We start from the raw sequence: 144,179 nt of genomic DNA on the forward strand, positions 1-144,179 counted from the left end.
TCATTTCTTCTCCTATGGCTAATATACATAATATTAAAGTAGTTTCATTAAATGTTAATGGATTGTGCCATCCAGTTAGACGTACAAAAATTCTAGAATATCTAGGTAGTTGCAAAGCTGATGTTTGCTTTATACAAGAAACTCATATAGATGATAACATTTTAGATTATATGAAAAAGAGATGATGCTATTGTCTCTTCTCCTGCCAAAGGTAAAAAAAATGGTGTAGCTATTTTCTTGGCAAAAAAACTTCACTGTCAAATTTTGAGTAAAACTTCTGATACGGATGGTAGATATATACTCGTTAAAATTAAAGTTCATGACTCATTTCTATTTTTATTAAATGTTTATGGTCCTACAGAAGATGACACAGTTTTTTGGACTAATCTTACAACAGAGGTTCTAAAGGTCGGTAATGCCCCTTTAATTGTTGGAGGTGATTTTAATGTTATCTTTGACCCTTTATTAGATAGACTATCTCTTACTAAGTTTCACCCTTTGAAAGTTTATTTTGCTTTCAAATCTTTTATTCAAGCCACTAAGTTAGTTGATATTTGGAGGTTACATTTTCCTACAGAAAAATGTTTAACATTCTTCTCCAACCCTCATAATTCCCATTCTAGAATTGATTGTTTATTGGTCTCCAGGCAACTAATTAGTTCAATAACTGCTCCTAATATTGGTAACATTGACATTTCAGATCATGCTATGATTTCTTTGGCTTTGAATTTGGAATCAACTTATACTAAACAATCACTAGTATAATTTTAAATGAGCATAACAAGCCTAAACGTTTAACTGTCATTCAAGAATATTTTACACTTAATCCTAAAGGCTCTATTTCTATGATTAACAGATGGGATGCTTTCAAAGCGTATATTAGGGGTGTAACAATATCTATTATGGCTCACAAAAATAAAACCTTTCATGCTAATGTTAAAAATATACAAAAACAGATTGCGAAATTTGAACGACTTTTTATTACATCCAACAATCCTCAATATAAATTTAAACTACAAAAATTGTGTTATGAATTTAATTCAATCCTTAGTGAAAGAGCAGGTATTCAAATCTCTAATGCCAAAGCCAGATTTAGCTTTAGTGCTGATAGATCCGGAAGACTATTAGCTAATTATCTGCGCATAAAAAAAGATAAAACTCAAATCAACTCAATTCATGGTCCACATGGTAAAATTGCTCTCTCTCAGAATGAAATTGTTAATGAATTTTTGAATTTCTATTCTACATTATATAATAAACCCGATTTTCAGGATGCTTCCTTAATCGATTCCTTTTTAAATTCCTGTGAGTTGCCCAAGATTTCTCAATCAGATAAAATTGGACTTGATGCACCTATTACTAAAGATGAAATCTTATCAGCTATAAAATCTCTTAAAAAGAACAAATCTCCAGGTCCTGATGAGATTCCAGCAGAGATTTACAAAGAATTTCAGACACTCCTTTTACCTTTTTTACATCAACTTTTTACGTTTTTTGGATCTACAGGATCTAACTCTGGTTCTTTTACAGAAGCTTTAATTATAGTACTTCCGAAATCAGAGAAAGATCCCACCCTTGTGTCTAATTATCATCCTATATCCTTAATTAATCAAGACTGTAAATTATATCCTAAAAATACTTGATACTAGATTGGGCCCCATACTAGATTCTATTATATACCCTGACCAGTCCGGTTTTGTGAAGAATAGATATTCTGTGAACAATACGAGAACTTTGCTACATATTATTGAACAAAGTCCTACTTTATCGATGACATCTGGAATTTTAGCCTTAGATGCTGAAAAGGCATTTGATAAACTCCATTGGCAATTTTTATTTCATACGTTATCCTCATTTAATTTTGGAGATACTTTTATTTGCATGATTTCAGCTCTATATTTTTCCCCTACTGCTCGTTTATTTATTAATGGTCAAGTTTCATCTCAATTTTCGCTTTTTAGAGGTACAAGACAAGGATGTCCTCTTTCTCCTCTCTTATTTTTAATTGGAATTGAACCTTTCCTTACCTTAATAAGAAAATGTGATAATATTAAAGGAATCATTATTAAGGATGTTACTGTTAAAACCCTTGCTTATGCGGATGATGTGCTTTTATTTGTTAGTGACCCTTTATCATCTTTCCCCTCATTAATGGATATTATTACAAAGTATTCTACAGTTTCTGGATACACTTTAAATACCAACATTTTTTCCCTTAAATGTTTATTGCACTCCTGATATGCTTCCCATGCATGACATTATTTGGCAAAAGAATAAGTTAAAATATGCGGAATTTTATTTTCCTCATCCATAAAATCGACAATAAATTTAAATTGTGATTTCATCCTAAATTATATTAAAGACAAAACATCTAAATGGTCATCATTACACCTTTCATGGCGGGGTAGAATGGATTCTATTAAAATGACTATAGCCCCCTAAATCTTTTATACCCTTGCCATGGTTCCTACTCAATTTCCATTAAAGTTTTATAAAGATGCTGATAAATTATTGTCAAAGTTTTTATGGAACAACAAATCTCCTCGTATTAATTATAAAAAATTAAAAGTTCCTAAACGTAATGCTGGGTTCGGTTTTCCGGACTTTTTTCTTTATCATAAAGCTTTTATTTTAAAACAAAGTTCATTATGGTTTAATCACTCCTTTTTAAATAATCCTCCTGCATGGCTCGGTATTGAGAAATCAATTGTAAACCCATTTCCGTTACCAACTTTGGTGTCTATGCATAACAATACTCAATTCTTTCAAAAATCAGTTATTATTAAATCTACTAAAATGATATTTAATGATCTTGATTTAATTTTTCTTTTTCCCATGAACAATACTGATGAGTTATCACTATGGTATAGTAATGGTATTAAATTAAACAGGAATATTAGTTTCTGGTTTTCATGGATTAAGGCTGGTATTTCTTATCTCAAAGATGTTTACTCCAATAATACTTTTATCTCTTTTGAAATGTTGCAAACAAGATTTGGTTTATTTAAGTCTGACCTTATTAAGTATCAATACTTGTGTAATTCAATTTTAGATTCCCTTCCCAATGCCATTCCTTCTAATGTTACAGCTGATTTATCAATTTATATTCAAACAGTTTCAAAATCTTCCCATGGGGTTTCTATTTTATATAAAAAATGATCAGTTACTCTAGGTAACAATATAGAGATGATTTCCACTTTTTGTAACAATGAACTCTCACTTTCTTTATCTACTGATACGTGGAAAGATATTTGGCTTAGTAGTATATCTGGTTGGCTGCCTGTTTCAATTTACCAAACTAATTCTTATATCCTCTACAATCGTTTATGGACTCCATCATGTTTATTCCAAGCTAAACTTCTCCCCTCTCCGGATTGTTGGCACTGTAAATTACATCCAGGTACACTACAACATATGCTTTTTGATTGTCCTTCGGTTTTTAAATTTTGGGCTGAAGTTTGGGATATCATAAAAAAGATTTTTAAACTTCAAATTGAGGCTTCTTATCAATTAATAATTTGTAAATCTGCTCTTTTATCACAAAATTTACATGATTTAGAATGCAAACTTCAATTTCCTTATTTCAGCTGCTTTAAAATCCATTACTTTTTGTTGGAAAGATGATTCTATGTTATCTGTTAATGCTTGGTGGTCTTGGGTTAATTTTTCTAGAAGAGATGCTCAAATATCCATGAAGGGGATTACTTACAATTCTTTCTCTTATCAATGTTTTTGGTTACCTGTTGATGTATATTTATCCTTTTAATACTGTATTAATAATTTTAAATTCTGAATTTTACGCTACCAGATTATTTTTATTATAAAACATAGTAGCTCTGTATGCATCTTATGCATTGGTTGTAATCTTTCTCCCCTCCCTACCCTACCTCCCTTTCTCCCTTTATGTATCTTTTGAATATGTACTCTCTCACTGCCTATTATAATTTTTTAATGACTTAGGATACGGTATGCATTGTTATTTAGTTTTTTTTTTGCTAAATATTATTTTATGTATTGTCTTTATTAGTTGTATTTGAACAAAATTCGATAAAATATTTTGAACTTGAAAATAAAAATAAATGGTTTTTGTATTTTCTTTTGTTTGAATTAATTCAAATATTTGATACATTTTGGATTTGATGTATATTTGTTTCTGTATCAAATAAATTGCTTGGGTCGGCCCCCATCTTTCAGCAGCCATTTGATTGGGGACCACAGAAATCACAAATGTTACGAACGGCTGCTGTAGCGGGCTTTCAGCCAGCCTCCTCAGTATTGAGCATGTTTGAGACACTACTCTTCAGTCATTGCTTATTTTAAGTGTTTTTATCCTTATGTAAGAGCCAAGGGGAGTACTGTGCAGTCAAAAATATTTCAGGGGTGATTGAAAAAAGAATTGGTCTCCAGCATCGCATGTAAAGAGCGCAAACGTAGAAATAAATGTGATGGATGTATTTCAATCTCCAAAACACGAAAACAGTTTGAGGTGGCGCACAAGCAAAGCTGCAAAGACATTTTAACAAGTGTCTTCCTGCAGAAAGACCACCTTCAACAAGGGTCCATTGAATAATGATAGATGTGGTCCTAGCATCATCTATTTAATTTTCAGTCCTAGGTTGGTGCTGGAGCAGAGTTTTCTTTTAGAAAATTCACGGGCTTTTGAAGCTCTGGAATGTCTATGCGTTTTATTAATTTATTAATAATTAACAATTAATTATTTGTCTTGTGCAAGTGTGATTTTATTAATCAATTCGTTTGTTCTAACATAAGAGAAAGTTATACGAGGGTTAGCTTATTTGTGCTGTTTCTGTTTAATAATAACGTGCAAGTTTTCATGTTTAAACGTTGCTGTGCGCTATTTATTTTAAGCACAAAACGCTGTCTGAATTAATGCTTTTTATGTCGCAAAGCTAGATAAATACATACACATAAGGGTATTAGTGGGGTTAACACTGTTTAATTAATATGCTGTAGTAACGTTTATATTGTCTCTTTAATTAAGATGGTCTATTGTGACCTATGAAGGCCTTAACCGAGCTGACAGTATTTTGAAGCCTGGCTGTGGCATATTCTGTGATGTGGCAAGGGAGACCCCTGCTGGAAAAAGGTCGAAGACAACTGACCATCGTCCTTGTTGTAAATTTCCATGAGGACATCAGCAGTTTGGAGGATCTCCAAAGAAATGGAACGTCCTTGGCAAACAAAGGAGCTTCAGAAACGGACAAAGAACTGTGGCTTGGCTGCCAAGGGAAGTTGAACAAGTTGGATACTTTAATAGTTTCTTGGTTCCTGTTCCGTAGTTCATGTCTTGTGACTTTTCCTGAGCGAAGATTTTCAGATGTAGCAATGTTACATCCCTTCCTTCTCGCTCTGCTCAGTGATACAGTTTATTCTGCCAACTTTATGTGTGTTTCCATTGTAATTTTCACTATAAGAATTGTTAGCTTAGGGAGGGCTTTGCCACTTGCCATTTTACCTTTGCTGCGTGAACTTGCGTTGCTGAGGATCGATGCTGAGGGTCTTCGTCTTGAGAGACTTTACCGAGAGACTTGTCCTGACCCGTTCTGACACTTAGTTAGAATAGGTAACTATGAGAAATGATTTATTCTGATTTACTTTGACTAATTTTAGATAAAGCAATATAACTTTTAAACATGGTGTTGAATTTCCTTTCTTGTCAATTATTGTGTACATTTTGATCATTATTGTATAGATTGTATAGAGTATGTTTAAGGACAACCACTATAATCAGGTCCTATCGTCCTAGATATAGATGCAGGGTGTTTAGGTGTTTTCTTTCCACAGGTTTATTGCTGGTAGAGTATTTGAGCGTATGTTAGTGAAATGGGCCCTAGCGTATGATGAATGTATGTGCGTGTAACTGTGAGATTACTCTATCCGTGGTAGTGGGCATATTTTAGATACCCTGATCTCTATCAATTTCTCTGGTAGCAGAGGATGGTTATAGATGGTTGTCTTGATCTGATAAGATAAGATTGCTTGTATATTAGCTTATTGATTATTGATTTATTTTGGTTGATGTTGGTATATGTACTAATACTATATGTTGGAGTCGTCGTGTTGAGTTATATGTAGTGCTTCTGGAATTTGGAAGCTGGTAGCAGTTCCGTAGTAGGGCAGAGGAAGGTGTATATGCTGCTCTCGGGAAAGACGGGATTGTAAGGAATAACGTGTGACAATTGAAGTTGCGCGTTCACATTGTCTGGGTTCGGAATCAGTGACATTATTGTATGTTACTATTAGAAAACATTTCTGGTATATAAGGAGTGTGTATCGTAGTGAAGGTTATCTGTGAAACTCTGGTCTTAAGTCCCAGGGATCCGTAAGGATTGCCGTTAAAGCTTATTGCGGGAGGAGTAATAGGTATTCTCTGAGCTTGTTTGAGGAACTGGGCAGAGGTAAGCTGCTTAGTTGATGTATGTTATAATTCTGTAATAGGACAGATTGTGCGCTGTTCTCCGAAAGCAGGATTCTGTGTACATGTACTATATTTTTCTTGTATGAATGTGCGTGAATGTATATACATTAATTGATTGTAAGACTCTTTGGATAAGTCCTAGAGGAAACAGTTATGAGATGTATGAAAGTTTGTTGACTCTTGAGAAATAGTCTCTTTTTTACTATCCTGTGGTTAGCGAAGCAGACAATGGAGATGTTTTTATGTTGTAACTAATAGATTTTGAAGAAATTTTGACACGAAGTCTACTGAGAGTTTTTGTAAAGGAGGGGTAGACGAGTGACAGAGACAGGAGACAGAGACTGCAGCGACTGTTGACGTCAGAAGGTCCGCGCTCTGATTGGATAGTGGATCAGAATAGGGTTCGTGCTAGGATTGGTGCGTTAGTGTGAGTCGCGCAGGGATTGGAAGAGCTGTTTAGTGACGTAGACGCTCCAGGATTGGTGCGTTAGTGTGAGTCGCGGTGTTATTGGTTGAGAACCTCGTATTGTATATTTATAATACGGAGAGAGTAGAGAGTTTTAGTAAGCGCTAAAATGTATTATCAAGAGGAGAAAAAGAAAAAAACGTTCTTTGGGAAAGTTCAAAGGTGGCTTACCAAGGATAAAGAGGTTAAAACGAGAGAGGGTGAGTTGCTACCTCCAGCGAAAACACCTGCATCCTTCATGGTTGCGAAATATGGATTACATACCTGTATATGGTTGCAGAATTGGGTTAGGTATACTAAAGAAGATTGTGTTCTAGCATTTCCAGAACATGGTTCATTTAATTTGGCCGTGTTGAGAAATTTACGGGAAAAGATGGTACGTCTGGACCCGAAGCCGAGACCTACACAGTTCGAGGCTTTAGTGGAATGGGAAGAGGAAGTTCATGAGCGAGAAAAGCAAAGGTCTGGAGGGTATTACAGGAATATGTTTGGGAGGAGACATGATCGTGAAACACATCATGATCGGATGAAAAGATGGCGAGATGTTAATATGTCAGAGGGATTATATCCTATGAGAACAATTGAAGAGGGAGCAGTTGGAGTTAATGAGTATGATGATGAGGTCTTAAATGACATGATTTACAAGAGACCACCTCCATATAGACCAGAACCAGATGAGAGTACACCAGTTGTTTCTCCGATAAGAGATACAGTCTGTATTATTGAAAAAGAAAAAATGACACCTGAATCAAGAAATAGTAGTTCTTTCAGGGAGAATCGAAGTAGTGAGGAAAATGCTAGAAAATTAGCAAAAACGACAACAGAACTGACTGAGAAAATTAGGGAGTTAACGAAGAATCTGGAAGCTGTTACGGTGCCTGTAACAATAGGTCCGGTTATGCCTGTGTTTGACAAACAGAGAGCAGGTGAGAATGGACTGGTGATTCCATATGTTGGGAATAATCTGACAAATTCAGTTGGTCCTTCAGGAGATTCAGATAAAAGAGCAGAAAGAAGTGACCTGAGACAAACAAGACATGACACATGTAGTGAACTACTGGATACTAGTGAACCTAGTTGTTCAGGGATGCCAATTTTAGAACCGCAGAAAAGAGTGGTTCCAGTGAGAAAAACTGCTGAAATAACAGTTGATGATTTGAATGATTGGATGAAGGTTCTTCAGAAAAAGGATAAGGATTCACAAGTTATTGATGTGGTTAAGTTACGTATAGAATTAGAAGAGCTTGTGACAGGAACAGTTCCAACAGAAATTCTGAAGAGTCATCATGATGGTGAATTAATGTTTATGTGTAAAAGCATAACATGGAGAGCAAGAAATACTCATGATAGACTAAGAGCGATAGCAAATGAGCAAGGAGTTGACATTGATAAAGTAAAGGTTTTGCAGAAAACTTACAGGATGGATTTCACAGAGAAAGACATAGAAAATTTGAATACTTCTGGTAGAACAGGACAGATTAAAGAAATGATGGCATTATTGCGAAGATGGGGTGATGTTGAAAAGTGGAAGGATAGGTGGTATAAGAAAAGAGAGGAATCTGAAGATAGAACAACTTATTCAGCATTTCCAGTGAGAGAAAAGGAGAAACCAGTGGAGCATTATCCCATGAGAGAAATACCTGGAGGAGGATATGTACATGTTCCATGGACCAGACAGGATATTTTATCATTTACGAATGATTTCCCTCGATTGAGAGAAAGGCCCGTCGAGTGGTATAGGCAGGTAGACAGGTTTGTGAAATTGTCAAAAGTGCTGTGGGTTGACCTGAATAGTCTGTTTGATATAATTGTTCCAGCAGACTTGTGGACTGAGTGTAAAATAGTTGTGAGTTGGCCTACTGAGGGATATCCAAGAGATCCAAGAACAGGGTCACCAGATCCAGAAGTAATGAGGAAGTATGATCAGGTGATGGTATACCTGAAGAGTAAAGTTCCTCCAAAAGAGACAGACTGGGTTAAGATAGATCGAACACAACAGGAAGCAAAAGAATCAGTTCATGCTTTTTACGAAAGGCTGATACTGGCTTTTAAACAATTCAGTGGAGATGAACACCTGGGTGACAAGGATTTGAGTCATTTTGTATACAGATTTGTATATGGTTTAAGACCTGAAATTGGTGAGAGAATTCGTGAACACACAGTGGATTGGCAGAGTAAGAAAGTAGATGAGATTCTGAGACATGCAAAATACTTCAGTGATGAAATTGAAGCAAAACAAAGAAAGCTGAAAGAGAAAGCAATGTGGGCACAAGTGAAAGTTGCAGAAAGACAGGAAGCACAGTTAGTGGAACAGGCAAATAATCCAGGAAATAATGCAGGAAATAGACCCAGATATGCAGGAAAAGGAAAGGGAAGTCTGGAGGAAGCGAAAAAAAAGTTCCCGTGTCACAACTGTGGCCAACTGGGACATTGGAGATCGGAATGTCCTAATCCACCATTAGTGAATAATGAGGGTAAATCCTTAAATCAACAGGTGCAGAATGAAGGGAATAACCAGCAGCAACAGCAACAGAAAGTTGTGAGACAGCAGAGTCAAGAGCCAAAACCGCCCTTGCCGCAGAATTGAGGGGTACAAAAGTACAATCAGGACTCGGGATTCTTCAATGATGAGCAGGTAAACAAACCAAGACGTTCTAACAAAGTACAGCAGTACTTGTTAAAGAGTGAAGGGAGTGAGTCTGAGGGTGATTATTGACGGTGCCGAAGAGAGGAGGAAGAGTGCATACTTGGTGCAACTCTAGAAATAGACCAGGCAGGACCATTTGTGGATGGGAAAATAAATGAGGAGAGTGTTACTTTTTTGGTAGACACAGGTGCGACAAGATCAACTGTCAGGTCAACAGATGTTAGAAATCTTCCTCTTTCGGATGAAGCAATCCAAGTAGTTGGTGTAGCCAATACACAAATCAGAACACGTCTTACTGAACCAGTAAGAGTACAGATAGGGAAATTTTCAGAGATGCACAGATTTTTTGTCTGTGATACGAGTCCAGTGCTTCACTCCAGCACACTTTACTGCAGTCGTTGTAGTCAGAATAACTTGTCTCGGCCTTCCCCACCTTGGAATCAAGCAATTTCTTCTTCTGTGAACCTTAATCCTCACCCAGTCTCCTGGACTTAGATCATGGGCTTGCTTCTTCTCAAGTGTGGTAGCTTCTTCTCCAACCTGGTGAAACACAGAATGAACTGCGTCAGCCAGGCCTTTACAGTAATCCAAAATCATGTCATCAGTTATTGTCACCAACTTATTGACAGGCACGAATGCATGGCGCATAGCACATCCCATGATTATTTCATGCGGGCTCAAACCAGTAGTTCTATCTGGAGTAGATCTCATAGTCATCAGAACTAGAGGTAACACATCTGGCCATTTCATGCCAGTGGCTAAACACATCTTTCCAATTCTATTCTTGATTGTGCCATTGATCTGCTCAACCACACCAGAAGCCTCTGGTCGGTATGCACAATGTAGCTTCTGCTGTATTTTCAATGCTTCACAAATTAAACCTATGAGTTCATTTTGAAAGTGTCTACCTCTATCAGATTCAACTGTAACTGGAAACCCGTACCTAGGAATCAACTCTCTCAACAGTAATTTTGCCACTGTTAATCCATCATTTCTTCTAGTCGGGTAAGCTTCCACCCACCTTGAAAACAAACAGACTACCACCAAAACATACCTCAGTCTGTTTACTTGGGGCATCTCAATGAAATCAATTTGCATTCTTGTAAAAGGACCTCCTTCTCTGCCAATTGTCCCTAGACTCACCACTGTCTTTTTCCCAGTGTTAAATTGCTGACAAATTAAACACCTTTGACAGATGCTCTCTGCAATTGTCCTGAACTTTGCATTGTACCAGGTCTGCTTGAACGACCTTACCATCGCATCCCTCCCCAGATGTCCCTGGCCATGATACATCCTTGCCATTGACGACAAGATTGAGTTTGGCATTACTGGTCTGCCATCTCTATAGACCCAAACATGGTCTGTTTCTCTTGGAGCACATCCTGCCTTAACCCAATCTTGTTTCTCTTCTTCTCCTGTCTCATTTTGTAACTGCTTCACTTCATCCCATGTTTCTAGGACATTAGTAAACATCACAGAAAGGAAAGACATTTCTCCTTCTCTTTCCTTATTAATCGATTGATTTGTCTTGGCGCAATATTGTGCCACATCATTAGCGTAACGGTTACCAACCGTTATAAAATCATCCCCTGGACCATGGGCAGCACATTTTACAACTGCTAACTCCTTAGGCAGCTGTATCGCCTCAAGCAATTTTCCAATCAACTCAGCATTCTTTATCGGAGTCCCACCCGATGTCAAGAAACCTCTTTGTAGCCACAACTGGCCAAAGTCATGCACCACTCCAAATCCATACTGACTATCAGTCAACACAGTTGTCCTCAAATCTTTCCCAATCTCACAAGCTTTTGTCAATGCTATTAATTCAGCAACTTGCGCAGATTTCACTCCTTTCAATGGTGATGCTTCCATGACCTCTGAAACTTTGCACACCGCATATGCTGCACATAGCACACCATCATCATTCCTCAAGCATGATCCATCTACAAACAACACATGGTCATTCTCAGGTAAGGGAATATCCCTTATGTCTGGTCTCGGTTTTGTACAATACTCAAGCACATCCAAACAATCATGATCATCTTCCATCTTTATACCCACATTTTCAATATCCGGCAAGAGTGTCGCTGGATTCACATTCACACATCTCTCAAGAGTCACATTTGATGCACCCAGTATCACTTTTTCGTACTTAGTCAACCGACTATGTGACATGTACTGAGTTCTGCTTCTTGTCAAAAGAATTGCCACATTGTGAGGTACGAATACCCTTACAGGATATCCCATTATGATCCCCTCACTCTGTTCCAGGCTTCTGCATGTTGCAGCCACAGATTTTAGACAACCTGGTAAACCCACAGCTACAGGGTCAAGTGTCGATGAGAAGTATGCAATAGGCCTTCTCAATTGTCCATGTTTCTGGATTAACACTGAAAGTGCACATCCATTTCTCTCACTGCAGTACAGCTCAAATTCTTTCTCATAGTCAGGCATACCCAAAGCTGGAGCCTCACACATTTTACTTTTGAGCTCTTCAAATGCTGCCAATTGTTCTGCATCCAGATCCAATGGATCTGTCATTTCACTTTTTGTCAATTTAATCAATGGCTTTGCTATCAGGGAAAAATTAATTATCAACTGACGACAATATCCCACCATACCCAGGAACATTCTCACTTCTCTCTGGGTTTTTGGAGCTTCCATTTCTCTGATTATTCTGATCCTGTCAGTAGTCACTTTTCTCAGACCTTTTTCAATATTGTGTCCAAGATAATGAACCTTTTTCTTGCAAAATTGCAATTTGGCTGGAGATACCTTTAACCCTCCATCTGCCAGATGATTCAGTGAGTAAAGCTATGGTATCCACTTCACAAGCTTCACGTGTCTTTGATGCCACAAGTAGGTCATCAATATACTGCACTAACACTGAGTTTTCAGGCATAATCAAACTCTCCAACGATTTCTTCAATAACTGATTGAATATCGAAGGACTTTCTGTATACCCCTGTGGGATTCGACACCATGCTAAGATACGCTAGCCAAACCTAAATGCAAAAATCGGCTGGCTGTCATGATGCAATGGAATTGAAAAGAACGCATGACATAAATCAATCACTGTATACCACTCAGCATCATGTGGAATTTGATACAGAATCACTGATGGATTTGGCACAATAGGACAACATGCCACCACAATTTGATTAACTTTTCTCAGATCCTGTACGATCCTAAATTTGCCATTGGGCTTTTTCAGTCCCATTATCGGTGAATTACACGGACTACTCAGTAGTTCTCTCAGAACTCCTTGCTGAATCATTTTCTCAATTATAGGAGTTATCCCTTCAATTATTTCTGGTGTCATTTTGTACTGAGGAATGTTAGGATATGTAATTCCCTCTTTCACTGCAATTTTCACTGGATCTACATTATTCATCAATCCCACATCCTCTCCTGTAAAATCCCAAACTGCTCTTTTCACTGTGTCTCTCAGCTCTTGAGGCAAATCCTCCGGATTAAACACAGCAAATGCACCAATTAACTCACTTTCTCGATGTCTAACAGAGATAGTATTTTTGGGCACTTGCCAATGAACAAAGAGCTGAATCCAGCTAAAAAAGCTAACACTTTTGGTGAGATTTTTATTGAAGAAAAAGGATTAACATTAGATTATATTTTTAAGAATAATTTAACTTGCAGTTTGAAAGAAGAGGAGAGAGCTTTCCTGGATATGGTAGAAGAAAGGAGAGTGAACATGCATGAGAAAGGGGGAAAATATGAAGTGAGTGAGACAATTTGGGACATTGAGATGGGAAAAGAGTTGAAGAATGGGGCTAGTCCAACTTTTGCTTTACTGATAATAAGATTGGTGTGTGTGTGTTGTAAAAACAGGGGAGGGAGAAAGAAATTGAATAAGGAAAAGAAAAATAAGAAGTTGAAAAGAGAACCTCAAGAGATTGAATTAGAAGAATTGAGGGAGAGTGTTTATTTAGAGACAAAGAGAGATGATGAAAGAGTGACTGGTGTTTAATGTTGTGTAAGGGGAAAAGACATTTCTGATTTCTCCTAAAATGGGACAAAATTTTCACTAATTTTTTTTTTGGGTTTATTTGGTGATAAAATCACCAAAGGGGGGATTGCTGGAGCAGAGTTTTCTTTTAGAAAATTCACGGGCTTTTGAAGCTCTGGCATGTCTATGCGTTTTATTAATTTATTAATAATTAACAATTAATTATTTGTCTTGTGCAAGTGTGATTTTATTAATCAATTCGTTTGTTCTAACATAAGAGAAAGTTATACGAGGGTTAGCTTATTTGTGCTGTTTCTGTTTAATAATAACGTGCAAGTTTTCATGTTTAAACGTTGCTGTGCGCTATTTATTTTAAGCACAAAACGCTGTCTGAGTTAATGCTTTTTATGTCGCAAAGCTAGATAAATACATACACATAAGGGTATTAGTGGGGTTAACACTGTTTAATTAATATGCTGTAGTAACGTTTATTTTGTCTCTTTAATTAAGATGGTCTATTGTGACCTATGAAGGCCTTAACCGAGCTGACAGTATTTTGAAGCCTGGCTGTGGCATATTCTGTGATGTGGCAAGGGAGACCCCTGCTGGAAAAAGGTCGAAGACAACTGACCATCGTCCTTGTTGTAAATTTCCATGAGGACATCAGCAGTTTGGAGGATCTCCAAAGAAATGGAACGTCCTTGGCAAACAAAGGAGCTTCAGAAACGGACAAAGAACTGTGGCTCGGCTGCCAAGGGAAGTTGAACAAGTTGGATACTTTAATAGTTTCTTGGTTCCTGTTCCGTAGTTCATGTCTTGTGACTTTTCCTGAGCGAAGATTTTCAGATGTAGCAATGTTACATCCCTTCCTTCTCGCTCTGCTCAGTGATACAGTTTATTCTGCCAACTTTATGTGTGTTTCCATTGTAATTTTCACTATAAGAATTGTTAGCTTAGGGAGGGCTTTGCCACTTGCCATTTTACCTTTGCGGCGTGAACTTGCGTTGCTGAGGATCGATGCTGAGGGTCTTCGTCTTGAGAGACTTTACCGAGAGACTTGTCCTGACCCGTTCTGACACTTAGTTAGAATAGGTAACTATGAGAAATGATTTATTCTGATTTACTTTGACTAATTTTAGATAAAGCAATATAACTTTTAAACATGGTGTTGAATTTCCTTTCTTGTCAATTATTGTGTACATTTTGATCATTATTGTATAGATTGTATAGAGTATGTTTAAGGACAACCACTATAATCAGGTCCTATCGTCCTAGATATAGATGCAGGGTGTTTAGGTGTTTTCTTTCCACAGGTTTATTGCTGGTAGAGTATTTGAGCGTATGTTAGTGAAATGGGCCCTAGCGTATGATGAATGTATGTGCGTGTAACTGTGAGATTACTCTATCCGTGGTAGTGGGCATATTTTAGATACCCTGATCTCTATCAATTTCTCTGGTAGCAGAGGATGGTTATAGATGGTTGTCTTGATCTGATAAGATAAGATTGCTTGTATATTAGCTTATTGATTATTGATTTATTTTGGTTGATGTTGGTATATGTACTAATACTATATGTTGGAGTCGTCATGTTGAGTTATATGTAGTGCTTCTGGAATTTGGAAGCTGGTAGCAGTTCCGTAGTAGGGCAGAGGAAGGTGTATATGCTGCTCTCGGGAAAGACGGGATTGTAAGGAATAACGTGTGACAATTGAAGTTGCGCGTTCACATTGTCTGGGTTCGGAATCAGTGACATTATTGTATGTTACTATTAGAAAACATTTCTGGTATATAAGGAGTGTGTATCGTAGTGAAGGTTATCTGTGAAACTCTGGTCTTAAGTCCCAGGGATCCGTAAGGATTGCCGTTAAAGCTTATTGCGGGAGGAGTAATAGGTATTCTCTGAGCTTGTTTGAGGAACTGGGCAGAGGTAAGCTGCTTAGTTGATGTATGTTATAATTCTGTAATAGGACAGATTGTGCGCTGTTCTCCGAAAGCAGGATTCTGTGTGCATGTACTATATTTTTCTTGTATGAATGTGCGTGAATGTATATACATTAATTGATTGTAAGACTCTTTGGATAAGTCCTAGAGGAAACAGTTATGAGATGTATGAAAGTTTGTTGACTCTTGAGAAATAGTCTCTTTTTTACTATCCTGTGGTTAGCGAAGCAGACAATGGAGATGTTTTTATGTTGTAACTAATAGATTTTGAAGAAATTTTGACACGAAGTCTACTGAGAGTTTTTGTAAAGGAGGGGTAGACGAGTGACAGAGACAGGAGACAGAGACTGCAGCGACTGTTGACGTCAGAAGGTCCGCGCTCTGATTGGATAGTGGATCAGAATAGGGTTCGTGCTAGGATTGGTGCGTTAGTGTGAGTCGCGCAGGGATTGGAAGAGCTGTTTAGTGACGTAGACGCTCCAGGATTGGTGCGTTAGTGTGAGTCGCGGTGTTATTGGTTGAGAACCTCGTATTGTATATTTATAATACGGAGAGAGTAGAGAGTTTTAGTAAGCGCTAAAATGTATTATCAAGAGGAGAAAAAGAAAAAAACGTTCTTTGGGAAAGTTCAAAGGTGGTTTACCAAGGATAAAGAGGTTAAAACGAGAGAGGGTGAGTTGCTACCTCCAGCGAAAACACCTGCATCCTTCATGGTTGCGAAATATGGATTACATACCTGTATATGGTTGCAGAATTGGGTTAGGTATACTAAAGAAGATTGTGTTCTAGCATTTCCAGAACATGGTTCATTTAATTTGGCCGTGTTGAGAAATTTACGGGAAAAGATGGTACGTCTGGACCCGAAGCCGAGACCTACACAGTTCGAGGCTTTAGTGGAATGGGAAGAGGAAGTTCATGAGCGAGAAAAGCAAAGGTCTGGAGGGTATTACAGGAATATGTTTGGGAGGAGACATGATCGTGAAACACATCATGATCGGATGAAAAGATGGCGAGATGTTAATATGTCAGAGGGATTATATCCTATGAGAACAATTGAAGAGGGAGCAGTTGGAGTTAATGAGTATGATGATGAGGTCTTAAATGACATGATTTACAAGAGACCACCTCCATATAGACCAGAACCAGATGAGAGTACACCAGTTGTTTCTCCGATAAGAGATACAGTCTGTATTATTGAAAAAGAAAAAATGACAACTGAATCAAGAAATAGTAGTTCTTTCAGGGAGAATCGAAGTAGTGAGGAAAATGCTAGAAAATTAGCAAAAACGACAACAGAACTGACTGAGAAAATTAGGGAGTTAACGAAGAATCTGGAAGCTGTTACGGTGCCTGTAACAATAGGTCCGGTTATGCCTGTGTTTGACAAACAGAGAGCAGGTGAGAATGGACTGGTGATTCCATATGTTGGGAATAATCTGACAAATTCAGTTGGTCCTTCAGGAGATTCAGATAAAAGAGCAGAAAGAAGTGACCTGAGACAAACAAGACATGACACATGTAGTGAACTACTGGATACTAGTGAACCTAGTTGTTCAGGGATGCCAATTTTAGAACCGCAGAAAAGAGTGGTTCCAGTGAGAAAAACTGCTGAAATAACAGTTGATGATTTGAATGATTGGATGAAGGTTCTTCAGAAAAAGGATAAGGATTCACAAGTTATTGATGTGGTTAAGTTACGTATAGAATTAGAAGAGCTTGTGACAGGAACAGTTCCAACAGAAATTCTGAAGAGTCATCATGATGGTGAATTAATGTTTATGTGTAAAAGCATAACATGGAGAGCAAGAAATACTCATGATAGACTAAGAGCGATAGCAAATGAGCAAGGAGTTGACATTGATAAAGTAAAGGTTTTGCAGAAAACTTACAGGATGGATTTCACAGAGAAAGACATAGAAAATTTGAATACTTCTGGTAGAACAGGACAGATTAAAGAAATGATGGCATTATTGCGAAGATGGGGTGATGTTGAAAAGTGGAAGGATAGGTGGTATAAGAAAAGAGAGGAATCTGAAGATAGAACAACTTATTCAGCATTTCCAGTGAGAGAAAAGGAGAAACCAGTGGAGCATTATCCCATGAGAGAAATACCTGGAGGAGGATATGTACATGTTCCATGGACCAGACAGGATATTTTATCATTTACGAATGATTTCCCTCGATTGAGAGAAAGGCCCGTCGAGTGGTATAGGCAGGTAGACAGGTTTGTGAAATTGTCAAAAGTGCTGTGGGTTGACCTGAATAGTCTGTTTGATATAATTGTTCCAGCAGACTTGTGGACTGAGTGTAAAATAGTTGTGAGTTGGCCTACTGAGGGATATCCAAGAGATCCAAGAACAGGGTCACCAGATCCAGAAGTAATGAGGAAGTATGATCAGGTGATGGTATACCTGAAGAGTAAAGTTCCTCCAAAAGAGACAGACTGGGTTAAGATAGATCGAACACAACAGGAAGCAAAAGAATCAGTTCATGCTTTTTACGAAAGGCTGATACTGGCTTTTAAACAATTCAGTGGAGATGAACACCTGGGTGACAAGGATTTGAGTCATTTTGTATACAGATTTGTATATGGTTTAAGACCTGAAATTGGTGAGAGAATTCGTGAACACACAGTGGATTGGCAGAGTAAGAAAGTAGATGAGATTCTGAGACATGCAAAATACTTCAGTGATGAAATTGAAGCAAAACAAAGAAAGCTGAAAGAGAAAGCAATGTGGGCACAAGTGAAAGTTGCAGAAAGACAGGAAGCACAGTTAGTGGAACAGGCAAATAATCCAGGAAATAATGCAGGAAATAGACCCAGATATGCAGGAAAAGGAAAGGGAAGTCTGGAGGAAGCGAAAAAAAAGTTCCCGTGTCACAACTGTGGCCAACTGGGACATTGGAGATCGGAATGTCCTAATCCACCATTAGTGAATAATGAGGGTAAATCCTTAAATCAACAGGTGCAGAATGAAGGGAATAACCAGCAGCAACAGCAACAGAAAGTTGTGAGACAGCAGAGTCAAGAGCCAAAACCGCCCTTGCCGCAGAATAGAGGGGTACAAAAGTACAATCAGGACTCGGGATTCTTCAATGATGAGCAGGTAAACAAACCAAGACGTTCTAACAAAGTACAGCAGTACTTGTTAAAGAGTGAAGGGAGTGAGTCTGAGGGTGATTATTGACGGTGCCGAAGAGAGGAGGAAGAGTGCATACTTGGTGCAACTCTAGAAATAGACCAGGCAGGACCATTTGTGGATGGGAAAATAAATGAGGAGAGTGTTACTTTTTTGGTAGACACAGGTGCGACAAGATCAACTGTCAGGTCAACAGATGTTAGAAATCTTCCTCTTTCGGATGAAGCAATCCAAGTAGTTGGTGTAGCCAATACACAAATCAGAACACGTCTTACTGAACCAGTAAGAGTACAGATAGGGAAATTTTCAGAGATGCACAGATTTTTTGTCTGTGATACGAGTCCAGTGCTTCACTCCAGCACACTTTACTGCAGTCGTTGTAGTCAGAATAACTTGTCTCGGCCTTCCCCACCTTGGAATCAAGCAATTTCTTCTTCTGTGAACCTTAATCCTCACCCAGTCTCCTGGACTTAGATCATGGGCTTGCTTCTTCTCAAGTGTGGTAGCTTCTTCTCCAACCTGGTGAAACACAGAATGAACTGCGCCAGCCAGGCCTTTACAGTAATCCAAAATCATGTCATCAGTTATTGTCACCAACTTATTGACAGGCACGAATGCATGGCGCATAGCACATCCCATGATTATTTCATGCGGGCTCAAACCAGTAGTTCTATCTGGAGTAGATCTCATAGTCATCAGAACTAGAGGTAACACATCTGGCCATTTCATGCCAGTGGCTAAACACATCTTTCCAATTCTATTCTTGATTGTGCCATTGATCTGCTCAACCACACCAGAAGCCTCTGGTCGGTATGCACAATGTAGCTTCTGCTGTATTTTCAATGCTTCACAAATTAAACCTATGAGTTCATTTTGAAAGTGTCTACCTCTATCAGATTCAACTGTAACTGGAAACCCGTACCTAGGAATCAACTCTCTCAACAGTAATTTTGCCACTGTTAATCCATCATTTCTTCTAGTCGGGTAAGCTTCCACCCACCTTGAAAACAAACAGACTACCACCAAAACATACCTCAGTCTGTTTACTTGGGGCATCTCAATGAAATCAATTTGCATTCTTGTAAAAGGACCTCCTTCTCTGCCAATTGTCCCTAGACTCACCACTGTCTTTTTCCCAGTGTTAAATTGCTGACAAATTAAACACCTTTGACAGATGCTCTCTGCAATTGTCCTGAACTTTGCATTGTACCAGGTCTGCTTGAACGACCTTACCATCGCATCCCTCCCCAGATGTCCCTGGCCATGATACATCCTTGCCATTGACGACAAGATTGAGTTTGGCATTACTGGTCTGCCATCTCTATAGACCCAAACATGGTCTGTTTCTCTTGGAGCACATCCTGCCTTAACCCAATCTTGTTTCTCTTCTTCTCCTGTCTCATTTTGTAACTGCTTCACTTCATCCCATGTTTCTAGGACATTAGTAAACATCACAGAAAGGAAAGACATTTCTCCTTCTCTTTCCTTATTAATCGATTGATTTGTCTTGGCGCAATATTGTGCCACATCATTAGCGTAACGGTTACCAACCGTTATAAAATCATCCCCTGGACCATGGGCAGCACATTTTACAACTGCTAACTCCTTAGGCAGCTGTATCGCCTCAAGCAATTTTCCAATCAACTCAGCATTCTTTATCGGAGTCCCACCCGATGTCAAGAAACCTCTTTGTAGCCACAACTGGCCAAAGTCATGCACCACTCCAAATCCATACTGACTATCAGTCAACACAGTTGTCCTCAAATCTTTCCCAATCTCACAAGCTTTTGTCAATGCTATTAATTCAGCAACTTGCGCAGATTTCACTCCTTTCAATGGTGATGCTTCCATGACCTCTGAAACTTTGCACACCGCATATGCTGCACATAGCACACCATCATCATTCCTCAAGCATGATCCATCTACAAACAACACATGGTCATTCTCAGGTAAGGGAATATCCCTTATGTCTGGTCTCGGTTTTGTACAATACTCAAGCACATCCAAACAATCATGATCATCTTCCATCTTTATACCCACATTTTCAATATCCGGCAAGAGTGTCGCTGGATTCACATTCACACATCTCTCAAGAGTCACATTTGATGCACCCAGTATCACTTTTTCGTACTTAGTCAACCGACTATGTGACATGTACTGAGTTCTGCTTCTTGTCAAAAGAATTGCCACATTGTGAGGTACGAATACCCTTACAGGATATCCCATTATGATCCCCTCACTCTGTTCCAGGCTTCTGCATGTTGCAGCCACAGATTTTAGACAACCTGGTAAACCCACAGCTACAGGGTCAAGTGTCGATGAGAAGTATGCAATAGGCCTTCTCAATTGTCCATGTTTCTGGATTAACACTGAAAGTGCACATCCATTTCTCTCACTGCAGTACAGCTCAAATTCTTTCTCATAGTCAGGCATACCCAAAGCTGGAGCCTCACACATTTTACTTTTGAGCTCTTCAAATGCTGCCAATTGTTCTGCATCCAGATCCAATGGATCTGTCATTTCACTTTTTGTCAATTTAATCAATGGCTTTGCTATCAGGGAAAAATTAATTATCCACTGACGACAATATCCCACCATACCCAGGAACATTCTCACTTCTCTCTGGGTTTTTGGAGCTTCCATTTCTCTGATTATTCTGATCCTGTCAGTAGTCACTTTTCTCAGACCTTTTTCAATATTGTGTCCAAGATAATGAACCTTTTTCTTGCAAAATTGCAATTTGGCTGGAGATACCTTTAACCCTCCATCTGCCAGATGATTCAGTGAGTAAAGCTATGGTATCCACTTCACAAGCTTCACGTGTCTTGATGCCACAAGTAGGTCATCAATATACTGCACTAACACTGAGTTTTCAGGCATAATCAAACTCTCCAACGATTTCTTCAATAACTGATTGAATATCGAAGGACTTTCTGTATACCCCTGTGGGATTCGACACCATGCTAAGATACGCTGGCCAAACCTAAATGCAAAAATCGGCTGGCTGTCATGATGCAATGGAATTGAAAAGAACGCATGACATAAATCAATCACTGTATACCACTCAGCATCATGTGGAATTTGATACAGAATCACTGATGGATTTGGCACAATAGGACAACATGCCACCACAATTTGATTAACTTTTCTCAGATCCTGTACGATCCTAAATTTGCCATTGGGCTTTTTCAGTCCCATTATCGGTGAATTACACGGACTACTCAGTAGTTCTCTCAGAACTCCTTGCTGAATCATTTTCTCAATTATAGGAGTTATCCCTTCAATTATTTCTGGTGTCATTTTGTACTGAGGAATGTTAGGATATGTAATTCCCTCTTTCACTGCAATTTTCACTGGATCTACATTATTCATCAATCCAACATCCTCTCCTGTAAAATCCCAAACTGCTCTTTTCACTGTGTCTCTCAGCTCTTGAGGCAAATCCTCCGGATTAAACACAGCAAATGCACCAATTAACTCACTTTCTCGATGTCTAACAGAGATAGTATTTTGGGCACTTGCCAATGAACAAAGAGCTGAATCCAGCTAAAAAAGCTAACACTTTTGGTGAGATTTTTATTGAAGAAAAAGGATTAACATTAGATTATATTTTTAAGAATAATTTAACTTGCAGTTTGAAAGAAGAGGAGAGAGCTTTCCTGGATATGGTAGAAGAAAGGAGAGTGAACATGCATGAGAAAGGGGGAAAATATGAAGTGAGTGAGACAATTTGGGACATTGAGATGGGAAAAGAGTTGAAGAATGGGGCTAGTCCAACTTTTGCTTTACTGATAATAAGATTGGTGTGTGTGTGTTGTAAAAACAGGGGAGGGAGAAAGAAATTGAATAAGGAAAAGAAAAATAAGAAGTTGAAAAGAGAACCTCAAGAGATTGAATTAGAAGAATTGAGGGAGAGTGTTTATTTAGAGACAAAGAGAGATGATGAAAGAGTGACTGGTGTTTAATGTTGTGTAAGGGGAAAAGACATTTCTGATTTCTCCTAAAATGGAACAAAATTTTCACTAATTTTTTTTTTGGGTTTATTTGGTGATAAAATCACCAAAGGAGGGATTGCTGGAGCAGAGTTTTCTTTTAGAAAATTCACGGGCTTTTGAAGCTCTGGCATGTCTATGCGTTTTATTAATTTATTAATAATTAACAATTAATTATTTGTCTTGTGCAAGTGTGATTTTATTAATTAATTCGTTTGTTCTAACATAAGAGAAAGTTATACGAGGGTTAGCTTATTTGTGCTGTTTCTGTTTAATAATAACGTGCAAGTTTTCATGTTTAAACGTTGCTGTGCGCTATTTATTTTAAGCACAAAACGCTGTCTGAGTTAATGCTTTTTATGTCGCAAAGCTAGATAAATACATACACATAAGGGTATTAGTGGGGTTAACACTGTTTAATTAATATGCTGTAGTAACGTTTATTTTGTCTCTTTAATTAAGATGGTCTATTGTGACCTATGAAGGCCTTAACCGAGCTGACAGTATTTTGAAGCCTGGCTGTGGCATATTCTGTGATGTGGCAAGGGAGACCCCTGCTGGAAAAAGGTCGAAGACAACTGACCATCGTCCTTGTTGTAAATTTCCATGAGGACATCAGCAGTTTGGAGGATCTCCAAAGAAATGGAACGTCCTTGGCAAACAAAGGAGCTTCAGAAACGGACAAAGAACTGTGGCTCGGCTGCCAAGGGAAGTTGAACAAGTTGGATACTTTAATAGTTTCTTGGTTCCTGTTCCGTAGTTCATGTCTTGTGACTTTTCCTGAGCGAAGATTTTCAGATGTAGCAATGTTACATCCCTTCCTTCTCGCTCTGCTCAGTGATACAGTTTATTCTGCCAACTTTATGTGTGTTTCCATTGTAATTTTCACTATAAGAATTGTTAGCTTAGGGAGGGCTTTGCCACTTGCCATTTTACCTTTGCGGCGTGAACTTGCGTTGCTGAGGATCGATGCTGAGGGTCTTCGTCTTGAGAGACTTTACCGAGAGACTTGTCCTGACCCGTTCTGACACTTAGTTAGAATAGGTAACTATGAGAAATGATTTATTCTGATTTACTTTGACTAATTTTAGATAAAGCAATATAACTTTTAAACATGGTGTTGAATTTCCTTTCTTGTCAATTATTGTGTACATTTTGATCATTATTGTATAGATTGTATAGAGTATGTTTAAGGACAACCACTATAATCAGGTCCTATCGTCCTAGATATAGATGCAGGGTGTTTAGGTGTTTTCTTTCCACAGGTTTATTGCTGGTAGAGTATTTGAGCGTATGTTAGTGAAATGGGCCCTAGCGTATGATGAATGTATGTGCGTGTAACTGTGAGATTACTCTATCCGTGGTAGTGGGCATATTTTAGATACCCTGATCTCTATCATTAGCATTAAATACCGGCCAATTTTCAATGAAATAATCTTTCATTTACAAAGTTCAGTTTTTGCTAAGCACTTTTCTAACATCATAATTTATCACTTCCTTTCAAGCGTTTCACAGGAACTCAGACTTGTTAGGAGGAGGTGACTTCGAGTGACGCAGAACAATTTAAATGGTAAAATAACCAGATAACTCTTCTAGCATGGTAGTCACTTTTCATAAAAGACAATTGGCCCCACAGACCACAGGTTTAGAAATAGAAACAAAGGACCTGATCATGAGTTTGATGCAGCGGCACCGGCGCAATGCCGCCTCCGCTGCGTCAAAGTCGTACAAGGATCGCCAACCGTATTAGGATTTGAAAATGTGCAACTCGTAATACAGTCAGTGGTCCTTTGGCCATTCCCATGGCAGTGCCTTGAAAACAGGCACCACAAAGGGAAAGGTCAAAAAGTTCCAGCACGGCATGGACAGTGACGTCCATGCCATGGTGGAACTTGGGGAATACAGACAGGGGGGCATATGTTGTTCCGCCCTGAATGTATCCCCATGGTGTTGGAGACATGGGGGCTCTCTGTTCTTGCACCGCCAGCTTTTTCATGGCAGGGCTCCACCATGAAAAGGCTAGCGGTGCAAGAACTCAAAATATGTTGAGCGGGACTCTGCCAGTCCCGGCTCAGCATAATGCGTTATGGTGCTCCTGCGCGGACATCAGTGAAGAACTGTTCTGGTGCAGTGGACAGGCCAAGACTTTGTAAGTCATAATCGGCAAAAAAGTTGGACCGCCACTCTTGCGCCACCGTGAGTCTGGCGGTCACAAAACCGCCAAAGTCGTAATGAGGCCCAAAGATATTGGTAGTGCTCAAATAAAGCAGCACTGATCTTTTCACAGGTATTTGCATTCGATAAGGTGGAATTCAGTAACTCCAGCTATAACTTTTTTTGAGATGTAGGCTTTGCATCTCATTTTCCAGCTTCATTTTGAAGTAAAATGCTGACCAGGCAATCCCATTTTAAACAGTACAATGTCCTCTACAGTGTTTTCATCTTGTATTCTTCTTTTGTACAGTCAACACCACATTGTTTCATTTAAATCTGAGAAAAATGGGAATTTCTGGGTTTCTGAACTCATCCTGTCAGAGTGGCATTCTCTAACAGGGATGTCTAGCACCAACACATCCTGATTTACAGGGTCCCAACCAATTAGACCAGGTTCCATCTGGTTGTGCCACTGGGGCTCATCCCTTGTTCTCTGCCTCATGTCCATAGGATCTGACCATTTAGGTTCTACCTCATTAGACAGCAGGCTAGACATTGCCACATTCACCATACAGAACAGGGAATCATGTGCACTTTAACGTCTGGTAAAACCAAGACTGCAGTTGTTCCTCATTCCATGGGTTTCAAATCCTAATTGCATGGTGTTACTTACTGACCATAATTATGGGTGCAGAGTTGCTCCCTGCCAATGATTTGCATTTTAATAGGGCCGAAGTGTGATTTTGCCCCTCAATCTGTTTTGCTCCTAAATGTCATTTGTGCTCCCAAAAGTTCCTCTACCCTCTCCTGGTGTTTTACCAAGGGTGATTTTGCAACTGACATTAATTTAGCATAAAAACATGATTTGCTTTTAAATGCGATTCTACAATCCTACTGACAAAATATCAACTACCAAGATATCTACATACATAAATATTGATCCAAAAATATCAAATTTAAAAATATCGACTCCCTAAAATTATAATTATTACAAAAATATTGAGAACAAAATCTCATTTTCACTAACATAGATGTCTAAAATATCGATTTTTGTATATATATATATACATTCAAATAATAAACATTAATTAAATTAAATAAGAATTTTACTACAATCAAAATAAAATACATGTAATAAATGTTGTGAAAAATATAACAATTATTATTATTTAAAAAAATAAAACAAACACAGCTCTGAAAATACATATTGTACTTACATATATGTAATTTAAAATTATTACTGAATTAATATTTTTAATAATATGTTCAAATGGAATAATATACAAAATAAACATTTATATATATATTTCTACAACAACATAAAGGTGCCGATTCCGATCCTGTAAAACCCGGGTACAAATGGACGTACGGAGCGTTTTCTCCGTACGACTCGTACCCGGGAATTCCACAGTACAAACCAGCAAGTACGATTCGCACAGAAATACCATTTCCATACGAATCGTAAAAAACACCATACGGCTAAAACATACATACAATTCCGATCCTGGACAGCGCGTACGCGATGTCCGCATGGAGTCAGGCAGCGTTTTACGGACCAGCAAGTACGATTCGTACCCACAGCACTCCGCACGGCTATATTTTTACGGGAGCCAAAAAGTGCCAGAAAAGCTAAGTACGCCACGATGCACGAGGAAAGGGGGCACGGTACATGACGTACACGCCATCACCCACATCGTACCTGTCATCATGTACGGTGCGTACCCCAACATTGCATATTTACGGACCGTATCCCCACCCCACCCGCGTATGTACGCGCCGTACCCCCAGCCCCGTATGTACACATCGTATCCCCAGCCCCATATGTACATGCCGTACCCCCAGCCCCGTATGTACGCGCCGTACCACCACCCCACCCGCGTATGTACGCGCCGTACCCCCAGCCCCGTATGTATGCGCCGTACCCCCAGCCTCATATGTACGCGCCGTACCCCCAGCCCTGTATGTGCGTGCCGTACCACTATCCCCGTATGTATGCGCGTACATACGGGGCTGGGGGTATGGCGTTTACATACGCGGGTGGGGTGGGGGTACGGCATGTACATACACGGGTGGGGGTACGGCACGTACATACGCAGGTGGGGTGGGGGTACGGAGTGTACATACGTGGGTGGGGTGTGGGGGCCGTACGATTCATACCCCGTGCATTCGGAACGCCAGTATGGATCGGACTTGTGCGCTCGGACTTCAGTTTTACAACTCATACGTAAAACTGTCCGGGGACGTCTCGTAGACTTTCCCCAAGGCGATCGGTATGTATTTTTCCCGTACGAATCGTACTTCACTATTTGTACGGTACTTGTACGATTTGTACGTAAAAAAATACGGACACGAGTCGTACAGGAAAAAAAAAACAGGATCGGAATCGGCCCCAAAATATTTAAAAACAAACCATTTTAATTGCAAATAAAAAACTCCGAAAAATAAACATATACAAATTACTAAAAATAAATGAAATATTGAAAACCATAATTATAAATATTATAATTTTAAATAACCAAAATATAAATTTAAACAATATAAAGTAAACTACAGCATTTAAAAATTAATTCATATACTGCTCTCTCTACAACTTATGAATAGTAGACAAAGGGCCCCATTTGGATGTCGTGTGGAGAGCCTCTGACCGCTGGTCAGAGGCTTTTTGTCTGACATCCTTAGGTTTCCCTCTGACCGCCGTATTTTGATTACAGTGGTAGGAGGAAAAACCATAAGGGGATTCCAGTCCTGTTCCGATGGTTCTGTGAGCCTGTCGGAATAGGAGCAGAATAGTAATCCCTTCAATGACTGTAGAGCCAGGCTCGGCTCCCCCGTCGGGATTACGATGACAGTTTCCGACAGCCAATCCAGGTTTGCCTTTCCGAGATACCACTTCCTTCCTTCTTAAGGACCCCTGGAGGGCTCAATATCCCAAAAAGCAACTCAGTTTATTCGGCCCCAGCATGGCTCATGGTCGAGAATAGACCACTGGTATCTCATGCCCTGTCTCCTGCTAACGGCCATCTCAATCGATTATCTGCTGCGTACATTGTCAGATCACTCAACTGTCCTACTAACGCAGGAGGTGCCCAGTGTAGCACATCCCCATTCGTCCTGGAAATTCCCTGCTGAGGTGCAGTTAGTGAGGTTGGGGAGGTTATTCATGAATACTTTCAGTTAAACACAGGTACAGTGGAACAACACTATAGGAGGCATTTAAGGCCTATATTAGAGTGGTGTGCATAGCGAAACAGGAGGGGGTGCTGAGGTCCATACGCAGGGAGCTTGAGACAGTGTAGGGGAGGCTCCGGAACATGGATATAGTTGCACAGATGGCTGACCCTCACTATGCTTCATGAACAAGCAACACTCTTAACATAATTCCATGAATTTGCAGCATGCAAGGTTCACTATTTGAGCAAGCACACTAGAGCACGGGCATACGGGGAAGGTGAATGGCCTGGAAGGACACTCACCAGATTACTTCACCCTCAACACCAATCGATGTACATACCACAACTAGATTTGGACAATGGGAAAACGCTGTTGAAGGGGGAAGAGATCACTTCAGCATTCTTGTCTTATTATACCAAACTTTATACTACACGTGATGCCCCGCAGGGGGAGGACCTTGTAGACTACCTGGAGGAAGTGGCCATGATCTGTTTGGACAATGGACGATGCCAATTCCTGGCCATCCCCAGAGATGAGGACGAAATTAAGAAAGCGATTGACAGCCTAGCCAGTAGCCGAGCCAGTAGCCGAGCCACTGGCTCTAACGGATTAACAGATAAATTCTACAAAGCTTACAAGACTCTATTGGCTCTTCGACCTTAAGAGGTGTACGCTGAGGCCTTGCAGGAAGGATCACTCCCCCCTAATATGCGAGAAGCTATAATCACGCTCTTGCTCAAACAAGGAAAAGCGGTCCAGAATTGCACGTCTTAAAGGCCGTTGTTGTTACTTAACCAAGATTATAAAATCTTGGCCAAAATCCTGGCCACCCATCTTTCTTTATTAGTAGATAAGATCGTATGCCCTTTTCAAGTGGGTTTTGTCCTTAATTGATCCACGACACTTAACTTGGGTGCATAATATTAAAGGCAAATTGCAGTCGCGGCCGGAATGTCTCCTTTCAAGTAGCATCAGGATGAACCTGACGCTACTTGACAGGAGACGTTCCGGCCGCGACTGGCGATTTATCGAGGTTGTAACTGGCACTTTGCCCTTAATATTGGGTCCACTTTTTCTTGGTTGGACCGAGGTCTCAGCTCTACATGACTTCACCCTACATTCGTTTTGTTCAACCTATGTGAAGGGTACCCCACTTGCTCGATCAAATAGCGTAAGTGTATGAGATTTACGATATCCCCTGCAGCTCTGATATGTTATGGACACATTGATGTCAACCTTCATGAGTTATTTAGTTATGCCCTGAAGAAGTCCTTGCTTATGATGAAACGCGTTGGCTGTTTAGTTCATCCTGATCGCTTTTAATCCTCTGTGAATAAAAGAAGATCTTTAAAGAATACACCTTTGAACACCGATCTGATTTTTCCTTGTTTGTCTTTTGGTGGTGCACCTTTGCTTTTGTTTGAGATTTTCCTGTAATATTTTAACTTTCACTGGGAAAGAGATGTTGCATTCAAACATCCCTCCTTAAAACTTTGCAATGGATAAAAACTTCTGAAGCATTTCACCATCTCTGAACACAGTAAGAACTCTGCTCTGGCTCTCATTTTCTTAAAGAAACACCACATATCAATCTCGAAGCATCTCTAATTGGTTTGAATGGAACCCCTCTTCATTCCTTCCAAAATACTGATCTCAACTCACCCTACTGTAAAAGTAAAAAGAGAACTGTTAGAAATGTGTTCTCTAATTTGCAGAGGCTTACACCCTGTTCAAGTAGGAACCACAATACTAGTCAGGGTAAGTCAGATACATAAACTAAATTAACTTGTGATCAAAGTCTGGTAGCTTGGCACAGAACAGTAAGGCTTAATTTAGGAGGCAATGTGTAAAGTATTTGTGCAACACTTAAATACAGTAACACAGTGAAAACACCACAAAGAGACTCCACACCAGTTTATAAAAATAGAGAATGTTCATCTAAGTAAAACGAGACCAAAATGACAAAAATCCAATAAGAACAACTTGAGATATGAATTGTTAAAGTTTAAATCGAAAAATATTGCTTAGAATTATTAACGCACAATTCTACAAGCGCTAGACCAGGGTAAATCCAAAATACAGGCCATCTGCGATGGAGGGCAGGCTGACTACAGGACCCATGTAGGGTTTGCTGAAAAAGTAACTTGGATAGAACAGGCATCGATGGCCCAGTGCATCAATTCTGGTTCATGCAGTCATGTCCCATGTTGTCGTCGAACCCCTTTCGATACAGGGACTGCATCGTTGTCAAGCTTCACAGTCGGGACCTCTGATTGGCACTGCGTTGTCATCAAACCACGCAGTCGAGTCTCGCATTGACGTCAAGCCGTGCAGGGATGTCTCTGGGTCTGCACTGTGTTGGTGTTGAAAGGCACTGTGTCGGTTCCAATCTGCGCAGAGATGATAATGTGACGATTTTGGAACAAAAGAGCTGCATAACCCATTTCTGAGGCCAATGACTGGAGGGGCACCTCATGCAGGGTATGACTCACAGATGGCAGAGTCCAGCAGCTGAAGCAGAGCTGAAGGAAGTCTTTGATGGCCCTGAGACTTCACGAAAAGGGGGCAAGCCATTTGAAAAACTTGGGGCCAAGGATGTAGAGAGCTGGTCCAGTCCTTCTCACTCCCAGCCAAGAAGCAGCAGGTAGCAGGCCAACACAGCAGAGCAAGTAGCAAAATGGCAGTCCCTCTTACAGCACAGCAATAAGCAGGCAGCAAGCCAACACAGCAAAGCAGTTTGCAAAGTGGCAGTCACTCCTGCAACACAGCAGCTCTTCCATGCAGAATGTCCTTGGTTCCAGCAAAGTTCTGATTTTATGGTGGTAGGGGTCTAGTATTTATACCCAAATGTGCCTTTGAAGTGGGGGAGACTTCGAAGAGGCCTTTAAAGATTAGATGGTCCCTGTCTTTCCTGCCCTGGCTCCAGTCTCACTTCAGGGGGGTATGCATCTCTTTGTGTGGGGACAGGTACAGCCCTATTCAGGTGCAAGTGTCAGCCCCTCCCTCCAAAGCAGCCTGGTGATGGGCCATCAGAACTCAAAGATTCCATCGCAGCTCTGTTTGTGTGACTGTACAGAGATAAGACACAAAGCCCAGCTGTCACCCAACCCAACTTGTATTTGGAGACAGGCAGAGGCACAGAATGGTTAAAGTAAGAAACTGCCAGCTTTCTGAACCCGGCATGTTCAGACCCATGCATAAGGCCTGTCATACTCTTGATGGTATTTTCACTAACAATTCCAATATTACAGTGAACAAAGTACTACCCCTAACATGGACAGACCACACAGCCATTTTCTTTAAACGTTCTTATTTCAAGAGTAACATGTCTCAGTCAAAGAGGCTGTCCTGTGCCAAATTTAGATCTTGGCATAAAATCAACAAAGAGGATCTAGTAGAGACGCTTGATAAAAGTCCACCCTTGCTAGGGCCAGATAACACCAAGGCGGCCGACAACTTTGATGGATGAATTAGATCTGCTATTGACCAGTTGGCCCCAGAAAAAATAAATAAACAGCGGAGAAATAAAGCTCCAGCCCCCTGGTATAACTCAGATCTTAAACTTATAAAATCTAAGTGTAGGCACTTAGAGCGCGCATGGAGGGCAGACTATAGTGAGCAGGGTAAACTTACCTAATAACTAGCATTAGCAGAAAACAAGGAAGCCATTAAAAGCACAAAGATGAATTATTTCACAAACACAATTGAGGTGGCTAAAAAGGCTGAGAGAGTTTTTTTAAGATCGCCACTGCTTTGTCCAAAATGCAACAGGAGAACCAATTTGCACCAGATCAAGCCCTCTGTGATAAAGTGGCCAATTTCTTTCAGACCAAAGTTCAAAAGGTCTATGACGAACTTGCCGGGAGTGTCCCTGCCCCTATCACTGCTCTTACATCACACACTGAGTGCTCTGTCCCGAAGATCATTTCTTGCCAATTGACCAGTTTCTAAACTTTAACAGTGAACAAAGTAAACAACTTGTTATTATCCACAAAATCGGAGTCCCCGACAGACCCCTGTCCCCCCGGCTATTATGCATCTGGTCTTGGACAAGATTAGTACTCAACTAGCTCCACTTCTGAATAATTTCATTAGGTCAGGGACTTTCCCCGCTTCCTGGAAGAAAGCCTGCATTAGACCCACTCTAAACAAATCTTCTCTTGACCCTTCCGAGGCAAAAAATTACCAGCCTATATTCTGCTTCTTATAAAAATCAATCAATCAAGACCTAACTGGTTATCTCGATGCCAATGACCTCCTAGATCCAACCCAACATGGCTTCAGACAACGGCACTCCACTGAGTCAGCTCTAATTATGGCCACTGAGGAAATACACAGACAGCTAGATGGGGGAGGAAGAGCCGTCCTTATCCTGCTTGACCTATCAGCAGCATTTGATACTGTTAATCATCTGGTATTAACAAAGAGGCTGAAGGCAATAGGAAGAGGTGGCCCTAACTTTACACACCTCGTTCCTCACTGCGAGGGAACAGAGGGTGCGTTGGGACAATTTTAGATCAGAGAGTTTCTCCCTCCCTTGTGGAGTTCCCCAAGGTTCAGCATTGTCGCCAACCCGGTTTAAGATCTATGTCACACCTCTGGCCAAGCTGACTAAGGCTCACGGTTTCTCGCTGGTATCATATGCCGAATACACTCAGATTGTTATCTCTATTTCTTCGAGTGTGGAAACTGTGGCTGGGAGATTTCACAACTGTCTGAATCACACTATGGGGTGGATGCATCAGAACTACCTCAAATTGAATACAGACAAAACTTAGGTTATGGAGTTTGGGAATGGGCCACTCTGGAACCGGCAGAAGCAGGTCTTTGCAGAAGCCCCTAGGTAAAACCTAGGAACCTAGGATTCTTGTTTGATGACCAACTTAACTTTGCAGGACTGATCAACCTCTTAACATCTTCTTGCTTTTTTCTACTAAAGGCCTTGCTCAAAATTTTGCCTTTTATTCCCCTGGATCTCAGGAAATCTGTTGTCGCAAAAATTCTCTCACAAATTGACTACAGCAATGCACTCTTCCTAGGCATAGACAAACGCCAATAGGTAAAACATCAATCAATTCAAAATACTCCAGTGCGAGTGCTGCTCAATATACCCAAATACCACCATGTTTCTAGCAGCATAAGAGAGCGTCATTGGCTTCTGGTCAAGTAGCGCATCAAATTCAAGGCTCTAAGTCTGGTGCATAAAGCATTATATGGTGGAGGGTCATCGGACCTTCAGAATCTTTTTCAGTGGCACTCCCCACGGTGGAATCTTAGATCTGCCAATAAAGGACTAGTTCAGTTACCTAAAATCCAAAAGGCCAGATGGGGAGGTAGATACATTTCCTATCAAGCATCCAAGATTTGGAATGAACTGCCAGCCAATATTAGGCTACGACCTACTAGACCCCTGTTTAGGAAAAATGTTAAGACCTGGCTATTCCCCTAATAGGAAATAAGCTCTCTCACCCAATTTTATACACGTTTCCTCGCTTATCCAGCACCAAAACACCTTGGCATTCATGTGCTCTATAAATCCTTACTTACTTACTTACTTGCAATTTGAAATCCACCTGACTTCACTATAAGTTCTGAGTTTTAAGTGAGTCCAGAGACACCAAACTCCACATCTCAATCTTTTCCCAATTGGAAATGATAGATTTTTTAAAGCAATCCCATTTCTAACCTATGGGAGAGATGGGCCTTGCAGTAGTGAAAAAAGAATTTGCCAGTTTTTCACTACAAGGACATGTAAAACTCAAAAGTATGTGTTCCACTTTTTTAATACACTGCACCCTCCCATAGAGCTGCCTAGGGCCTAACGTAGGGGTGACAAATATGTAATAAAAGGGAAGGTTTAGGCCTGGCTAGTAGGTTAACTTGCCTGGTCGAAATGGAAGTTTAAACTGCAAACACAGGCTCAGCAGTGATAGGCCTGAGCAATTTTTAAAGGGCTACTGAAGTGGGTGGCACAATAAGTGCTGCAGGCCCAGTAGTAGCATTTGATTTACAAGCCCTGGGCCCATACAGTACACATTACTAGGGACTTATAAGTAAATTAAATATGCCAATTGTTGATAAGCCAATGTTACCATGTTTTGAGTACAGAGCATATGCACCTTGGTACTTGATAGCAGTGGTAAACTGTACAGAATCCTAAAGCCAGCAAAAATAAAGTCAGCAAAACAGGAGGTCAGTAGGCAAAATGTCAGGGGTAACCACGCCTAGTATGCCAGGTCTAACAGGATCTTTCTAGCTTCATAGAACATCACACAATAATCACCCTTCCAGCTTTAGGAATGAAGTAGCCTCCAAATACCTGCATCCAGAAATGATCTAAGAAAACCTAAAATGGCAACGGTGATGTAAACAAGATGAAAAAAAAAATACATTATGGACCTTTGCTAGGCATTGGAGACATTTTGCTATATCCCCAGCATTTAACCCTTTCACTGCCCTGCCCTATTGATGTAAGCCGAAAAGCCGGGAGGTGACATCGCTGATTGTAATTATTCTGTGTTTTACTGGTGTGTTTTTATAAATAGCTACTTCTCACTCAAGCACTTCAGGGCGACGTGCAGCGGACCCAGCGCTGTCACGGGACACCCTCTACCTGCCTTCATCGCCGCTAGCCACGCCCACTCTGTGGCCACGCCCCCTCCCCGCCCTAAAGGTCCACTACTTAAATGTGCATTCTCAGAACGCGCAGCGGGCGAGCGCAGCGGGCGCGACGAATGGGCGCCGAAGTTGAGCCTAAGTTAAGCCCGTCTGCGCCCGTCCGCGACTGGCCGGGACTAGGGGCGTCTCACCCTGCCCCACTCACCACCTACACCCCGGACCAACTTCGTAGCTACCAGGGCCACTGGCCCATCCCGGCGACAACAATTTCCTGGATATCTGCTCTTGGCATAACTCCCCCCACCCCCCTGTCTGGCCCTGTTCCCACAGGTGATACCTCTCCTACGAGTTATGAGTCAGTCCCTTTGCCTATTCCTAAAAACTTCACTGCCTTCTACCTTAATACTCGGTCTGCTGTTGCCCATGCGCACGAACTCTCGGTCCTGTTGGACCTTCATGCCCCCGATCTTCTCTTTTTAACCGAGACCTGGTTCGGCGATGACTCCCTCCCTGCCCTCCTTTCCACCTTACCGGCCTCCTACTATGCCCTTAGGGCGGATCGTTCTTCAGGTAGAGCTGGGGGCGGCGTGGCGGTCATCGCACGTACCGATCTCCCTTTCCAAGTTCTTTCCTTACCTACCATTGCCACCACCGAATTTCTGGTGATTCGCACAGTTTCCATCTCTCCCCCTCTAACCTGCTTCCTCACCTACCGCCCTCCTCAGTCCCCCCTGCAGTTTCTCCCCGACTTTTTGGAGGCCCTGGCTACCATCACAGTCAATAATTCCTCCATCTTGCTCCTTGGCGATTTTAATTTCTGGCCCTCTGATCCCGCCGAATGTCCGTCATCAAAGGAATTTTCCGAAACCCTTCACTCCCTAAACTTTATATCTCACGTTCACTCCCCTACCCACATTAAAGGTCATCGGCTTGACCAGATCTGGTCCCTGAACTGCCCTGTGGAATCACTTTCTATCTCTCCTTGTTCTTGGTCTGATCACCACCTGATCTCCTTCCTCCTTCCTATTCTCCCTCCAGCTAAGCCCCCCCGGCCCAAAAACACCTGGGTCCGCTCATGGGGCCGTGTCAACCTCGAGAATCTCTCCTCTCTTCTTAACCGCTCTCTCCCCTCTCTTCAGGGCCTTACCACCGCCTCCCAGGTTGATACCATAGATCAGTGGCTCTCCCATAGATGCGACTCCGTTGCCCCGCTCAAGCGCATCTCTTCCAAACGCGACAAAGACGCTAATCGGTGGTTTAATAAAGAGCTCAAAACCACCAAATTAGCAGTCCGTCGCGCGGAGCGGGCCTGGAGGAGAAACTATTGCCCCACTTTGAAACTGGAATACTCTAACATCCTGAGCCAGTACAAAAAAGACATCTTGGAGGCTAAAACATCTTATTTCTCCTCCAAGATTTTAGCAGCAGAGAACCAGTCTAAGGAGATTTTTACCATCGTTCACAACCTGGCGTTCTCAGACCGAATTACTCTAAAACCAGTCCCGTCTGAAGATCTTTGCCTCTCTCTCAATGATTATTTCATTCGCAAAATTTTAACCATCAAGGCCAACATCCCTCCTCCTTCCCCCTCTTTTGATGCTCCTCGATGTCCTCCCCCCAAGGGCGCACTGACCACCCTTCCTCCAATCACTAAGGAAAATCTCACCTCTCTGATCCCTTTGATCAAATCTGGCTCCCCACACGATCCCTGTCCTGCCCATATCCTCCGCCACATCTTTGTCTCTTGCCCAGACCCTCCCCTTCATCTCCTAAATAGCTCCCTCTCTCAAGGTATAGTCCCCAGCTCCCTGAAATCCGCGGTAATTGTGCCCATCTTGAAAAAACCGGGGGCAGACCCTTCTGTCCCAGCCAATTTCCGCCCCATCTCCCTTTTGCCATTTTTGGCTAAAGTGCTCGAGCGCCACGTCACTCGCGCCCTGAGTTCCTTTGTGGAGAAGCACGGAGCCCTTGCCTCCCGCCAAGCTGGCTTCCGCCCCGCACACTCTACGGAGTCCGTTGTTATGTCGGTTCTAGACACCCTCAGGGAGGGCATGGATACCAATCAGCACCAGGCCCTTGTGCTCCTCGATCTCTCAGCCGCCTTTGATACAGTGGATCATAACATTCTACTTTCCCGTATCGGGGCGGCGGGGATCAGGGGGACTGCCCTGGTCTGGCTATCCTCCTTCCTGAGCAACCGCACCCAGGCTGTCCGCCTGGGTGAATTCACAGCGGACACCCGGAAAGTTCAGTGCGGGGTCCCCCAAGGTTCCTCTCTCTCTCCCCTTCTGTTTAATTTGTATATTGCCCCTTTAATTTTTTCTCTTCAACAGATGGAGGTCACCGTTTTCAATTATGCGGATGACCTCCAGCTGGTCTTTAATCTCTCTTCTCCCTCTGCTGTCCTTAACTTCCAAACTGTCATGCTTCACATCAGGGACTGGATGAACCACAACCACCTGAAACTCAACCCTGATAAAACCGAGTTGGTGCTGACGGGCGGTTCATCCAGCCCCTGGTCCCCTCTTTTCTGGCCCCCCGCCCTTGGTCCCTCTCCTGCTCCCTCTTCCTCAGTTAAAACTTTAGGCATAAAACTTAATTCTCAACTCACCCTTCACTCCCAGGTCAGCTCTGTGGTATCCTCTTCTTTCCTCTCTCTGCGCACTATACGCAGGGTGTCCCGCTTCTTCACTTTCTCTGCCCTCAAACTCATTATCTTGGCCATGGTGATGTCCCGCCTGTACTATGGGAACGCCCTGTATGCCGGTATCCCCGCATACAGTTTGCGTCGCCTACAACAGATACAAAACCAGGCGGCTCGCCTGGTCTTCAATCTCCCTAAATTTCACCATTCCACCCCACTTCTGAATTCACTACATTGGCTCCCCGTGCGAGCTAGAATTCAATTCAAGCTCGCATCCATTACCTTTTTGGCCCGATCGGGCTTGGCGCCAGCCTTCATTTCTTCTGAAATTGCCTCTTATATCCCCACCAGGACTTTACGTTCCTCCTCCCAGTTCCTCCTCACCATCCCACGCTTCCAGAGAAAGAAGTGGGGAGGATCTAAATTTGCTATCCTTGCCCCTACCCTCTGGAATTCCCTTCCCCTTGAACTTCGTTCCATCACCCTCTATTCACAGTTCCGCAAATGCCTTAAAACCCACTTATTCGCTAAATCTCTTGTATAAACACTCCCCCTTCCCTCCTTGTTTTTTAACCTCAGTTTCCCGTCAGCCATAGCGCCAAGAAACCGCTGGTATACGTGCGCTCTATAAATACTTTCAAACTCAAACTCAAACTCTATATATGTGTCATGTAATAGTGTCCCCAGGAAGCTCTTATGATTTACCAATTGGAGAAGACCCCTCCAGAGACCGTTTTAAAGAAAGGTTTTGGTCCCTCCCCGATGGGGACAGCATCTTTCATTGTCAGGGGGTCAGGAGAAGAGTTTGCCCATGCTTGATGCTTTCTCAACACCAGCAAACCTATTAATGAGGCAACCAAGTGCCCAGTTCTGGGTTGTCGAATTCTTATACTTGTGAGGTCACTAGTGACACTATCCACATATTGGATGGACCTGAGGTCTCCCCCATGCCCATCTAATGATCTAGCTGGTTGGTGGGGTTATGGAAGGGTAAAACTACCATTACCACTTCCCTATTCATGCCCACAAGCGCAAGCTACTCTGTCCCATCACCCCTATGACCACACCAACAGAAATAAATGAAGCGGGAAGTGGAGATTTGAAAGAGATAGAGTATGATTGTTTCCACTCAATATCCACCCTATCTCCCCTTCTTGAGTCAATTTCAGACAACCCCTTCATTTCCGAGTGCTTTTATGTCCTAGAAAACCATTGGGAGAGAAATGAATTGTGTGCCTGTGCCCCAAGAACCAGCCAGATACAGATGCTTCCTGGATTATCTGTAACACAAGAAATAAATCAAAACAGTGTCTGTCTTCTTTCTGGGGCCCAGACACACAGTTTATCACCCCAGGAAAGACTGAGATAATGTTCAGATTCTTCCTTATCCTAAGAAAAGATAAACAATGGCAGGCTCCTTTATGGGGTACAGACATGCAGGTCCACAGGAAAAATCCAAAAAGAAACTCGTTCCTCACTGGAGTGCATGCACACACACACACACACATATATCTATGCTGGGATGCTGTTTTAATGTTTTCTTATCCTCAAAAATAAATTAACAGCGCCTGGCTGCCCACTATGGCACATACACACACATGCTTATGTAGCAAAAAGATGAACCCAGACAATTTTTGGATATTAGTCCAATCTACAAAAGCACCTGGCTCCTTGTTGAAGTGAAAACTCGTACAAGTCCGAGCTCCTGCAAGAAGACCAGATGCTGTTTGGATTTTGCTTTCTATTGCACAGATAGACATAAACACACAGACACATGTGTTCCTGTTAGCATCATAAAAATCAAACATTGCTGGGCTGTAGAATCATGCAGATGTCTGCACCACAGCGAGGAGACTGGATGCTGCATGACTATTTTCTTAGCCTCAGAATAATTCCAAAAGTTTCCCAGGCTCATGACTTCACTGAGGCTCAGACACACACATGTCAGTACCACAGGAAGGAGCCCAGAACAGCACCCTGATCCTTTCTGGCAAACACAGAAGCAAACCTCTGTGTCCTGGGTCTTACCAAGAATATCCTGCACTTGTCAAACATTGGTTGAAAAGCAGCCCTTCTTCACATTTCTGTATTGTAAAGTTCTGGGATTTGTGAGGAACAGCAAACCACCCACCACTCAGCGTTTCCATACTTCTATTAATCAAAGCCATGTCTCCTATGTGGGTTGGCCTGTTGTAAATGACTGGTGCAGGCCAAATATTTGACCCCGTGACGTCAATATATTGTCAGAGTGGTCTTCAGATGGTCATGATTTTAGCCTTTTCCTGTCCCATGCAATAGGCCAACACAGACATGTGGAGTGTAGTTTTCATCAGGAAACAGGAAAATATTGGATGGTAGGACTTTTGCCATCTGCCTTAAGTTCTGGAGTTTTGTTTTCCAGAAAAAGAAGGTTTGTCATTGTTTTAACCATACAGATGCTAGCAGGCAATTCCGGGCAATGAAATATGTTGGGATTTATCCATGCTACATCACCATGGATTTGCCCTTTGTGTCTAGTTTTCAGAAATATCTGGGATTGATATGTTCCTATGGGTGCTGACCAAACTTGCGCCCAATGCCAGCTACCCCTCCTGAAATCTCCCATTAAAACCATTCCCTGATATATAATTTGTGGACCCTTTCTTTGATCTACTGAAAATCCACGCACATCTCATAACCTCACTCTCAGAAGACCTATGGGAACACATATTTCAGTCAAGTCATGTGGAGGATATGGTTCTGCATTAGGGAGACTGAGCGGAATTTAAAAAAAAAGAAAATGTTAAAAATCAAACAAATAGAGATAGCACTTGAAGTGGCTTTTTTCACATTTCAAGAAATGCACTATATTCAGTTTATTTCCTGTGGACAAGCCCACACATTTCTGGTACCCCCATACTCAAGAGACCCAAAGCAAAAAAGTGGGGGGTCTTTGCTTGGCAGGCATACTTTCCACTGTGAGAGGGACTGTAGGGAATTACAATGTTAATAATTTGACAAATATGTACATTAAAATTTCATGAACTGACAATCAGGGCGAGGGAGTTCTGCAACCCATCAATAGGACCCTTAGAATGTGTAGATGTTAAAACTACATAGAGTCCAGGGGAGATATCTGTGACCAAAGGAAATGTGCTGTAAACTGTAAATTCACGTGCAGCTCATTTTTGAAATTCAATCTACTGATTTTATAGCATGTGGCCTCCTGGAACCCATAGAAACCCCATACACGTTACCCAAAGCTCAGGAGACCCAGAGAAAAATGTTGGACCTTAATCCTTGGTAGATATATCTGTGAAGGGGACTAGAGGAATTATGATGCTTTGGAAACCTGATAACAAATATGACAAATGTTATGTTCAGAGTGTTCTACTGGGCAGCCAGTCAGAGGAAGGGATGTCTGGCTTGCACCAATAGATTTGTTAGTTCATACTATATTTAGAAAATATATTTTTGCACACTTTCCTTAACAATCCTGAGTTTGCTATCTGTCATCAAATAAGCAGTGCATCACTGTGCAATACTGCCATAACCTTGCAATCCGTGGAAATATTACATAATTGATTGTGCAGAGGAATACTCATCCATATTTTTTGTTGCTGGACCAAAGTTATTGAGAGGCAAATTTCCTAAGCTTTTCCATGAGAGGAATGCAATAACATATTGAGAAAGTTCACTAAAAACATGAAAATATCTCCACATTTTTAATACAATTATTGAACTAAAATGAGGCTGAGTTTCCACCAATACACAGCCCTGAATTTGTCAAAAATCATATACATTGTATAGGTGCACAAAAAGACTAAAGACATATAGGAGCTTGGACGACCAAATGCTGATTTTTGAAAACATATTCCTCCACAGTGTGTGCAAACACCCAGGCAATGAAAAAGTCGGTATTACCAGGATAGCATATAAGCAACCTATATATCAAACAAAAGCCTCCTTTTTAGGAATCAAACTGCAGGCACCAGATTGCTCTTTCAGCTCATACAAAAACAATTAAAAGACTCTACCTAACTCTCCTCACTGTGATTCAATGTGCCAATATTTTAGCCTCACACTTTCTCAGCATTCAGAAGGGCAAAACTAAAGTGACCTCTTTGTGGAATACAGAAAATTGCAGTTTTGCCAAGAAAAAAACCTCCATAAGCAGGAGTATCTTCCCCCAAATTACTGAGAACGCAATAAAGAAAGTCATTGATCAGACTCAACCTTAAAATCTCTCATCAGACCCTTTCCACATCATTTCTAGACAAGGAAAATTCCAGCTTGTTCTCCCGGGTACCATTGTAAATCATAAACTCCTCTGTGAACTAAGGCTGTCTCCCAGAGTTCCTTAGGATGAGGGTCGTATGTCAGAATTTTAAAAAGGTCACCTAACATGAATATTGTGTCTTAAGTTGGGTGTCAATTTTCTATTATTATCTTCAATGTAAATATTTATCGTGCATTATCAAGCTACTAATATTGAAGAGATGCTGTATTTCATATTTGGTTTGGAGGAACCCTTGGTCTTCTTACGGCATGGCTTTAAAATTGTCCTAGGGGGAGATTTTGATGCTAATCTGGGGCCTACCCAGGTGGAGAATGTCCAACATAGCAGACGCAAGGATATGATGGATGGAGCGCTGAAACCTTTCAAACACTTACCCCCAGTCACAGATCTGGGTTTAATCCATCATCACTCTTTAGCTCACTTCACCACCCCAGTTCAGACCCAGCAATATGCAAATCAGTCTTGACTCTGTGTCTCATGGGAACAGTCCAGACGGATCTGCCAAGCCAGGTCTTCCCTGGACCAGAAACAAGCATCCTGGGACTGGTTTCGGGGTAACAACCCTCATCGGCCAGGCATTTGTGATTGTGGCCATGAGTATTCAGGACAGAGGTATGCTATCCCACCTGCAGATGCATGCACAAATACATGTTATTCCTTTACTGCGTAAGAAATACAAGAAGAGTACTGTCCATACAAGGACATAGAAGTTCCACTCCCATACCAATAGCATGTAAATTGGTTTAAAGGCACCCTCCCACATGCAACAGAAAAAGTGAGATTTGGTCCGATCAGCAGAGATGGAGCGACTTGGCCGGTCTGGCTGCTTACACATCACATCTAGAAGATGACACATTGCCAATAACAGACTTACATCCACTACACAAAGAAATAATAAAACTTTACAGAAATCTGACACAGTTCGTTATGAGAACACTCACACTTCAATCCACAAGGCTGAACCCAGCAGGTCAACTACAAGGGACTTATAGACTACAAGAGGCAGTGCACTGCTACCCACTTTCACTAATAAAAGGCTCCCGTGAGCTGTCCCAAAGCTGACGAGCTTCAGAATGCCTGCACTCTATGAGTGGGATTATACCTGAGAAAATGGGAAGCATGTCCAGCAACCCATAAATATTCTCTACTGAAGAGGGAGGAATCCCAAAACACTGGTGTCTAGAGATACAACTTTGAAAGAAGGCATTAGCTGAAAAATAATAAAAACGTTGTGTGAAAAACTGAACTACAACTACCAAGACGCTATGGGGTAATGCCGTTGTTACATGCAAGCATTGCGCTCCTACCCACTTTCCCTGATTAAAGGCTCTCGTGAGCCGCCCCTAAGCTGACAAGCTTTGGAACGCCTACACGCTGTGAGTGGGATTATACTTGAGAAATTTGGCAGCATGTCCAGCAACCAATAAATATTCTCTACTGATGAGGGTTGAATCCCGAAACACTGGTGTCTAGAGATACGATTTTAAAAGACGGCATTAGCTGAAACAATAATATGAACTTTTTGTGAAAAACTGAACTACAACTACCAAGATGCTATGGGGTAATGGCATTGTTTCATGCAAGCAGTGCGCTCCTACCCACTTTCACTGAAAAAAGGCACTTGTGAGGTGCCCCTAAACTGACGTGCTTTTGAATGCCTGCACGCTATGAGTAGGATTATACCTGAGAAAATTAGCAGCATATCCAGGAACCCGTAAATATTATCTACTGATGAGGGAGGAATCCAAAACACTGGTGTCTAGAGATACGATTTTGAAAGATGGCATTAGCTGAAAAATAATAAGAACTTTGTGTGAAAAACTGAACTTCAACTACCAAGACGCTATGGGGTAATGGCGTTGTTCCATGCAAGCAGTGTGTCCCTACCCACTTTCACTGATAAAAATTTCTCGTGAGCCGCCCCTAAGCTCACAAGCTCTGGAATGCCTGCACTCTAAGTGTGGGATTATACCTGAGAAAATTGATAGCATGTTCAGCAACCCGTAAATATTCTCTACTGATGGGAGAGGAATTCTGAAACACTGGTGTCTAGAGATACAATTTTGAAAGATGGCATTAGCTGAAAAATAATATGAACTTTGTGTGAAAAACTGAACTACAACTACCAATACGCTATGGGGTCATGGCGTTGTTACATGCAAGCAGTCCATTCCTACCCACTTTCACTGATAAAAGGCTCTTGTGAGCCACCCCTATGCTGACGAGCTTGGAACACCTGCACGCTATGAGTGGGATTATACCTGAGAAAATTGACAGCTTGTTCAGCAGCCCGTAAATATTCTCTACTGATGAGAGAGGAATCCCGAAACACTGGTGTCTAGAGATACGATTTTGAAAGACAACCTTAGCTGAAAACAAATATGAACTTTGTGTGAAAAACTGAACCAAAACTACCAAGACGCAATGGGGTAATGGCGTTGTTACATGCAAGCAGTGCGTTCCTACTCACTTTCACTTAAAATAAGGAATGCCCAGGCTGCTAAGGACTCAACATCTGAAAGGGGAATGGGCTAAGACGATGATAGACAGCACATCCAAAAGTAACAATAGCTCACCTGAACATGATGGAATTTCTGGAGACAGCGGTATTGAATGAACATATCACTATGGAGACACCTGATACTAGGATAAGTGTCCCAAACCAGTTATATTAAATAACACTCCATATGGAGGGAGACATACCCAGGAAAGTTAGTGGTCTCTTTTGGGAGAACATGTCCTTTGGATACAGAATTCTTTTCGCAGAAAAAGATTGGCCACCTGAGTTTGTTATGGACTGCCCAAAGGGAAAAATGATAATTTTACCAGCCTTCTCTGACCTCTTTCCAGAATCACTAAAACACTCATAAACACAGGAGTGGGCGGTAGCATTAGCTCCTGCATTATACCGCAACCATGTAGGGTGGGATGCTGAGTCACCTCCCCATGAAATCCCTGTAAAAAATACTCCAACTCCACAGAGACAGTACCCAATAAAATATGATGCGAAAAACAAGTCAGTGAGATATTAGATCAACTTGAATAACAAGATGTGATTGAAAATTGCACCTCTTTTATGAATAAGACTTTGTTTGCAGTACGAAATCCACACAGTGCCGCAGTAAAGAATAACATTGTGCGGAAAAAATACAAAATAACACTAGATATCTCAAATGGATTCTTTTGCCAAAATATAGTGCCTGAGAGCAGATATTTGACAGCATTCTCAGCCAGGGCCACAGCATCAATCTTGCAGACTGCCCCAAGTGTATAGAATAGCCCGGGGTTGTTCTCAGCGAGAGTATCAGAGTTACTTCAAATTTTGATGAGGAGGCATTGCCCTCTTTGGATGATATTTATCTGACGGACGATGAACTATTAGATCATTTGGCCAGGGTGAACAATATAATTTTGGGGTTCACCTCAGAGGGCTACAAATGTAGATTTAAAAAATCTAAAATTGCCCATATCAATGTCCTATTTTTGGGCTATGAGCTCTCAAATGAAGGGAAAAGCCGTGCAGCAAACCTTTTTAGAAAAATGTGCACTGCTCCATCCTCCAAAAATTCTGAAAAATCAGCAATCCATTTTAGGATTCCTAAATTTTGACAGAACATACATTTTAGATTATAGTTGGACTTGGCCCTTTTTGCAGTGTCATCCCTAAACTTTTTGCCTTCCACCTGTATTTTTTCTGACCTGTTGTTAGCTGTTTTATGACTCTGGGCACTTTACCACTGCTGATCAGTGCTAAAGTGCATATGCTCTCCCTATTGTCAATTATTGTATGAATTAGTGATTCCATGATTGGTTGGTTTGGTTTACCTGTCAGACCCTAGTACAGTGCACCAGGAGTGCCCAGGGCTTGTAAATCCAAATGCTGCTGGTGGGCTTGCAGCACTGGTTGTGCCACCCACAGAAGCAGCCTGTAAAAGTGTGTCTAAGGCCTGCCATTGCAGAGCCTGCGTGCAGTCGGGTACTGTCATGCTGACTGGGCAAGTGCATCCACTTGCCAGTCCCTAAACCTTCCCTTTTCTTCATATCAGACACCCCTATGGTAGGCCCAAGGGCAGGGTGCATTGTAAGTATAAGGTAGGACATGCCTTGGTGTGTGTGGCATGTCCTAATAGTGAATTACAGCCATTTTCGTGTTTCACTAATGCAAGGCTACCTGTTCTCCATAGGCCAGAATGGGCAGTTTGATTATTACATCTTATAATCCTAACTGTCTCAGGGAACACGGTAGAAATTCGAATTTAGTATGCCTGAACTCAGAATGATAAAATACATCTTTTAGTGAAGTTGGTTTTAACATTTTGTGTTTGAAAATACCACTTTTAGAAAGTAGGTATTTTCTTGTCTAACCATTCAACCCTGCCTCTGCTAGGTTGTGTATTACTTGTCCGGAGTTTGAGTGACAGGGCTGGGAAATTCCGTAAGACAGGGGGAGTCTGCCCAGTGGTGAATAGAGAGATCTGCATCTAGATGGGAGGGAGGAGTTGCACCTGGGACCTGAATAGGACAGTGCCTACCCCCCACAGTGCTGGCTCCACCCCCTGTGGTGCGTCTGATGTCTCTGCCCTGCACTGTGAAAGGAGAGAAGGAATCATGTCAACAAAGTTATCCAGGGCTGTGCTTTCCCTCTACAATGCTGGCTCCACCTCCTGAGGGGCATCTGATGTTTCTGCCCTGCACTGTGAAAGGAAAGAAGGAGTCATGTAAACAGAGTGCTCCAGAACTGGTTTGGACTGGGCAAAGGCCCCTCTGCCCTCAGAGGACGAAGGATTTTGGGGTATAAATATTGGGACCCTGATCCCAAGAAATCAGATCACTTTGGGAAAACAAGAAGAACCTCTGCTGATGGAGGAACCAGAAGAAGCTGAGGAGGAAACTATCCCGGAACCTGGGGGATTGGCCTGCAGTGGTTGCCTTACTGCCAAAGAGAGGAGAAAGGAACTTTGTGTGTACTTTTGCTCAACTTGTGAAAGATCTCCAAGGGCTTGGAAAATATCTTGCCTCCTGCTGAAGTCTCAGAAACAACAGACTTCACCCCCCAGCTCCCCAGAGTTCTTTGGAAGTGCCTGCTGCTGTTGTTGGGCCTTCTGAGGGACTGCATGTCGCAAGGAGCTGGAAGCGCGACTCAAGAAGGAGAAGCGTGCCGCCGTCAGAGCTGTTGTCGTCACATCTCGTAAAATGTGTCGCCGCTGCAGCATCGCAACCAGCGGAAGCGTCTCGCATTATCCAGGAAGTGTCTCGCAATGCCGAAGAAGCATGTCGCCATCGCAGCCATCGTAGCTGACACATTGCACCGCATCAAGAGAAGAGTCTCGCATCGTGGAAGATGCGTGTCGCCATCGCAGCCATCGTAGTTGTCGCATTGCACCGCATCAAGAACAGCGCCTCGCATCCATGGAGAAGTATGCCACCGTCGGGGCTGCTGTCGTTGCATCGTGTAAAGGGGTGTCTCCGCTGCAACATCGCTTCGAGCGGAAGCGTCTCGCAACGTAGGAGACAAGGCCGCTGTTGTCGCATCACGCAAAGTGTGTCACCACTGCAGCTGAAGCATTGAGTCGAGTCTTCTCGCAACATCGGAGAAGCGTGCCGCATCTGGAAGATCTTCACGTCTTTATTTCTTTGCACCAAAAACTTCATTGCATCAACATCGTTGCAACACTTTCGTTGCCCTGCGTGTCGCATCTAACAGGTACATTGACTTAAAGTGTCGCATTTAGGAACTTAAGAGAACTAAGCAAAATTCTACCATCTAAAGTAACAGTATTGTGTGTTTTTGTCGTTTAATGTTCTTGTGGTAAATCTATATAAAGAATACTTATTATTGATATAAAACCTGTGTGGTGTCCATCTGTAGTGTTGTCACTTGATTACTGTATGTGTTCACAAATGCTTTACACACTGCCTCTGTGATAAGCCTATCTGCTCGTGCCAAGCTACCCAGGGGGTGAGCAGGGGTTAGTTTAGGAGTGTACCCCCTTACCCTGACTAGAGGAGAGGGTCCCTATTTGTCACAAGTGCATACCTGTGCCAACTAGAGACCCCCAAGTCTAACAATTATACAGAAAGAGGGAAACATTTCTATGACCTAATTAGACCTGATTTCTCAGTTGTACATTGGACACAGGACACACAGAGATACTCCATTCCCTACAAGCTGACATGATAGCTTCCAAGCACTTACACACATGTGTAAACACTACAAATGTGGTAATCCATGTAGTAGGAGGCAATCCAGGTATACCTACCTCACATTTAATGAAGGTGAAACTGTACCAATTGCATACAAAATCTCATTTGTACACAAATGCTGAGATGCCCTTTGCATCCACTGACATTTTTTTAACAGCAGTACAGACTGCTGTAGTGAGAGAAAGAGCACTGGCTCAGGGGAAACAAATAATTGTTGTGACTCCGGTACCAACCTTAGACGCTGATACAAAAGCAAGTGTTCCTAACGCTAAAGCACTACATCCACGATGGATACCATGGGCTAATGATCTCACTGCAACAGATGTAGAGTACAAGTTTGATTTTAAATTAAAAACAAGCATTTCTGCAGTACGAACAAGAATATCCTATCCCGAATGAAATAATACCTCTAGAATTCCCCACACTTTTTGTGTGCGACTAATTTCTATTGTGTACAGTCATACAATGAATATCTTCACTACTGGGGCCAGAATGGATTCAGAGATCCAAAAGGTTGCATAATAAAGCATAAACTGCTTTGGGAACAAGTGGCAGAGCTGAAAAAAGGCTTGCCGCAGGCTAACGTGATTCAGACGCTGAGTCATCAACGTGTTGGTGTGCACGTTGAAGCAAATTCATTGGCTAGTGAAGCCACCAATGCGTCTGTGCAAACTGATGCTGTAGCTGCAATCACTCGTTCTCGCACAAGTGTAGACGGACAGATAATGGCAGCTGTCATTGCTTCACGAAAAACAGCACAGCCTTGCCAAAAGGTTTTCCACTCAAGTACTCCTACTAGTTAGATGTGCAAAATATACCGTCTGCTCAAATTCCAGGAGTGGGGATAGAGTAATACCACAAAAAGAGCTGCTCCTAGTGTGATGACCCTAAAACAGTTACAAAAACATTGTGAGTGAAGGCATCTCACAAAAAGTGACAGACTGGTCTCACACCCAGGTGGTGTGTGAGACCAGTCCAGTAACTGTTTTAGGGACATCACACTAGGAGCAGCTCTTTTTGTGGTAAACATTTAGTAGTGGAGGCTGCTAGCTCCTAGAACACCAGGCCTCTTGTTCCCTTCTCCACACACTGTGGAGTTTCCTTGTGATCATATAGAGTAATACCAAACATAGATCGCAGATTAGATTTCATACCAGCTGCACACGAGGGTCTGGGCTCAGAACACGCAGGTATCACTGCAACAATTTCATTATTGAAACAACGTTATTGGTGGCCAGGTCTAACCAAACAGACAAAAGCGAGGCATCTGTTAGCAGATGAAGGGTTTCACCATAGCATATCCACCGCAGACACCGTTCCTGTTATTAGACAGACCTATTGCATGTGTCTATTTGGACCACTGTGGCCCCTTACAATCTGATAGGGCTTACAAGTACATCTTGGTGGCAGTGGATTCATGCTCTAGATTCCTGTGGGTTTGGCCTCTTTGCACAGCTGACGCCAAAACAGTTATGAAGGATTTGCAAGTCTTCATAGTGACATAAGCAATTTGCATATTACAGTCTGACCGTGGCCCCGCGTTCAGCTCTTGGGCTTACAAGGAAGCCATGGGAAGTTTAGGTGTGGCACTGCGGTACTCCTCTCCATATCATCCCAAGGGGAATTATATTGTAGAAAGGGAAAACCAGGACTTAAAGCAATCTTAACAGCAAGCTTATTAGGCTCAGTGGCAGTGGGGTCAATCACCTTTATGGGTCCAGAGGGAACTTCATAACATGCCAAGAAGCTCCATGGGAGTCTGTACTCCATACAAGGTCCTGTTTGGGAAGAGAATGTGGGTTCCCGACCTCAATGGTGGCATCACAGTGGGGGTTGAAAAAAGCATTTGACATCAATGATCATTTGGCTGTTTTACAGGAACTCAATAAATTCCGGGCATTACAAAGCAACGTCCAGGTAAAATGCACCTTCACTGGGGGAGTTAAAGCTGTTTTGGCAAGATCTGCCTGGGTCCCAAAGATCAGGGCCCTGGTCAGAGAAAATATTGTGGACAAAAAAGAATTTGGGCCATCTTACAGAGTGCCTGTACCTGTCCTCGATGTCGAAGGAACAAGAACAGTACTTCTCCCGCCCCTTGCCAGCAAGAAAGAAAAGATATTTGTCTCCAATGATCTGATCAAACCACATTATGTGGCCAATACTGAATAGCAGGCTGTATGGGCTCCTGGTTAGCTGTCGATCTCCTCTCGCTACCATACAGGAAGTTCGGACTGAAAGACGAATAACGTTTGAAGATTCTACTTTATGAAGAAACAGAGGTGCCAACAGAGTTGCCAACAATGGAATGGAACTCATGTCTATTGAAATTGAATTGAATCCTGTGTCGTGGCGCATCGCGGCAGCCGCCAAGGAACAATGCAGAAACCGTCGGCGTTGCCTCAATAATCGCCTCAGGGAAGAACCACACTTCCCATGAGGCACCGAGCCGAAGACGCGTGTGACGTCATCACCCACCCTGTGGTAAATATTTAATTTACCTGTACTATTTTTATGCGGTAAAATACAATACGAATAACTCAGTAAAAATAAGAGGCAGAATCCGTGGTATTCGAGGGTATAATAGGGTATTTATTCCTTTACAAAGGAATGATGGTTCGAACCAGGCAATCGAGTTCCGTCACCACGAAGGTTCAGGAAGGGATCAGCAATAGATTATTGACAAGTAATAGTATATATAAGAAATGCATTACATTAAGACAGATGCAGGAGGCGTAACAGCTTGATAATACAGATAAGAATACACATACGTAATGAAAAGGCGTAATAATAGGCGTGCATAGAGGCGTATACTAAAAACGTCATTATGATGGTGACACAAATGGGTGGATCCATAAGAGAATCCTGCAAAGTCAGCAAAAATACATGGCAGAGATGCGCGCGCAGCCGCATGACGTGTGATTGACGTGTAACTAGGGGGTGAAGGGAACTTGACATTTAGCCCTACATGAGGAGACAGAAGTCTGGGGTGTCAGGACAACCTAGTCCTAAATCATATCTAATATCTTGTGTTTAAGGAACTATATTATCTAGAAGGAAAGGTCTTCGCGGACAAATCCTACTCTATACTGACTGTTAGTGCGTGTACAAGCGTCTAAGTGTCTACATGGGATGCGAGGGGGGCATGGGCCTACCATGGTAACGTGAGTCATGAACTACTTGCATGGAGACAGTGAGGCCGGGCCCTTTGCTCGGTAGCTGGAAGGATGTTTACCTAAACTACTAGACAGGAATGCATTGGATGAGGAGCGGAGCAGATAACTTGAAGGTGAAATACAGTTTTTGGCAGGCAACAGGCCGCGTCAGGCACCGTTAGCCGCGCAGGGAGTAGGACAAAATTCATGGATACAGATGCAGGTCCAGGCTGGAGCATTCAGAGGCAGAAGCAAGAAAAAGCTCGATGGCAGCATTCAGGGCCTACTCGCCTGAACTGTAAAACGTTAAAAGTGTACCATATAAAGTCGGTGGCCAATCATACTTAGGAATGGAATATCCGGCCCATTCATGGCAGATATGAAAGAGGACATGTTAACGTTGGACGCACATGTATTTGCGTCTTTATAGTTGGAACTGGAGGGAACATACATGTACTTGTAGCATGTACATGGAGCCGTTGGGGTCTAAGATAGGGGACACGATTGACCATAAAAATTCATATTTCCTCATTCCCTCCTTGTCCCCTACGGACCCTCATGAAATATCGATCTTCAGGAATCCATCAATCTGTTCATGTAACATCATTTGTTCTTCTTTCTTCTTCCGGGATCTTGAATGAAAACTTGAATGTGGAATACACGATGTGGCACACAGGCCGCAAATCGCTGGTCCACATTGTAGACATAGGCAGCAACTGAATACTATGAGAAGGCCAATACCTAGGAAGGATAGGACTTTCCATCCCCAGGCTGACAACACGCTCCAGAACCAACCGGACCATGTCCAGGTGCCTGCATTCTGATGAATCTGGTTTGCAATCTTGTGAAGACGAGTTATGGCTTTATATACGGATGGCGCGTTTTCTGGGATGAAAACACAGCAACTTGATCCGATGACCCTACAAGCTCCGCCCCTATCTGCTAGGATGACGTCAAGGACAAGACGATTTTGAAGAACAACAATCCGCATCGCAGACTGCTCCTCTGTTAAGTTGCCTAGGGCAGAGGTAGTTTCATTCACTACTGCTTCAAGGGTTCTAGTTAATCTACGTATCAATTTACTGTTGGAGACAACACCTATGTAAGGAAAGAGACCTTTATTGAAGTCGGTATATTGTTCCCATGCTGTTTCGGTGTAGTCAACAATCGGGGTATCTCTCTGGGGTCTATGGTGTACTAGATTGGTATTTCTATGATAATCAGGAGGGGCTAGGAAAACAGGTGGCAGAAGGAATGCAATGTAACAGGTACCATCCCAATCTAGGGGTAGGCGTATATATGCGGTGTGGCCACAGATGAAGTAGGAGTGACGGGAAGCTCTAAATGTAGACTTGCCTTTATCACTGAATTCGATCACAGTAGTACATTTACTATGACCCAGGTGTACTGAACCATTCTTTCTTACACATAATTCACCTTTGACTGGTAATACGGACATAGCAGGCAAGACTAGTGTAGCTTCAGATTCAACATTTAGAATCATGAGATTAAGTGTAAAATTACCTAATCCATATACTTCATTTTCTAGGTCAGTTCCTGTTCTTTTGGGAAGTCCCTCCTTGTTAGGATAACAGGCTTTAAGCAGAACTAAGTTCAGGTTTCCCCATACCCAGTTGCTCTGGTAAACTACAGTGTTAGAATCTAAAGAGTTAATCAAACTAAACCATGCTCCACAGGAACCATTGTGTGTAAACGGATATGGAAAGAGAGGCAGAACTCCCTTGTATTTCTGATAGGGAGGGAGTCGGCCACATATCCAACAATTTGTAGCGTTGCTGGTCTGATGGGAATGATGTAACATACTAATGAATGTGTTGTTGCGCAGCGCAAATCTATAGGACAACTCATGTGGAGGTAGTTCACTAAAAGAATGTTCGGCAGTAACATTGTAAGCACGCTTGAAAATAGGATAGTACATATGTAACAGTACACTTACAGCAATAATAAAAAGACTTAGGAAAAACATAATCAACAATGTCACTATACAGTGACTATGAAGTGATTTACAGTATGCATGTTTCTTGAGCTGTTTCTGTCTATTTTTCTCTCTCATACGGTCTAGAGGATACATGTCAAAGACTTTAATTCAACCGATTCACCTTGGAGAGGACTTAAACAATCGAATTGTCTGACTTGCTAGACCTTAGTTTCAGTTTATAGTTCTCTTTTTCTGATTTTTCAACCAGGGGGAGTTTTGAGTCAGTCTGTGAGGGAATGCAGGGCTGAACGTTTAAATCCGATGGTAGTCCATGAAATTTCTTGATATGGCTCGAGTGCAGCCACCCTTTGCGGCCCTCTATCTTCACGGCTGTCCTCGTGGTCAGTAAAACGAGTTTCGGTTGTTGCCAGCGAGGCTCCAACGGACTCCTCCTGTCGAAGTTTCTCACAAGTACCAGGTCACCTGGAACCACTTCATGAGGCTTCACCTCAGTGTTATCGGGAAAAGCTGCAGCTACCTGTGAACGACAAGATTGTAGTGCAGACATCAAGGAAGCCAGGTAATCTGTCAGCATATTACAATCAACATCAGTGATTTTACGAGGTATAGGCGTCCCCCACATATTTGGTGGCCTACCGAAGATCACCTCATACGGGGATAGCCCTGTTCGAGAATGTGCTACCATTCTCATGTAAAAGAGCGTAACTGGTAAGGCTACTATCCAGTCGACACCTTTTTCTCTACAGATTTTGGACAATCTAATTTTCAGAGATTGATTATGACGCTCCACGAGACCTGCTGCCTCGGGATGTCGGACACAGTGGAATTTCCATTGATAGCCTAACAGAAGTGAAACGTGTTTCATTAGCTCGGATGAGAACGGCTGGCCATTATCTGAGTACACGATACGGGGCAAACCATACCGTGGGAAGAATTCTCGAACTAACTGTTTGGCAGTAGTCGGGGCAGTGTAATCTGAGACGGGATACGCCTCTGTCCAACGGGAAAGAGCGCATACAACTACGAGGACATATTTGAATCCTCGACATCGTTCCATCTGGATATAATCCATCTGGAGGACTTCAAAAGGGTGATCGGGAGGTTGGAATCCACCCTGCTCTACAGGTACGCCTTTACCTGGATTGTACTGACAACAAATCATACAAGTTCGGACTTTCTGTTTGGCTGCAGCTCGTAAGTGTTTGTTGAACCAAATGTGTTGAATACTGTCTAACATGGCTTTTTCTCCTAGATGTGCTGGACTATGTATTGTGTTAATGATAACTTGAACCATTGAGTCGGGGAGAAACCATATAGATTTTCCCTTCGTCATCCATCCCTGATCTGTCTGGATCCCTCCGAGTTCAGCCCATTTCTTTATTTCCTCTGGTGTAGCATGTGTCTGTATGTCAATTACATCAAGGGCGGGATCCTTAACTGTCATGCAGTGTGTTGGAGTCGGAACTATTGTCTTTGTCGTGTCAGTTATATGAGTCTGATTCTGAGCAGTCTGTTTAGCTGTTCTGTCAGCTAGGTCGTTACCCTGAGAAATAATGTCAGTCACTTTCGTATGGGCTTTGCACTTCATGATAGATATTGAAGTAGGTAGATGTATTGCATCTAATAGAGCTTGAATGAGGGGACCGTGTTGAATGTTGGCACCGTGAGAAGTCAAATAACCTCTCTCTTGCCAAAGGACTCCGAAGTCGTGTACGACTCCGAAAGCATAACGTGAATCTGTGTATATGTTGACTTTCTTATTTTTGGCTTGAATACAGGCTTGTGTCAGAGCGATAAGCTCTGCTGCTTGAGCTGATAATGTGTCGATACAATTTGTTTCAATGACTTCGGTGTCTGTCGTGACTGCATAGGCGGCCACTAACTTTCCTGTACTTGTTCTCATACATGAACCATCTACATAAAGTGTCAGGTCTGGATCTGGTAATGGGACATCTGTCAAGTCTTGTCTGGGTTTCGTCGTAATAGTAATGACTTCAATACAATCATGTGCCAGTGGGTCTGTTCCATTTAATGGCAAAAGTGTGGCAGGATTTAATGTACTACAACGTTTGATTTCTATGTGTGGCTGAAACAATGTCAATTCGTAACCAGTCAGTCGTGCTATAGTCAAGTGTTGTGTCTGTGTCCGGTTCAAGAGAACCTCTACTGCGTGTGGTACTTGTACTGTCAATTGATGTCCTAATACTATGGAATCGCTTTGTCTAATCGCTAGAGCTGTCGCTGCAACTGATTTCAGACACGCAGGAAGAGCCTGAGCTACGGGATCTAATGTGCTAGAAAAGTAAGCGCATGGCTTGTGTGATCCTGCTTGTTCCTGCGTGAGTACTGACAAAGCAGTACCTTCACGTTCTGTAACAAAGAGTGTAAAAGGCTTACTGTAACATGGTGTCGCTAAAACAGGTGCTTGGCATAAAGCTTTCTTTAAGTCTTCAAAAGCTTGTGTATGTTCTGGAGTCCAAGGGAGGACAGTTGATGTTGCTGCCTCCTGGGTTGTCAACTGAATAAGTGGTTTAGCTAAAAATGCATATTGGGGGATCCACTGCCTGCAGTACGAAGTGAGGCCTATGAAGGCCCGTACCTCCTTTTGTGTCTTGGGTGGTGGCATGTTTACAATTAACTGGATACGATCAGGTGTGAGCTGTCTCCCCCATTTGGACAGCAAGTGCCCTAGGTACACAACTTGCTGGGCACAAAATTGCAGCTTTGAAGGGGACACCTTGTGCCCCTTGTCGGCTAAGAAATGTAAAACCGTCAGTGATGCTTTTTCACATTCGGGTTCGCTTCGGGCGGTGATCAGCAGATCATCGACATACTGAAGCAGTGCAGTGTTAGAAGGCATGTGGATACTGTCAAGTTGTCTTTTCAGTGCTTGGCTGTAGATGCTAGGACTTTCTGTAAATCCTTGAGGTGCGCGTGCGAATTTAAAACTTCGTCCATTTAAACTGAATCCGAACAAATATTGGCTTTCCGGATCGATTGGGACGCTGAAGAAGGCGTTCTTAAAGGTCAATTACAGTAAAGAACGTTGCCTCTGAATCAATAGCTGTCAGTAATGAAGAGATATCTGGGACCACGGGGTATTGTGGTACAATGCATTTGTTCAATTCGCGCAGATCAATAACTAATCGATATACTGGGGGTGCTTTTGGATCAGTTCGTTTAAGAATCGGAATAATCGGAGAATTACATACATTGGAGTCGGTTTCTACAACCACTCCTTGTGCAATGAGCTCGTCAATGATTTGCAGTAAAGCCACTACAGCATCTGGCGGTAACTTGTATTGTCGCATTCGTGGCAGTACCACTCCTGTTTTGAGTGTGACTCGATATGGTGTAATGTGCATACAACCTACATCAGTGGGGCCTTGCACCCATAAATGTGCAGGTAGATTCTGTAACCGGTGATCCATGTCTCTAGACACGTAGTGACCTTTAAAGTCACGCAAAAATAGTCGTACTCCGTCCGGAGAACAACATATTATAGCTCCTAGAGCTTTCAATGTTTTTATACCTAACAAGTTTTCGGGGCATGATTTCGTAAGCAATAGATCTGTAGTCCGTGTTAATGGACCGACTTTAAATGCAAGTGGTTGCGATACTTCGTTAATAGTGGGCTTTCCTGAAAAACCAAGGGAAATATTTTGTGAGCCTGAGAGGGGTGCCCCTGGAACTTCGTCGTGACTTATAGTTGTTCTGCTTGCCCCTGTATCGAGTAGAAACTTTCTGTCTTTCCCTAATACTTGACTCTGTACATAGGGACCCTCTTGGTCTACAGGAACCTCAATAAGGGGTAAGCCAACTTCCCTCTCTAGGCTATTTCATGTGTAGCGCTGATACTCTGGATAGTCATTTTGTGCATACTGGTACATCTGTTGTGTCGTGTTTTGTGTCGCAGCAATAGGCTGTGGCTGTTGTTGTTGTTGTGGTACGGTCTGTTGTGCAGCTTGCATAGGCTGTATATTCTGAGGTACTTGTTGTTGGATCTGATCCTGTCTAGGCGGACGTGGTCTCTCCTTCGTTTTACCCGTGGAGATATTATGTTTTAGAACTGCACAATCGTTTATATGATGACCTGGCTGTTTACAATAGTTGCATGTCCCTTTAACGGGAACCGCTGAGTTACTGGCCGTACCCTTTTTATGACCGTCAGCTGGAACTGACTGAGCGACAAGCATTTTCATTTTCGTGTCTTTCATACGTCTTGTTTCGTGTTCTTGTTCTTCTCTAATTCTATTCTGGTGATACTGTAACATTTGCAACATTTGTGAAGGAGTGTTAGCTTGCCAAGTGCTCTCAACTTTCAATACTCTGTTTTTAACCTGCGGCAGGGAATTCTCGACTAGTTTAGTTACAAAAAGGTGTGGATATGACTCACTATTTGCTTTCAGGCCGCTATTAATACCAAAGCATCTTTCAAATCGGGAATAAAAATCACTAGTGTCTTCATCGGGTTTCTGTTTACAGGCTGAGATTGCTCCCCAATCTTCCTTTTTCGTAGTTAATAAACGTGGCAATACTTGTACCAATAGCCCTGGCAATGCTTTTGTTTTGGCCCCAAGCCCTACGCCTGCAGTTCTGCTATTTTCTTCAGTTTCCAATGCGGTCCAGTCAATCTTTTGGTCTCCCACCTCCCATTCTTTTTCCTTGAGTTTCTCATAAATACCGGCAGGCAATAATACTTTCAATATTTTCATAATGTCAGGATAGGTATAATCACCCATGAGTAACATGTCCTTTAGTTCACGGTGAAAACCTGCTGGATCTTTGTCATGGCTGGGCACTAATTTTTTCATTTCCAATAGTTCTATTTTGGTTATGGGCGTGTACACAAACACGCGTCTAAACGTATTGTCATCATTTCTGACTGGGTGTACTTCGCGTAAGGGGTTCTGTCTGTCTATGTGATACGTTTTTCTTTCCACGGTGGGAACTGAAACATGTTCTGGGCATACGAAGACAATGTACTGATGTCGATATTCTAGAATTTCTTTAATTAAATCAGTACCTGAACCTCTCCATTTATTCGTGAGTAATTCTATCAGTATATCAGGTAGGGGACCAGGATCGGAGTGTTGGCTTCTATACAATATAAGGAGGTGTTGTATCATGTATATACCAGCTAAACGCTGTTCGTCTGGGGTAAGATTCAGAAACGTGTGTGCTAGCGCATCATCACTATATTTTTCAGAACTGTCAGCCCATTGTACTGCTGACCTGGCTAATTCTTGTTCATCCATAGAATCGAGCATATGATACCCCCTTCGGTCTCGGAGTAATTTATCAGCAGCCTGGAATAGGTGTTCAGGGGACCTTGCATTTAACATAGGGGCTTGAAAATGTCTGCTACATTCTGGACGTATCGGACGCATTGGATCATTGAAGTGTCTGGTATTGTTACAAGATCTTCCCCTGCCTACATAAGCTATCGTTTCTAATTGTCCCGTGGGCATTTCTGATTCTTCCTCCTCCTCCTCCTCTGATTCAGTTTTGTCTGCCTCTAATCTGTTTTCATGTATTCGTTCTATTTCTTTTCTGATCTTTCGGCACATAGCTACTATACACTTCTGTTTATCATGTTTCCCTTCTGATATATTCTGACCCCATCTGGTAAGCACTTGCATTTCATCCTGATCTACCTCAGGCCTATCTCTGTTTCTGATCAAGCAGTTTATGAGGAAGCTTAACAGTAGTTTCTGTATATCTACTTTCTGGTATTCCATGGCCTTGTCAATACTTTCAGGGCCTTGCCCTGATTGGACAAAGTGATATATATTGTCCAGATGAGCAACCATTCCTGGTAGTGTCATTAAATATGTGGACGCTCGTCGTATACGTAGTGATGACAGCAGCATTCTGTCATTTTTACCGGGCACTGGATCATATCTACAATCCACACGATGTTCCTTAAACATACCGGATCTTACTGTTTGAGGTGTATGTTGATATGCTAAATCTCTAAAGGACAATTTATTTCCTTGCGGTGGCGTGGAAAAAATCGCTGTCGCACCTCCTGTTGCACCTTCTGAGGTGCTAGGCGCGAAAGGATTCGTTGAATGTAAGGTAGAGACGGTAGATGTAGGAAGAGTGGTAGAAACAGATGAAACTGTTGGAATGTGAGGAGGAGTTTGTTGTTGCGGAGTTGAGGGCGGATGATCTTGGGGTTGAGCACCATCGACAGGTGGTGTGTGTGGTGGAACATTAACATATTCGGGAGCTACATCGTCTAAATAGGAAGAAAGGAAAATATCTTTTGCGGTCTTGGGATGTACTTTAATCGGGAGTAATGGAGGTGGCAGATCTTTCGGTATTTCCGGAGTGGCCTTAGGTAAACCTTCGGCCAGAAGAGGATACATACCATTCATAAGAGTGTTTCGTTGTCTGTCTACTTGTTCTGATTTTACTCGGGTACCTTCGTCAATTAATATGTTTTCTCGGGCTTTTTCTGAATCTTCCCTACTTTTCTCTTCCTTTCTGAGCGCTTTCTCTGTGCGCCTATGCGATTCTTTACGCCATAGTTCAATGGCATCTTTCTGTGACTGTCTGGCTTTCTTTTTCCATAATGCTTCTTCTATTCTCATGATGCAATCTGCATCCCATGTTCCGGCAGCGGGCCATCTCTGACTCTCTGCTAAATCCTTGGTGTAGTCCACCCATAGATCAAGATATAATACGGCATCTAGGCCATGTTTATGGTACATAAAGTACCCCGGAGTGTCCCTAGGTGGGATAGGAACAGCTTCCTCGAGTATCCCTTTTCTAGTTTTTATCTGTCTTAATTTCGAAAATAACGGCATCTTGAACCTTGTTACTTAATTCTTACTTGGTTTTTGAACACAATAATTACAATAAACACAATAATGAAGATCGAACAATTACTCATACCACGTCATTTAAAACATATTAAAACATTTTAGAACAAACAATAATTATTAGAATAAAACTAGTTAACTGCATAATACTAAATATACTGTATGTACTGCTAAACAGTACAGATACACTGCTAAAACAGTGCAGACCAGGTCTGTGTACCCAGACCCGTCTTGACCGGCACAAACTAATGTGCACGTCTAGATGCGTCCTCAGCAACGGTACTCACCGGGAAGCACGGAACGGAAGGCCTCGGAAGTCTGGACTGGACTAGACCAAACTGGACTGGACTCGACTCGTGACTTAGATACTTCGGAAATTCGGAATCTGGTGGGCCTCTGTATACCTTGGATCTTGCTCTCTCAGCTAGGCTCTGGTCGGGATTCTCCGCACTCCTCACCGCCTCGTCTGGGTGTAGATCGCAGCCTCAGTCGCCCCCGTTGGCCTGAGGGAGATACAGGAAATCCTGCGGGTACGCGTAATTGTCCGTCCGGCTGTGGCAGGAGACCGGGTCTGCAACGCACCTCCGGCGCGTGGGGTGTGAGAGGTGTCCCTGTTCGGGCGCCAATTTATGTGGTAAATATTTAATTTACCTGTACTATTTTTATGCGGTAAAATACAATACGAATAACTCAGTAAAAATAAGAGGCAGAATCCGTGGTATTCGAGGGTATAATAGGGTATTTATTCCTTTACAAAGGAATGATGGTTCGAACCAGGCAATCGAGTTCCGTCACCACGAAGGTTCAGGAAGGGATCAGCAATAGATTATTGACAAGTAATAGTATATATAAGAAATGCATTACATTAAGACAGATGCAGGAGGCGTAACAGCTTGATAATACAGATAAGAATACACATACGTAATGAAAAGGCGTAATAATAGGCGTGCATAGAGGCGTATACTAAAAACGTCATTATGATGGTGACACAAATGGGTGGATCCATAAGAGAATCCTGCAAAGTCAGCAAAAATACATGGCAGGGATGCGCGCGCAGCCGCATGACGTGTGATTGACGTGTAACTAGAGGGTGAAGGGAACTTGACATTTAGCCCTACATGAGGAGACAGAAGTCTGGGGTGTCAGGACAACCTAGTCCTAAATCATATCTAATATCTTGTGTTTAAGGAACTATATTATCTAGAAGGAAAGGTCTTCGCGGACAAATCCTACTCTATACTGACTGTTAGTGCGTGTACAAGCGTCTAAGTGTCTACATGGGATGCGAGGGGGGCATGGGCCTACCATGGTAACGTGAGTCATGAACTACTTGCATGGAGACAGTGAGGCCGGGCCCTTTGCTCGGTAGCTGGAAGGATGTTTACCTAAACTACTAGACAGGAATGCATTGGATGAGGAGCGGAGCAGATAACTTGAAGGTGAAATACAGTTTTTGGCAGGCAACAGGCCGCGTCAGGCACCGTTAGCCGCGCAGGGAGTAGGACAAAGTTCATGGATACAGATGCAGGTCCAGGCTGGAGCATTCAGAGGCAGAAGCAAGAAAAAGCTCGATGGCAGCATTCAGGGCCTACTCGCCTGAACTGTAAAACGTGAAAAGTGTACCATATAAAGTCGGTGGCCAATCATACTTAGGAATGGAATATCCGGCCCATTCATGGCAGATATGAAAGAGGACATGTTAACGTTGGACGCACATGTATTTGCGTCTTCATAGCTGGAACTGGAGGGAACATACATGTACTTGTAGCATGTACATGGAGCCGTTGGGGTCTAAGATAGGGGACACGATTGACCATAAAAATTCATATTTCCTCAACCCGGAAGCCGATATGACGGCTTCCAGGGCACCGGACGGTGCCGTTGATTCCTGTGGAGTTCCGGACCTGAAGAACGCCAGGAGGGCTGGTAGGGGTGCCTGGAGCACCAAATATTCTAGCAACTTTCTGAATTTTCTGATAGCCTCTGCAGCTTCTTTCGCACTATGTACACATTCGTCACAGACCATGCCCCGTTGGACGAGCTGGCATCGGCTCTTGCAGGGCGCTTCGTGTGACATCTTGTGATTGTGCTTGTCCTGGCAGATGCTTTAACATAGCGGAACTCATTGGCTGCAAATATTCATCCTCCAAGACCCGGTCGCTTGCATTTCCAGCGGCTGCTGGGATAAGCTCTTGTTAAGCCTCATTGACCTTTTGCATGACATTGTTCCCTGTGTTTGCCGAGGGGATACATCGGCCTCATTGTGGGGGTTGAGAACCCTTCACCTTTCCAGTTTGAATATTTACTTTGTTCTTTGACGAAAGGCCAAGAGTGCTGGTATTTTCCTTTCTTTTATGTGCACAAAACATTATCTTAACAACGTACCTATATAAGGTCCAGGCTGTTGTTGGTAAACCATAAATCTGCTAGAGCATTTAAGGTGTTCATGTTCTACAAAAGGTGAAGTACCATTGCCTTGGCTTGTTTTCTTTTGTTTTCACATCAGGGGAAAAGCGTAGCAAGTCCAGTTGGTCGCTCTGCTCCTCCTCCCCTGTTTAATGCCACCTATGAGCATATAGGTATGTGGTATTCGTGGTTACACTACAGTACTAGCAGAGAGAATTGTCGCAGACTGTTTTCTAATGCATGTGTTCCTTTCATAGGTTTCTAGTTGCTGCATTCCACTCTTGTATTCTGGTTCACGGATATCCGCACTGTTCTTTTCCTTTACAGGTATAGTGCGAAGCGTAGTATATATACATATATATGGATACATAGTAGTCTCTATGTGTTCTGGAATAAGTTGTATATATTCATAGTGCCTTACTCTCGTTACAGGTCTCCCTCCCTGCTGTCCCTATCCTTTCCTTCCCTCACTTGATCACTCCAGTGAGTCTGTTAGTTCACTCAGACCTTGGGGCTATCAAGGGGTGGAACCCATTGAGCATCGTACGACTCCGAGGATTCAAGGCCCTGACATCTTGACCCTAGCTACAAAAGGAATAAGGTGAATACTGATAATCAACTAGTCTTTGTAAGTCAATTTTCTAACATCAGTAACAGATTAAAAAATGTAATAAATTCCAATTGGAACATCTTGAATGAGGGCAACGATGTTAAACTTCCGAAACCCACATTTGCATTTAAACGCAATGATAACTTACGGAAAGATTTAGTGCATATGTACCGGGAAATAGGTATGAATGGTCAAAGTACTATACAAGGAGGTAAAGCAATGGGAGACTACAAATGTGGAAATTGCTCCATATGTGAGAATTGCCTGGTCACTAAAACATTGACTTACAGTGAATATACGATCACATCCAGGAGTTTAAATAGCTGTAGGAGTAGTAATGTAGTATATCTTTTACGATGCCCATGTGGTTTGGCATATGTGGGTGAGACTGGAAGGGAGCTTAGACTCAGATTATTAGAACACAAGTCAGCACTGGAAACCATGAAACAGAATGCTCCGTTGGTTGATCACTACACGACGATGAACCACAAACATATTGAGTTTGATTAGTTCATCATCGAAAAAATTACTTCCTCAAGACGAGGGGGTATTGTAGAAATCATGAGAAAAAACAGGGAACAATGGTATATCTCAACCCTTGATACTATACTTAGGGAACTGAATACCAAAGAGGACTGGATGAGGATTGTTATATAATTCTCTAATATGGCAAACTGTTTTCCTAAGGATTAATATGTATCTGATTGCTTAGGGATGTATAAGATTAGTGTACTGAATTGTGCGGTTAGTAAAATCTATACCGCCATTATGAAAAAGGGAAATAAGATAAGAATAGAAGATGTGGTCTTACTATTATGTATCAAACATAATAGTAACTGAAACAATGCTAACCAGGCTCCAGTGCTTGTGTTCTGTCCTCTAAAATATGTTCAAATTGTCTATACTCCTAATTATCAAATTTAACTTACCTATAAGTCTCTGGTATATGGTTCAATGTGTATCCAGAGCCTATAAATTAAATGTCACAAGTGTGCGGCAACACTCATTGTGCCACCACTAGAGTGGCAGTGCAAAACATGACAGCAGGGCTACTACTGTAGCCTGTCTGTGAAGCTATGATAATAGGCAAACCCTCTCCTATGGCCACTGTAAACTAGTTCTGGGGTAGCTCCCCCTTTGCACTGGCTTAGGACATGAGCTGACTAAGCAAAAAAAAGGAGATAGGGACTTTCTGAAGCCCAGGAAGGGACTGGACACACCCCTAAGCCATCTTGCACGTGGAAGAAAAACACCACTCCTGACCAAAACATTTTCTTCACTGTCTGGGAGCAATACACATAACACCACAGGAGATTAATTAATAGATGACCCTGGACACTGCCTGAATGGACTTTTCACAGGCAGATGTAGCTAACATTCTGGACCTGCAGATGTACCTAACACTCTGGCCTGCTCCAACCATTGTCCCTCGAGTTAGCCAGGCACCAATCCCAGTGGGAGTGAAGCTTCCCCAGAACTAATTTTGAGTGACCACAGAGGAGGGGTTACATATTTCTCTGGCGTGGGTATAGGAGCCCTGCACAGCGGTAGAAAGGTTCTACCATCTGGATTTTAGGTACAGAGGGACCCTGTGGGATTGCGTGCAGCACAGCACACAGCAAAAGCAGCAAATGTGGGTAGGGTTGCCACTGGGGAGTTTATCGCTATTGGTTAAGGAGGGGCCAGTATGCTCTGGTGACGCTCTGCTATTATACGTCGGGTCACTGAACATATACCAATCTGGACTTTGTATATAGGCATATTCAAGGTGTGATTTTCATGTTATAGTTGCCCATAGTTAAAGTGCGTTCAAGTTAAGTTAGCCATAGTTAATAGAGGCCTCAGTTTAACCACTCATGCGAACATTGAAAATGCAAATTTTGGCTGTTGAGATTCTGTTACTCTTTCGCTCATTCCAGGAGTTGAGCTGTAGTAGCTTGAATGTAGAAAATTGTTGCAACTGTTTTAGCTTCTGTGGGAATCGTTTATCATTGGGAGTTTCACTGAAAGCTGAATAATGAGTTTCTACACTTGCGCTGGGGCAGGCTGACTGCGATGTACCATTCTGTTAGGAGATATCATATTGAAGGCTATGCAGCTGAAGTCTTCCATTGTTTGACATCTGGGATGAAGGGTGCCTGATCGCTATTGGGAAGTGCTAGGTTCTGATTGGCCCTCACATTTTGGGAATTATGTGGAGTCTTATAGTTACTGAAGATTGCATGTTTTAATTGTGTATTGCTGAGCTGGTTAGATTCAGATGCTCCTTTCTACTCGCCTGAAACTTGATGTCCAAATTCTCTCCTGCTCAAAGAGTTAAATCTCCTGAGCAAATCCTCTGTCATTTACCTGTATGAATCTCAGCTTGATTCAACATTTTAGTGGCTTTACTTTCTGACACATTCCGCTTGACTTCTCCCCAATCTGCCTGACTCCTTAGCTTAGCACATTCAAGAATTTTCCTTTCAAGAGAAATTTAAATGTACTCTATGTGGTTATGACGACTTTAAGTAGTCAGCCTTTGTAATTGCTATATTTGAATCACTTTGAACCATACTGAACATACTAAAATGCTAATCATTGATTTGTGATTATGTATGAATTATTTGAGTTTATAACTTTACTAAGCTGCTGACAAATGTTCATGGTTTTGAAATCTACTCCCCTTGTACCCGAGCGGTAGCTCGAGTTCGCCAACTTACAGTTTGCGTGCGAGGAAAAAACTCTGCTGCACTATGCAGAGTGGAATTTTCTGCACTCCGTGAGCTCCACAGTGCGTAGAGGGCAGAAAACCCTGCAAACTCCCCGAATGGAGTGGAGTTCACTGCCCAGGCCGAGTCGAGAGCACACCACCTTACATCCCAGCACTCAGTTTGCTCAGATGCATTATAGTAAATGCAGTGCATTTGAACACTTCAGTAAAAGTCTCTAGTTTTCACCATTGTTAGCACCACCAGTGCTAACAGTTTCCAGTAGAGACTAAAAGGTTGCTTTAGAGGTGTTGAAAAGGCCTCTCACAGTCTTCAGTGGTCACTGTATCACTCACAGAGCGCATGTGCCTTTTTCAGAGCTCGTCAATTCAAGGGAGCGTTATCAAACAAAGGAGGAAGGGAGCGCACTGCCTTAATCCGAGCTCTCAGCTTGCTCAAATGCTTTTGGAATCAGGAGTCTCTAGTTGGCAGAGGTATGCACCTTGTCCAAGAAGAAACCCTTCCTTCAAGTCAGGATGAGTAAAGTACACACCTAAGTTTGAATGTGCTCACCCTCTCGTAGCTTGGCACAGAGCAGTCAGGCTAAACTACAGAGGCAACGTGTAAAGCATTTGTATAAAACCCACAGTAACACAGGGAAACAACCACACATGGACACCACACCAGGTTAGAAAAATAAAGTATCTTTATCTAAACCAAACAGGCAAAACTTCATCATACAGAGTTCAAAATATGACTTTTGGAAGGTATACACTGTTCTGTCTATAGGAAACTATGGATGCAACACTTTAAGCACAAAGTAAATGAGATGCTTCAGAATCACAAACAAAAACAGCCACAGGGAAGGTGATGCGTCAGTTCCTTATGTGCGGGAGACGTGATGCATTGGTTCCTTGCTCCAGGGGAGGTGATGCGGCAGTTTCTTACTGCCACGCATGGGAGTTGATGCGTCGGTTCCTTACTGTAAAGAAGCTGATGTGTCGGTTTCTTACTGTGAGGGGAGGTGGTGCGCCCATATATCACTGTAGCCCCAGCGTTGTTATGGATTCAGCACCCGAGTGAGATGCGTGGAAAACCTGGACTGCAGGAGGCGATGCGGTGAAAGCGAATCAGGTGCTGTATTGATTTCTCCAGCTGTCGATGCGTTGGTTCTTCTTGCTGTCCAGCAGGGCCTGTGTCGGAGTCAGTGTAGTGATCTTCGTCATTGGAGATCGGTGCACAGGATTTGGAGTGTGGCAGTTTCTTGGACCACAGGCAAGTAATGTATGTATGTATGTATTTAAATTTATAGAGCGCACTGCAACCCAACGGGCATCCTGGCGCTGAAAGACAGAGTGAAGAAGGAGACAGTGGGGGACTAAGGATTAGGTTCTGGGGAATAGCCAGGTTTTCAGCTGTCTGCGGAAAAGGGTCAGATCCCGGACCAGTCGTAGCTCCACAGGGAGGCTATTCCATAAGCGTGCAGCCGCAGAGCTAAAGGCTAAATGCTTCAATGTTTGGCCACATGGGGCTGAGCTTTGTGAATTCCTACCACACGGCAGTGCTGCGCTGGAAAATTCAACCGCAAGGAGAGAGAAACATTGATATCTTTTAGAACTTTAGTTCTTGGTAGCTTCCTGTAGCAGGAAAAACAACATCCAGAGGCTCAAAACTGGAACATGCACCTCTTGGCAGTTCGAAATTCCCAGAAGTGGAGTTCAAGGAAGCTGTCGGCGAAGTCTTTGTTTCCCTGAGACTTCAGAACAGGAAGCAAACACACACAAGCCCTTGGAGATTCTTCTGAAGCAGGTTCACAGCAAAGTCCACTCTTTGTCCTTTCCTTGGCAGAAGCAGAAACTGCAGGCCAACCCAGCAAAGCAACACACAGCAAAGGGGCAGTCTCCTCTTCACAGCTCTTTAGTTCTTCTCCTTGGCAGAGGTTCCTATTGATTCCAGAAGTGATTTAACTGTTGTGGATAAAGGTCTACTACTTATGCCCCTTTTTCTCTTTGTAGTCTTTGTTTTCAGAGTCTCTGAACTCAGCAAAACCAGTTATGTCTCTCCTGATCCAGGTCCTCTACAGGAGATAGAGACAGCATTGTGCAAAGGAGACACAGCTTATTCAGGTTCTAGCAAAAATCTCTATTCACCACTCTAAATGTAGCCCAGGTCTATTCAGCCTAGCTATGAGTCACCCAGGCAAGGCAGGACACACCTCAACCCCCCTTGTGACTGTCTAGAGTGCATGAAATTCACCAGATCTTGTCACTACAAAACCAGACGGTGAATATACAAACAGGCAGAGGCACTCAGGATGGTTAAGCAAGAAAATGCCCATGTCCTCAAAGTGGCATTTTCTAACACAAAATGTTAAAACCTCCTCCACTAAAATGTATGTTATTTAATTCTGAGTTCAGAGAGCCTAAACTCCTTTTCTCAATTCGTCCCAATGGAAATTTCCACGTGTAAGATGGTACAGTGCAGTTCCCATGAGAGCCTATGGGACAGACAGCCTTTTAACAGTGAAAAATGAAATACATTGTATTTCATTATCAGGACATGTAAAACACATCAGTACATGTCCCACCTTTCACATACACTGCACCCCACCCATGGAGGTATCTTGCCCCTGCCTTAGGGGTGCCTTACATGAAAGAAAAAAGGAAGGTTACAGTCTGGCAAGTGGGTGCACTTGTCAGGTCGACATAGAAGTTGACAACTGTGCACACAGACATTGCAGTAGCATGTCTGAGACACATTTACAGAGCTACTCATGTGGGTGGCACAACCAGTGCTGTGAGCCCTCTAGTAGCATTTAATTTGCAGGCCCTGGCACACTCAGTGCCCTTTACTAGGTACTTGCCAGTAAATCAAATATGGCAATCATGGATAACCAATCATAATCACAATTTACAAGGGGAGCACATGCACACTGGTGCTGAGAAGCAGTGGCAAAGTGCCCAGAGTTTCTAAACCAACAAAAACAAAGTCCAGCACACAGTAAAAAATACAGGAGGCAGGGTCAAAAAGTCAGTGGAAACCACACCAAGCATGCCAGGTCTGACACATGTCCCCTTCAGCTGAAAAGTGGGGCAAACTATCTCCTGGGTTTTCTCATCACTAAAGTGAAAGAATCTGGACAGACCATCAGCAATGGCTTGTTTTGTACCAGGGCAGTGTTGTACCATAAAGTCCATCCCCTGTAGGGAAATGGACCACCTCAACAGTTTTGGGTTCTCATCCCTCATTTGTGTTAACCATCTTCCTGAAAGTCAGTTTGGTCAAGGGGCAACAATGGTGCCATAGCCCTTGACAAACCGCCTGTAATAGCTGGTGAGACCTAAAAAGGTTTTCATCTCTGTTTGGGTCTTGGATGGCTCCCAAGCCAGAATGGTGTCAATCTTAGGTTTTAGGGACACTACCTGGCTGCTTCCTACCTGGTGCCATAAGTACACCACAGATCCCTCCCAGAGCTGGCACTTTCTGGCCTTGATCATGATGCCTGCCCTCTGCAGAGCCTTAAACACTTCCCAAAGGTGTGTTGCAAGTGATCTCCCCAACTGGAGCTGAACACTGCAATGTCATCCAGGAATGCAGTGCTGAAATCCTCAGTTCCAGCTAACACCTGGTTGACCATCCTCTGAAAGGTGATGAGGGCGTTCTTCAGCTCAAAAGGCATCACCCAGAACTGGCATTGCCCCTCTGGTGTTGAGAACACAGACCTCTCTTTGGTCCCATCAGTCAAGGCAATCAGCCAGTACCCAAACGTTAAATCAAACGTGCTGAGAAATTCGGGAGCTCTCAACCGATCTATGAGCGCATCAGCTCTAGGGATGGGGTGCGTGTCATTCCTGGTGATGGCATTGAGCCCACTGTAGTCCACACAAATCCGAAGTGTAGGTGTAGCACCAGGTGCAGTAGCCTTTGGGATCAAGACCACTGGGATGGCCCAGGGACTGCTGGGGGGCTTTATCACCCCTAGCACCAGCATCTTGGAAGCCTCTTCCTTGATGCTGGCTTTGACCTTGTCAGTCAGCCTGTAAATATTGTTCTCCACAGATGGCATATCCCCAGTATCCATGTCATGGGTACACCAATTGGTGACTCCTGGGTTCAAGGAGAACATTGAGGCTAACCGCCCCAACAACTGGAGACTGTCCTTCTGCTGCTCCTGGGTCAGTGTTGGGGAGAGATTCACACCTTTCAAAGCCCTATCATGCTCCTGGGCAAACAGGAGGTAAGGAGGAGACTCACTTTCCTCCTCCATTTAATCATATGTGGCTAGTAGGACGTTCACTTGAGACCTCTCAAAGGGAGGCTTGAGGTGGATCACACGCAGGATCCTCAAGGGGTTCCTTGGTGTCTGCAATTCCACCAGGTAGGTGACTTCACTCTTGTTTTCCACCACCTCAAAACGTCCAGTCAACTTGTCCTGAAGAGCGCAAGACTCTACTGGGGCCATGACCCACAATTTCTGGTCAGGCTGAAACTCTACCAGAGTGGCATTCTGGTCAAACCAACGTTTGATATCCTCCTGGTTTGCTGCCAGGTTCGCCTGAGTGAGTTTCCTCAAGTGGGCAGTCTGGTTTTTGAAGGCCAGCATTTAGCTAAATACATCCTTTTTTTTTTTTTTTTAATTCATATTTAACTTTATTGGTCATAGATATAGAACAGCAACAAAAACAAATACCCAAGGTGCATATCATTTCGTCATTCACAAAAGAAAAAAGGAACACAATTCGGAGCGACATTCTTCTGTAGCATTCTAAACAATTACAAATAAACGAATAAGAAGTATATAGATGGATAAATGGACTGAACACTTGTATAAGTATCGTATCAAATCATGTCACATAGAATTTTAACAGTAGGAACCAGAATATTTTTAGTCCCACTGAAGACTAGACCAAAGCCGTCTAAATTTAGCCAATGATCTCAAACCCTTCGCTTTTGCCAAAGCTAATTCCATTTCGTAGACTCCCCTCAGTATCAACCAGAATTCAGTAATAGTAGGGCTGGATTTTTCTATCCATACCCTAGCAATAGTCAAGCGAGCACATACCATAAAGATTGATACAAAAGCATTTGGCACATTACCACTATCCAATAATAGCCCAAGTAAGATTTCCTTTTCTGATATAGACGTTGTTTTACCAGTTAGCTTACTCAGTTCCTGGGCAATTCTACACCAAAATTCAGCTAACTTGGGGCATATCACAAACATATGCCGTAAATCTACAGCAAATTCATTACATTTGGGGCAGTAACATTTAATAGAATTAATTGAAATGGCCCACTTAGCAATCCGTTTAGGAGTGTAGTACAGCATAAACAGAGTTCGATGATGTTGTAATTTTAAATTAATTGAAGTGACAGAGGAACTTATTCTAACAAGTGAATCTGACACTTTGTCGGGAGTCACCTCTATATCGAACACAATATTCAATTTGGCTGTAATCTGTAATATATCATCATCGAGTTCGTCCATAAAGCAACCGTATGCTCTCCCTATAAGACCACGACTATCTCTCTTAAAGATTACACGTAGAATTTCTGTTGTTAAGGGGAGCGTCAACATTCCTATTTCTTGCATAAAAAAGTTCCTAATTTGTAGATATTTAAAAAAAGAATTATGCGTGAGCCCAAATTCCATAAGTAGTGACTGATAGGACTTAAATCCGTGTTCATCATAGAGCTGCCCCAACTTTGTAATTCCCTGTTGTTGCCATATGTGTGTGAATGAATCCGAAAAAATATCAGGTAGCTTCGGATTACCCCAAAGATAGATAAATTCGTGCCAGTCAGGAATATTGCACTTTTTACAAATGTCTTGCCAAATAAAATGAATATGTCGAATAGTCTTGAATCTGACTCTTTTGTAATAGTTAGGATCTGACATAGACTGTAACAAAAAGCCAGTATTTGGACCATGTGCCAACTGAAACGCTACCCAAAATTCCCTTCCCTCAGGTCCCTTTATTAGGGACTGGATTCGGCTAATGAAGGCGGCCAGAAAATAGGATCTGAAGTCAGGTAGTTTAAAACCTCCCTGCTTGTAAGATAGTTTAATGTATTTAAGTGCCCGTCTTGCTCTTCGATAATTCCAAATAAAACTTCCAATAATACTGTCTAAACGCTTAATAAAAGACGCTGGAATTCTAAGGGGAATGGCTCGAAAAAAATAAAGAAATTTAGGCAATATATTCATTTTTACTATATTACACCTCCCGATAATAGATACCGGCAGCTTTTGCCACCTGCGTAAGTCATTAGTGATCCTTTTCAGAAGCGGTGTATAGTTAAGATCAAATATGTCATCAGTACAAGTACTGAGACACACCCCTAAGTATTTAGCCAAAGTAGTGATACCTAATGAGGGTGTATCTAATATCGGTATAAAATTTAAGATAGACTGTGTCTTATTCAAATTCAATTTGTATCCTGAAAAAGATCCGAACCGCTGTGCTTCATGAGTTAATTCTGAAATAGTTTCTACTGGCCTAGTGGAAAAGACAGCAATATCATCCGCGTATGCGGTGACTTTCAAGGAGATAACATTAAAAACAACTGGTGGGATAGACATATTGTGGAATAGATGTTTAATATAGGGCTCAATATATAAGGCAAATAATAAGGGAGAAAGCGGACAGCCTTGCCGTGTACTACGAGCAATACTAAACACAGATGAAGTGAAACCGTTATACTTAATAATGGCTGTGGGTTTATAGTAGAGTTTCTTAATGACCGTGATAAACCTCTGACCGAGGCCAAAGGAGCCCATCGTACACCACAAGGAGCCCCAGGCCACCCGGTCAAAGGCCTTCTCGGCATCGAGCATAATCATCCCAATGTGTTGCTCCAATTGATTTGCTACATCAAATACAGTTATAGCAGTATTGATGTGGGCTACAGTGTCCCTGCCAGGTATGAAACCGTGCTGCTCTTCAGACACTAGATAATGCATCATAGGAGCGAGGCGGGGTGGGAAGGGACGATTTGGTAGAGTGAGTGGGGCAAGGGGGGGGTTAAAAGGTCATGGTACACTGGTCAAAGTAAAAAAATGCTGGTTGCAAAATCATTATGTCAGTCTTATCATAGATGGAGCTGTAAATTTTAGAGCCAATAAAAACTTACTCTATGCTAAGTAACAAAATTAAAATTATGAGTTGGAATATATGTGGACTGAACCTAGCTAATAAAAGGAGGTTGGTCGCGGAAGAGCTGAAGGTTTTTAAGCCAGACATTATCGGTCTAGTGGAAACGCATGTGGCTTTCAAGGATAGAAACTATCTTAAACAATTGGGCTATGATTTTATTATCTGTACATCACAGACGGTATCTATTCGGGGAGTAGCAATGTTAAAAGCCAAGCACATTGTGGTCAAAATTCTACGGACCATGGCTGACCCTAATGGAAGATGGGTTATAGCTCAGATTCTAGTGTCTAATCGTAACTTGACAATTTGTACAGTATATGGTCCGAACAATGATTCCTCTGATATTTTTACCTTTCTTAATTCGGAAATATTAGAATGGTCTGGGGACCTTATTGTGATGGGTGATCTAAATTGTATTTTGGATAAGAAAATTGATACTACAAATACTAAATTTAGAAATAGAATGAATCAGGCAAGGACAGCAATTCAAGATTTACTCTATCTGCACCAACTAGAGGATGCATGGAGAGTGTTACATCCCACACAGCCAGGTTTTACTTACTTCTCTCACCCACACAAACATTACTCACGAATAGACATGATCTTTGTTAAATATAATATGTTGGAGAAATCCAGTATGGTAGTTTGCCCCAAGATCACCTCGGATCACAATCCCATTATGTTAACGTTAGTTTCTGACAGCGATGAGGGCGTTAAGAAGAGAGATTTCTCATTTCCTAAACATCTTCTTAAAAATTCAGACTTTATCACATTTATGCAAGATGCCTTTAAGGAATATATTGCCAGTAACGTCCATTCTACCTCGTTAGCAATTGTTTGGGATTGCTTGAAGGCATATGTAAGGGGAATCACACTTCAATATATAATCAAACAAAATCGGTCTAATTTTAATTTAATGGACAGTGAACATAAGAAATATATGGAGCTAGAACAGCGGCATGCTCAATCCATATATCTCAAAAGTGTAGAAGAACATCATATCTACTTACAGGTTTTGGAGATAAGAGCAAAGCTTGGGAGAAGGCTTAAAGATAAAGTTGCAACGAACTATATCAAGTATAGAAATCGACAGTATGAGTACGGCGAACGGGTTGGAAGAGTACTGGCCCATCAGTTAGCAGATCACAAAGCAAAGGTAAACATAAAAAAAATCATTGGGGTAAATGGAAATATCTTCTCAAAACCACAGGAGATTGTGGAACAGTTCTGTCTATTCTATACTGACTTGTACAGTGAAACGACGAGTTTTAATTTTCAGCTAGCTACCACCTACATACAAGAGAGTGATTTACCCACATTGGATACTTCTCAGATGTTGACACTGGAAAAAACTGCTGATCTGGCAGAGCTCAATCTCGCAATTGGGGCATTACCTTCGGGTAAGGCAGTAGGGGAGGATACGCTTCCTCTTGAATTCTATAAAACATTCAAGGATCTTCTAACCCCAATTATGCTAGATTTGGTTAATGGGATACTCATGGGTGGGGATTCCCCCCCTTCCTGGAACAAGACAAACATAGTCGTATTTCCTAAAAAGGATAAGCCATCGGACATATTAGGTTCATACAGACCAATATCTTTAATCAATTCCGATGCTAAAATATTTTTTAGCTAAATACATCCTGGGGGGATTTTAGTGGGAGCTTTATCCGGGCCCTCTTTCAACAGACTAAGAGGTCCTCTTGTCAGGTACCCAAACTGCGATTACAAGGGACTGAATCTTTAGGATTTCTGCAGGCAAAGGGTCTTGGGACCACTACCTGCCCTTAAAAAATATTTGCGCATGCATTCACAAAGGGGAAGGGGTCCCCTGGGGACCCCTTCTTATTTGCGAGTGCTTTGCCACCCTTCTGAAAAGGGTGGTAAAATGCGAGTGTTTTGCGACCACAATTTCGGTCACAAAACATTCTTTCATAGCTTAAGGAGTCGCTATTAGGAAGGGTCACCCTTGGAACGCCCCTTCCTAATAGCGAGTCGCTAATCCTAGTTTGTGAGCTGCAAATTGATATGCGACTCGCAAAATAGGATTAGTACATGGGCCACTGTTTTTTTGCAGGCGCAAATGGGTCTTAAACCCATTTTTGCCCGCAACAAACCTTTGTATATCTGGCCCCAAATGCTTTACACATTGCCTCTGAGATAAGCCTGACTGCTCATGCCAAGCTACCAAGGGCATGAACAGGGGTTATTTTAGACGTGTAACTCCCTTATCCTGACTAGAAGGCAGGGTCCCTACTTGAAGAGGGTGCCAGCCACTGCCAACTAGAGACCCCTATTTCTAACAGTGAGTACTCCTGATTGCTAGGGTTTTGATCTATAGAGAACCTACTCAAAACCTACAAGTGTCCGAGACTAACAGAAGCTCGGGAATATACATCTACGTTGATGCAAGCAGCAAAGTGCCTAGAGTTCCTCTTGGCACATGGACCTCTACCTTTGTAGTCATATTACAATATTGATCAAATCAGCACAAAATTCACTACGGTAAATTGTGTCATCTGTGAAACTGTAAATAGCATTGTCACAGATCTAGCCAAGTTCAACGCTTTCTGCCAATGGAAAGCTTGCATACATTGGAAGATTGGTGAAAGGAGCACATAACATCCTTCCTAAGTAGACACTTTGGCTACCAACGGAAGCAAGATAATATTTCTGAACTTTGTGCACTTTAAAAAGAGTTTTCTATTTCCTTCAACTATTGCCTCTCACAAAAACGCCTAACTCAGTAATTCTTAACATTTTGAATTCTTTGGACCCTCACTGAATCACTACTGGAAACCAGGAACCTCCGCCTATGCAATGTCTATGATTTAACTCTCAAAACAACTCACAAAAATACAGAAGCACGTATACATCAAACAAAGACACAAATTCTGAAATATTGTATTTAATTATTTAGTAGAACAACAAAAAATACTAAAAGCAACATTTTAATTTTAATAAGAAGGTTGAAGCTTTTCAAATTGTAGCTGTATTTCTACAATACAAAAATGATATTCTAAACTCTAGTATATTATTTTACCTTTTTGCTCCTAATACATGCTCTCTTTTTGTCGTCAAATATCAATGCAACTTCAAAAGATGCCCCTAACCGTCCATACCACATTCCATTGCTGCACTTGTTCTACTTCCACGAATCAGCAACATAACATTAAGCAGTCAATTTTAAATACCTTCACATTTTACGGATCGTTTTAAAACTTGAAATTTTTTTTTTTTTTTTAAATATTCTAATATTTATTTTTTAAACAGTTGTGGACCCCCTGAATACTAGGCATTGTGGACCCCATGGGGTCTGTGGATCACAGGTTAAGAGCCACTGGCCTAACCCATCATGATCACCCAAAACGAGGATTAGGTGCTGTGAATGTTAATAAGTAAAACTTCATATCAAGCATTTTTCTTTCAAGCTCCGAGGATCTGGAATGCTTTACTAAAGACTTAAAAAATAGCTTAGCCCTGATTACTAAATGACAAGCCGTAAATTTAATCTCTCAAAAACTTCCTTTACTGCTTAATAAATGATCTCCTGTTACCTAAATTCACTGATTCCAATTTGTATTGGTCAGTGGTAAACAATTCATTAAGGGCCATATGTAGGTGGGCTAATACCGGTCGGTAACGGCCGGAAATCGGTAAATTTTCCGTTACCGACCAGTATTTAGCCCTTTGAGATGTAGGAGGCTGGATTGAAGGATTCGGTAATTTACCGATTCGGTATTTTAAGAAATCGGTAAAATACCGAATCGGTAAATTACCGAATCCTTAAATCCTATGTAGGGAGCACTCAAGTGAGTGCATTTTTGGTTTAAGGATTCGTTATTTACCACCAACTACAAGTTGATGGTAAATACTGAATACCTTTTCAAAAGCAATTTTGTGCTTTTTTAAAAGTGCCATGTGGCAGACATACATGTGCACACATGCAAGAATCAGTGGTGCAACAGGGTGTCAATGTGATACCCTGCCACCCTTGAATATGCTCCCCCTATTACCGATTCGGTATTTACCGAATCAGTATAGTGAATGGCTTCCCATTCTTTCCTATGAGCCTCCAGGCCCATAGGAATGAATGGGAAGGTGATTCCTTATTACCGAATAGGTATTACCGATTCGGTAATAACGAATATTACCGATTCGGTATTTTTTACCGAATTTTTAGCTACATATGAAATACCGATTCCTAAATACCGAATCGGTAAAATTCGGTATTTAGGAATCGGTATTTCATATTTACCTACATCGGGCCCTAAATGAGCAAACAATCTGGCACATGCATCAACAAAGACTTTTGCGATTCCTTAATTGCGATTTTTAAGGAAGCGCAATTAAGGAATTGCAAAAGCCTATGCATGTAGGAATCGCTATAAAAATAGCGATTCCTACAAATTCCTTAATTGCGACTCGCAAATTGCGAGTCGCAATTAAGGCATGCCGTCCCATTCATTCCTATGGGCCTGCAGGCCCATAGGAATGAATTGGAGATTGCATGAGCAATTTGTGAGTACCAGTTGGTACTCGCAAATTGCTCATGCAATTTCAAGGGTGCAAGGGTGTCAAAATGACACCCTATTGCACCCCTGAAATTGATCTGTGCACATATGTTTCACACACACATGCTCTAAGGATATGTGTGTGCGCAACATGAAACTTTGAAAAATGCACAAAAGTGCATTTTTCAAAGTTTTTGCAAATTACCATGAAGTTCAACTTCATGGTAATTTGCTCCCCCTATTAGCGAAATCGCTAATTTTTTAACTTTAATGCATTGCATTTAAGGAATCTCAATTTGGGATTCCTTAAATGCAATCGCAATTTAAGGAATCGCAATTTAGAGATTCCTTAAATTGCTATTTTTGCATTTGGGATGATGCATCCCAAATGCAAAAATACCGGTCGCAAAGGGGCAGATTCTGAGAATCTGCCCGTTTGCGACCGGTTTTTCCTTTGATGCATGTGCCTAAATATATACTGAAATATTAAGGGGAAAGGGAGTAAGAGTCTGGGGTTGGTGATGCCCTCATGCGGGTAAAAAAACACTTTCTTTAATTGTATATGTACATTTGCCGGTAATAATGCCTATGGCTCTTCTACTAACAAGATTTATCAATTGCAGTTGATTAAATTATGTTATGATATAGAATTGCTACATTTATCACATGCTGAAATCCTTGTAGTGGCTGATCTGCAAACGTTGGGGAGTACAATTAACTTTTGCAAAAACATTATTTATATTGAATCTGTAGTAGAATATAAGTCTCAGTAAATCTACTGGCAAGAGGAACTTTGCAGAATTTCCTGGTTCGGTACACTAGCAAAGCTTGAGCGATGCTCATCAAAGCGTACGTTTATGATTACTCATCAAACATTTGCAGGTAGATGTGATTGCAAGTTGGGACTAAGGTGGCAACACCCCAAACATTGTTTAAGGGTTTCTAAATGAGAGAAATATTTTAATTGTTCAGAATTTAGAAAAAAAGTCGCACTTTAGTGCCGTGGTTTTGCATGCACAAATGCACACCTCCTGCATTCTGTGGCAATAGTTTTGTATGAACGTTTTCCAGGAATCTGCTACAGCCGTGAAATCCCAGAAGGAATGCATATTTTGAGTTAGAAAAGGCATCTCATTTTATGAAAGAGAAACCTTACGGGAGAAAATGTCCAACTTTTTCAATGACATTTTGTGAAGAGGGCCCAGGCAGCTTAAGAATCAAAGCACTGGTTTGGAACCAAATCGTACTGTCCCCTTTGGTATACATTATAATTGACACATACATACTTAAATCACAGAAAACACAATTTACAAAAAATATTTTAACTCCAGTTTGAACAAAGAATACATGAATAGCCACAATGTTAATATTTGAGAAATGACTGAGTGCAATTTGTGGAGTGCTCTTCTAAGGATCTTAAATCCATAGATTAGATGGAATGCATTAACTTTAAAATACATGATGGTTTGCAATCTCTGTGTGAGCCTGTGAGTTTAAACATAATCTGCCTTGATCCATGCCCTGCACTGCCCATGAACTACATGGCAAGCCTTTGTGAGACACAGAGTACATGATGTGCAGATCTACCTGTTGTCATACCTCAACAAATTGATAATGTAATTTCCTTATAAAAAGAATTAACCAAATAGTGGCTTAGACTGTAACTGTGAGCTCAAGATGAATGTCTTTAACATCTACTTCAAATGGCATTACAAAAACAGAGGGCCAGATGTACAAAGATGCGGTTGCAAGAAGTAGTCTCAATTTATGACCAGTTTTTCGCATCAATGATGTAATTTTGATAGCAATGCACTAAAAGGTCCGTTAGCAAAGTTCCTAAGTTTTCTTTTTTTATTTCCTAGGCCACTGGCTACTCCCTCTGTGCAATGCACTAATAGGACGGGTTCCAAAGGGACCCCTTCCATTGTGCAAATAAGTCAGCACCCCTTCTTGAGAGTCACTACGTTTTCTATGGTTTAGGACTGGAATTCTACTCACAAACTGTTAATACAGCTGGTACCAATTCAGAATTTGGAAGGAATACCAAACCACTCTCTTTCTAAATACAAAAATTGGTTTAAATTTCCAACTCATTTAAGGAGTTGTAAAAGTATACTGACTCCTGAAATGGGTTTGGGACACAGGAAAACACTTGTTTTGTGGTCTCAAACTCTGAATTGGAGTGTTTGTGACCGCAAAAAAGTTTTGTATATCAGGCTCAGAGTCTTTTTATTGGAGAAAAACCATCTCAGAAAATTAGATGATAATCCAGCTTTATATATTTAACTGCATCCCATTTAAGTTGTCCAGACCGATTTGGCATGTTCTAGTCTTTAAATTGTTGTTTGTACTTGTAAATCTAGGTTGGGCAATGACCACTAAATCTGCATGTTACCTATACAGGAAGAGCAACACAGAAAGAGTGTGCCAGAGTCACGAGCTTGTAATTTGTGCTGTTTTTGTCCAAGCCTTTTATACATTATAAAGCAGCATGTGCGTGCTTGCGGTTTTGACAACACACCATGAGTGCAGAAATAAACATTGTACTAGTAAATGCCCTTTGTGAATTCCCAAAGTCATTAACTTAGATGTTTGGTCTAAAGTTAGTCCAAACGCTTAAGTTTACCTTTGTGAATTGGGCTCATGGTGAATATTACCTACTGGCGGTCGCAGTTTTGGCATTTTTCTGGGACATAGCCTATTTTTGCTATTTTTTGTGCTTTTGACCTCCTTCCAGTTAATGGCAGAAATGGGTACAAAAGCAATAATGGATCCTGGAAAGCTATACATTTTCGAAAAGAAGACAACATTCTGAATTCAGCAAGGGGTCATTTGTGTAGATCCATCAAGGTTTTTTTATAGAAACAAACAGTTAAATATAGGATAAATTGAAAATTAGTTGAAAAAAACAGCCTTTTGTGTCAACGTTTTCACCTGTAACTTCTTCTATTTATGACAGCTCTTTGAAAGCAATATACCGTTGCATCCGCTGGACATTACTGGTTGTGGGGATATATAGGACTTGTAGGTTCACCAAGAACCCGACGAACCCAGAGCCAAAAACTGAGTAGTAACTTGCAATGGTTTTTTATTATGTACCGGGTATATAGTAATTATTCCGTAAAAAAGTGTACATGGAAAAATCGGTATGAAAGACACCTATGTATTTCTGAAATGGGAACAAAATATAGAGTTTAGAAACAGTAGATATTTGCACATTTCTGAAATTGGGAATACTCATACTAGCATGAGAATTATCAGTCATTTTTTAGAATGACTTCTTTTTTACACAATCTTTCATTTGGAAAGCAGAAATGCATCGAAAGTCAATAGATAATAACAGGTCCTTTACAAATCTGAATTACCCTAAGTCTCCCGATAAAAATGGTACCTCACTTGTGTGGGTAGGCATAGTGCCCACGACAGGAAACGGCGCAAAACGCAACGTGGTCACAACTCAATATCGCAGTGAAAATTTACCCTAGCCTAGCTCTAGTTTTTGAACCCTAGCTCTGCGGGCACCTTGGGAAACCTAGCAAACCTATACATTTTTGAAAACTAGACAACCAGGGAAATCCAGGATGGGGTGACTTGACTGCCTCCCACCAGGGTCTGTTACCCAGAATCCCTTGCAAACCTAAAAAATTGTCCAAAAAAACCCATTTTCCCCACATTTCTGTCGTGGAAAGTTCTGGAATCTGCGTGGATCCACAAATTTCCACCCACCCCGCGTTCCCCAAAGTCTTACGAGAACAACGGTACCTCACTTGTGTGGGTCGGCCTAGTGCCCGCGACAAGAAACGGTGCAAAACGCAACCTGGTCACACCTCAATTTCGCAGTGAAAAATGACCCTTTTTTGGCAAATTGACTAGCTGTAGTTTTTGAACCCTAGCTCTGCGGGCACCTTGGGAAACCTAGCAAACCTATACATTTTTGAAAACTAGACACCCAGGGGAATCCAGTATGGGGTGACTTGACTGCCTCCTACCAGGGTCTGTTACCCAGAATCCCTTGCAAACCTAAAATATTGTCAAAAAAAACACATTTTCCCACATTTCTGTCGTGGAAAGTTCCGGAATCTGCGTGGATACACAAATTTCCACCCACCCCGCGTTCCCCAAACTCTTACGAGAAAAACGATACCTCACTTGTGTGAGTTGGCCTAGTGCCCGCGACAGGAAACGGCGCAAAACGCAACCTGGTCACACCTCAATTTCGCAGTGAAAAATGACCCTTTTTTGGAAAAATTACTAGCTGCAGTTTTTGAACCCTAGCTCTGCGGGCACCTTGGGAAACCTAGCAAACCTATACATTTTTGAAAACTAGACACCCAGGGGAATCCAGGATGGGGTGACTTGACTGCCTCCTACCAGGGTCTGTTACCCAGAATCCCTTGCAAACCTAAAATATTGTCAAAAAAAACACATTTTCCCACATTTCTGTCGTGGAAAGTTCCGGAATCTGCGTGGATACACAAATTTCCACCCACCCCGCGTTCCCCAAACTCTTACGAGAAAAACGGTACCTCACTTGTGTGAGTTGGCCTAGTGCCCGCGACAGGAAACGGCGCAAAACGCAACCTGGTCACACCTCAATTTCGCAGTGAAAAATGACCCTTTTTTGGAAAAATTACAAGCTGCAGTTTTTGAACCCTAGCTCTGCGGGCACCTTGGGAAACCTAGCAAACCTATACATTTTTGAAAACTAGACACCCAGGGGAATCCAGGATGGGGTGACTTGACTGCCTCCCACCAGGGTCTGTTACCCAGAATCCCTTGCAAACCTAAACAATTGTCAAAAAAAACAAATTTTCCCCACATTTCTGTCATGGAAAGTTCCGGAATCTGCGTGGATCCACAGATTTCCACCCACCCCGCATTCCCCAAAGTCTTACGAGAAAAACGGTACCTCACTTGTGTGGGTCAGCCTAGTGCCCGCGACTGGAAGCGGCGCAAAACGCAACGTGGTCACACCTCAATTTCACAGTGAAAAATGACCCTTTTTTGGAAAAATGACTAGCTGTAGTTTTTGAACCCTAGCTCTGCGGGCACCATGGGAAACCTAGCAAACCTACACATTTTTGAAAACTAGACACCCAGGGGAATCCAGGATGGGGTGACTTGACTGCCTCCCACCAGGGTCTGTTACCCAGAATCCCTTGCAAACCTAAAATATTGTCCAAAAAAACACATTTTCCCCACATTTCTGTTGTGGAAAGTTCCGGAATCTGCGTGGAACCACAAATTTCCACCCACCACGCATTTCCCAAAGTCTTACGAGAAAAACGGTACCTCACTTGTGTGGGTCAGCCTAGTGCCCGCGACTGGAAGCGGCGCAAAACGCAACGTGGTCACACCTCAATTTCGCAGTGAAATATGACCCTTTTTTGGAAAAATGACTAGCTGTAGTTTTTGAACCCTAGCTCTGCGGGCACCTTGGGAAACCTAGTAAACCGATACATTTTTGAAAACTAGACACCCAGGGAAATCCAGGATGGGGTGACTTGACTGCCTCCCACCAGGGTCTGTTACCCATAATCCCTTGCAAACCTAAAAAATTGTCCAAAAAAAAACATTTTCCCCACATTTCTGTCGTGGAAAGTTCTGGAATCTGCGTGGATCCACAAATTTCCACCCACCCCGCGTTCCCCAAAGTCTTACGAGAACAACGGTACCTCACTTGTGTGGGTCGGCCTAGTGCCCCCGACAGGAAACGGTGCAAAACGCAACCTGGTCACACCTCAATTTCGCAGTGAAAAATGACCCTTTTTTGGCAAATTGACTAGCTGTAGTTTTTGAACCCTAGCTCTGCGGGCACCTTGGGAAACCTAGCAAACCTATACATTTTTGAAAACTAGACACACAGGGGAATCCAGTATGGGGTGACTTGATTGCCTCCCACCAGGGTCTGTTACCCAGAATCCCTTGCAAACCTAAAATATTGTCAAAAAAAACACATTTTCCCCACATTTCTGTCGTGGAAAGTTCCGGAATCTGCGTGGATCCACAAATTTCCACCCACCCCGCATTCCCCAAACTCTTACGAGAAAAACGGTACCTCACTTGTGTGGGTTGGCCTAGTGCCCGCGACAGGAAGCGGCGCAAAACGCAACCTGGTCACACCTCAATTTCGCAGTGAAAAATGACCCTTTTTTAGAAAAATTACTAGCTGTAGTTTTTGAACCCTAGCTCTGCGGGCACCTTGGCAAACCTAGCAAACCTATACATTTTTGAAAACTAGACACCCAGGGGAATCCAGGATGGGGTGACTTGACTGCCTCCCACCAGGGTCTGTTACCCAGAATCCCTTGCAAACCTAAAAAATTGTCAAAAAAAACACATTTTCCCCAAATTTCTGTCGTGGAAAGTTCCGGAATCTGCGTGGATCCACAGATTTCCACCTACCCCGCATTCCCCAAAGTCTTACGAGAAAAACGGTACCTCACTTGTGTGGGTCAGCCTAGTGCCTGCGACTGGAAGCGGCGCAAAACGCAACGTGGTCACACCTCAATTTCGCAGTGAAAAATGACCCTTTTTTGGAAAAATGACTAGCTGTAGTTTTTGAACCCTAGCTCTGCGGGCACCTTGGGAAACCTAGCAAACCTATACATTTTTGAAAACTAGACACCCAGGGAAATCCAGGATAGGGTGACTTGACTGCCTCCCACCAGGGTCTGTTACCCAGAATCCCTTGCAAACCTAAAATATTGTCCAAAAAAACACATTTTCCCCACATTTCTGTCATGGAAAGTTCCGGAATCTGCGTGGAACCACAAATTTCCACACACCACGCATTCCCCAAAGTCTTATGAGAAAAACGGTACCTCACTTGTGTGGGTTGGCCTAGTGCCCTGCGACAGGAAACGGCGCAAAACGCAACCTGGTCACACCTCAATTTCGCAGTGAACAATTACCCTTTTTTGGAAAAATGACTAGCTGTAGTTTTTGAACCCTAGCTCTGCGGGCACCTTAGGAAACCTAGCAAACCTATACATTTTTGAAAACTAGACATCCAGGGGAATCCAGGATGGGGTGACTTGACTGCCTCCCACCAGGGTCTGTTACCCGGAATCCCTTGCAAACCTAAAAAATTGTCAAAAAAAACACATTTTCCCCACATTTCTGTCGTGGAAAGTTCCGGAATCTGCGTGGATCCACAGATTTCCACCCACCCCGCGTTCCCCAAAGTCTTACGAGAAAAACGGTACCTCACTTGTGTGGGTCAGCCTAGTGCCCGCGACTGGAAGCGGCGCAAAACGCAACATGGTCACACCTCAATTTCGCAGTGAAAAATGACCCTTTTTTGGAAAAATGACTAGCTGTAGTTTTTGAACCCTAGATCTGCGGGCACCGTGGGAAACCTAGCAAACCTATACATTTTTGAAAACTAGACACCCAGGGGAATCCAGGATGGGGTGACTTGACTGACTCCCACCAGGGTCTGTTACCCAGAATCCCTTGCAAACCTAAAAAATTGTCAAAAAAAACACATTTTCCACACATTTCTGTCGTGGAATGTTCCGGAATCTGCGTGGATCCACAAATTTCCACCCACCCCGCGTTCCCCAAAGTCTTACGAGAAAAACGGTACCTCACTTGTGTGGGTCGTCCTAGTGCCCGTGACAGGAAACGGCGCAAAACGCAACCTGGTCACACCTCAATTTCGCAGTGAAAAATGACCCTTTTTTGGAAAAATGACTAGCTGTTGTTTTTGAACCCTAGCTCTGCGGGCACCTTGGGAAACCTAGCAAACCTATACATTTTTGAAAACTAGACACCCAGAGGAATCCAGGATGGGGTGACTTGACTGCCTCCCACCAGGGTCTGTTACCCAGAATCCCTTGCAAACCTAAAAAATTGTCAAAAAAACCACATTTTCCCCACATTTCTGTCGTGGAAAGTTCCGGAATCTGCGTGGATGCACAAATTTCCACACACCCCGCGTTCCCCAAAGTCTTACAAGAAAAATGGTACCTCACTTGTGTGGGTCGGCCTAGTGCCCTCGACAGGAAACGGCGCAAAACGCAACCTGGTCACACCTCAATTTCGCAGTGAAAAATGACCCTTTTTTGGAAAAATGACTAGCTGTAGTTTTTTAACCCTAGCTCTGCGGGCACCCTGGGAAACCTAGCAAACCTATACATTTTTTAAAACTAGACACCCAGGGGAATACAGGATGGGGTGACTTGACTGCCTCCCACCAGGGTCTGTTACCCAGAATCCCTTGCAAACCTAAAAAAGTATTTAAAAAAACACATTTTCCCCACATTTCTGTCGTGGAAAGTTCCGGAATCTGCGTGGGTCCACAAATTTCCACCCAGCCCGTGTTCCCCAAAGTCTTACGAGAAAAATGGTACCTCACTTGTGTGGGTCGGCCTAGTGGCCGCGACAGGAAACGGCACAAAATGCAACGTGGTCACACCTCAATTTCGCAGTGAAAAATGACCCTTTTTTGGCAAAATGACTAGCTGTAGTTTTTGACCCCTAGCTCTGCGGGCACCTTGGAAAACCTAGCAAACCATTAAATTTTTGAAAACTAGACACACAGGGGAATCCAGGATGGGGTGACTTGGCTGCCTCCCACCAGGGTCTGTTACCCAGAATCCCTTGCAAACCTAAACAATTGTCAAAAAAAACACATTTTCCCCACATTTCTGTCGTGAAAAGTTCCGGAATCTGCGTGGATCCACAAATTTCCACCCACCCCGCATTCCCCAAAGTCTTGCGAGAAAAACGGTACCTCACTTGTGTGAGTCGGCCTAGTGCCCGCGACAGGAAACGGCGCAAAACGCAACCTGGTCACACTTCAATTTCGCAGTGAAAAATGACCCTTTTTCGGCAAAATGACTAGCTGTAGTTTTTGAACCCTAGCTCTGCGGGCACCTTGGGAAACCTAGCAAACCTATACATTTTTTAAAACTAGACACCCAGGGGAATCCAGGATGGGGTGACTTGACTGCCTCCCACCAGGGTCTGTTACCCAGAATCCCTTGCAAACCTAAAAAATTGTCCAAAAAAACACATTTTCCCCACATTTCTGTCGTGGAAAGTTCCGGAATCTGTGTGGATCCACAAATTTCCACCCACCCTGCGTTCCCCAAAGTCTTACGAGAAAAACAGTACCTCACTTGTGTGGGTCGGCCTAGTGCCCGCGACAGAAAATGGCGCAAAACACAACCTGGTCACACCTCTATTTCGCAGTGAAAAATGACCTTTTTTTGGAAAAATGACTAGCTGTAGTTTTTGAACCCTAGCTCTGCGGGCACCTTGGGAAACCTAGCAAACCTATACATTTTTGAAAACTAGACACCCAGAGGAATCCAGGATGGGGTGACCTGACTGCCTCCCACCAGGGTCTGTTACCCAGAATCCCTTGCAAACCTAAAATATTGTCAAAAAAACCACATTTTCCCCACATTTCTGTCGTGGAAAGTTCTGGAATCTGCGTGGATCCACAAATTTCCACCCACCCCGCGTTCCCCAAAGTCTTACGAGAACAACGGTACCTCACTTGTGTGGGTCGGCCTAGTGCCCGCGACAGGAAACGGTGCAAAACGCAACCTGGTCACACCTCAATTTCGCAGTGAAAAATGACCCTTTTTTGGCAAATTGACTAGCTGTAGTTTTTGAACCCTAGCTCTGCGGGCACCTTGGGAAACCTAGCAAACCTATACATTTTTGAAAACTAGACACCCAGGGAAATCCAGTATGGGGTGACTTGACTGCCTCCCACCAGGGTCTGTTACCCAGAATCCCTTGCAAACCTAAAATATTGTCAAAAAAACCACATTTTCCCACATTTCTGACATGGAAAGTTCCGGAATCTGTGTGGATCCACAGATTTCCACCCACCCCGCATTCCCCAAAGTCTTACGAGAAAAACGGTACCTCACTTGTGTGGGTCAGCCTAGTGCCCGCGACTGGAAGTGGCGCAAAACGCAACGTGGTCACACCTCAATTTCACAGTGAAAAATGACCCTTTTTTGGAAAAATGACTAGCTGTAGTTTTTGAACCCTAGCTCTGCGGGCACCTTGGGAAACCTAGCAAACCTATACATTTTTGAAAACTAGACACCCAGGGGAATCCAGTATGGGGTGACTTGACTGCCTCCCACCAGGGTCTGTTACCCAGAATCCCTTGCAAACCTAAAATATTGTCCAAAAAAACACATTTTCCCCACATTTCTGTTGTGGAAAGTTCCGGAATCTGCGTGGAACCACAAATTTCCACCCACCACGCATTTCCCAAAGTCTTACGAGAAAAACGTTACCTCACTTGTGTGGGTCAGCCTAGTGCCCGCGACTGGAAGCGGCGCAAAACGCAACGTGGTCACACCTCAATTTCGCAGTGAAATATGACCCTTTTTTGGAAAAATGACTAGCTGTAGTTTTTGAACCCTAGCTCTGCGGGCACCTTGGGAAACCTAGTAAACCTTTACATTTTTGAAAACTAGACACCCAGGGAAATCCAGGATGGGGTGACTTGACTGCCTCCCACCAGGGTCTGTTACCCATAATCCCTTGCAAACCTAAAAAATTGTCCAAAAAAAAACATTTTCCCCACATTTCTGTCGTGGAAAGTTCTGGAATCTGCGTGGATCCACAAATTTCCACCCACCCCGCGTTCCCCAAAGTCTTACGAGAACAACGGTACCTCACTTGTGTGGGTCGGCCTAGTGCCCCCGACAGGAAACGGTGCAAAACGCAACCTGGTCACACCTCAATTTCGCAGTGAAAAATGACCCTTTTTTGGCAAATTGACTAGCTGTAGTTTTTTAACCCTAGCTCTGCGGGCACCTTGGGAAACCTAGCAAACCTATACATTTTTGAAAACTAGACACACAGGGGAATCCAGTATGGGGTGACTTGATTGCCTCCCACCAGGGTCTGTTACCCACAATCCCTTGCAAACCTAAAATATTGTCAAAAAAAACACATTTTCCCCACATTTCTGTCGTGGAAAGTTCCGGAATCTGCGTGGATCCACAAATTTCCACCCACCCCGCGTTCCCCAAACTCTTACGAGAAAAACGGTACCTCACTTGTGTGGGTTGGCCTAGTGCCCGCGACAGGAAGCGGCGCAAAACGCAACCTGGTCACACCTCAATTTCGCAGTGAAAAATGACCCTTTTTTAGAAAAATTACTAGCTGTAGTTTTTGAACCCTAGCTCTGCGGGCACCTTGGGAAACCTAGCAAACCTATACATTTTTGAAAACTAGACACCCAGGGGAATCCAGGATGGGGTGACTTGACTGCCTCCCACCAGGGTCTGTTACCCAGAATCCCTTGCAAACCTAAAATATTGTCCAAAAAAACACATTTTCCCCACATTTCTGTCATGGAAAGTTCCGGAATCTGCGTGGAACCACAAATTTCCACACACCACGCATTCCCCAAAGTCTTACGAGAAAAACGGTACCTCACTTGTGTGGGTTGGCCTAGTGCCCGCGACAGGAAACGGCGCAAAACGCAACCTGGTCACACCTCAATTTCGCAGTGAAAAATTACCCTTTTTTGGAAAAATGACTAGCTGTAGTTTTTGAACCCTAGCTCTGCGGGCACCTTAGGAAACCTAGCAAACCTATACATTTTTGAAAACTAGACATCCAGGGGAATCCAGGATGGGGTGACTTGACTGCCTCCCACCAGGGTCTGTTACCCAGAATCCCTTGCAAACCTAAAAAATTATTTTAAAAAACACATTTTCCCCACATTTCTGTCGTGGAAAGTTCCAGAATCTGTGTGGGTCCACAAATTTCCACCCAGCCCGTGTTCCCCAAAGTCTTACGAGAAAAATGGTACCTCACTTGTGTGGGTCGGCCTAGTGGCCGCGACAGGAAACGGCACAAAATGCAACGTGGTCACACCTCAATTTCGCAGTGAAAAATGACCCTTTTTTGGCAAAATGACTAGCTGTAGTTTTTGAACCCTAGCTCTGCGGGCACCTTGGGAAACCTAGCAAACCTATACATTTTTTAAAACGAGACACCCAGGGGAATCCAGTATGGGGTGACTTGACTGCCTCCCACCAGGGTCTGTTACCCAGAATCCCTTGCAAACCTAAAAAATTGTCAAAAAAAACACATTTTCCCCACATTTCTGTCGTGGAAAGTTCCGGAATCTGTGTGGATCCACAAATTTCCACCCACCCTGCGTTCCCCAAAGTCTTACGAGAAAAACAGTACCTCACTTGTGTGGGTCGGCCTAGTGCCCGCGACAGAAAATGGCGCAAAACACAACCTGGTCACACCTCAATTTCGCAGTGAAAAATGACCTTTTTTTGGAAAAAATGACTAGCTGTAGTTTTTGAACCCTAGCTCTGCGGGCACCTTGGGAAACCTAGCAAACCTATACATTTTTGAAAACTAGACACCCAGAGGAATCCAGGATGGGGTGACCTGACTGCCTCCCACCAGGGTCTGTTACCCAGAATCCCTTGCAAACCTAAAATATTGTCAAAAAAACACATTTTCCCCACATTTCTGTCATGGAAAGTTCCGGAATCTGCGTGGATCCACAAATTTCCACCCACCCTACGTTCCCCAAAGTCTTACGAGAAAAACGGTACGTCACCTGTGTGGGTCTGCCTAGTGCCCGTGACACGAAACGGCGCAAAACGCAACCTGGTCACACCTCAATTTCGCAGTGAAAAAAGACCCTTTTTGGAAAAATTACTAGCTGTAGTTTTTGAACCCTAGCTCTGCGGGCACCTTGGGAAACCTAGCAAACCTATACATTTTTGAAAACTAGACACCCAGGGGAATCCAGGATGGGATGACTTGACTGCCTCCCACCAGGGTCTGTTACCCAGAATCCCTTGCAAACCTAAAAAATTGTCCAAAAAAACACATTTTCCCCACATTTCTGTCGTGGAAAGTTCTGGAATCTGCATGGATCCACAAATTTCCACCCACCCCGCGTTCCCCAAATTCTTACGAGAAAAACGGTACCTCACTTGTGTGGGTCGGCCTAGTGCCCACAACAGGAAATGGCGCAAAACGCAACCTGGTCACACCTCAATTTCGCAGTGAAAAATTACCCTTTTGTGGAAAAATGACTAGCTGTAGTTTTTGAACCCTAGATCTGCGGGCACCTTGGGAAACCCAGCAAACCCATACATTTTTGAAAACTAGACACCCAGGGAATCCAGGATGGGGTGACTTGACTGCCTCCCACCAGAGTCTGTTACCCAGAATCCCTTGCAAACCCAAAAATTGTCAAAAAAACCACATTTTCCCCATATTTCTGTAGTGGAAAGTTCTGGAATCTGCGTGGATCCAGAAATTTCCACCCACCCCGCGTTCCCCAAAGTCTTACGAGAAAAATGGTACCTCACTTGTGTGGGTCGGCCTAGTGCCCACGACAGGAAACGGCGCAAAACGCAACCTGGTCACACCTCAATTTCGCAGTGAAAAATGACCCTTTTTTGGCAAAATGGCTAGCTGTAGTTTTTGAACCCTAGCTCTGCGGGCACCTTGGGAAACCTAGCACACCTATACATTTTTGAAAACTAGACACCCAGGGGAATCTAGGATGGGGTGACTTGACTGCCTCCCACCAGGGTCTGTTACCCAGAATCCCTTGCAAACCTACAAAATTGTCCAAAAAACACATTTTCCCCACATTTCTGTCGTGGAAAGTTCGGGAATCTGCGTGGATCCACAAATTTCCACCCACCCCGCGTTCCCCAAAGTCTTACGAGAAAAACGGTACCTCACTTGTGTGTGTTGGCCTAGTGCCCGCGACAGGAAACGGCGCAAAACATAGTGAGGTGACATCAAAATTGCCTATCTCAAAACCACCTGATTTTGCAAGGGGGGTCAATTGGGTTTTTGGCCCGGTGCACGGCGGCCATCTAGGGAAGCCTACCAAACCCATACATTTCTGAAAACTAGACACCCGGGGGCTTCCAGGGAGATATGGCTTGCGTGGATCCCCCAACGTTTCCTTACCCAGAATCCCCTGCAAACCTCAATTTTAGCTGAAAAAATCACTTTTTTCACACTTTTTCGTGTGGGAAAGTTGTGGCATCACCGGGCTCACTCAAATTTCACACCTCCCAGCGTTCCCCTGGGTCTCCCGGTAAAAATGGTGCCTCACTTGTGTGGGAGGCCCAAGTACCCGCGACAGGCAAGGGCCCAAAACGTAGTGATGCGACATCAACATTGCCTATCTCAAAACCACCTGGTGTTGCAAGGGGGGTCTCTTGGGTTTTTGGCCCGGTGCACGGCGGCCATCTAGGGAAACCTACCAAACCCATACATTTCTGAAAACTAGACACCCGGGGGCTTCTAGGGAAGTATGGCTTGCGTGGATCGCCCAATGTTTCCTTACCCAGAATCCCCTGCAAACCTCAATTTTAGCTGAAAAAAACACCCTTGGCCTTTGCCTATTGCGGGTACTTGGGCCTCCCACACAAGTGAGGCACGTTGGGTGATCCACGCAAGCCATACCTCCCTGTCAGCCCCCGGGTGTCTAGTTTTCAGAAATGTATGGGTTTGGTAGGTTTCCCTAGATGGCCCCTGTGCACCGGGCCAAAAACCCAAGAGACCCCCTTGCAAAACCAGGTGGTTTTGAGATAGGCAATGTTGATGTCGCATCACTACGTTTTGGGCCCTTGCCTGTCGCGGGTACTTGGGCCTCCCACACAAGTGAGGCACCATTTTTACCGGGAGACCCAGGGGAATGCTGGGAGGTGTGAAATTTGAGTGAGCCCGGTGATGCCACAACTTTCCCACACAAAACATTGTGAAAAAAGTGATTTTTCAGCTAAAAGTGAGGTTTGTAGGGGATTCTGGGTAAGGAAACGTTGGGGGATCCACGCAAGCCATACCTCCCTGGAAGCCCCCGGGTGTCTAGTTTTTAGAAATGTATGGGTTTGGTAGGTTTCCCTAGATGGCCGCCGTGCACCGGGCCAAAAACCCAAGAGACCCTCCTTGCAAAACCAGGTGGTTTTGAGATAGGCAATGTTGATGTCGCATCACTACGTTTTGGGCCCTTGCCTGTCGCGGGTACTTGGGCCTCCCACACAAGTGAGGCACCATTTTTACCAGGAGTCCCAGGGGAACGCTGGGAGGTGTGAAATTTGAGTGAGCCCGGTGATGCCACAACTTTCCCACTCAAAACATTGTGAAAAAAGTGATTTTTTTCAGCTAAAATTGAGGTTTGCAGGGGATTCTGGGTAAGGAAACGTTGGGGGATCCACGCAAGCCATACCTCCCTGGAAGCCCCCGGGTGTCTAGTTTTCAGAAATGTATGCTTTGGTAGGTTTCCCTAGATGGCCGCCGTGCACCGGGCCGAAAACCCAAGAGAGCCCCCTTGCAAAACCAGTTGGTTTTGAGATAGGCAATGTTGATGTCGCATCACTATGTTTTGGGTCCTTGCCTGTCGCGGGTACTTGGGCCTCCCACATAAGTGAGGCACCATTTTTACCGGGAGACCCAGGGGAGCGCTGGGAGGTGTGAAATTTGAGTGAGCCCGGTGATGCCACAACTTTCCCACACAAAAAATTGTGAAAAAAGTGATTTTTTCAGCTAAAATTGAGGTTTGTAGGGGATTCTGGGTAAGGAAACTTTGGAGGATCCACGCAAGCCATATCTCCCTGGAAGCCCCCGGGTGTCTAGTTTTTAGAAATGTATGGGTTTGGTAGGTTTCCCCAGATGGCCGCCGTGCACCGGGCCAAAAACCCAAGAGACCCCCCTTGCAAAACCAGGTGGTTTTGAGATAGGCAATGTTGATGTCGCATCACTACGTTTTGGGCCCTTGCCTGTCGCGGGTACTTGGGCCTCCCACACAAGTGAGGCACCATTTTTACCGGGAGACCCAGGGGAACGCTGGGAGGTGTGAAATTTGAGTGAGCCCGGTGATGCCACAACTTTCCCACACAAAAAAGTGTGAAAAAAGTGATTTTTTCAGCTAAAATTGAGGTTTGCAGGGGATTCTGGGTAAGGAAACGTTGAGGTATCCACACAAGCCATACCTCCCTGGAAGCCCCCGGGTGTCTAGTTTTCAGAAATGTATGGGTTTGGTAGGTTTCCCTAGATGGCCGCCGTGCACCGGGCCAAAAACCCAAGAGACCCCCCTTGCAAAACCAGGTGGTTTTGAGATAGGCAATGTTGATGTCGCATCACTACGTTTTGGGCCCTTGCCTGTCGCGGGTACTTGGGCCTCCCACACAAGTGAGGCACCATTTTTACCTGGAGACCCAGGGGAACGCTGGGAGGTGTGAAATTTGAGTGAGCCCAGTGATGCCACAACCTTCCCACACAAAAAAGTGTGAAAAAAGTGATTTTTTCAGCTAAAATTGAGGTTTGCAGGGGATTCTGGGTAAAGAAACGTTGGGTGATCCACGCAAGCCATACCTCCCTGTCAGCCCCCGGGTGTCTAGTTTTCAGAAATGTATGGGTTTGGTAGGTTTCCCTAGATGGCCCCTGTGCACCGGGCCAAAAACCCAAGAGACCCCCTTGCAAAACCAGGTGGTTTTGAGATAGGCAATGTTGATGTCGCATCACTACGTTTTGGGCCCTTGCCTGTCGCGGGTACTTGGGCCTCCCACACAAGTGAGGCACCATTTTTACCGGGAGACCCAGGGGAAAGCTGGGAGGTGTGAAATTTGAGTGAGCCCGGTGATGCCACAACTTTCCCACTCAAAACATTGTGAAAAAAGTGATTTTTTCAGCTAAAATTGAGGTTTGCAGGGGATTCTGGGTAAGGAAACGTTGGGGGATCCATGCAAGCCATACCTACCTGGAAGCCCCCAGGTGTCTACTTTTCAGAAATGTATGGGTTTGGTAGGTTTCCTTAGATGGTCGCCGTGCACCGGGCCAAAAACCCAAGAGATCCCCCTTGCAAAACCAGGTGGTTTTGAGATAGGCAATGTTGATGTCACATCACTATGTTTTGGGTCCTTGCCTGTCGCGGGTACTTGGGCCTCCCACATAAGTGAGGCACCATTTTTACCGGGAGACCCAGGGGAATGCTGGGAGGTGTGAAATTTGAGTGAGCCCGGTGATGCCACAACTTTCCCACACAAACAATTGTGAAAAAAGTGATTTTTTCAGCTAAAATTGTGGTTTGTAGGGATTCTGGGTAAGGAAACTTTGGGGGATCCACGCAAGCCATACCTCCCTGGAAGCCCCCGGGTGTCTAGCTTTTAGAAATGTATGGGTTTGGTAGGTTTCCCCAGATGGCCGCCGTGCACCGGGCCAAAAACCCAAGAGACCCCCCTTGCAAAACCAGGTGGTTTTGAGATAGGCAATGTTGATGTCGCATCACTACGTTTTGGGCCCTTGCCTGTCGCGGGTACTTGGGCCTCCCACACAAGTGAGGCACCATTTTTACCGGGAGACCCAGGGGAACGCTGGGAGGTGTGAAATTTGAGTGAGCCCGGTGATGCCACAACTTTCCCACTCAAAAAATGGTGAAAAAAGTGATTTTTTCAGCTAAAATTGAGGTTTGCAGGGGATTCTGGGTAAGGAAACGTTGGGGGATCCATGCAAGCCATACCTCCCTGGAAGCCCCCAGGGGTCTACTTTTCAGAAATGTATGGGTTTGGTAGGTTTCCTTAGATGGTCGCCGTGCACCGGGCCAAAAACCCAAGAGACCCCCCTTGCAAAACCAGGTGGTTTTGAGATAGGCAATGTTGATGTCGCATCACTACGTTTTGGGCCCTTGCCTGTCGCAGGTACTTGGGCCTCCCACACAAGTGAGGCACCATTTTTACCGGGAGACCCAGGGGAACGCTGGGAGGTGTGAAATTTGAGTGAGCCCGTTGATGCCACAACTTTCCCACAAAAAAAAGTGTGAAAAAAGTGATTTTTTCAGCTAAAATTGAGGTTTGCAGGGGATTCTGGGTAAGGAAACGTTGGGGGATCCACGCAAGCCATACCTCCCTGGAAGCCCCCAGGTGTCTAGTTTTCAGAAATGTATGGGTTTGGTAGGTTTCCCTAGATGGCCGCCGTGCACCGGGCCAAAAACCCAAGAGACCCCCCTTGCAAAACCAGGTGGTTTTGAGATAGGCAATGTTGATGTCGCATCACTACGTTTTGGGCCCTTGCCTGTCGCGGGTACTTGGGCCTCCCACACAAGTGAGGCACCATTTTTACCAGGAGACCCAGGGGAACGCTGGGAGGTGTGAAATTTGAGTGAGCCCGGTGATGCCACAACTTTCACACACAAAAAAGTGTGAAAAAAGTGATTTTTTCAGCTAAAATTGAGGTTTGCAGGGGATTCTGGGTAAGGAAACGTTGGGGGATCCACACAAGCCATACCTCCCTGGAAGCCCCCGGGTGTCTAGTTTTCAGAAATGTATGGGTTTGGTAGGTTTTCCTAGATGGCCGCCGTGCACCGGGCCAAAAACCCAAGAGACCCCCTTGCAAAACCAGGTGGTTTTGAGATAGGCAATGTTGATGTCGCATCACTACGTTTTGGGCCCTTGCCTGTCGCGGGTACTTGGGGCTCCCACACAAGTGAGGCACCATTTTTACCTGGAGACCCAGGGGAACGCTGGGAGGTGTGAAATTTGAGTGAGCCCAGTGATGCCACAACCTTCCCACACAAAAAAGTGTGAAAAAAGTGATTTTTTCAGCTAAAATTGAGGTTTGCAGGGGATTCTGGGTAAGGAAACGTTGGGTGATCCACACAAGCCATACCTCCCTGTCAGCCCCCGGGTGTCTAGTTTTCAGAAATGTATGGGTTTGGTAGGTTTCCCTAGATGGCCCCTGTGCACCGGGCCAAAAACCCAAGAGACCCCCTTGCAAAACCAGGTGGTTTTGAGCTAGGCAATGTTGATGTCGCATCACTACGTTTTGGGCCCTTGCCTGTCGCGGGTACTTGGGCGTCCCACACAAGTGAGGCACCATTTTTACCGGGAGACCCAGGGGAACGCTGGGAGGTGTGAAATTTGAGTGAGCCCGGTGATGCCACAACTTTCCCACACAAAAAAGTGTGAAAAAAGTGATTTTTTCAGCTAAAATTGAGGTTTGCAGGGGATTCTGGGTAAGGAAACGTTGGGGGATCCACACAAGCCATACCTCCCTGGAAGCCCCCGGGTGTCTAGTTTTCAGAAATGTATGGGTTTGGTAGGTTTCCCTAGATGGCCGCCGTGCACCGGGCCAAAAACCCAAGAGACCCCCCTTGCAAAACCAGGTGGTTTTGAGATAGGCAATGTTGATGTCGCATCACTACGGTTTGGGCCCTTGCCTGTCGCGGGTACTTGGGCCTCCCACACAAGTGAGGCACCATTTTTACCGGGAGACCCAGGGGAATGCTGGGAGGTGTGAAATTTGAGTGAGCCCGGTGATGCCACAACTTTCCCACACAAAAAATTGTGAAAAAAGTGATTTTTTCAGCTAAAATTGAGGTTTGTAGGGGATTCTGGGTAAGGAAACGTTGGGGGATCCACGCAAGCCATACCTCCCTGGAAGCCCTCGGGTGTCTAGTTTTTAGAAATGTATGGGTTTGGTAGGTTTCCCTAGATGGCTGCCGTGCACCGGGCCAAAAACCCAAGAGACCCTCCTTGCAAAACCAGGTGGTTTTGAGATAGGCAATGTTGATGTCGCATCACTACGTTTTGGGCCCTTGCCTGTCGCGGGTACTTGGGCCTCCCACACAAGTGAGGCACCATTTTTACCGGGAGTCCCAGGGGAACGCTGGGAGGTGTGAAATTTGAGTGAGCCCGGTGATGCCACAACTTTCCCACTCAAAACATTGTGAAAAAAGTGATTTTTTCAGCTAAAATTGAGGTTTGCAGGGGATTCTGGGTAAGGAAACGTTGGGGGATCCATGCAAGCCATACCTCCCTGGAAGCCCCCGGGTGTCTACTTTTCAGAAATGTATGGGTTTGGTAGGTTTCCTTAGATGGTCGCCGTGCACCGGGCCAAAAACCCAAGAGACCCCCCTTGCAAAACCAGGTGGTTTTGAGATAAGCAATGTTGATGTCGCATCACTACGTTTTGGGCCCTTGCCTGTCGCAGGTACTTGGGCCTCCCACACAAGTGAGGCACCATTTTTACCGGGAGACCCAGGGGAACGCTGGGAGGTGTGAAATTTAAGTGAGCCCGGTGATGCCACAACTTTCCCACACAAAAAAGTGTGAAAAAAGTGATTCTTTCAGCTAAAATTGAGGTTTGCAGGGGATTCTGAGTAAGGAAACGTTGGGGGATCCACGCAAGCCATACCTCCCTGGAAGCCCCCGGGTGTCTAGTTTTCAGAAATGTATGCTTTGGTAGGTTTCCCTAGATGGCCGCCGTGCACCGGGCCGAAAACCCAAGAGAGCCCCCTTGCAAAACCAGTTGGTTTTGAGATAGGCAATGGTGATGTCGCATCACTATGTTTTGGGTCCTTGCCTGTCGCGGGTACTTGGGCCTCCCACATAAGTGAGGCACCATTTTTACCGGGAGACCCAGGGGAACGCTGGGAGGTGTGAAATTTGAGTGAGCCCGGTGATGCCACAACTTTCCCACACAAAAAATTGTGAAAAAAGTGATTTTTTCAGCTAAAATTGAGGTTTGTAGGGGATTCTGGGTAAGGAAACTTTGGGGGATCCACGCAAGCCATACCTCCCTGGAAGCCCCCGGGTGTCTAGCTTTTAGAAATGTATGGGTTTGGTAGGTTTCCCCAGATGGCCGCCGTGCACCGGGCCAAAAACCCAAGAGACCCCCCTTGCAAAACCAGGTGGTTTTGAGATAGGCAATGTTGATGTCGCATCACTACGTTTTGGGCCTTTGCCTGTCGCGGGTACTTGGGCCTCCCACACAAGTGAGGCACCATTTTTACCGGGAGACCCAGAGGAACGCTGGGAGGTGTGAAATTTGAGTGAGCCCGGTGATGCCACAACTTTCCCACTCAAAAAATTGTGAAAAAAGTGATTTTTTCAGCTAAAATTGAGGTTTGCAGGGGATTCTGGGTAAGGAAACGTTGGGGGATCCATGCAAGCCATACCTCCCTGGAAGCCCCCAGGTGTCTACTTTTCAGAAATGTATGGGTTTGGTAGGTTTCCTTAGATGGCCGCCGTGCACCGGGCCAAAAACCCAAGAGACCCCCCTTGCAAAACCAGGTGGTTTTGAGATAGGCAATGTTGATGTCGCATCACTAAGTTTTGGGCCCTTGCCTGTCGCAGGTACTTGGGCCTCCCACACAAGTGAGGCACCAGTTTTTACCGGGAGACCCAGGGGAACGCTGGGAGGTGTGAAATTTGAGTGAGCCCGGTGATGCCACAACTTTCCCACAAAAAAAAGTGTGAAAAAAGTGATTTTTTCAGCTAAAATTGAGGTTTGCAGGGGATTCTGGGTAAGGAAACGTTGGGGGATCCACGCAAGCCATACCTCCCTGGAAGCCCCCGGGTGTCTAGTTTTCAGAAATGTATGGGTTTGGTAGGTTTCCCTAGATGGCCGCCGTGCACCGGGCCAAAAACCCAAGAGACCCCCCTTGCAAAACCAGGTGGTTTTGAGATAGGCAATGTTGATGTCGCATCACTACGTTTTGGGCCCTTGCCTGTCGCGGGTACTTGGGCCTCCCACACAAGTGAGGCACCATTTTTACCGGGAGACCCAGGGGAACGCTGGGAGGTGTGAAATTTGAGTGAGCCCGGTGATGCCACAACTTTCCCACACAAAAAAGTGTGAAAAAAGTGATTTTTTCAGCTAAAATTGAGGTTTGCAGGGGATTCTGGGTAAGGAAACGTTGGGGGATCCACGCAAGCCATACCTCCCTGGAAGCCCCCGGGTGTCTAGTTTTCAGAAATGTATGGGTTTGGTAGGTTTCCCTAGATGGCCGCCGTGCACCGGGCCAAAAACCCAAGAGACCCCCCTTGCAAAACCAGGTGGTTTTGAGATAGGCAATGTTGATGTCGCATCACTACGTTTTGGGCCCTTGCCTGTCGCGGGTACTTGGGCCTCCCACACAAGTGAGGCACCATTTTTACCTGGAGACCCAGGGGAACGCTGGGAGGTGTGAAATTTGAGTGAGCCCAGTGATGCCACAACCTTCCCACACAAAAAAGTGTGAAAAAAGTGATTTTTTCAGCTAAAATTGAGGTTTGCAGGGGATTCTGGGTAAGGAAACGTTGGGTGATCCACACAAGCCATACCTCCCTGTCAGCCCCCGGGTGTCTAGTTTTCAGAAATGTATGGGTTTGGTAGGTTTCCCTAGATGGCCCCTGTGCACCGGGCCAAAAACCCAAGAGACCCCCTTGCAAAACCAGGTGGTTTTGAGCTAGGCAATGTTGATGTCGCATCACTACGTTTTGGGCCCTTGCCTGTCGCGGGTACTTGGGCCTCCCACACAAGTGAGGCACCATTTTTACCGGGAGACCCAGGGGAACGCTGGGAGGTGTGAAATTTGAGTGAGCCCGGTGATGCCACAACTTTCCCACACAAAAAAGTGTGAAAAAAGTGATTTTTTCAGCTAAAATTGAGGTTTGCAGGGGATTCTGGGTAAGGAAACGTTGGGGGATCCACACAAGCCATACCTCCCTGGAAGCCCCCGGGTGTCTAGTTTTCAGAAATGTATGGGTTTGGTAGGTTTCCCTAGATGGCCGCCGTGCACCGGGCCAAAAACCCAAGAGACCCCCCTTGCAAAACCAGGTGGTTTTGAGATAGGCAATGTTGATGTCGCATCACTACGGTTTGGGCCCTTGCCTGTCGCGGGTACTTGGGCCTCCCACACAAGTGAGGCACCATTTTTACCGGGAGACCCAGGGGAATGCTGGGAGGTGTGAAATTTGAGTGAGCCCGGTGATGCCACAACTTTCCCACACAAAAAATTGTGAAAAAAGTGATTTTTTCAGCTAAAATTGAGGTTTGTAGGGGATTCTGGGTAAGGAAACGTTGGGGGATCCACGCAAGCCATACCTCCCTGGAAGCCCTCGGGTGTCTAGTTTTTAGAAATGTATGGGTTTGGTAGGTTTCCCTAGATGGCTGCCGTGCACCGGGCCAAAAACCCAAGAGACCCTCCTTGCAAAACCAGGTGGTTTTGAGATAGGCAATGTTGATGTCGCATCACTACGTTTTGGGCCCTTGCCTGTCGCGGGTACTTGGGCCTCCCACACAAGTGAGGCACCATTTTTACCGGGAGTCCCAGGGGAACGCTGGGAGGTGTGAAATTTGAGTGAGCCCGGTGATGCCACAACTTTCCCACTCAAAACATTGTGAAAAAAGTGATTTTTTCAGCTAAAATTGAGGTTTGCAGGGGATTCTGGGTAAGGAAACGTTGGGGGATCCATGCAAGCCATACCTCCCTGGAAGCCCCCGGGTGTCTACTTTTCAGAAATGTATGGGTTTGGTAGGTTTCCTTAGATGGTCGCCGTGCACCGGGCCAAAAACCCAAGAGACCCCCCTTGCAAAACCAGGTGGTTTTGAGATAAGCAATGTTGATGTCGCATCACTACGTTTTGGGCCCTTGCCTGTCGCAGGTACTTGGGCCTCCCACACAAGTGAGGCACCATTTTTACCGGGAGACCCAGGGGAACGCTGGGAGGTGTGAAATTTAAGTGAGCCCGGTGATGCCACAACTTTCCCACACAAAAAAGTGTGAAAAAAGTGATTCTTTCAGCTAAAATTGAGGTTTGCAGGGGATTCTGAGTAAGGAAACGTTGGGGGATCCACGCAAGCCATACCTCCCTGGAAGCCCCCGGGTGTCTAGTTTTCAGAAATGTATGCTTTGGTAGGTTTCCCTAGATGGCCGCCGTGCACCGGGCCGAAAACCCAAGAGAGCCCCCTTGCAAAACCAGTTGGTTTTGAGATAGGCAATGGTGATGTCGCATCACTATGTTTTGGGTCCTTGCCTGTCGCGGGTACTTGGGCCTCCCACATAAGTGAGGCACCATTTTTACCGGGAGACCCAGGGGAACGCTGGGAGGTGTGAAATTTGAGTGAGCCCGGTGATGCCACAACTTTCCCACACAAAAAATTGTGAAAAAAGTGATTTTTTCAGCTAAAATTGAGGTTTGTAGGGGATTCTGGGTAAGGAAACTTTGGGGGATCCACGCAAGCCATACCTCCCTGGAAGCCCCCGGGTGTCTAGCTTTTAGAAATGTATGGGTTTGGTAGGTTTCCCCAGATGGCCGCCGTGCACCGGGCCAAAAACCCAAGAGACCCCCCTTGCAAAACCAGGTGGTTTTGAGATAGGCAATGTTGATGTCGCATCACTACGTTTTGGGCCTTTGCCTGTCGCGGGTACTTGGGCCTCCCACACAAGTGAGGCACCATTTTTACCGGGAGACCCAGAGGAACGCTGGGAGGTGTGAAATTTGAGTGAGCCCGGTGATGCCACAACTTTCCCACTCAAAAAATTGTGAAAAAAGTGATTTTTTCAGCTAAAATTGAGGTTTGCAGGGGATTCTGGGTAAGGAAACGTTGGGGGATCCATGCAAGCCATACCTCCCTGGAAGCCCCCAGGTGTCTACTTTTCAGAAATGTATGGGTTTGGTAGGTTTCCTTAGATGGCCGCCGTGCACCGGGCCAAAAACCCAAGAGACCCCCCTTGCAAAACCAGGTGGTTTTGAGATAGGCAATGTTGATGTCGCATCACTAAGTTTTGGGCCCTTGCCTGTCGCAGGTACTTGGGCCTCCCACACAAGTGAGGCACCAGTTTTTACCGGGAGACCCAGGGGAACGCTGGGAGGTGTGAAATTTGAGTGAGCCCGGTGATGCCACAACTTTCCCACAAAAAAAAGTGTGAAAAAAGTGATTTTTTCAGCTAAAATTGAGGTTTGCAGGGGATTCTGGGTAAGGAAACGTTGGGGGATCCACGCAAGCCATACCTCCCTGGAAGCCCCCGGGTGTCTAGTTTTCAGAAATGTATGGGTTTGGTAGGTTTCCCTAGATGGCCGCCGTGCACCGGGCCAAAAACCCAAGAGACCCCCCTTGCAAAACCAGGTGGTTTTGAGATAGGCAATGTTGATGTCGCATCACTACGTTTTGGGCCCTTGCCTGTCGCGGGTACTTGGGCCTCCCACACAAGTGAGGCACCATTTTTACCGGGAGACCCAGGGGAACGCTGGGAGGTGTGAAATTTGAGTGAGCCCGGTGATGCCACAACTTTCCCACACAAAAAAGTGTGAAAAAAGTGATTTTTTCAGCTAAAATTGAGGTTTGCAGGGGATTCTGGGTAAGGAAACGTTGGGGGATCCACGCAAGCCATACCTCCCTGGAAGCCCCCGGGTGTCTAGTTTTCAGAAATGTATGGGTTTGGTAGGTTTCCCTAGATGGCCGCCGTGCACCGGGCCAAAAACCCAAGAGACCCCCCTTGCAAAACCAGGTGGTTTTGAGATAGGCAATGTTGATGTCGCATCACTACGTTTTGGGCCCTTGCCTGTCGCGGGTACTTGGGCCTCCCACACAAGTGAGGCACCATTTTTACCGGGAGACCCAGGGGAACGCTGGGAGGTGTGAAATTTGAGTGAGCCCGGTGATGCCACAACTTTCCCACTCAAAACATTGTGAAAAAAGTGATTTTTTCAGCTAAAATTGAGGTTTGCAGGGGATTCTGGGTAAGGAAACGTTGGGGGATCCATGCAAGCCATACCTCCCTGGAAGCCCCCGGGTGTCTACTTTTCAGAAATGTATGGGTTTGGTAGGTTTCCTTAGATGGTCGCCGTGCACCGGGCCAAAAACCCAAGAGACCCCCCTTGCAAAACCAGGTGGTTTTGAGATAGGCAATGTTGATGTCGCATCACTACGTTTTGGGCCCTTGCCTGTCGCGGGTACTTGGGGCTCCCACACAAGTGAGGCACCATTTTTACCTGGAGACCCAGGGGAACGCTGGGAGGTGTGAAATTTGAGTGAGCCCAGTGATGCCACAACCTTCCCACACAAAAAAGTGTGAAAAAAGTGATTTTTTCAGCTAAAATTGAGGTTTGCAGGGGATTCTGGGTAAGGAAACGTTGGGTGATCCACACAAGCCATACCTCCCTGTCAGCCCCCGGGTGTCTAGTTTTCAGAAATGTATGGGTTTGGTAGGTTTCCCTAGATGGCCCCTGTGCACCGGGCCAAAAACCCAAGAGACCCCCTTGCAAAACCAGGTGGTTTTGAGCTAGGCAATGTTGATGTCGCATCACTACGTTTTGGGCCCTTGCCTGTCGCGGGTACTTGGGCCTCCCACACAAGTGAGGCACCATTTTTACCGGGAGACCCAGGGGAACGCTGGGAGGTGTGAAATTTGAGTGAGCCCGGTGATGCCACAACTTTCCCACACAAAAAAGTGTGAAAAAAGTGATTTTTTCAGCTAAAATTGAGGTTTGCAGGGGATTCTGGGTAAGGAAACGTTGGGGGATCCACACAAGCCATACCTCCCTGGAAGCCCCCGGGTGTCTAGTTTTCAGAAATGTATGGGTTTGGTAGGTTTCCCTAGATGGCCGCCGTGCACCGGGCCAAAAACCCAAGAGACCCCCCTTGCAAAACCAGGTGGTTTTGAGATAGGCAATGTTGATGTCGCATCACTACGGTTTGGGCCCTTGCCTGTCGCGGGTACTTGGGCCTCCCACACAAGTGAGGCACCATTTTTACCGGGAGACCCAGGGGAATGCTGGGAGGTGTGAAATTTGAGTGAGCCCGGTGATGCCACAACTTTCCCACACAAAAAATTGTGAAAAAAGTGATTTTTTCAGCTAAAATTGAGGTTTGTAGGGGATTCTGGGTAAGGAAACGTTGGGGGATCCACGCAAGCCATACCTCCCTGGAAGCCCTCGGGTGTCTAGTTTTTAGAAATGTATGGGTTTGGTAGGTTTCCCTAGATGGCTGCCGTGCACCGGGCCAAAAACCCAAGAGACCCTCCTTGCAAAACCAGGTGGTTTTGAGATAGGCAATGTTGATGTCGCATCACTACGTTTTGGGCCCTTGCCTGTCGCGGGTACTTGGGCCTCCCACACAAGTGAGGCACCATTTTTACCGGGAGTCCCAGGGGAACGCTGGGAGGTGTGAAATTTGAGTGAGCCCGGTGATGCCACAACTTTCCCACTCAAAACATTGTGAAAAAAGTGATTTTTTCAGCTAAAATTGAGGTTTGCAGGGGATTCTGGGTAAGGAAACGTTGGGGGATCCATGCAAGCCATACCTCCCTGGAAGCCCCCGGGTGTCTACTTTTCAGAAATGTATGGGTTTGGTAGGTTTCCTTAGATGGTCGCCGTGCACCGGGCCAAAAACCCAAGAGACCCCCCTTGCAAAACCAGGTGGTTTTGAGATAAGCAATGTTGATGTCGCATCACTACGTTTTGGGCCCTTGCCTGTCGCAGGTACTTGGGCCTCCCACACAAGTGAGGCACCATTTTTACCGGGAGACCCAGGGGAACGCTGGGAGGTGTGAAATTTAAGTGAGCCCGGTGATGCCACAACTTTCCCACACAAAAAAGTGTGAAAAAAGTGATTCTTTCAGCTAAAATTGAGGTTTGCAGGGGATTCTGAGTAAGGAAACGTTGGGGGATCCACGCAAGCCATACCTCCCTGGAAGCCCCCGGGTGTCTAGTTTTCAGAAATGTATGCTTTGGTAGGTTTCCCTAGATGGCCGCCGTGCACCGGGCCGAAAACCCAAGAGAGCCCCCTTGCAAAACCAGTTGGTTTTGAGATAGGCAATGGTGATGTCGCATCACTATGTTTTGGGTCCTTGCCTGTCGCGGGTACTTGGGCCTCCCACATAAGTGAGGCACCATTTTTACCGGGAGACCCAGGGGAACGCTGGGAGGTGTGAAATTTGAGTGAGCCCTGTGATGCCACAACTTTCCCACACAAAAAATTGTGAAAAAAGTGATTTTTTCAGCTAAAATTGAGGTTTGTAGGGGATTCTGGGTAAGGAAACTTTGGGGGATCCACGCAAGCCATACCTCCCTGGAAGCCCCCGGGTGTCTAGCTTTTAGAAATGTATGGGTTTGGTAGGTTTCCCCAGATGGCCGCCGTGCACCGGGCCAAAAACCCAAGAGACCCCCCTTGCAAAACCAGGTGGTTTTGAGATAGGCAATGTTGATGTCGCATCACTACGTTTTGGGCCTTTGCCTGTCGCGGGTACTTGGGCCTCCCACACAAGTGAGGCACCATTTTTACCGGGAGACCCAGAGGAACGCTGGGAGGTGTGAAATTTGAGTGAGCCCGGTGATGCCACAACTTTCCCACTCAAAAAATTGTGAAAAAAGTGATTTTTTCAGCTAAAATTGAGGTTTGCAGGGGATTCTGGGTAAGGAAACGTTGGGGGATCCATGCAAGCCATACCTCCCTGGAAGCCCCCAGGTGTCTACTTTTCAGAAATGTATGGGTTTGGTAGGTTTCCTTAGATGGCCGCCGTGCACCGGGCCAAAAACCCAAGAGACCCCCCTTGCAAAACCAGGTGGTTTTGAGATAGGCAATGTTGATGTCGCATCACTAAGTTTTGGGCCCTTGCCTGTCGCAGGTACTTGGGCCTCCCACACAAGTGAGGCACCAGTTTTTACCGGGAGACCCAGGGGAACGCTGGGAGGTGTGAAATTTGAGTGAGCCCGGTGATGCCACAACTTTCCCACAAAAAAAAGTGTGAAAAAAGTGATTTTTTCAGCTAAAATTGAGGTTTGCAGGGGATTCTGGGTAAGGAAACGTTGGGGGATCCACGCAAGCCATACCTCCCTGGAAGCCCCCGGGTGTCTAGTTTTCAGAAATGTATGGGTTTGGTAGGTTTCCCTAGATGGCCGCCGTGCACCGGGCCAAAAACCCAAGAGACCCCCCTTGCAAAACCAGGTGGTTTTGAGATAGGCAATGTTGATGTCGCATCACTACGTTTTGGGCCCTTGCCTGTCGCGGGTACTTGGGCCTCCCACACAAGTGAGGCACCATTTTTACCGGGAGACCCAGGGGAACGCTGGGAGGTGTGAAATTTGAGTGAGCCCGGTGATGCCACAACTTTCCCACACAAAAAAGTGTGAAAAAAGTGATTTTTTCAGCTAAAATTGAGGTTTGCAGGGGATTCTGGGTAAGGAAACGTTGGGGGATCCACACAAGCCATACCTCCCTGGAAGCCCCCGGGTGTCTAGTTTTCAGAAATGTATGGGTTTGGTAGGTTTCCCTAGATGGCCGCCGTGCACTGGGCCAAAAACCCAAGAGACCCCCCTTGCAAAACCAGGTGGTTTTGAGATAGGCAATGTTGATGTCGCATCACTATGTTTTGGGCCCTTGCCTGTCGCGGGTACTTGGGCCTCCCACACAAGTGAGGCACCATTTTTACCGGGAGACCCAGGGGAATGCTGGGAGGTGCGAAATTTGAGTGAGCCCAGTGATGCCACAACTTTCCCACACAAAAAAGTGTGAAAAAAGTAATTTTTTCAGCTAAAATTGAGGTTTGCAGGGGATTCTGGGTAAGGAAATGTTGGGGGATCCATGCAAGCCATACCTCCCTGGAAGCCCCCGGGTGTCTAGTTTTCAGAAATATATGGGTTTGGTAGGTTTCCCTAGATGGCCGCCGAGCATGGGCCAAAAATACAGTTGACCCCCTTCCAAAACCAGAACGTTTTGACATTGTTTCTACAACGTGAGAATTTCGGCACAATATTGCATGGACAATGTGACAGATATTTTGAGGTTTGCAGGACATTGAGGATGAAAAACTTTTTGGAATTCACAAGAGAGACATCACCATGAACTCCCATGGGTTTACGACAATATCTACAGTTGGTGGGTTATTTTTACATGGAACATACACCTTGGCAGAGAAACTAAAAAGACAAAGATTCCTGCACAGCCATCTATTCCTCAAACGCACACACATACTGGTTGGATTTGGCACGAGGGCGAGTGATGGTTCAGTATATTAAATTTTATTAACAAGAGATTTCACAAAAATGAAATGCACTGTCAATAATTCAATGGAGAAAAAACTGAACCAATGACTCGCAGCTCGTGAGCTGTAAAGCCACGGCACGGCACCAACCGCTTTACAGGCCATTCACACACCTTTCATACGTGATACACACAAGACCATTCGCACCACCAGGCACAAAAACAACACATTACAAAATTCACAAAAGGGACAAGGTACACCCTGCTTCAGAAAGGCAAATATTACTGCACAGCCATCTAATCCTCAAGCACACACACATACTGGTTGGATTTGGCACGAGGGTGAGTGATGGTTCAGAATATACAATTGTATTAGCAAGTGATTTCACAAAAATGAAATGCACTGTTAACAATTGAAAGGGCGAGAAACTGAACCATTGAGTCACAGCTCGTGAGCTGTAAAGCCACGACAAGGCACCAACCTCTTTACAGGCTATTCATACACCTTTCATACGCGTGAGACATACAAAACCATTCACACCGCCAGCCGCGGGCCCATCACATAACAAAACTCACACCAGCACACAGCGCCATTCAAGGGCCCATCACTTTCACACGCCCACATTCCTGACACAGCAACTACACAAGCTGATGGATTGCGTGGAGTGGCACTCAGCTAGCAGTGTGTGTAGTGACCAGCAGCAAGTCACTACTCACAAACCGCTAGCCGAGCGCCAGTCCACGCACACCGCTAGCTAAACACCAGTCCACGCACACCGCTAGCCAAGCGCCAGTCCAGGCACACCACCAGCCAATCGCCAGTCCATGCACACCGCCAGCCAAGCACCAGTCCACGCACACCGCCAGCCAAGCACCAGTCCACGCACACCGCCAGCCAAGCACCAGTCCACGCACACCACCAGCCAAGCACCAGTCCATGCACACCGCCAGCCAAGCACCATTCCACATACACCGCCAAAGAAGTGCCAGTCCACACACACTGCCAACACATTTAGGATTTTTTTAGACAAAAATAAAAACACAAACAAATCACAAATAGATACAAAGCTACAAACACAAAATCAGAAACTAAACACATTGCACTAACGCCAACCTTGAAACAGAATCAAATTTTTCAAAGAATACAAACCAATCAGTTAACTTTACCACCCATGAATGCTCCCAAAAATTCTTTTGCGTATGGTACGCTCTAAAACAAGCAGGGACACACAGCCCAGGTTTAGATGGACAGTCGGGGCAGTACATACGAATCTCCTTCGGCGTACCTCTTCGCCAACAGACTCTGCATCTCCTAGTGGGAAAATCTTTTGCCGGTGTGGGAGGGATGAAATCAGGAAAGTGGCGATCTTTCAATCGAACCACATCCTCCACCACTCCAAATCTAGGAACACTTGCCTGTTCCACAACAACAAGCCTAGCTATCACAGAGTGCTGAAACTGAAGAAATGTCAACTTTGATGCAGGAGAACACTCCTTGAACACAATTAAAGCATTGAACATTGCTAATTCGAAGAAATGGATGGACAACTTCTTATACCAAACATAAGCCCTCCGAATAGCAGAGTAAGGTTCCAACCTCTAATCTACTCTGTCAACACCACCCATGTGCTTATTGTAGTCTAGAATGCACACATGTTTGCGCACTTCAGCAACCTGACCCCAAACAGCCACAGGTGAAGTACTCTCATCATGGATGGTAGTCAGCATGTACACATCCCTCCTGTCCACAAATTTTACAGCTAGTAGTTCATCACTATGCAAGGAACTGCACTGCCCCCTCTGAAGTTTTTTGCAAACAAGCTCTTTCGGATAACCTTTACGGTTAGAGCGGATTGTGCCACATGCAAAAGTGTCCACTTTATACAATTCCTCAAATAATTGCACAGCAGTATAGAAGTTATCAAGGGACAAATGGTGGCCTCTGTTAAACAGTCTTCTAGCAAGATCCCACACAATTTTCTCTGCAACTCCAAAAGTGGACGGACAACCTGGGGGGTCAATAGTAGAATCTCTACCAGTGTACACACGAAAATTAAAAACATATCCTGTCCTACTCTCAGACAACATATACAGCTTAATTCCATAGCGTGCCCTCTTGCTAGGGATGTACTGCCGAAAAAACAAACGGCCCTTGAACAAGACCAAAGACTCATAAATAGATATTTCTTTCCCTGGAGTATAGATCTCAGAAAATCGATCTACAAAGTGATCAAGAACGGGCCGAATCTTAAAAAGACGGTCACCGTCAGGGTGATCTCGTGGCAACGCCATAGAATTATCAACAAAATGCAGCATACGTAGCAAAATTAAATACCGATTACGAGTCATAACTGCAGGAAATATGGCAGTTGCCAACAAGGGGCTAGTAGACCAATATGAAGCCAAGGTTGGCTTCCTTACCACACCCATCAATAAAGTCAAACCCAAAAACTTCTTAATCTCTTCCAGATATGTGGGAGTCCACCGGGTAGCTCTAGACTGGGGCCTAAGTTTGTCGCTGTTGTTCCTCAAAAACTGTTCAGCATACAAATTCGTCTGCTCAACAATCTCACCCAAAAATACATCATCCATAAACAACTGAAACAACTGTATAGGCAAAAAGTTTTCACAATTCACTGTACACCCTGCATCACCGCTAAAGGCAGGCAACACCGGCTGCATCATGTTCGGATCAACCCAAAGTCCAGCACTTCCAGTGGGAAGCCTAGCAGCCTCAGACTGCAATCCAGATGCCTCTTGCACCATCGGCACAGCATTTTCCTCCTCTAAGACAGGCACTTCATCCGCACTGAGAGTTGCTTCATCCACACCAAGAGTACCTTCATCTGCACTGAGAGTACCTTCATCATCCGATGATTCCATGTTGAGGGAAAACTCACCGCCAGAATCTTCCCCTCCCTCCTCTCCCTCAGACGCACTGTCAGTCTCATAATCATGCTCAGAGGAAGATTCAAGAAGCATACCGACCACCTGTTGAGCAGTCATTCTACGGCTAGCCATATTGCTTACTAATAAAGGTAACTTGTCAAACAAGTCAACAACAACAAACTCTTTGTAAAATAAGTAATAAACAAAAAGCACCTTTATCAAAAACTCAAATATACTCCAAAACAATACCACTCACTTGCCAGAGGCAGCTAAACTACTCACCACCACCAACTCTGTACAGACACAGTATGGATCAACAATATCCCACTAAAAAAGAAAGAGAAAAGCAATTACACATAAGACTATGCAAAACACATCGCAAAGAATTTCATGCTCAAACCACTAACTAAATATGCCGCCATTATGACATCACTTACAAAAAAATTCATTCAGACATTATATTATTACTCATTTGGTGTAAATACAACAACAAAACAATTCTTACCAAAACAATGCAACTACACAAAACTGCAGAACAGCCACTGTCGAAAAGCTTTAGACTAGAATAAAAAGAAGAAAAAAAACTGTATTGTAACATATGCATATAATGCTCTAGACCATCACGTACTGCGCAAAATTTATTGCTTGAACCTCCCACTTTTAAAAAGGAAAGATCGATGGCCCAATCCTTTACAAGCAACGCGGCGAGAATCTGGAACTGAGCCTCAGCTCCGGACCACCCCCTCCCTCTTCCCAGACCTTCAAAACTGACCTCAAAGTTCTCCTCCTGCAAAGACACTTCCAAACTTAATTCACACCCTCTCTATTGTGTGAAGGAAGTCTTTACATTATAGGAAATTCTGTTCTCCATGCCCCTAGAAGGGCCTTCCCAGTGTGTTCCTGTGTTTTTGCGTGTCTGCCATTTATTGCACTTTTATACCTCTACTTGTACTTTGTACTCTTTTGTAAGTTGCACACATGTCACTTTTCCTCTTGTAACGTATTGTTTGCTACCTCTTGTATTTTGTTTACTTTTGATACATGCACAATTACCACCATTGCCTCATGTAACATAACGTTTGCTCTTGTTTTCAGAGTGTCTGCCATTTATTGCAGTATTTTACCTCATGTGACATCCATCAGAGAGCTGCGTGAATAATTACCTGGTAATCCCCTCATCACTGTGCAAACACCCACCCGAAATAGGTACCCAGTGAGGTCACACTGTTCGCATCGCCCTAACGTGCTCAAGGTTCATGTGACCTCAGTGACAGTCACAGCGACTGGATCACTGTTGCTCTAGGGTGTGCTGCTTCGTAGGCCTGTCACCAACACTGGAGATGAACTTCAGTATGGATTGTGGTGGACAGGCCTTCAAGGATAACCCACAATTGACACCACTACAGTACACCTGCTTGTGCTAAGACATCAAACCTTCTAAGGTCTAGTGGGGCCTTCTACGGTCTAGCATGGGAATGTGCTCCCTCAGTACAGTGGTGTGGTGGACTGGCCATGAATGCTGAACCCGGTTCCCCATTTCAGAATTCAACAGCTCCGGCCATAGTGCCACATCCCCACTGAACGCCATACTTGCCCGCTGAGAGAAAATCGCACTGCCTTCAGCTATAACCTAATTGTGCCCGCTATAAACACTTGGATGTGGCTCAATTCAAATTATGTACTTGATAAGAGTAATACGCTGCCTAAAAAAAAATAAAAAAAACACTCCTAGGGAATGCAAAGCATGTGAAATGTAAGCAGAAACAACATGGTTACCTAAACGATCTCTCACTAACTATTCAGAAATCAGCGAGTGGTTTCACCTGAAAAGTTATGGACATGACTAGAGGGCCCTGAAGGGAACCGTTTCCCTGTCCATTGCTTACATCCTTACAAAACATAAGCAGTATGGTAGACCACATCCATAAACACAGAACCATGGTGCACATTGTGTTTTCCATTTCACCCATCAACCAGGTATTGCAGTACCTCCAGGAATGGTACACTCTCCCACCCTGGAAACAACAATGCTGTTCAAAGGAAGACGAGAAAACGAAAGTAGCACTACACTGGCAAACTCTGATGCTGGTGTACTTGGATGCAAATAAAATCAATCTGGCCACTTTGCAACCCCTCTGTCTTACTTTATTTCGCCCTCCCTGGGAACAACAATACTGTTCAAAGGAAGACAAGAAAACGAAAGTAGCACTTCACTGGCAAACTCTGATGCTGGTGTACTTGGATGCAAATAAAATCAATCTGGCCACTTTGCAACCCCTCTGTCTTACTTTATTTCGCCCCCCCTGGGAACAACAATGCTGTTCAAAGTTAGATGAGAAAACGAAAGTAGCACTTCACTGGCAAACTCTGTGATGCTGGTGTATTTGGATGTAAAATAAAAAATAAAAATCTGGCCACTTTGCAACCCCTCTGTCTTACTTTATTTTGCCCCCCCTGGGAACAACAATACTGTTCAAAGGAAGATGAGAAAATGAAAGTAGCACTTCACTGGCAAACTCTGATGCTGGTGTACTTGGATGCAAATAAAATCAATCTGGCCACTTTGCGACCCATCTGTCTTACTTTATTTCGCCCCCCCTGGGAACAACAATACTGTTCAAAGGAAGACGAGAAAACGAAAGTAGCACTTCACTGGCAAACTCTGATGCTGGTGTACTTGGATGCAAATAAAATCAATCTGGCCACTTTGCAACCCCTCTGTCTTACTTTATTTTGCCCCCCCTGGGAACAACAATGCTGTTCAAAGTTAGACGAGAAAACGAAAGTAGCACTTCACTGGCAAAGTCTGTGATGCTGGTGTATTTGGATGTAAAATAAAAAAAAACAATCTGGCTACTTTGCAACCCTCTTTCTTACTTTATTTTGCCCCCCCTGGGAACAACAATACTGTTCAAAGGAAGACGAGAAAACGAAAGTAGCACTTCACTGGCAAACTCTGATGCTGGTGTACTTGGATGCAAATAAAAACAATCTGGCCACTTTGCAACCCCTCTGTCTTACTTGATTTCGCCCCCCCTGGGAACAGCAATACTGTTCAAAGGAAGACGAGAAAACGAAAGTAGCACTTCATTGGCAAACTCTGATGCTGGTGTACTTGGATGCAAATAAAATCAATCTGGCCACTTTGCAACCCCTCTGTCTTACTTTATTTCGCCCCCCCTGGGAACAACAATACTGTTCAAAGGAAGACGAGAAAACGAAAAAAGCACTACACTGGCAAACTCTGATGCTGGTGTACTTGGATGCAAATAAAATCAATCTGGCCACTTTGCAACCCCTCTGTCTTACTTTATTTCGGCCCCCCTGGGAACAACAATGCTGTTCAAAGTTAGACGAGAAAACGAAAGTAGCACTTCACTGGCAAACTCTGTGATGCTGGTGTATTTGGATGTAAAATAAAAAAAAACAATCTGGCCACTTTGCAACCCCTCTTTCTTACTTTATTTCGCCCCCCCTGGGAACAACAATACTGTTCAAAGGAAGACGAGAAAACGAAAGTAGCACTTCACTGGCAAACTCTGATGCTGGTGTACTTGGATGCAAATAAAAACAATCTGGCCACTTTGCAACCCCTCTGTCTTACTTTATTTCGCCCTCCCTGGGAACAACAATACTGTTCAAAGGAAGACGAGAAAACGAAAGTAGCACTTCACTGGCAATCTCTGATGCTGGTGTACTTGGATGCAAATAAAATCAATCTGGCCACTTTGCAACCCCTCTGTCTTACTTTATTTCGCCCCACCCCCGGGAACAACAATACTGTTCAAAGGAAGACGAGAAAACGAAAGTAGCACTTCACTGGCAAACTCTGATGCTGGTGTACTTGGATGCAAATAAAATCAATCTGGCCACTTTGCAACCCCTCTGTCTTACTTTATTTCGCCCCTCCTGGGAACAACAATGCTGTTCAAAGTTAGACGAGAAAACGAAAGTAGCACTTCACTGGCAAACTCTGTGATGCTGGTGTATTTGGATGTAAAATAAAAAAAAACAATCTGGCCACTTTGCAACCCCTCTGTCTTACTTTATTTCGCCCCCCCTGGGAACAACAATACTGTTCAAAGGAAGACGAGAAAACGAAAGTAGCACTTCACTGGCAAACTCTGATGCTGGTGTACTTGGATGCAAATAAAATCAATCTGGCCACTTTGCAACCCCTCTGTCTTACTTTATTTTGCCCCCCCTGGGAACAACAATGCTGTTCAAATTAGACGAGAAAACGAAAGTAGCACTTCACTGGCAAACTCTGTGATGCTGGTGTATTTGGATGTAAAATAAAAAAAAACAATCTGGCCACTTTGCAACCCCTCTGTCTTACTTTATTTCGCCCCCCCTGGGAACAACAATACTGTTCAAAGGAAGATGAGAAAACGAAAGTAGCACTTCACTGGCAAACTCTGATGCTGGTGTACTTGGAAGCAAATAAAATCAATCTGGCCACTTTGCAACACCTCTGTCTTACTTTATTTTGCCCCCCCTGGGAACAACAAAGCTGTTCAAAGTTAGACAAGAAAACGAAAGTAGCACTTCACTGGCAAACTCTGTGATGCTGGTTTATTTGTATACAAATAAAATCAATCAGGGCACTTTGCAACCCCTCTGTCTTACTTTATTTCACCCCCCACCCCCCTACGCTAGCAGCACCCACCGATCGCAATATATCCCCCTTCCCCAGCCCCAAAACTTACCTTTACTCTCCGACGCGCAGGAAGCAAATGGCTTCCTGTGCCACGGAGAGCAAAGGGGAAGCCTCCGATGACGTCAGCGCGCCTCGCGCGCTGACGTCATTGATGATGCGGGCAGGGGGTGCGGGGGGAGGCAGGGGAAGGTCTTCCCCTGCCTCCCCAGTAAAAAAAAAAAGATCGACCAATCACGGGGGGAGCGCCAGCGCTTCCCCCGTGGGAGGGTCTCATGATGAGTTGGTCTCGTCATGGGCACAGCGCGACTGTGCTCCATGACGAGACCATCTCGTCATGGGCACAGACCGGGTTAAATTTGTTTTGTTGTTTGATTTGATCTTGGTACTCTTGTAATAAAAACATGTTGAAGTCACCTGACAGCACAATGCCTGCATGTGGAAAGGTGAATTGCAAATATTTTTTTTGCTTAAATCTTTTTATTAGGGTTTTGCATTACAATATTCCATGAGATACATCAGATATTTCACAGATGAACCACCTTTTGTGTCACTTTGAAGTATCGTCCCTGTTTACAAAGGGCAATTACATTGATTGTCTAGTCCCCAGAACACATTGACATAGTTTAGATCATAAATCTACTACTGTTTTGCTCCAGTGGACTGTAATGTGTTTTCCGCTGCAACTGAACCGCTGTGTTACATGGTAGCGAGGGTGAGCATGTCCCCTCCTCTTCTATCTGTATATGGATTCATCTATAATGTGTCTGATCATCTATTCCGTTTGGTGAGTAAATCGGCTTCAGAACAGCTGATAGGGATATAACTGTGAACCGTGGGAAGAAAAGATCGGCTGTGGCGGGTGGTGTGTTGACTGGCTACATGTCCGACAGGTGTGTCCTGGGGCAATCGTGGGGGGAAACGAGCCGTCGTAGGGGTTAGCGATAGACCTAGGGGCACCGCCCATCTCCTCCAGTCGGTCCTCCCACCTGCCTATTGTACCGCTATTGTTGGGTCCTGCGTGGTGGGAGATGGGGATGGGGGGGTGTGGGGTGGGGGTTGCATTACTTCCGGTGTTTCCCCTGCTGTCCGCTCCTGTTTAAAGTGGATTAAGAGCTGCGCCCATTCCATAGATATTGGATGTTTATGCGTGCCCTTTACTGCGTCCTCTCTTAGGGTCTCTTCCTCCACTGCCCCCCACTTGAGTAGTGCCCCTGCCCAAGCTGCCTCTGAAGGCCCAGTAGGGGCTCTCCAATGCATGGCTATATTCCTCTTTGCTAAGGGGATGGCGAAGGATGCAAATCTCCATTGTAATTTGGCAGATTTCTTTTTCCGGAAGATCCCCAGGGTGCATGCTTCCCATGTGGAAATGTTCGGGAGATTGACCGTTGTTCGGAGTGTATGATGTACCCTGTCCCAATATAGCTGTATGGAGGGGCAAACCCAAAACATGTGCTTAAAGTCCGCTTCTGGTGCTTGGCAGCGTGGACACGTGAATTGTGTATCGGGGTAATACCGGTGTAGCTTATCCGGTGTGAGATACGCCCGGTGTAGGATATTGAACTGTATGTTTTTGAATCGCGCGTTTCTGGATACCTTTTTGGGATATTCCGAAGCTTTGTGCCACTCCGTATCGTGGAATGCCCGACCCACGTCATCCTCCCATGCCCGTCAGAGTCTGTCCAGGGAGACATCCGTCAGTTCCCGGATCGCTTTGTAATGCCACGTGATTAAGTGTCTACCCGCGCCCATTCGCAATATCGTGTGTAACACTGGGTGTGTCGGGGGCTCCCCATCCTGAAGGTTCCAGTGTTGACGTTCACTGTCTAAGAGTTGTCTGTGCCGCAAAAACTGTCCTTGTGGGAGGTCATACCACTCGACCATCTGGGCATAGGTCTTCAGTTGCCCTTCATGAAACAGCGCCTCCATCTCTGTTACGTCGTGATCGGTCCATACCCGTAGGGCTCCCGCGGTGTAGTAATCACTCCTCTGGGGGAATCCCACCAGGGGGAGCAGCGGAGAGTATAATGGTCGCACCTTCGACATACAGTGCACCCGCATCATACACTTGCGGGCTACAGAAACCTGTAGCGGGTGTGTACACGCCGGTTTAGTGCCTGGCAGTACCATTCGTCTGATAGCAGGAAGGGGTATTCTGCCATCTTCGGTTATTGTTTCTCCCACATGCCTCTCTGCTGTCCAGTGGGACAGCCATTGAAGTTGTGCCGCGAGGAAATATGATTTGAAGGATGGAGCTCCCAGGCCTCCGCCCGTCGTGGGCAGATACAACGTACGCAGTGCAATTCTATGACGACTGCCGCCCTAAATCAGAGCTGCTAGTAGCACGTCTAGTTCCTGAAAAAAGGAACTTGGTGGGATTATCGGGAGATTTGCAAAGTAATATAGCATTCTCGGAACCATAATCATTTTTGCTATGGCTACACGCCCAATGGGTGCCAATGGTAACGTCTTCCAGAAGACCACCGCCGTTCGTAAGCTCGCTAGTGCTTTGCGATAGTTGCCCTCATAGAGGACCCCGGGGGAGTGATACAGCCGCACTCCCAGACATCTGGGGGCCGTCGCGTTCCACATCAGTGTCTGGGTGCCCACCGTGATCTCCAGAGGCGCCAGATGGGCGCTAAGAGGAAAGATCGTCGATTTCCCCCAATTTACTTTAAGTCCCGAGACCTCTCCAAACTCCTGTAACGTTGTCCAGATTGGGGTGAGATCGTCCGAAATGTCACAAACATAGATCAGGAGATCATCTGCGTATAGCGACACGCAATGGATTGTATCTGCTATGGGAATCCCCCATGCCTCCCCCTCTCGTCGCAAGCTTATGGCCGGAGGTTCCATCGCTAAAGCGAAAAGGAGAGGGGAAAGGGGGCACCCCTGCCTGGTCCCTCGTGCCACCGGGAATGGGGCTGATATAAATTTGCCGACACGTACCCTAGAAGTGAGGTCTCTATAGAGGAGCTGAGTATATGCCATGAGCGTGGGGCCGACGTTTATATTCCGGAGGACCGCAAACAGATAGGGCCACAGTAGGGTATCGAATGCTTTTCCTAGATCCAGGATCAGGCACGCTGCTCGCGGGAATCGGTCTTTTGCTCTGTCTTGAATATGAAACAGTCTACGTAAGTTATGTGAGGTATTGCATCGGGGGACAAACCCACACTGGTCAGGGTGCACTAAAGCCGGAAGGATTTGACTGTAGCGATCAGCTAAGATTTTCCCTAAAATTTTGCAGTCTGCATTTAAGGGCGTTATCGGCCTTTAGGACGCTGGTAGTGCGGGATCTCTGTGCGGTTTCAGGAATGCCACCAGGATCGATGTCCATAGCGATTCTGGGAGCATCCCTCCGCCTAATGCCTCCTCGTATACAGAAGCCAACCGAGGCGCCATCTGGGTCATAATCGTGCTATAATACTCGAGTGGAAAGCCGTCCATTCCCGGCGCCTTCTTGCACGCTAAAGACCTGATCGCATGCGTTACGCCCACGGGTGTGATCTTCCCGTCCAATTCCTTCCTGTCTGCGGGGGAGATTTCAGGCATGGGCGATGGGCCTAGAAATCGGGCTAGCTCTCGTGGCATCTCAGTCTGTGGAGCCCGGTATATTTCCGCGTAGTATTCATGAAATATGCACAATATGTCAATTTGGGAGTGTTTGGGCTGTCCGTCTGTGTCTATAAGTTCTGTGATGAGGTGTGGCGTTGTGTCCTGTTTGACTAACCAAGCCAGGAATGACCCCGTCCTATTGCCCTCCCGGTGTGTTTTAGCCGCATAGGCACGAGAGTTGTATTTGCGCAGGTCTCGCATCTTTTCAGCGTGGGAGGATTTTGCTGCAGACAGTTGCGCTAGTGTGGCTTTCCCTTGGTCTATGCTTTTCGACAGTTCCTCCAATTTAGTCTCTGCATTTTGCAAGGCACTTTCCAGCACTCTCCTCACCCCCACCACCTGTTGGATACAGTGTCCCCTGGCGCTGACTTTAAACGCGTTCCATTCTATTGATCTGGAGAATGCCGTGCCATCGTTCTGAAGAAAGTGTTCCTGAATATATTCCCCATGAATTTGGCGGAATGCCGGGTCAGTGAGGCATTCTTGGGGTAGCTTCCACGTTGGGACTGGGGGATGGGGCTCTCGCCATCTAAGGGTCACTGTGTGCGCATCATGATCCGACACTATCCTGCCCAAATAGTCCGCTTGCTGTACTGTGGGCAGAAGTATCGCGGAGCACAGAAACCTGTTGAGCCTGACTCTCAAATCGTGTGGGATGGAGTGAAAGGAGTAGAGTCTAGTGGTTGGGTTCCGAGCCCTCCAGGTGTCCATCAGTGCCCATCTATCTACCCATCTTCGGAAGCGCTCAGCTTGTTTGTATGCTGGTGAGTGCATCTGTGGGGGGTGCGATCTGTCTAGGTATATATCTAGTGTGCAATTGTAGTCTCCCCCTAGGAGCCACGGCATCGACGTATGGTGCGCCAATACTCTTGTGAGTCTATCCCAGTATTGCTCTTGCTCTACAATGGGGACGTATATACTTCCTATGAGTAGCGGTTGACCCTCTAACAGCCCCGTCAGCAGTGCATACCGCCCTTCTTTGTCTATTACTCGTGTTTGCTCTTTGAAAGGTACCCCTGGCCTAATCCATATAAGTGCACCTCTGGCGAATGCGGAATACGTCGTGGCGCAGATAATGCCCCGCCATTTTTTGTGCAGATGGTCTACCTCCCCTGCTGTCAGGTGTGTCTCTTGTAGGACGGCTACTTGGGCTTGCTGTATCTTAATGTATGCGTAGATAGAGTACCGCTTGCAGGCTGTGTGCATTCCCCTGACATTCAACGTGATAAAGTTTATGTCTGTATTAGGGGTTCTGTAGGACATGTAGTGCGAGGTTGGAGAAGTGTATTCGTGATGTACATCACCTCTTTAACCTGTCGTTCCCACCCTACCACCTGCCACTCACCGTTTACCATTAATCTGCATTGTCCATTACCGCCTCCTCGCCCACTTGAGGATACCTGGGGGATAAACGAAAGGGGAGGGGGGATAAACTGAAACACTGGGGAACAGTCCCAATTCAAGGGGCCTATCGCTCGAGGCGATACGCCCAAACTGGTTTTCATATGTAGACTTTAGTTCGTTACTGAGGGAGTGGTGGGTTCGTTTCATCCCGGCTCTCGCCGTTGTGGCCGCCCGTTTGTTGTTGATATCAAAAATGTGCCTGCTAGCACCATGTCTGTACTTAGTTATCCGTGTCCGGCTGGGCTATTGTTCACTGTTACCCTGGTTGCAGCTCGCCTGGACAGTCCCGACCCCGCGCCGTCGAGCCCGGGCGCCACTCCGCCGGCATCCACTTTCGGGCCGGGGCCGTGTTGCTTCCCCCTCGTATCTCAGATGATTGTTGTCCCATTATATCAGTGTGTCTGCTGTCTGGGGGGTCACTATCGGAGGTGTCACCGAGCCCCCCCGAGACATGGGTGTATCGCTGCCTGCGTCTTTCGAACTGAACAAGTGCGGGCCTCTTTCTATGTACGACCCCCTCTCCGCGGGGCTCAACGTGGCTACCGCCTGTAGTGCTTTCCTGCGTTCTGTTATGATTTGCACAACGTCCGGTGAGCTGGTAGTGGCTGGACCGCGCACTGAGCTGCGTGAGGGTGACCTTTCAGCCGCTTGTTGGTTGGTGCCGTCCCTAGGGTGCCGTATGCGTTGCTCCACCCAGGTTTCCGCGTCCTTGGGTTCGTAAAAAAGTGAGTCGTACCGTCGTATATGATTTTGAGTCTGGCAGGGAAGAGGAGAGCATATTGTATGTTCTTTAGGCGCATAGCGCGCTTAAATGCGAGGAAGGTGGCCCTTTGTTGTTGGACAGCACGCGAGTAGTCCGGGAACAGCATGACCTGTTTGTCTTCTACTTGTAGCCGTCCTTGCTGCCTGGCTGCACGGAGAATGGTGTCTCTGTCCTGATAATGTAGGAGCTTCAACAGGAATGGGCGAGGGGGCAGGCCCGGCGGTGGTCGGCGTGCCGGGACCCTGTGGGCCCTCTCTACCGAGAAGTAGGGGGTTAAATCTTTTGCGGGCATGAATGTTGTTATCCAGGAGGTGGATTGCAATGATCTGAGCAGGGCTTTAAGGGTCACAAATCTCTCATGTTTTGCCTTTGATCCTGGGTGAATATGTAAATTACATATTAATAGTGAATTTTTCGCATGGTTGCCTAGAAAGTCATTCGGAGGATTTTCTGGTAATAACATTTTAATGCATTGGGTCCAGGTTTGCTCTAACTCAATCAATTCATGGATCCATGGTAGGCTAGTACTGAGATACGTTGATAATCCACCAGATGCTCTGCCTGATGCTTTTCTCTTGGTGGCATATTGATGGAATTCTTTAGAGCCATTAATCGATGTGGGTGCCATGGACCAAGTTTCTTGAAATTGTAAAATATCAAATTCTTTTAGAAAAATTAAGAGGTCTGCCTCCTCTGTCTTGCTGCCGAGCCCATTGATGTTCCAGGAGCACACTTTTAAAGTTGCTTTTTCATGCCTCATTTTTCCTGGTCTCAATGCTCCTGATTGTTGGAGAAAGGACCTTCCGGCTTTTGCTGGCTACTTCGATTGCTACCTGGTGGATAATGAGCATATTAGACCAGCTCTCCTGGGTGGTAATGGTGGATCCCACTGCTCCCCGGAGTAGTCTGCTGGCCATTGCCACTTTTAGATTGTCTGTTGGGCATAGCAGGCCAGGATTCTGTTCTATTTCCATGGTTTTTATTTTAATTCCCCATTCAGCAAAGAGATCTCTATGGCACCAAAATTCCATCGTGATTTTTACGGTCGCTCCAAGTTACGACCGTCATTTCTCTCCTTTCTGCACTTGGAGTGGTTTGAATTGTACACTTTCAATATGATTTGTATTTAGATGTTTTAGTGTTTCAATGGAAATTGTGAGTTTGAGTATTTCGCTGCAGTTGAGAATGTCATGGCATCCTCTTGAATTATAGTGTGGAATCAATTCTAACGTTATTATGCCTTCTGGGAATTTTTGACCATCATTACTTAGCGAGGGATCAGCTCTGTGGTAACAAAACCCTGCAAAAATTCCACTGGATTTATTTTTTCCTGGAAGAGTTTTTCCTTCATTTGGAATTTGAAGGCAGGTTGTTTTAGTCAAATCTGTGTTTATGTTCTGAGGTTTGGTTTGGTCTCCCAATAGAGGGGATTGATCAGACTGGGTTACCCAGGGATGTCTGGTTTTTAGTGGTTGCTGCAATTCAGCCGATGGTTTGCTGTTATGGACATATAATTGTTTGGAAAAGTATTGAGATATACTTGGTTGTTCTGACCGAGATGCGTGCATTAAGTGGCCATCTTCTTTTTAATCTTTTATGGGGATGAGTGCTGGCTGGAAGACTTTATAGCTGCTTGTCTCTGATGATGTTGAAACTGACGGGAGATTATTTGTTCCATCGTGATCAGGTTCATGTCTGTGTTCAGATGACTTCTCGAGAGAACACATGTCTGCCTTATTTCCCGTGAGCCCGTTTCCAGGGCCTACCGCTGAGCACTTTCAGCAGTTAAACCTTGTGCCTGATTTAGGGATGTCTGTACTATAGTTTGGCCTCTTTTGCTTGTTGTTCCTTGACTTTCTCAGTCTCTTGTGTTCCCGAGAAGTATTGTTTGAAGTCTCTCAGGGTACCGTCTAGTTCAGTTATGCTTTCCGGAGTACCCGGAAGGATGGAAAGGTACTGTCGACTTGAACTGCTTTTGGCTGAAGCACCAACAGCGCGAGTAGTTGTGAAGGTGTTCGTTGTTTTTTTTACTTCTACCAGGATGTCCGTCAAAATCACCGGGATGGACATCAGTTGAGTCATAGTGCTGGAACATTGGCATTCGTGATATGTTGTTTGGGGGTCTTTTTGCACTCGCTCAATTATGGAATTTAAATCTTGAAGCTTTCTTTCTATGCCAGAGACATGTGACGCCAGGACTTGCAGAAGGTCGACTTGCAACTCTTGTTTTTCTGAATGCTGAAGAAATGGTCACCATGATATTAATGAAAGAGGACCATAACGGAGCTTGTAGGAGTGAAAAATGATCTGCCTGGTGCTCATCTGTTTACCGGCTATAGAGGATATCTTCTCCGGATTTGTTTTCCATTTTATCCATGACACCACTTGCCAGGTCATCCGTTTGCTGGCTTACTAGATTATCATCTCCAGATTTTATTGCGATTTTGTCCATGACGCCTTCCACCAGTCCGTTGCTTGATTGGGTGGTAAGGCCAAACCCTGAACTAGTCTTTCTTGGGGAGAGAATAGTGTTGTAATCATAGAAGGGCCCTAAGGACAGTTTGGGCTTCATATGTTGGCCCAAAAGAACTTATTAAGCATTCCTGAGTTTTCAAAACAAGTTTGGGCAGAATCTCTAACTCACACCCTAAATCAATTTCATCTTCAGTTTCAACAGAGTGCTTGACCATGCTATCCTTGCTGACCCTGGACGTAACAAGTGCCTGGCTTTCGCCGAATCTAGCACCGAGGGTGCGGGGGGATGACGAGAGACTCTCAAGTTGTTGCTCGATTGGTGCATCTGGCCCCTCGTTCATTATGTTTGATTGCATTGTTTGTAGTGCTTTGCTTACATTTGCATTTATTTGAGCTGTCACAATTACTTGATTGCCAGGTGTTTTCAAAGACTTTGTGGTACTATGGCTGTCCTCTAGTGGGGTACTGGTTCGTACACACACAAAATTTGGTGTGGATCCAGCTGAAGATGACATAACTGTTAATTGGTTCCTGAGATCGGGGACCTGGAGAGGTTAGGAAGTCAGTGATTTTTAGGTTTCTGCCAAATGTTTTTTTTCTTTGCGTTGGTGAATCTATTGGCGACAATTCTGAGATTATTTCCAGTTGTGTCACTTCTGTGGGTTGGGCAGGGACTCCTTTACTGGTCTTACTGGTCTTACGGAGAGCTTTTTCCTTTGGCTTGACCTCAGATCTAGTTCTCCCAGATCTCATTTCGGATGTCCTATCTAGAAGCTACCACAGAGGATCACGCTTCTTTAACTTCTAGATTCACTGGTTGCAAAGGGTGAATCTTCAAGTAAATAAAAGCTCAAGCTAATTCAGTGCCAACAGTGCTCGAGCAATGTCCCTTGACCACACTTGCAGTTTTCACTCCAACTTGAAGACTGCAAGAAGGTAAAAGTAGGTGAAGGTAAAGGTTGGGGAGGGCTCAGGGGTAGGGGGAGGAAGTAGGTGAGTGGAAAGCAGTGGAAAACAGAGGGAGCAAGCTTAACTCGAGCAGGAGCAGGGCACTCTGGCAGACTGCAAGCCTCATTCAACCTAGTTGGGCTGCTTCTGCAGTCTGCTGGGCTCAACACTCAGTGGCCGCCACTAAAGACGACCAAGCTCACTGCTCTTTTCTCAACTCTTGTTCTTGTTTGCCTTTGTTGTGGCTTTGTTGTAGCTCTCTCCAGGTTCCAGGTCCAGGTTCAAGTCCCAAGCCCCAGATTTCTTCCCTCCTTCCTTCTGGCATGCACACTCACTTTGCTCTGCAGGCTCTAAAGACTCCACTGGGTTCCGCAGGGTTCCACTGGGTTCCCAAAGCCACTGTTTTATGGGTTGCCTCACTCAACTCCACCACGAAGCTCACACACAGCCCACCGATCTCTCGGGCCGTGCTCCTCCACCGCTACCACCTCCACCCTCCACTCAGCTCCTGCTCGGCTCCTGGAACAAAATGCAAGTTAGAATCCTTGCCCCCAAGCGGTGTGTGAGGGCAAGGCCAAAGTTGCCATGCTGAGTGGGGCGGCCAGAACTGTGGCACAAATCTGGCAAGATCTGGTGGCAAATAATGGGTAAATGATGGGTAAATGGTGAGTGCGGTCTACGGGGCTCCACACTGCATGGTCCTGTGCGTGGTCCTATACACTCCTCCCTCATGCCTTGCATCTCACGTCTAAGTCAAAAACTCTGCTTGGATAGGCAGCAACACTGATACCAGAAACTCATGCATCCACTCACAGACCCATTCAGAGACTGATGCACCCACTCACAGACCCACTCAGACACTCATGCACCCACTCACTGACCCACTCAGACCCTCACGCACCCATTCACAGATCTACTCAGACACTCATACATCCACTCACAGAGCCATTCATAAATTCACGCACCCACTGACACACCCACTTAGAGACTCACAAATCCATTGACAGACCCACTCAGAGACTCTCACACATATTGACAGACCCACTGACATACTCACACCCAGACCCACTCAGAAACTCACACACCCATCCACTTGGAGATCCACACACCCACTTGTAGACCACACATAGACTCACGCAACCAATCAAAGACCCAATCAGAGGGTCATGTACTCACTCACAGACTCACTCAGACACTCATGCACCCACTCAGACACTCATGCACCCATTTACACACATACTCAGACACTCATACAGCAACTCACAGAGCCACTCAGAGACTCATGCACCCCCTTACAGACCCACTTAAAGCCCCTCTCACAGACTCACTCATCCACTGACAGACCCACTCAGATGCTAATGTACCCACTGAGAGACCACATGCCCCAGTGCTAGGAAAATACAAAATAATAAATAATACGTGCCGATATAAAGTAGATCTCAATGTTAAAGGACGGTATGCATGGAGTAAGCAATGCTCAGTATTGAACACCACTCACAGACACACTCAGACACTCATGCACCCACTCAAAGATCCACTCAGACAGTCACACATCCATGCACTGACCCACTGAGAGACTCATGCACCCACTCACTGATCCATGCAGTGACTAACACACTCTACTCACAGACACACTCGGAGACTCATGCATCCAATCACAGACTCACTCAGACACTCACTCACCCACTCTTAGACCCACTGAGACATTCATGCATCCATTCACAGACCCACTCAGAGACTCATGCACCCACTCATAGACCCATTTAGAAACTCATGCACCAACTCACAGACCCACTTTGACATTCACGTACCCACTCACAGATCCACTCAGAAACTCACACACTGACTTACAGACCCATTGAGAGACTCATACACCCACTCACAGACCCACACATACACTTGTGTATCCACTTACAGATTCAATCAGAGGGTAATGCACCCTTTGACAGACCCACTAAGAATCCTTTACACCCACTTACAGACCAATTTACTCACTAACACACCCAGTCAGAGGCAAAGAGACAGTTGTATAATTGTGAATTTTTAAATGTGGTGGTGTTTATATATTAATTGCTTTTGTTTTGCACATTCATGATATATTCATGAGTTTTAAAAAGAAAGGTATTCAAAAAGAAAACAAACAAGTGTTTGGGAAATACGGTGGCTCTGAGAAGAGCCTTTGTGTTCATTATGTGTTGATGATGACTGCACATATAACAGGATGCAGTGTTTCAAGTTTCTGAGGAACATCATGTTGCCTTTCTCTATGAAATGAACTCCATCACTTCCAAATATACCCTCCATGTTAATGTATAAGCTATTGTAGATAGAGACCATGTTATGGTCTCTGAGGAATGCAGAAATAGTTTTATTGACATTTCCTGCCATTGTCTATCTGTGGATAGAACTAGTTTGACCACTTCCATTTCTGCCTTTAGCATATGTTGGAAAATACAAAGGCAGTTTGAGGGAAAAGTGCCATTAGTTGAGCAAAGGTATCCTTCATTAGGACTTCCAGTCCTACCCCAGTAGGTGTACCTAGGTCATTGCCACCACAGTGCACAATCATGAGGTCAAGGTGTTGGCAATCCACAATGCTTTTTACCAAAGGAAGCATTGATGCCACTTTAACCACCTCTGGCCAATCCAACTAATTTCCACATTAGGCAAACCCAAGTCCCTGCCAATGCCACTCTTTCTGGCACACTTTCTAGCCCAAAGCAAAAAGTTGTGACCCACAATCTAGCACAAAGGAGGAAGGTGGAGCAGAATGAGACAGTTTTCAAATTGAAAGGCATTTAATATGAAGGACAGGGCATATTTTAAAAAAGATCAGAGATTGGCTCTAATGAAAAAAATGTAATGCAATCTTGGATATGCTTTTAACTGCAAACAGTCAACCAAACCTGCTCCAGTTGAGTTGGAAAGTTATATCCTACTTCTAGAATGTGTTGTTGTGACCTTGTATTCTACTAGTTTATGAGGGTGTTTTAAAGAGTGTTTTAAAGAGGGTTGCTATGATAACTGTGCTAAGAGACTGTGGGGAAAGGGCATCCAATAGATTGTAGCCTGTTTCTTCAAATTGTAGTGGTTTACAATGTATTTATTAAGGAGGGTTTATTTTGTTAGTGGAATGTATGTAACAAACATTAGGGCAATTTCAAAGTATGAAGAGTACACAAATTTGTTGCAAAGTTTCACAGGCCGTGCTAAGAGTCACAACACATTCACAAATACGACCAAACAGTCCACCACATTGGGCTTCTTTACTGGGGAGAAAGAAACGGTTGAGTAGCACTGACCTTTGAAAGTATCACTGAGAGCAAAGTTGAAAAGGTTACCATTAATGGTTGCTTTATATGAGAGTGGTGTTCCATTGTTATGCTTAGTTTATACATTTTCACTGAGCAGACAGTCTAACTGAGAGCATAAAAAAATACCTGATCAAACAACTCATTTTACAGGTATGTGAATTACAGTGTAGTTTAAAACAAATATGCTTTAAAGGTATGTGTATAGATTAAATTAACAAAAGTGTATATGAAACACACTTTTTGAGTGATTGAGAGAATCTGTGAGTGGGTGTTTGAGTGTTGTTTGGGTTTATGAATGTGTGTGTGTGTGTCTCTATGGGTGAGTGAGTGAATATGTGATTGTCAGTCTGGGTCAGAGAGTAGGTGTGTGAGATGTCCTTTAATCATGTGATGTCCTGGAACTGTAGTGTGTGTGTGTGTGTGTGTATGTGTGTATATGTGTGTGTGTGTGTGTGTGTGTGTTGGTTTACTGCATGGTTGAACTGGCATTTAAAACTTATTGCTGAGTTTAAATCTTCTATGTACTAATTACCCCTTAGGTAGAGAGTAGGTAAGTCATAGGGTAGGGTGGTATGTGCTTAGAATTTTAGAAAAGCACTCTAAATTCACACTGATTCACATGTGTAATTTGAGACTCCTAGGCATAGTGAAAAATACAGGCTTTGACCCATATTGGAAGTTATTTACATAGTTACAAAAAAAGTTACTCACCTAAATATTCAGTGACATACCCATACAGCACTGATGTATGCAGCTGTAACAGAGACAGTTTGCATACACATGTATAAAACCCAACAGTCGGTAATAGAGGCAGTAATTAATATATACAGCCACGTTTATCGACATAAAAAGATTGTGACTTAGCTACTTTCACATCCATTGACACAGCCAGAGAGGGACTGATACACTTATTTAGATGTGTAATGACGTAGTGATACTCCGAGTTACTCATCAAGACTAGTGGATTTTTAAATATGTGGCCTGCCTGCATCTGCAGAGGCTGTGTATGCAGTTTGACTGCCAGGTTCAGTTGCCATTTTAAACTGCTTACCACTCATACTGACACTCACATACTTATTAACAAAAGCATAGCAGCACTCACCCACCCAGTCAGACAGCGACAGAAGCACTTACACATGAAGTCACATGCCAATACAGTACTTAGGTGTCCAACAGTAATAAAGCCACTTGCAAACACAGTTATATATCTCAACACTCAGTAATAGAGCCAATAAGTACTATATAAAGGCAGTTACATACACATACAGAGACCTATAGAGAAATTAAGACATCTAGTCATATAGCTTTATAGTTGCTTGCACATGCAGTAACACACCCAGGGAGGGACCAATGCACTTGTTTAGATTTGTACATATGTACTGGTGTTCCTAGGCAGCCATCCAGACAAGTAGCCCAGTAAACATAAGTTGGTGCTGCGACTGTGCTATGTGTGCACTTTTACTGCCAGGTTGACTTGGGATTAATAACCCCTTACCAAGCCTTAAATATTCCTTCTTCTTGATATGCCATCCCTAATGTAAGGTATAGGTAGGGCATAGGGTAGAGTGCTATGTCTTTAGAAGGTAATACATGTACTTTGATGTTTCAGTGAGTCACATGTGAACATCCAGGCCCATTTACCCAGTAAAACATGCAGTCTACCACTCATACTGCAACTCACATATGTATTTACAAAAGCAGAGTCACTTATCTAGTCATTCACACAGAGACCGAGGCACTTACACATTCATTCAGAGGCCCAAACAGCACTTATATATCCAGCAGTAAAAAAGCTAGTTCCACACACAATTATAAACATCAACACTCAGTATTAGAGCAAGTAAGTAATTATATAGTTATAAACATATACATTTAGAGACCAATTGAGAAACTAGGACAACTAGTCATATAGCTATAAGTTACTCACACATGCGGGAGCACGTCAAGGAATGCAATTGATACCCTTATTTAGATTTGTACAGAAGTACTGGCATTCCTAGTCAGCAATCTATACAAGTATCTCTTTAAACATGCATTGGGCCTGCTGCTCAGAGACTATGGCCCTAATTTGGATGTCAGTCGGAAAGCCTCCACTTTCCAACTGACATCCAAGGTTTCAAATCAGACAGCCATATTACAATGACAGCGGTTGAATTTGAGACTGGCTGGTCCATCTGACTGGCTTCCAGTCGGAATCCCCATATAATCCCCTACGAATGACTTTTCCGCCGTCGGGATTATGATGTCGATTTCCGACAGGGCTTTCCATGTCGGGCTTTCTGACATGGAAAGTCTGCCAGAAAATGACTTTGGGGGCCCCTAGCAGGACCACCCTACTTCTGCTGCCTCTGGTTGGGGGCCAAGGTGGTATCTTTGGTGTCCCCCTGTAAATCCCTGCACCGTGTGGCGGGCACCATGAGGTACCTTTTCAAAAACGGTGCAGGGATTTACACAAACTCCCATTTATCTATGGGAGCTTGTACTGCAGGCAGTTTCCGCCCACGCCACAAGCTCCCATAGGTAAATAGAAGTTTGCGACTGCACCATGTGTGGTCGCATCATAATTGCGGTTTCAGACTGCTGACCCGCGGTCGGTTGGTTCCGAAACTGCAGTGATGTCGGTCGGAAGCAACTCCGACTGACATCATAATCGACCCCTATGTCGGCATTATTAATGCTAGGTTGAGCTGGCATTGATAACTGCTTACCAAGCCTTAAACATTTCTTTTAGTATATATAACTCTCCCCTAATGTGGGGTGTATGTAGGCCATATGATAGGGTGTTATGTCTTTAGAAGGTAAGACGTAGTTTGAAGTCTGATTGACTCACATGCGCACTTTCATACTCAAATTCCAAGCTAAACATCCAGTGACCCAGCTATTCTGCAACTTGCATACGCATTTACAGAAGTATAGAGACACTCATCCAGCCAATCAGACAGAGGCACTTACAGATGCAGTCATATTCCCATTGAGAAAGTTATGTATCCAGCAGTGATAGAACCAGTTGCACACACAATTATTAACCCCAATACTCACTAATATAACCAGTACGTAATCTATACAGCCAGTTACATACACATACAGAGACCTATAGAGATAATAAGAAAGCTAGTCACTTAGAGACGTAATCATTCACACATCCAGTTGCACACTTAGAGGAAGACTGATATACTTATTTAGATATGTATTTAAGTATTGATATTCCTATTCACCGATGTAGACAAATAGCTCTTTAAAGATGCTTTGGGTCTGTTACTACACAGTCTATGTGTCCAATTTTACTGCTAAGTTGAGTAGACATTTAAAATCCCTTGCTAAGCCATAAAGTTCCCTTTTTTACATGTAAGACACCCCTAAGGTAGGCCATAGGTGGACATACAGTAATGAATACACTGACACACCTATATATACTCTAATACATGTAGTAGTACTCCCAGGCATAGACTGATGCATATTCTAACACACTAAAACAAACACTCAAGTGTACACTAAGACATCCAGTACAAACTTATGTATACAGTAAAACATGCAGAAAGACACTTATGCATACTCTGACACACCCAATCAATCAATCAATCAATAATACTTTTATTTGATTTCGTAAAAAATCATGTTTAATTGGATAAACATTGATAAAAAAACTAGAGATAAACACACAACAAAGTCATATCCTTTATCGATAGAGAACTAGTTAGATAAAACCACAGTTTGTATAAAGTGTGGATGGAAAAAGGTACAAAAAGTTCAATTAAAAAATGTACAAATGATTTCTCTTTTTTGTCCAGTTCTTTTACCGCAATGTTCCAGAATGTAATGGCTCTGCAGGACAATTGGATCAATGAGCCTCCAAGGCATTTGATAACTGCCGCTCTGCTTGTACTTATTTGTGCTTTCCTTAGTGACTCCCAAAGAACGATTTTACGAGTTTCTAATAAAGATGAGCAAATGCATAAGAAATGGAGTAAGGACTCCTCACCTTTTCCACAGAGGCAGCATTCTTTTGTCGGCCATGTCTGCTTCCAATTCAGGGTCAGGTCTTTTATAGGGAATGAACCCAGCCTCAACAGCGTCAAGCAATACTTTTTCTGGTGTGAAAAATGCTCAGACAAGTACGTCTGGGGTTTCAATGTCTGATAAGATTGTATCACAGCCCATGCATGATGTTTTTTCGAGAATGCTGTTTTGTCCATTAGTAGTGAGGTCCATTTGATTGCGTTATTCGCTATGGTTTTGAATCCAGAATAAGTAGGAATTGTGAGCCAGGCCTCATCAAACTGTAGTGCCGCGAGAGATTCTTGAAAAGCTTTAAAAGTAGAGTGGCTTGTTTTTGGACCTCCTGCCAACAGTAATGGGCTAAGGTTTTATCTTCTGCTGCCCTCATCCTCCAATAATATTTGGCCAATGCACCTCGTCTGGCTGGTTTCTGCTTTTTTAGTCCATACTCCAGTCGGATTTGTGCCTGTGAGATGTGTCTTGAAATTAGGAACAAACGCTTAAACTATGGCGTCATTTGTACTCAGTATTTCCAATCCGTATGATACAGAGGGCAGGAATTTTGTGTCGATTACCGTAAGCAGGTGACCTGTGGAGCAGCCATTAAGCTTTTATTGTAGGATTCTAAATGTGAAAAGCAGTTGTTTGGATTTCATTTTTCCTAGTTCCAGGTGTTGCTTAAAATTAAGGTTACAGTCAAGTTGAAACCCTAGATATCTATATGAGTCTACCCGGGACAGTGGTTTGTCATGTAAGATCCAGGTAAAACTGCATTTGTTCTTTGTTTTACGGTGTTTAGAGAAGCACATTACTTTCGTTTTTTGATGATTAATCGTCAGTTGAGCAGAGATGGTGTACACTCCTAACTGAGTAATCAATCGTTGGAGGCCTATGGGTGTCTGGGCAAGGAGGACAATGTCGTCCGCGTATTGAAGGCTAGATATTGGTGTTATACCTAGTTTTGAGGGATCAGTTTGTATTGAACGAAGGTGCTGCTCGAGGTCGGCTGTGTGGAAGTTAAATAAACAAGGGGCCATCACGCACCCCTGTTTTAGTCCATTGATTGTTGGAATCTTGTTTGACAATCTGCGCCCATCTCCTTTCCGAATTCAAACCCATGTTTGTGAATAAAGGTTGATAATACCAACAAACAAAATACCTGCCAAGGTAATTGAAGAAAGGCCCTACTTTGGGTCCTAATAATAATGGCCACCCAGAGTGGCAGACCGACAACAAGAATTGAGACAAGCAAACGTCCATTACAGGTGAGATTTAATCAAACTGATCAGTTAAATTTATTTTTCTGTATTTTCCCACCCATTATATCATGTATACATTGGTGTATTACAAAATATCATTCCATAATTCAACTGAATATAATACTTCTGTCCCACACATCTCATTCAAAAACAGCAATCATACTATCATACATTCCACAACAACATCATTCTTTATATCGTAAACACACAAATTATATTCATGAGATAAAAGAGACATCAACATAATGAGCCTGCCATATATTAATTGAATAACACAGTGGCAGTAGGCATCCACAATGAATGGGTAGTGAAGTTTCAGCTACCCGTAGCCTTTAAAAAACGCCAACGCGCGTTTCAGTGTCAAGCCCCAGCCAGGGCTACACCTTAATCAGGGCGAGGATGGATCAATAGTGTGGGACAAGCACACCAAAAAAATTTTATGGACAATTTCAAAATAATGTTTGTACATTCAAAGTCAACAATTCAATGTTTAACAACTTGATTTCTCAATTCAAATCTCAACAAGTTAATTTCTCAATTCAGGTCTGCCACAAAGGACAATAGCCACCAAAAGTTTTGGTGGGGCCCCCAACTTTGCATTTTGGCCCATAGCTTAGCTCTCGGTACTTTATCAAAAGCCGCTTTAAGGTCTACGAAACACGCATACGGTGATGGATTTTGCGTGGGCATGATTAGCTAAGAGAGTGTCTGCGGAGATATTCGTAAGTGTGCCCATCCCTGCCCAGAAACCAGTTTGCGTATTTGGTATCAGGTTTGTTCGACTGACCCAATCCTCTAATTCTAACAACAGATTTGATGCATACATTTTCACCTCGACATCTTTTAATGCGATCAGTCTGTAAATGGATGGGTCAGAACATGCAACTGCTTTGTGTATTGGGTGTAAGATACTTCCTCGCCAGAAACCAGGGATAGTGCAAGACTCTAGAATTTGTTAAAAAAGGGGGGTAAGGTAGCCGGACCAGAATGGTGGATCATGCCGGAAGAGGGCATTTGGCAGTCTGTTGGGCCCTTGAGCTACTTCAGATCTTAGATTTTTTTAGGATTTTAACGACCTGCGCTTGTGAAATCCGCTGGTGGGATTCCATCGATAGTAACTGAGTTGTATTCTGGACTGTTGCTGCTGAAACTTCCCCCTTCCCTGTTGGTGCTCCATGATTTATTGTGTCTGAAAGTGGAATAACGTTGTATATGAGTTCGATGTGGGCTCTCCAAGTATTCTCCATTATGTCCAAATTGTAGTGACGGTTCTTGTCGTTTGATAGTTGATTGATGTTTTCCCTGAAAATCTTAGAGTCTTTTTGTTTGCAGGCATGGAGAAGTTTTGCCCAGAAATGTTCTTTATACTCTTTCTTGGCCATCATGATGTTCCTTTTTAGATCTTTTCTGGTTCTTGCTATTAGCTGAGGATTTCCTGGGAGTGTTCGCGAACCCCTGATTCGCAATTGTCTAAGGAGCTTGTTTAGAAGTTTTTTGTTGTTGTCCTTAAGCTGTTAGTGAACCAAACTGCCCCTATTGGTCTGCCTGCTTTGTGGCCATTGCCCTGTCTGGAAAATGTGGTATTTGGTCCATAAATAAGTGACTCCCAGGCCTTTATGCTTGATGGTTCGGCGTTGAAGCTCTTCAGTCTCTCCAGTAGGCTGGTACATTTCCCCATAATTTCACCTATGCTTTCCTTATTACAAGTGAGACATTTTAAATTATCTGACACACCCAGGCACACACTCATGCATACACTGAGACATACAGGCACACACTTATGCATACACAAATACACCCTGTTACAGACTTAAACATATACTGTCACACCCTGGAACACACTTATGCATACCCTGACACATCCTTGTACACTCTAATGCATATAGTGGCATGACCACACATACGCCAACACATAAACTGACAAACACAGTCACACATTGACTCATACAATAAGATACCCATGCACACACTGATACATACACTGGCATGCCCAAACAGACAATCATGTAAATACTAACACACCCAGGCATACACATATGCACACACTGACACAGCCAGGCCGACACTGGTGCATACACTGATATACCCAGGCGCATATTTATGGATACGCTGAGGGGCGTATTTATGAGCCCTTTGCGCTAGTGTTCCGTCATTTTTGTGTTGCTACAGTGGCGTAATAAATGCACCACGTTGTGCCATATTTTCAAAGCAACGTATCTAATCAGGTGTGTCACTTTGTAAAGCCCTGCACTACATTATACCTATATCAGGTATAATGTATGCTGGGTGGGCGTTCCCCCATAAAAAAGGGTTGTAGAAGTGGTGCAGTAAAATATATGAGATTTCACTACACTAATTCGAGGACACCACTGCATCAACATCTTATGCCTGCCTCACAGCAGGTACAAGACTGATGTAGGCGCCTTTAACATGGAACTTGCCCATGTGTAATTACCTATTGCTGGAATAGAGTCACTTTCAACAAAACACTCCAACAATGAGTCATTACTGTGCCTATAGATACGTCGGAAACACTGACGTATCTGTAAATCCTTGTGACATGGAGCGCTGTACAGTAAATACAGTACATCTATGGTGTAGAAATTTTGAAAACTGTTGCATCGCTGTTTTCACACAGCGATGCAACACTTTTGATAAAAGAGGCCCTAAGATACCTAGGTATACTTTGATGCATATAGTGACACAGATAGACATACACTGATGCATACATTGACACATCTAGGCACACACTGATGTACACACTAACACACCCAGTCACACACTGACCATACACTAAAAAACTCAGACACACACTGATCCATAAACTAACACACCCAGGCAGACAGTGATACATATGTTAACGCACCCATGTATATTCTGATGGATAGAGTTTCACAGACACTGATAAACACACAAGCTCACCCCAGCAGACAGTGATTGATACACATACATATCAAGGTACATATTCATGCATACACTAACACATCAATGACACACTAACAGAATGAGTAATACACTGTTTTATACAGTGATACTCCCTAATACACACTGATGCATATGCATTTGTATGCCCGGGCACAGACTGATTCATATGCTGAGACAGGTAGAGACAGACAGATATAAACATAGAAATCAATAGACTAAGAGTGACTATAATGCAGTAACAGTTTTTTCAGTATTTAAATGTTTAAAACTATGTAATTTAATAGTATGTAATGAGAAGCTAAGTGTACTGATTTGCTTTTTCTTTCCAGAGATCTATTTCTTCTTACAACAAGAGAATTACAATGTCAAAAAAACCTAAGCAAAAAAGAAACAGAAGCAAGGATTATCTTCTCACATCATAGAAATATAAGGGAAAGAATGTGGTCTATGTGGTTAAAGAGAAAAGAGCTGCTTGTAAAAAAACTAAACATTTTCTGAAAATAGTATATGGAAAACTGTAAAGTGAATAAAAAGCAAGGACAAAAAGAAACTGACATTAATAGAAATAAATCATACAAGAAAGCAAATAGTTGAAGAATAGAGAGGCATATTGAAGCAATAGGAGCCAGAATGTTTGCAGTAGGGTCATTCAGAATCTCATACAACCTATGAAGCAGTATAAAAGGGGAACAAAAGCAGTGAGGCAAAATAAATGTTTTGAGTTTGTAGTTGATAATGCATTTGAGGTGAAGAGTAAGCTATTTATCTTGATTCTGAGCAGAATAAGAACACTGGATAAAACAGTGCTGTCTATGAGGTGAAGCAGCTAAAAAAGAATAGAAGTAATTTTTGCAAACATTTCATTGGTGAATAGTAAAATACTTCAAATACTAAGCCCTTCTTTAATGAAGAAAGCTACTGGCAAGGGAACACTTTACTGTATGCAGTTGAAACAACTGGTCGATGTTATGAGGTGGAGAATGGTACTCCCATTTCCAAGGAGGAGATGCTCCTAGGATTGTTGAGTAATCAAGAGCTGAAGAGATAGAAGGAAGGCATAGACAAGTCCTTGTATACAAATGGAACAATACCAGTATTTGCAGTGTTTTGTAGGACTCAATTGATATATTGAGACATTTCTTACGTATCTTTCTATGCAAGAGTCTGAAACAGAAAATTGGGATTTTTCAAGAATCAGATCCATGCAAAGTAAGGAAGTATACAAATGTACAGAGACATTCACTAGCATATCTATCAAAGAAAGTGTGTCATAGTAGCTTTTATCACTTCAGAATGTGAGCTGTTCACCACTCTAAAATGTGCAATTTAGTTAGGAGGCTTTACTACGTCAAAGCTCCTGCCCTGTGTTTCAGAGAATGGAAAAGAGCTCTTTTGCATTGTACAGTAGCAGAGGTAGACACAGTTTGTGAAGATGTTTAGGTTCCTTTCTTTGTTCCTGAACAGGAATCTAGAGAGAATGTGGAGTTGGTATGTGTAGTGTGGAGGAACAAGACAAAGGAATTAGTGTTGATAACTTTACATAAGGGGTTAGTAAGTTTAATAAAGTTTTTTCTGAGAAATCAAACTGTCTGTATTAGTTGTCTACTCAGTCACTACAAAAGACAAACTTGCAATGTAGTTGTTTTCTCAAAATCTGAACAGGTGAACAGAGTAAGTGGCAAGAACTTGCGCTTTGAGTTATCCACATAGTAAATTAAAGGTAAGTACTGCTATGACAAGTTGAGAATAACAAAATGCCAATACAAAATATTTTCAGAAGAACTTTAAGAATTTGAATGTTTATGAACCAGTTCTTGTACAATATATACACGCATTCAGACTATAGTTCATATGGAGCCAATGACAGGGAATTTGCCACAATTGAGCTCCAGGACGGCCTTAAAGGAAGAGGTTTCTACTTTCCTGTAGATTTTAAATGGAATATTGAAACTGTTGGTGTACACAGACATGTTGATGAACCACTAATTATTTTTGTAAATGGTGTTGTTACTAAGAGCAAAACATTCTGGCAAGTGTTAGTAGATGTTAATAAATGAAAAAAAGAAACATTATACCTGGTATAGAATAATATTTATTATAAATCAATCAATCAATCAAACAGGGGATTGTAAGCGCGCTACTCACCTGTGAGGGTCTCAAGGTGCTGGGGTTAGGGGGGTCAGCAGATCCATTAGCTGAAGAGCCAGGTCTTGAGGGTCTTCCTGAAGCTGTTCAAGGAGGGGGCGTGTTTGCTGGTAGCTCGTTCCATGCCTTGGCTGCAATGTGGGCGAAGTATCTTCCACCTGCTCTGGCTCTTTAGATGCGCGGGGTTTTGGCCAGTGCGAGGTTGGCGGATCAGAGGTTTCTTTTGGGTACATGGAAGTTGAGGTATTTGGGTCTGTTGTTTTGTAGGCATTTGTAGGCGTGAGTGAGGAGCTTGAAGGTGACTCTTTTCTCCACGCGGAGCCAGTGAAGTGCAAGTAGGTGATGGCTGATGTATTCGTGCCACGGGATGTCGAGGATGAGTCTGGTGGCGGTGTTCTGTATAAAAATGTTGATGTTGTTCAAGATATAACAGATTTGGAGGTTTAAACATTACCATCTAGTGAACTGATTTAAAAAGTGGATCGATTCAGATCAGTAGAAGTTTATAAACACTACAGCATCCATACCCTGAATTTTAAAGATGTCATTGGTGATACTATTGATCTCTTACAAATGAAACAAGCAAAAGGAGCTCCCCTGAGAGTGTGGGACAAAGGTTTAGAGGCTTGCTGTTTTCCACAACTGTTTCCCACTGGAGCAGGTGGCTACTATGATAACCACCCCATACAGTTAATAACAGTTGAATACCAGTTAACCAGATTATATTCAGAGGATCCAAGATTTCACCAGTGAATCCCATACATTTTCCATATTCTGTTTGAGAGTTTCTGGACTTTCATATGATGTAAACCACATAATAAAGACAAAAGTTCTTCTTCAAAATCTTTCTGCAAAGGAATTTGTTGGCAAAGTTCATAGAAAGGATAAAACATTAGAATACAACTTGATTACTTTGATGTTGTGCCAATATGGCACCAAAGAGTATTGATATCGTCATGGAGAACTCAAATGTATGTTGAGAAATCTAGTACTTGGTTTCTGATGCTCAGTTGTGCTGAGTGTGCATGGTATTACCTGCTTGAATTTTTTTAGAAGTAAACTCAAACATTAGGGATATCAATATGAAAACAGAAGAACTTTGCTTGCTGGATTCTGCTAATGTTCATGGATATTTTAATCACAGGTTCCAAGCCATGCAGACTTTCATCTACAACAAAAAAAATCCTCCTCTTGGTCAAGTAACTGATTTATTCTGACATAACGAATACCAAGCTTCTCATATTCACATGCTGTTATAGATAAAAGATGCATCGAAAGTTGGAACAACAATGATAAGTCTGTACTGTCTTTCATAGAACAGTATTTGGCATGCACCATCCCAAAAGACAGTAGTGAAAAAATCCTGAGACAACAAGTTTTGTGCTTGCATCCACATAGATGATGGAAGTACTGCCATCAAATATACAGATGCCAAAGAACATTTTACACTACAAATATCGATTTGTATTCCCACAACCTGTCATTTTCAAGGAAAGGTGAACAGCTTTTTGTCTGCTGTCAGGCATACACTAACATGGAAATCACTGAAAAACACACACAACCTGAGATGAACAGAGGACTCCAATTATAATACTGACTATAACCATGCAATTCTCAAAGTGTGGAATGCAAATATGGATATACAAGTTGTTGCAGACAACTCCATCGCTGTTGCTCGGTATGTTACTTCACATATTACAAAATCTGAGAAAACAGAGATGAAGGTGATATGGGAGGAGATTTCTGCAGTATAGACTCTAAGCAAATAATTGTACAACTTCAGCTTGAAAATGCTTTCCCATAGAGAGATGGTGTCCTATGTGTGCTTTGACCAGTTGAGCCGATGGTGAGTCAAAGAGTCAGGAACGTACCGGTCAACAAAAAGGGAAGGTTTGTATGAATGCATATGAAGATGTATTAAGTGACAAACTTGGGAAGATTACTAGGTCCAAGCACAAAATGAAGGTGCAAAGTGGTGCTCTGACTGTACAGCATAAGTTAAGAAATGTACCATGTAGTGTCTGTGAGGAGATAGCAGAAATTCTAAAGAAAATGTGTGAAGATGTGGTTATAGAATCTTCATTATGACTTTCTCCATTGGTTATAGTGAGGAAAAGAAATGGCCAAATGAAAGTTTGTACTGATTTATGTAGTCTAAACAAGGTAATCTGGGTAGGTTCAGATACTCTACCACATATTGATGATATTATCAGCCATTTGCAGGAGCAAAGGTCTTCAGTAAAATCAATTTAGCATCCACATTCCAATGGGTGGAATTGGATGAATCGTTGAAACAGTTTTTCAGCTTTTGTTTCACCAGTCGGGACTTTTCAGTTCAAGAGGATGAATTTTGGACTGGCATCGGCTGCATCAGCGTTTTAGAGGGTGCTGGATAATGTTCTGCGGGGCATCAGAGGAGTTGTGACATTTCAGGACGATATACTAGTAGCAGAAAATTACTCTGACAGTCATGACAAATTAATGCATTGTGTGTTAAAAAGGTTGCAAAAGAATGGTGTAGTAGCCAATGTAAAAAAATGGGAATTTGCTCAGTATAGTGTTGAATACCTGTGGTATGTGATTTCAGAAAAAGGAGTTGAACCAAGACCCAGTTTGGTTGATGCAATTATGTTGGCCCCTGAAGCCAATTCCAAGGAACAAATAGCATCATCTCTTTGGCTTTGTGAATTTTATGCAAAGTTTATAAGAAATTTCTTGCAATAATTGCTCAAAAACAAGGTGTTTGATTGGAGTGACACTTGACAAGAAGAGTTTGGTTCACTTAAAGGAGAGATTGGGTTTGCAGGCATTTTGGCACCTTTGATCCATCTAAAGAATGTGTCATTATGGTTTATTGTGTAGGTGCAACATTAGCCCAATTTAACAGAAGTGATAGTGAAGTGACTATAGGTTTTGCGTCAAGGTCATTGAAGGATAATGAAAACGTTTTGGGGTTATAGAGTTGCTAGCCTGTTTTTGGGCAGTTGAACATTTTAATTGTTTCATCTGGGGTAGAAAATGTACTCTTAATACAGCCCACAAGCCGTTAGTGAATATTCTCAGTGGAACAGTTATCAGAGATTACACTCCTCGATTGGCTTTTCTTAGTTCTAAGTTGTTGCAATATTATTTTGACACCCAGTACATACCCGAGGTAAAAATGTTAGGGAAGATTATTTATCTCGCAACCCAATCGTTGCTAAGGAAGAGTCTTCAAATTGGGAGGATGAAGAATGTTTGATTGCCACAGTGGATGTGTGTGATGGTAACACATTCACAGAAGATGAATGGTGTGCCAGAATGTCGGAGGTCAAGGATGTGGTTCAAGTTAAGAAAAATTTGGTGAAAGGGTGGCCTAAAGAGGCAGGGTACCAACTGAATTGCAAGTTTACGTGAAAATTGCAGCTGAGCTCTCAGTTGAAAATAATGGCATGTTATTGAAACAAGACATTTTTATCCCTCCTAATGGGTTGAGAAATAGGATAATTTCATTTGGTCATGAAGGTCATCTGGGGCAAACCATCACTAAAAGAAAGATCAGAGAGAATTACCTGTGGCCCGCCATGGAAACAGAGATTGTGTCAAATATTAGATCATGAGTTATTTGCGCTAATAGTGAAAAGAGCATAACAACTGAAGTTTACTACTTCAGCCTAGTACTCTCCCAAGTAAAGAGTGGTGAAAATTGGCAATTGATTTCATGGGTCCGTTTAGCACTTTGCTTGCAGGTCAAGATTTGCCTTTGTAATTGTTGAATATTACAGTAAATGGTGGGTGGTGTTTTTCATGGAAGATCCCACCACTACGGGGGTCTTTAGATGTTTAAGGAAACTGTTTTAAAGAGAAGGTTGTCCAAGCGAGATTATTTCGGACAATGGTGTCCAGATTGTTTCCAAGGAAATGAGGGATTTTTGGGAAAAAAACTCTATTCAGCACAAAAGAGTAGCATTGTACCATCCATGGCAAATGGTCTAGTAGGGAAAATGAATTGTACTTTGATTGAGTGTATACAATTGGTTATTCAGAACAAGATGGAGATAGAAGGTGCTTTGGAAAGCATGTTGTGGGCACATCGTATGTTTCCTGATGCTGTGACTGCTGTGAGCCCATTTGAAATTATGGGGGGTTGTGATCCAGCCTACTTGCTGTGCCAAGCTTGGTTGAGAGAATGTCAGCAGAAGACAGAACATGTCAAATAACTGGATGTAATCGTACAACCTTGTGTGCAAAGTTCTCAGAGCAAAATAAAAGAGAAATATGATGTCAAGCAGATGGTGAAAGATGTGGGATCAATGTTAGTAACTGGGTATGTGTGAAAGATCCTACTTATGTTTCCAAAGGATTGTCTAAATTCAGGTGCTCAGAGAGGGTTGACACAGTATCTAAAATTGCTATACGCATTAAGGATCCATGAATGGTGGAATGTCTCGAAGGCGGGAACACACATCGTGGGTTGTTCATTGTGGCCATATCGTTGCCAAATATGTGGTCACAGAAGAACAGACCGCACACAATGCGGTATAAGTAAGAGGTTTTTTGGCCACAGTACCATTCTTACCAATTTCACCCTCTGTCCTCCTCCTCCCTACCTTCCCAAGACTCTTCTCTCCCCCTTCCCTCCTTGCTTTTGCCAGTCTCCCCTCTCTCACGATACTATCTCCACCTAAACATCCTTTCTCACCACACTCATCTTCCTCCCATCTCTCACCTCCCCCTTCCCTCCTCCACCTAGACCAACTCTACAGGTTCCCCTTGTCTTCCCTTTACCCATTTTCCATTTTTCCCTCTATTGTCTAACCCTGTCCCCTCTTGACCTGTCCCCTCCTAAACCTCACCATCAATTAACCCACATCTTTTCTTTTCCTTAGCATCCCACTCTTCTCTCTTCTCTCTTTCCTCTTACATCATAAATTGCAATACTTTTTCCCTTTTACATGTTTGTTGTTTAGTTTTCATTCCTGTCTTTATCCACTGTAATTTGAGAAGTTTTAATGTTTGTTCTCTGTAAAAGAGTCCTAGGTAGAGTGTAAATGAAGGGAAATTTAAAATACCTAAATACGAAAGTAAGTATGAAATAAATAAATACATAAATAAATGTCTATTAGACCTATTTATCCATGCTAATCTGAATTAGTTAGATGTTGAAAATAGAAGGTCTAGCAAAAACCACCAACATGCCAATGTTTTTAATCATGTGCAGTCTTAAAATGTACAAGCAAAAGTGTGATCAGTTTAGATGATTTATTTCTTACGTCTATAAAGTTTTCTATGTCCTTATTGTAACACTATAAAATTATGTAGTTCAAAACCATGTAGTATGGTAAGGGGTGGGTGTGAATGGAAATCAGAAGTGCATAAATGACATATACAAATCAAAAATAATATTGTAAACATGTCAGCAACAAAATAAGCCTTGCTAACTATATATCTTACACATGTTGAAACTGTACTAGCATTATCAAATCCATGAAGTCTGAGAATACCTCAGCTAGAGTTAACAAACACACTTAGACAGTAAAGGGATGACCTCAAAATTCTACGACATCAGCTGGATTATGGTTAGTAAAGGGTTAAACATTGATTAAGTACCACACAAAGAACTAGGTATTTCCACACTATTGTTGCTGCTCTCATGAAGCGGAAATACATGTTTCTTCACATATTCATGTTGATGATAATATTTAATGGAATTGACAATGAGTGATATCATGTTGTACAAAGGTGGTACATTCCTTTCCATGAAAGCACATGTTGCTTGGTAATACTTGCATGGAAATTCAGTGACAATAAAAAACATGCAGGGAACATTTAATGAGAAAAAAACAAGACATCTCAACACAATTTGTCGCTGACTGTGATGGAGTGGGGTTGAATACAGTAACCAGGTTTGTCCTGGTCTAAGATTTTACAGACTGACGTTAGTTCTTTAAGTCCCAATCCATTACAAGAGTATTCATCTAAAGCCCTCCAGGACCTATGAGGAGGTACTTAGACACTCACAGGAATGGAAGCAGAGTCAAGTCCAGGTCGAGTTGCCACAGATCAGCTGGGCAGTTGTACGAAATGCATTTTGTAGCTTGTTGTATCCATGTAGCTTGAGCAAGAGGTCAGCCTTAAGACGCTGGGAGTTCACTTATTTGTCCAGGGTAAAAGACGGAGAGCAGGTCTAATCATTTTGGGCTCTTCTCAGGTCTCAGATAGCTGATTCAGTTCTCTTCAGATCTTCCACAGGTTCAGAATTTCTGAGACCGGTACCTTGAATGCCACATTATGTTAGACATTTCTAGGAGTGACGCTACCCACTTTTTCAGCACTCCATGTATGTTTTACATGCAAACGATCCCACAGAGCCCCTCTCTTTCCAGTACTAACATGACAGAATCATGCTTTTCCTGCACAGAGTGTCTGTGCCCACCCTATAGTTGCGGCCGGGGAAATGATCAACCCTTCCTCTGTGGACACTCAACATTGGTTCTAGGGATAGCTCCTTTCCCACTGGGCCTTGTGCCTGACTGACTAGGTAGGAAAAAAGAAGGGAACAGGCCAAGGTGTTAACTACATCTGCCAGTGATAGGATAGGCCCCTTTAAAGTTAATTAAGTTCCTGGCCACAGCCCAGAGTGTCAACCACCAGATAAAGAAGATATCTTCCCACACCAAAGACCTTTGTGTTAGCTCTGGCAGCAAGTTCACACCTCTTTAAGGAAGCTATTTAGCTACTGGATGAAAGTTGGAAGCTCATGCAAATGAGCTCCTAGAGGCCTTTAGACAGGTGCCCTTTTACAAGTATCTATTCTAAACGATTTATAGCAAATCCTACTTTACCAGTGAATTGGGTTTGTAAGAAATATGTTAAAAAGTCCAAAAATGTATTCTGTAGCTGTATTCTAAGTGGAGATAGCACTATTAATTTTAATATTGCATCCAGATGGTTTCTATGGCACATCTAACCCTGCAAGAGTAAAAATAGCCTTTTGGACCTTTTCACTATAATGACCTGTTTAACATTAAACGTGTACATGTCCTTCTGTTAAATTTAATGCATCCTGCCTTAGTTGAGAGCTAGGACTATATAT

This window comes from Triturus cristatus, chromosome 4_2 (assembly GCF_964204655.1).
Source record: "Triturus cristatus chromosome 4_2, aTriCri1.1, whole genome shotgun sequence".
Lineage (NCBI taxonomy): Eukaryota > Metazoa > Chordata > Amphibia > Caudata > Salamandridae > Triturus > Triturus cristatus.